At 38.9% G+C, this 144,179-nt stretch overlaps 7 protein-coding genes and 1 long non-coding RNA gene across 28 annotated transcripts in view; 5 read left to right on the top strand and 3 right to left on the bottom strand.

The window, feature by feature from the left end:
* Positions 1-2,139: 2,139 nt before the first annotated feature.
* LOC120900479 (L-dopachrome tautomerase yellow-f2) lies at positions 2,140-5,019 on the bottom strand. The gene is made up of 4 exons (XM_040307532.1): positions 4,447-5,019; positions 3,336-3,442; positions 3,027-3,274; positions 2,140-2,944 (listed from the first exon to the last, which is right to left on the bottom strand). Exons 1-4 carry the CDS (start codon positions 4,683-4,685, stop codon positions 2,267-2,269), a joined length of 1,272 nt encoding a protein of 423 aa, XP_040163466.1. The 5' UTR covers positions 4,686-5,019; the 3' UTR covers positions 2,140-2,266.
* A 2,554-nt stretch (positions 5,020-7,573) lies between these two features.
* LOC120900478 (gamma-aminobutyric acid type B receptor subunit 1) lies at positions 7,574-39,033 on the bottom strand. Of its 5 annotated transcripts, XM_040307526.1 has the most exons (17): positions 38,953-38,989; positions 38,777-38,878; positions 37,971-38,097; positions 37,656-37,895; positions 37,454-37,588; positions 32,442-32,612; positions 32,159-32,375; positions 31,916-32,081; positions 31,597-31,846; positions 31,371-31,520; positions 31,148-31,290; positions 30,233-30,356; positions 30,040-30,156; positions 29,764-29,971; positions 25,360-25,616; positions 25,150-25,287; positions 7,574-7,939 (listed from the first exon to the last, which is right to left on the bottom strand). In XM_040307526.1, exons 3-17 carry the CDS (start codon positions 38,025-38,027, stop codon positions 7,790-7,792), a joined length of 2,523 nt encoding a protein of 840 aa, XP_040163460.1. In that variant the 5' UTR covers positions 38,028-38,097; positions 38,777-38,878; positions 38,953-38,989; the 3' UTR covers positions 7,574-7,789. The 5 variants fall into 5 exon arrangements, with proteins under 5 accessions (XP_040163460.1, XP_040163461.1, XP_040163462.1 ...); XM_040307527.1 differs by lacking the exon at positions 38,777-38,878 and having other exon boundaries at positions 38,953-39,033; XM_040307528.1 differs by lacking the exons at positions 38,777-38,878; positions 38,953-38,989 and adding an exon at positions 38,513-38,610.
* A 22,608-nt stretch (positions 39,034-61,641) lies between these two features.
* Positions 61,642-66,726, top strand: LOC120903201 (DNA mismatch repair protein spellchecker 1). The gene is made up of 6 exons (XM_040312479.1): positions 61,642-61,821; positions 61,889-61,938; positions 62,002-62,532; positions 64,386-64,657; positions 64,736-66,377; positions 66,445-66,726. Exons 1-6 carry the CDS (start codon positions 61,785-61,787, stop codon positions 66,625-66,627), a joined length of 2,715 nt encoding a protein of 904 aa, XP_040168413.1. The 5' UTR covers positions 61,642-61,784; the 3' UTR covers positions 66,628-66,726.
* A 4,192-nt stretch (positions 66,727-70,918) lies between these two features.
* On the top strand, positions 70,919-81,070 carry LOC120901598 (protein Wnt-2). Of its 5 annotated transcripts, XM_040309666.1 has the most exons (9): positions 70,919-71,056; positions 72,149-72,263; positions 72,609-72,698; positions 77,494-77,648; positions 77,728-77,790; positions 77,926-78,065; positions 79,205-79,339; positions 80,436-80,626; positions 80,701-81,070. In XM_040309666.1, the coding sequence occupies exons 3-9, from the start codon at positions 72,646-72,648 to the stop codon at positions 81,017-81,019; spliced, it is 1,056 nt and encodes a 351-aa protein (XP_040165600.1). In that variant the 5' UTR covers positions 70,919-71,056; positions 72,149-72,263; positions 72,609-72,645; the 3' UTR covers positions 81,020-81,070. The 5 variants fall into 5 exon arrangements, with proteins under 5 accessions (XP_040165600.1, XP_040165598.1, XP_040165601.1 ...); XM_040309664.1 differs by lacking the exon at positions 72,149-72,263; XM_040309667.1 differs by lacking the exon at positions 72,149-72,263 and having other exon boundaries at positions 72,613-72,698.
* Positions 81,071-85,070: 4,000 nt separating this feature from the next.
* On the top strand, positions 85,071-120,617 carry LOC120900325 (golgin subfamily A member 6-like protein 22). 10 transcript variants are annotated; one of them, XM_040307169.1, is made up of 24 exons: positions 85,071-85,907; positions 87,924-87,990; positions 88,669-88,917; positions 90,332-90,541; positions 90,609-90,761; positions 90,844-91,082; positions 91,157-91,306; positions 100,878-100,974; positions 101,228-101,283; positions 104,664-105,458; positions 108,502-108,591; positions 108,669-108,746; positions 108,866-109,033; positions 109,111-109,602; positions 111,169-111,285; positions 112,425-112,445; positions 113,341-113,523; positions 115,061-115,228; positions 115,314-117,377; positions 117,486-117,701; positions 117,769-118,131; positions 118,215-118,285; positions 118,444-118,578; positions 118,646-120,617. In XM_040307169.1, the coding sequence occupies exons 3-24, from the start codon at positions 88,767-88,769 to the stop codon at positions 118,734-118,736; spliced, it is 6,108 nt and encodes a 2,035-aa protein (XP_040163103.1). In that variant the 5' UTR covers positions 85,071-85,907; positions 87,924-87,990; positions 88,669-88,766; the 3' UTR covers positions 118,737-120,617. The 10 variants fall into 10 exon arrangements, with proteins under 10 accessions (XP_040163103.1, XP_040163094.1, XP_040163096.1 ...); XM_040307160.1 differs by lacking the exon at positions 104,664-105,458 and having other exon boundaries at positions 85,080-85,907; XM_040307162.1 differs by lacking the exon at positions 104,664-105,458 and having other exon boundaries at positions 85,080-85,907; positions 90,419-90,541; positions 118,646-118,762.
* An 11,505-nt stretch (positions 120,618-132,122) lies between these two features.
* On the top strand, positions 132,123-132,641 carry LOC120902432. Its single transcript, XR_005739413.1, has 2 exons — positions 132,123-132,279; positions 132,354-132,641. It is a non-coding gene; the product is annotated as an uncharacterized LOC120902432 (long non-coding RNA).
* An 8,972-nt stretch (positions 132,642-141,613) lies between these two features.
* Positions 141,614-142,326, bottom strand: LOC120902761. Its single transcript, XM_040311758.1, has 3 exons — positions 142,246-142,326; positions 141,844-142,134; positions 141,614-141,754 (listed from the first exon to the last, which is right to left on the bottom strand). The coding sequence occupies exons 2-3, from the start codon at positions 142,108-142,110 to the stop codon at positions 141,635-141,637; spliced, it is 387 nt and encodes a 128-aa protein (XP_040167692.1). The 5' UTR covers positions 142,111-142,134; positions 142,246-142,326; the 3' UTR covers positions 141,614-141,634.
* Positions 142,327-142,615: 289 nt separating this feature from the next.
* LOC120902759 (proline-rich receptor-like protein kinase PERK8) overlaps positions 142,616-144,179 on the top strand; it is a 2,627-nt gene continuing 1,063 nt past the window's right edge. The window contains exons 1-3 of one of the 4 annotated variants that reach the window (XM_040311754.1): positions 142,616-143,413; positions 143,520-143,735; positions 143,812-144,179. The exon at positions 143,812-144,179 is cut by the window's right edge and continues 12 nt beyond it. In XM_040311754.1, coding sequence (XP_040167688.1) covers positions 143,816-144,179 — 364 coding nt within the window. In that variant the 5' untranslated portion in view covers positions 142,616-143,413; positions 143,520-143,735; positions 143,812-143,815. Of the gene's footprint in view, positions 143,414-143,465; positions 143,736-143,811 lie in introns of those variants that run through there. The other 3 variants (XM_040311756.1, XM_040311753.1, XM_040311757.1) reach the window with 3 other exon arrangements.

The raw sequence follows: 144,179 nt of genomic DNA on the forward strand, positions 1-144,179 counted from the left end.
TATATTCACATGAAAACGAGATTTAAACGTTCTCATTATTATTATTATTATTATTATTTATTTATTTAATCTTCAAAGGGCCATATGGCCTAATTAAGATGTAACAGTTCAATAAAAAAAATACATAGCAAAAACAAGATTTGCATCACAATTCACTGCGGCCACGGCAAAAGCCGGAGACGTTCCTTGAAGCACTGAGTCGAGATGTCGAAGTCGAAGCAATCCGAGACAGTATTGAAGACATCCGACATGCGGAACATAGGGTCAGACCGACCAGCGCTGGAACGGGGTTGAGCGAGCCGCAGAGTTTCTCTAGACCTAAGTGTTCGGGATGGTGCATAGATGCAACAAAGGCGATGAGTCGATAGAGCCATTTAGCAATCCAGCGATGAAAGAGCACTGTGCATTGCGTCTTCTGACCGAAAGAAGTTCAAGGCCTAGAAGACGGCACCGCGCAGCATACGGAGAAAGATTATTGCGATCCTGCCAGGGAAGTAGGCGTAGGGCATATCTCGTGAGCTTACGTTGAATCGCCTCAAGTCGAGCAATTGAAGAAGCGGTAGTTGGGCTCCAGACTACGCACGAATATTCCAGAATCGAACGAACGATACAGTTGTACACAGCTTTGATGCACATGGGGTTGCGGAATTCATTAGTTATCCGGATAACCACGCCAAGTAATTGATTTCCTCTAGCTACAACGTCATCAATATGCTGTTTAAAGTTCAAACTAGAGTCAAGCAGAACGCCCAGGTCTTTGGCATGATTTTGTCGATTAATTGCAGTGCCGTCTATGAAGTAGGTACCAGTAACTGGGCTCCTGCATCGACTAAAAGACACACAGTAGCATTTCTCGATGCAGATAGTCAGTCCATTACGCTTGCACCACGAACAGAAAATTTCGATGCAGTCTTGCAGGAATGTACAATCACCTGTGTTGTGAATAGGCGCAACAATTTTTGCGTCGTCGGCAAACAGACTGATACTGTCGGGAGGTAAAGCGAGGGTAACATCGTTGATAAACATTCTCATTACCAAAAGTAACGTCAAAATGGCCCTCAACAACGTTATTTGCGAAGCAATGCGGCCAGCGAATTGAAAAGTTAGGAGACTCCTGGGCTATGTGATACTAAGACTGCGTGATGTGTGAGTCTGTTTAGTCCTATAAGTCTTTATTTCAAAAATAACTTATTTGATACACGAATATTAACGGAACGCTTTTAAAAAGAATGAATCTTATAGCCAAAAACCAAATTAAATTTTTATTTTTATTTAAGCTGAACAATTCTGAGCGAGAAAATGTTGCCGTGACATTGTTATAGCGGTATATATTGAAATTTTCCCAGAAGCATCGGAAAGTAACGAAATAAAAATTAATCTTTCCTTTCTGCTCAAAGAACTTAAAACTTAGTCATCTTACTGCATACATCCTACGCAAAAAGCAATCTTACAGCCACAGGAAAGTAACTCAGCGTCAAACTTCACTAGAGTTTAAGTAAAGAGATTATGAAAAAATAATAGGTACTGGAGCAAAATGGCTTTGCTGTTCTCTTTTTTTTTATTATAATCCTAATCACTAGAAATGGTAGTCAAAGTATAAATTTCAATTAAAATCGAAACATTTCAAGCAAATAACCGCCAACGAAAATTTAAATTTACATTTCAATCGTTATACGCCAAATCTTATGCAATCCGCATACACGATATCGGGGTTTGCGTATGTGCTACGCAATGCCCTCACCTGGCTATCGTACAACATTCCCGGGGCCTTCTCTACTCTTTAGCCTAAGTTCTTTTTGCCCCGTTGCAGGCTGGACGCAAGTCTTAAAATTGCATGCAAAAGTACTGAAAATCTCGCCCCGATTGGGAAATAGAGCACGATAAAATGAAATTGGTTTTAAATTTTATTGATTTAACATTATAAAATACATTTAACGTAATCCGTACTCCAATCCTGACTATAGTTTTAGTCATTTTGCATGTAATTTTAAGTCTCGCGTCCAACCTGGGTTATACTACTTTTGACCAAATTTGGAATCGTTAAAACTTTAAACTGATTTTTTATCGTTCTTTACGGCTCAACCGAGGCGAGATATTCAGAAGTATACACTACACAAGAGAAACAACAACAAAATCACATCTATTGGGCTACGCAAAGATCTTTGTTCACAAATATTTATTTTGAAATCAACGAATGCATTAGTTAAAGGATAGTTTGAATGGTTAATGGTTCTTTTCCTGGTGAAAATACCCAGAGGAAATAGTCTTACTTATCGCATGGTGTACCCTTAATAATTTCTCGTGTTTCTCCTACTAAAATACGATAATTGTACTGTTCTGCGTCTAAACTGGTAAAAATAAACATAGGCAAGCGATCAGAGAGTACCCACAATGTCCCTTCGTTGTCTACTTTTAAATCGTTCGGAAATACTAACGCGTCACTGTCGGAATCCACTAACCCTTGAGTGTCTGCATTAAGTGGCATTATCGTATTCCAGCATCCCACACCATCTTTGTTGACCTGCGTGTAAAAAATTACACCCGTTTCCGAATCATAAAACTCTGCGGATGACTGCGAGTTTGGTCCACGATCACCCAACAGTTTATAGTCGTAGTATGCTTGTGGGCTCTGTGCATATGATTCATTTTGCAGCACCATGTTTGATACCATAAATTCCTTGGTGCTTGAAAATGCATGGAAATAGATGGGCCTCGTTCCGTCCTGCAAGCGTTTTCCGACAGCCATACCGAAAACACCATCAGTCCATTGAAAATTAACACCACCGATGTTGTAATCGCCAGCGAGAGGATCAAAATGGAAGAAGTTATGCTTTACACGCCACGATCGATCTTCTGCCAAAGAGTACACGATTACTGCGTAGCTTCCCAAGTCTGGAATATAGGCATGCGCATTATCGCAATCTCCACGCTCGGTATCGACAATCTACAGTTAAAATGGTACAATTGTAAAACAGGGATAATTCTTCTGATTACAAATCTCTGACTCGATAATATATGCTACTTACAACATTGGCAAAAAATGAATCCTCTTTAAGCAGTGTGCTGTTGAAGAAGTGTCGTCGAATGAGTTTATCTGTGTACAAGTCAAAAAGCACAAGTGAAGGAGGAGCATATTGAACAGCATCACCAAGAATGTCTGCAAGTCCGGTATCCATGACCCAAAGACGGTCACACTCATCGGCGCGGACGCGGAATGTTGATATAATTGTGGCATTATTTTTCAAAAAATTGGAGCCTGAACCATCATTACGCTCTGGAAGGAAATGAAGAGTAGAACCGTGCAAAGGAATGAAACGTATGTTTATATTATTTACCTGTTGGGAGTTCATTTTCAGTCCACCCTGGATAAGGGCGCAAATCAGGACTTATCCCGTCGGAAACGTTAACATATGTCAGCGAAGCGGCTACACCCGTCTTCCACCTGCAAAGAGATATAATTGAGTTTTAACTAGTTTATTTTGGTTTAGTAAATGAGTGTTTGTAGGCTTTAATCTTTAACTATAGATTAAACGGATTTTCGATCCTGTACGTGTAAAGACCACGGTGCCACTTTAGAACATAATAAAATGAAACGTATACTTGAACAAGGACAATCTGTTCGGGTTTCATGAGCAAAAATTAAAATTGACATTTATACCTTCTTGCAAAACAAGCCTATGTACGGCCTTTTCAAGGGCAACCCCTTTTTCTTTCGCCAGTGTATATTGAGGTTGGGTTAAGCCTAAATGGCTGCCGTATATAATCTAGCAAATAAGGAAGTATTACAAGATACTACATTATTATTAAAATACTATGGGTGTGAATACTATTAAAATACTATTAAAAAAACACTTAATTTTTTTAAAGTTTTCTCTATCAGACTTTCCTATTAAGACCGAATGCGCTCTCCAACAGTGATCATTACAACAGTGGTCTCCAACCTGTGGTCCGTGGCGTAACAGACGTGGTCCGCAAATGATTTGATTTTTAAAAGAAAAGCTTATTACAACACACGTCTTTCATTTTTTCCCACAATCAAGATTGAACTTTCAACAGGCATGTCTAGAATAATATTAAACAAAGTTTTGATGAAAAAGCGTTGAACTTAGTCTTCTAAACATATGCACTTAATATATGTGGAACTGTATTGCAAATGTATTTTCAAACACAAGTGGCCCGTGATCCTAAACAGGTTGGAGAGCACTGCATTACATCACATATTTATGAATCATTGTTACATACAACACTAGTAAAGCAGGAAAATACAAGAGAGAACGCCGTGTACATTATTAATCAGTACTGTACAACAAATTGCATTTATTTTACACTGACGATCAACGTTAACAAAGCGAGCATGTATCCGGTCTCGTTTTATGATCAAAAGTGGGAAATGTATTCACATTTAGCACAGGTATCGATAATATGAAATCTATTTCGATTGATTACCTTGGGACAGTAATAAACAGTTTGTCACGCCATCGTTCTAAACCCAGAGGCAGATTGTTGTGAACGATGTATTTGCCGGAATTCAAGGCAGCCACCTTAGCATCTTCTGAGGGCCAAGCGAACGAAACTTCACGCCACTTAAATTTTTCCTTCAGCTTCACACCAAAGACATCGGGCAGAAGCAACAACGCTCCAATAGTGATCACAGAGAGCACGATATTTGAAGTAGCCAGTATCATTGCACTGGTTGTTTCGGTCAACCCTTGAAAGTACACTTCACAATAGTTGTAACTCACTCGTACTCGATTGTTCTACTAATGAGAGAACGATTTGATGTTGCGTCCGTATAGCTACGCGGACAATCGTCAATTGATGGTACCACCGTGTTTGCATACGAGAAAGCCTACCTACAAAACCACCAACCATTTCTCAAAAGCGAAAAGGTTTGCTCTCGTAAAACCGGCTACAAATTGCTATATCAATGCGGATCAGAGCCCTCAACCCGCGTACCGGTTTTTGTTTCATCGTACTGTTGTTCCCTGTGCTTCTCTTTCCACTTTTGTTTCTCTCAGCACTGCGATCGTCATCTGCCCGTCAAGCACACAGCTCGCTCGAAATCTGAAAACGATTTCATCGATCCACCTAGTGCATTTGTGGAGTTGTAGTCTATGGAATAGTCTTTAAAAAGATCGTCGGTGGCATGTGATGCATCAACTAGTTAAAAAAACAACCGCTTTCAAGAAAGCCAAAATATTCATGTATGTTTAAAATCCTTCGACTGGGACTCGCCGAACACCTACGGTAAATTACCAGGGCATAGCACCGGACATAGTAACAAAAGCATAGCGCCAAAACGCCTCTTCAATTGCATAAGATCACTTGTTTCGACGTGACGAACAATCACGATCGCGATCTTCTAAATTATAAACTTGGTTAGCAACGCAACGAGTTTTTCTTTTCTTTTTAAACGTGATTATTGCCATTGCGTTCAACTAACAAAGCTACCTGCTACCGCACCTCAAACGTAAAGGTATATAGGCTTGAAGCCAGTAAAAAATAGCTGAATATTCAAAACATCTTCTTCCGACATGTTTTGCTTCGATCGCCTGTACCAAATCCGGTTCAAAACCACGATTTTACGCTATTCAAGTAGCTCTAACAAGGCATAACAAGATGTTTAAGTTCGAGATGATTATTGGGGTTTTGTAAACTATTCAGAGGGAATAAAGGTAGCAACTATCAAACAGTTACAGACAATTGATGAGTCGTTGAACTTCTCTCCTTATGATTACGTTCACTTCTGTTCGTTTGTAAATGCACTGTAAACATATTGTGTTTGATTTGCGAAAGCACCAAATATTGTATACATATCTCGTAGAGAGTAGCAAAACGGTGGTGTAAACAAATATTTAACTTTACATCTCTGTTTGTTGCTGTTGAATTAATATTACAATTTGATCTGCACAACTTTTGTTCTGTATATATACATTAAAATCGTTCAACAATTGACCTAGAACCAGTTTATTCTTTACGATTCGATGAGCATGAATAAATAGAAATTCGTTACAAAAAAGGCTATCGAAAGAGCAGTGATGCAATGTAATGGCATCAAATAGCAGTGGCACATAATGCCAAAACAATGAACACAATACGCAGAGGTGCTATACATGTGTACTAGTGATGGGCGGGTCGACCCGAACCTATCCGATCGGAGTCATCCGTACGCGACCCGGAGTCGTTCGGATCGACCCGAATGGTAAAAGTAGGTTCAGTAGGTGCAACGACTCCGGTAGGTTAGTTAGTTTGTTTGTCTGAACAGTTTAGAGAGGCTTTGGCTCCTGTGGAGTTTATTCGCCTCTTTACTCCGGTAGGTGCCAGATAACAGAAGTGACTCCGACCCGTTGGTGCAACGAGTTCGGCTCGGGTCGGGCCAAGGAGGGGTTTATTTCAACCCGTTGTTGCAGCGATCCGAACGATGAGTAAGTGCGAGAAAGCATAAGCGACTCCGATCTGTTGGTGAAGCGAGTTCGAGTTGGGTCGAGTCAAGGTAGGTTCAATACCCGACCCGAACTCGCTGCAACATCGGGTCGGAGTCGCAAATGCTTTTTCGCACTTACTCATCATTCTGGTCAACCCGAACTCGTTGCACCCGCGAGTCGGATTTGATTCCGACTCCGACCTAGCGCGCCCGTTCCACCCACGGGTCGGAAACGATTGGCTCGGACCCGACTCCGGGTCAGGTCGTGAAATGAATCGTATGTCCCATCACTATTGTGTACGTATTACGATGTTGCTTGAATGTGCTTTTTGTTTGTTCAACTAGTGTCGTTATATAAATGAAAATATTCATTAATTGTGGAATTAACAACATCTGTGTTGTCAGTCTTAGCAAACTTTTATTAAAAAGTGTACAAAACAAAAATCAAACGAATTAAATATCTGTAATGAAAATATGTCATTACCTTGTGTGTGGTACTATTCCCTTGGAATGCTGATTACTTTTCACACAATATAACGCATGCTGTGCATTGAAAGTGTCAAGGAGAGTGCAACAAATAATTGATTTCACACCTATTCAAAACGTTACCTTACGTGATGTGCAGAATGACGTTAATTCATGTAGGAGACGTCTTTGTTGGAGCCCATGGTGATCATTTATCATCAGAATGAAATCGGAGCTGTTAATAAACGAAGACAAAATAAAAACAAAATAATGATATGTTCTATACTTTAACGTGACTCAAAGATAACATACCTCAAAGCCTGCTATCAAAGATTTTTGGTGTGTTGTGAGAAGATCGACTACAATACATTTTTTCTAAAATCGAAATCGTATGAGTTGAATCTTTTGAATTTTAACGTTACATTCCTATTGGCCACATTTTTCGCAAAATCACCGATTCCATTTTATTCACAACCGTGTAACCCTACCATTGCGATTAAATTGTAAGTTTACATGTTAAATCTTTCATCGTTCTGTATCTTGCATTTATATTACAATAAAAGTCCATGCGTATGGAATAATAATAACAGGAGACGTTATTGAGTTTTGTTAAAATATACACTTTTTAAAATATTACTTTATTACGCTTCATGTATCCTACATAGCAGAAAATTTATTTCAGTGTTTTGAGCGTTGCTTTCTCCTATTTTATTGAGGAATTGTCGTATGGATTAAATTTCACTAGAATTACAATTTATTCACTACTATGCATGCTTTTACTTTCAATTTCAATTGTATTCTGCAATTCAGATAAACCATCATCATTTCATTTCATAATAAGAGTACATCATAACATATTTTTCAAGGATTCCTTCTGCACCTTCGTTGAAACATTTACAGTTACTTTTGAGCTAGCGCGGTTGAAGATGATCGATTGAATTGCATTCCTCCAGCAGTGGTGCCATTTGCGGATTCATTAAAGGGTTGTGCAGTATTTTTATTTTCCCGTTCTGTTAGTCGCTGCTTGAGCAGTCGTATTTTGTCTTCTTTCTGAAAATTTATCAAGCAAACAAATATTTTATCATTGTTTATATGAACTGAAACCATGCTAGAAAAGTACGAATCAACGATACAGTCTGAACTCACTGGTTGAACTTCGATTGTCTGCCAACTTTTAAATATGTGATTTTTTAGTTGGCACGTTTTTCCATACAAAAATATTCTATTTTTTCTCATACAAGCGAATGCATTTTAAATGAACTTTCAGCCAACTATCGAGCGGTCAACTAAAATGCATGCCAACTAAAAAGCATTCAACTATTGAATTCAGACGGTACACAGGTAATCCCCCGAAATAAAGGGGGGGGAGGGGGAAATTATGTGGTGAATAAAATTGTACTTTTTTATACTAAAATATATCACTTATATATTTTAAGTATTTATTACTTGACCTAGAATCCTTATTCTTATTCTTTGACCTAGAATCGTATCTACATTTTTTCGTAGCCTCTTATAAAACTATTCATGGAAAATCCTCCATCATACCCCACCATCTTTAATTGTGTATAAATAAGAAATATGAAAATACAAATATAATACGTAAAGCAGTTCACATTTACTCATACTTTACTTTAGCATCGGTCGCCATAACCTGGAAATTTTATCATTCTTATACAATGTCCCAGATATATGCTAACTTTGAGACTGCCTGGACAGTCCGAGTGGTATGCATCGTTTCCGAATTTTCCAAAAAGTCTCAAAATCAGAAAATGGGTGAAAATATGAGTCTGACTTTGAGGAGCCACCAGCAAACAAGAACTAAAACACATGCTACATGCCATCTTCGAGGATACCTTCCCAAAAACAGCCACTATGAGTAATTTACTGCTCACATCGTTAATCGAATTATTAAGACTGAATGTTAAAATCTTCTTCCTCAGTGGATAACAATTAGTATATCCATTATTCCTGTCTCGTAATCTACAATCTACTTTAGTTTCATTCAAATAACTGCCAAAGTTCTTCGCGGGCCGGATGCAAAGGGTTCGCAGACCGCTTGTGGCCCGCGGGCTGTATGTTTGACATACAGGCAGTCCATAAAGTATTCGTCTAGCTGAATATTTTGCAGAAAAAGGCAAGTTGTGGCCGCTATTGGCATGGGGCGGTAAAAGTAATGATGAGGTTTGTTAAAAAAAACTATCAATACACACGTACTGCTAAAAAATAACCATTTAAATAGTGCAATAACAACTAAATTAATTACAAAACTAAAAAAAGTAGTCTGATTGGCGCGCAAAAAGTATTCGTCTATTAGACTTTTGGCGTAATATGCGTTAGACAACAAAGGCTATGGAATCAAAAAATGTTTTGATCTTGTTTCTTATTGCATTTGTGACTATTATTGACAACTTGACCACCGCCATAACTCATTTGAACCTCAAAAAGGGCGTATTTTGACCCCCGCATCCTACGAGACTTGTTCCAATTAATCTTTGGTAGAAATATTATATTTCCGGATCACGTGGCCTATTTCCATTGAAAAATTAGCAATTGATATCATATTGAGAGTCTTCCGAATCGTTTTCATCAGTATAGTTTCAGCAGGTTTGGTGTTTTGGACAAATGACAATGCTCTGTATGTTCTCCCGCTCGACTGACCTTGAAACATGTGGTACTTTTTAAGTAAATTTTCTCAGAACTGGGACTCAAAGTACTTAAAATCTGCAAGTATATGTTTCCAAATCTTTTTTTCTATCAATTTGAATCATTTTTCTAGCTCATCTTTCCTCACTGAGCCCTAGTATCATGAGACCATGGTGCTACCGTTACACGAGATTTGCTGCTGCATCTTAGTAGACTGTTTTCGCTACAGTAGACGGTAACCGTATGACCTTGACGAGTTAAACTTGTAGTCATATGTTAGTAGATCCTAGTTTGAAATTAATTTTTGATTTATTTGATGCTCCTTACCAGATTTGGCCACATTTTTGTAACAACCCAGTCATTCAAGAAATACCATGACCAGCTACGATGAAATGCAGCATGACCCATCAACCAAATGTGACCGATATATTTTCCTGATCTTATTGGCCAACATAAAATTCACTAATTGCTGAGTAATATTTGATATGTTGGACATTAAACCGCTTCTTTCGTTAGATTAACCACAAGGCAGTTTGTCACACAATTAGTGTGAAAAAATGGCCAAACGTTGATCAAATGAACGAATGAGGCCTCCCACATGCCTTGTAGCCTTCGAAATCGGGTAGGATAGGTTATTCATAGGATTAAGATACGATTTTCGTCATCATGCTCGATTCATTTAACTTTCCCCCCTTAAGTGCCTCTCTGACCGCTTGAAGTGCCATTGAAACAACAGAAATGCATTGATTTAGAAGGAAGTCACCAGTAGATTGATAATGATAAATCTAATTCACGTCTTCGTAGTGTTTGTCCAGCGTAAATATTTAAAAAGCTAGATGGACGAATACTTTTTGCGCGCCTTTTTTTATGGATTTTGGTTGCTATTGCACTATTTTAATGCTTATTTTTTAGCAATACGTGTGTATTCATAGTCCTTTTATCAAATCTAATGATTACTTTTACCGTCCCATGCCTATTTCGGCCATAATTCGCCTATTTCTTTAAAAAAATGAGCTAGACCAGCTCTGACAAACTCATTTCATCAGAGGACCGCAAGTACAAATTTTCAGTGATTCGCGGGCCGCAAAGTTGAGAATGGAAAAAATACCCCAATATTTATGTAAAATACTACTTAGATTATTATTGTTAATCTAATTGATTTTTTGTACTACTCGCCTCTTATCTGTAATCGTTTGTTATGTACAAATTCACGATGTTATTTTTATATGTACTCTTTTTTATATTAGAAAAAAAAATATTATTGTACTTTCAATGTTATTATTAAAATAGGATATTTTCATTACTCGCGTTCTCTTACGGCAGTTGTGCTAGAAAATATCTGTCAAACACACTTTTTCACTGAAGTAGGGGAAGTCTAGCAGCCTGTGGTGAATCTTTTTCAAGCAATCCGAACTATCCATCGCTGGATGAATAACAAAAATATTTGAATGCGTAAAGAGCTTTATTTTTCACAATTGTTGCTTTTATCGTACACGAGGGCTTTCTTTCGTTTTTTGTGTGTCGTAGGAAGTGCCGTTCTGTTCGCTGTCATTCCTATTTTTTGCAGTCCTTGTAGATTAGTTTATTTCACCCGAGATAAGTATAAGTAGCCTAATTTTAAACTGTTTACACTTGTAATTTTTTGACAGATCAAGGAAAAATGTAATAACTCGTGTTTAAACATTATTTTTTGCTAATTTCCAAGTTCCAAGGGTTCTGGTGGCATATTCATTTCTTATAACAATATATATTCGTATTTTACGAATAACTTTTTTTAAATAACGATAATTTTATCTGACGAAGATTCGTGGAGTGTGATCACCGACAAACCGACGTGACACTGGCGTAACAAAAGTGTCCCACACGAAAGTACTGCCATTTGCATGTGAGGCGATCACTTCTGTCAAAGTAAGCTCTGTTCACTGCTGCTTCGATGTAAACAACTTTTCTAAGTACAAACGGCGGAGGAAGTGTTAGGCAAGATTTTGTGAGAATTTTTGGACAAAACACCCAGGAAAATCATTTTATAAGTTTCCAAATCAATGCAAAAGATGTGAGAAGTGAATACAAAAAGTGGTTTTAGCAGTTCCTCCTTTGTGGCAGTGTAGTAAGCGAATCATTATAGAGATGGCGCTAGTGTTTAACGTATTTTCATTTGAAATAAGGAGACAACTTTTGAAGCTAATTTTGTTCAAAGTGTCACGTCGGTTTGTCGGTGATGTGATCCCATACAGATCGGCAAATCTGTTTTTGACACTTGAAGGGAGATGATTCACGAATTGAGGAATTGAGGACTGTGTGAGCTTAGCTATTAATTAGCTTTGTATTGCAGGGCTTCGGCATTTCGATTGTTTTTATCCTTGATCTAAATCCTTTAGGCTTAAGCGTAATCATATAATTTTTGTTTTAATTTTTGGGGAGGTTGGAAAGTACATTAATTCGTCTTGCAGAATGGGGGGTACAAATAATTGCAACTTGGCTACAATCACTTCTATTAACATTTATGGTGGCATGATTATGACCAAAAACAGTGGCTCCAATCGAACATCAATGATGTAACATTCTAAGGTTGGAAAAAATTCGGAACCGAATGAATCCTTTACTCGGCAGTCGGGGGCATGGAGATTGTCAAATTCGGTGGGACAACCGATGACTCCAACGGTTCCGAATGGCTCCTAACGGCTCTATAGGCTTCGGACGGCACCGAACGGAACTGTTGGTTTGATTTGGCCAGATTCGACGTCGGAATAGCTAAGATCGGAAATGGTTTTGAGCCGTGGATGCGATTCTGAAATCAATCACTAGTTCTTGCGAAGTTTCCTAGTGTGTGTATCAAGTTATTTTCATTCTTTTTTCGTTTGTAGACAGTTGACGCAAATCTATTTTTCCATACAGAATATTCAATCGAGTGTGCACAAAATTTTGCTAATAGTCAGAATTTAATCGAAACATAATACGACTGAGCTTGCATTCGATTGAATGATTCTTAAGGGTCTCGATTGATATGTACGATTGTGTAGAATAAGTTTATGAGATGTTATGGGTACATTTATGTTAATTTCGAAAAATATACCAACAAAAGGATTGTTCTTTTCTGGAAAATTTAATACACTTTGACAGATAGTAATAACAGATTTATGGTTTGCAGTGCTTTTAGCAATTCTCAAAATATTCTCGCGGGCCGCGTTCAGAATCGACCGCATGCGGCCCGCGGGCCGCCAGTTTGACATACCTGAGCTAAACGAATACTTTTTAAACTGACTGCATCTGCTCTAGAAGGTTAACGACAAAAAGAACTTATAATCCAGGTTGAACGCATGTCTTAAAATTGCATGCAAAAGTACTGAAAATCTCGATTGGAAAATAGAGCACGATAAAATGAAATCTCTTCTCTATAATCAAATTCTAGTAAATGCTAATCAGCGTTTCTTTCCAGCGGTAGCTTGGATGCTTTTTGATTAGTTTACATCCATACAATGGCAACCGCTTTGGTAGTGGAAAATGCAACGCCGACTTGATTTAGTGTTTTTCGAGAAGAAAGGAAAGAATGATAATAGATAATTCGATAGTTGAACGCCTTTGCGTGGACTTTCGAGATTTTTCCATATTTTTGCCTAATTTTTAGAAAAAAACATAGCTATAGAATGCCATCCGGATGTATGAAAAAGTCGCCACAACATTTCTATAAAAAAGTAGCTGAAAAAATAACCTTCTTTTACTGGTAACGGGTTATGCCGGCCTATACAGGCTTGCGATACTTATTAAGTACCGCGTAGTCGGATAGTCAATCCTTGCTTAGGGCGACCGTAGATATGCGGCTTGAACCCAGGATGGGCATGTTGTTAACTTGGCCGAGTTGACGATAATACCGTTACGCCCACGATGTAAAAACAAAAAAAACTATAGGAAAACAATTGAACTGGACTGGATAGTTTTATAACTGAGACATATTTAGATACTATTATGGTTCTAAATTACAAAAAAGGAACAGTATGGGTTTGGAATTAGTTCCAGTAACCATAGGTATATGTTACACGATCTGCATGGGGTTAGGATCAGTTCCAGGACCGTTATGGTTTCAGTGTAAGTTCTGGTATGCTTCAGTGTCGTTAACAGAAGTGGTTCGCAAAATAATGGATTTTTTTTATTTATTAAATTCAGTTCTACAGACCTAACTACCGACCTTAAGCTAATTTTAAATTAAAGTAATTTTTAACTTAAACTAGTTTAAAATAAAAAAAAACTTATTACACTATATATCCTTGCAATTTAGTTACCCAAAATCATGCTAATATTTTCATATGGCATGTCTAGAATAAGACATCGCACATGACTGAGTGCGGATTATCGAACAACTTTTTGACGTGTTTTCTTTTTTTTTGTCGCGGTTCATGAGTTAATTGTTACATTGCCTACATTTTTATGTTCTTCAAAGAAAGTTTGTAATTTAAAAAATAGGAAGATATTTATCTTTTTAATAATAGTTCACTACTTTTAGCCGAACACTTTCGCCTCATGAATTTGATTGTCAAAAGTCGGATTATCGAGAGTGCAGATTAAAAAGGTGCGGATTACCGAGCCTATACTGTAATCCTAATGATGTTGGTGAACACTGCGGTATTGGATCGAGATCAATTCCACGACCGGTAAGGAACTAGGATCAATTCCAGGTACTGGTGCATGACTAAATCAAACACCTTAATGGGATTGGAATCAGTTCCAGCACCAGAATGAGTTCGGTATTTCAGGATCGACATAGGTTTGGGATTAGTCCCAGGATCGGTATGCATGAATTCTGAAGCAGTTTCTCTTAAAGCATCCCTTGGAATTAAACATCGCCAGGAACATGGATTTATTCATCGTATCCCATAGATTTTTGGTTCACTCCCATAATTTATTGGGATCGTCTGATTGGATATCAATACAATTGAAGCAAAAAATTCTGGGAACCGACCAATATATCGTGGGAACACACCAAAAACATATGGGAAGCAACCTGTTGCGTATTGAATTCACTTTATTGAATAAAAATGTAATAATGAGGAGAATAAAAGAGTGTAAGTTCACGAGCCAACGATGCTGATTGATCTAGAGCTCTTTTAGTTGATGCCAGGTCGGGGTGCATCCGGACGGCATCCAGGTTGTGTCACGTCAGGAGCGATGACAATCATCACCGCTCATACATAGGGTGTTCCATATACAACATTTCCTCCCTCTTGTATGAAGATCCTGGTTCACTCTAGGATGGCGAGTAGCGTAGAGGAGGGCGACGTTGTCTTTGGGACCTGCGGGCTACTGGTGGTGAGTCTTCGCTTGACGATGAGGTTAATTGTTGCGGGCTGCTCATAGGTGTTCCAAACACAATATCTGATGAAATGGACTCATCTGAAGACGTTGCTGTTTCGTTGGCTTCATTATTGATTGGTGGTTGCTGCGTCTCAGTGTTCGCATAGAAATCCAGTCGACGAGGTACGTCTTCATCGGTCTCTTCGAAGCTGACGTTGCCTTGGAAGCTTCGAATCTGGTCGACATGTCGCTTAAGCATCTTTCCGTTGAATCTGATTTGATAATGAAGATCACCCAAGCAGGCTTCGATGACTCCTACAATCCATTTGTCCGTTCGTGGGTTTCCAGAAAGACAGTACACTTTCTGTCCAACTGAGAATGTACGGAAAGACGGTTCGAATGTGGATTGTTGCTTCTGATGCATCCGTGTGTTGATATCTTGTGGTCGCACAAGATCAATGCGCGTGCGAATGTTTCGACCTAAGAACAACTTTGCTGGCGGGCTTCCTGTTTCGGTGTGAGGAGCCTTTCGGTATTGTAGCAGAAACGTGTTAAGATTCTTTTGCAAAGTGTCTTTTGTTGTACCCATAGCTGTCAACGCCTTTTTTACGGTTTGAACATACCGTTCTGCTTGGCCGTTTGTAGCCGGATGGTAGGGGGCTGTCAGCTTATGGTACTTAACGCCTGTGTTTTTGAGGTAAGACGTGAAATCGGCTGATGCAAATTGTGGACCGTTGTCGGAAACTACCGTTACTGGTGCTCCATAAGCTGCGAATAGTTCATCCAGTAAACTGATCGTTGCGTTTGTTGTAGTTGATGTGGTTACCTTTACCTCGAACCATTTGCTGTATGCATCCACAACTACTAATAACATAGCGCCTGCCACGGGACCTGCATAGTCGATATGTATGCGTTCCCAAGGTGCGTTAGGGTATTCCCAATGGTGTTTGTTGAATTTTGGTGGACTTGTGGCTTGTCGTGCACATTCTGTGCAAGATTTAGCTGTTTGCTCGATTTCGGAATCAATGCCTGGCCAATAGACACATGATCGTGCCAACCCTTTCATTTTGACGATTCCAATGTGAGCTGCATGTAAATCGTTCATTATGGCTTTGCGCAGGGAAGCCGGGATTACGACGCGATGCTCGAACATCAGGCAGTTCGCTGTTAGGGTATATTTTGCCTCGGGTGCTTTATAACCCATTCTCGCGAGGTCTCTACCGTGTTCAAGATCTTGGATTATTTTGCCTAGTTGGATGTCTTTGCGCGTTTCACGTGCAATGTGTTCTGCTCTAATTGGGAGTTGCTGAATCTGTTTGAGAATAAAATGATCGAATTCATCATCCATATTTCCTCCCTCGTGTGAAAATTGTCTATTGCTCTGATTTTCTGTTGGCGCATTTGGGATTCTGGAGCAGTAATCGGCGTTTGTATTCTGGTTTGTGGGCCTGTAGACAATATCGAAATTGAAATGTGCCAGATAGTCGGCGTAGTTGGCCATTCGACTAATGCACAAAGTAGGCAAAGACTTTTCTGGGTGCAGTATTTGAGTAAGGGGCTTATGATCAGTGATTAGAGTGAATTTTCGCGCATAGAGGTAATGGAAAAACTTTTTCACTGCCCACACTATCGCAAGAGCCTCCTTATCAATCATAGGGTATCGTTGTTCAGTTTGCGACATTGTACAACTAGCATACGCGATCGGTCGTTCTGATCCATTGCTCAATCGATGTGAGAGAACAGCGCCGAGACCGGTTTTGCTAGCGTCTGTTGCGAGAATCAGTGGTAACGATGGATCATACTGCATCAGCACTTGAGGTGAAATTAGCGCAAGTTTTATGTCTTGGTAGGCCTTCTCTGCTGCTTGTGTCCACTCAAAAGGATCGGTAAGCAGTACATCTCGAAGAGGACGTGCCCTACAAGAGAGATTGGGTATGAATGAGGAATAATAAGTTGCCTTACCAAGAAATAATTGTAGTTCCTCTGGTGTAGTTGGTGTTGGAGCGTCGCGTATGGCTTTTATGTGTTTGTCTGATTTGTGCAGGCCGTGACTATCGATGCGATGACCCAAGCATTCGAGGGATGATGTCGCAAAGATGCATTTGGAACGATTTAGTCGAAGACCGTTTCGTCGCATTTGTTCCAATGTCTCGTTCAGCGCTGCTAGCATCTCTTCGAAGTCTTTCGCAAATACAATGACGTCATCGAAAAAACTGACAACATTGGTCAAACCTTGAAGGATCGTCTCCATACGTCGCTGCCAAATAGCTGGAATGTTTGCAGCACCATACACCGCTCTCTTGGGACGGATCAGTCCATGTGTCGATGTGTTTAGCGTCAAAATATGCCGGAAGTCTTCGTCGATTGGAAGGTGCGTGTAAGCATCCGTTACGTCGAGGTGGCAAAACAGGGCAGCTCCTTTCATTTTGTTGAAGATGTCTTCGATTTTTGGTATTGGGTGTTCGTCGATAATCATTTTGGGATTTACAGTCGGTTTGTAGTTCCCGGTTATCCGAATACCTCCGTTCTTTAATGACGATATGGGTCGGTGAAGCCCATTCTGAAACTTCAACTTTTTCGTAGAATCCGGAAGCAAGTTTCTTGTCGATCTCTGATGCGTAGCGTTCTCGAAGAGCGAGTGGTACATCTCGTGCTCGAGCGAAAACTGGAGTGGTATCGGGTTTTAAGTGTACCTTCGCTGGTGGCCCTACAAGCATACCTGGAACGTCGCTAAAGATATTGTTAAAGTCTTCGAGCAGTTTCGACAGTTGAGCTGCTTGTTCCCGAGTTGGTTCGATGCTTGAGAGTACGTTTACTGGTACAGTTGAAGTAAACAGTTCACGAAAATTGATCTCATTTGTGAACTGTGCTATCCAATCGCGTCCGAAAAGCGAGTCATACTTCCCCTCTACAACATATAAGAAAAGATTGTTAGATGTGGTTCCAAGTGAAACTTGGACGAACAGGCGACCAATGCAGTTGATACGATGTCCTGTGTAACTTGAAAATTGGCGGTCTGACGGTTGCAGCGAATATTTCGGCAGTATTTTACGTAATGTGGTTTCGCTGATTATGCCGCATGTTGCTCCGGTGTCCAATTCCATCGTCAGGGGAAAACCGTTGATCTTCACGTTAAGCATTTTCTTGTTCACGGACGGCATATTGTTGATACAATGTAGCGATTGTACCACGTCGATATCGGAGTTCTGCTGCGACTGAACCTGTGCAGTTGGTAAAAGTTTCCGTTCAGATCTACATACCTTTGCAATATGGCCCTTTCGATTGCATTTGTTGCATTTAGCGGTGCGAAAACGGCATTGGCTTCGCAAGTGTTGTCCTCCACACCCATTACAGGAATTTGTACGTTGTGTGCCGCTCTCGTAGAATGTGTTCGGTGGTCGATCGGATGATTCACTGCTCGTCTGCCGGTTACGGTTAGCAGGTGCTATACGGCGTTGTTGTTGTTTTGTGCGCGGTTTTTCAAACCCAAGCCGGTGTGTTGTTTCTGATACGGGTGAAACAGTGCCTACTTGTCGAGCCGTGTTGTGTGTGGCTTCCATAGCGATGGCGATGTCGAAAGCTTCTTTGAAAGTCGTAGGGTTCTTTGCAACAATTGTATCACAAATTGCGCGTTCATCGAAACCATGAAGCATTTGTTCGATTAACATTCGGTCAAGAAAAGTTCCATATTCGCAGGAGGCAGCACCTTGTTTAAGCCGCAATACAAACTGGGCAATTGTCTCTCCTTTCTGTTGTCGAATGTTCCGGAACTTGATACTTTCCACGAACTTGTTTTTCGCTTGGTCGAAGTGCCGCTGTAGAATTAGCCGAAGTTCTTCGTATGGAATTTCTTCTGGATTCTTGGGCGTTATCAAGAACTTAAAGGTGTTGTTAAGCTCTGACCCCATGTGTACGCGAGCGTAGTCGGCGTATTTTTCCTTGGGAATGTTGTTGAGTTGGAGCGCCCATTCAAGCCGGTCGAAATAATCAGCGACAGACATCCCCTCAGTTCGTTGGTATGGCTCGTGAGAAAATGGCGGTAGTTTTTGCTGGGACGAAGCTGCGACGTCTTCTCTGGCCTGGCCAACAGCAGTGCCAATTGCGGATTGCAAGGCTCGCGCAATCATGCTTGAAAGTGTTGCCATTGTTTCATTGTCGATGGTAGCCATTTTGTCTCTCTCATTCACGCAATACGCAGTTTTGCAATTCTGTGGATCAGATTCCTAATCGCACTTTTACTGGATCGCCTTTTGTTAGGATCCCACTTCTGACACCAAAAATGTTGCGTATTGAATTCACTTTATTGAATAAAAAATGTAATAATGAGGAGAATAAAAGAGTGGAAGTTCACGAGCCAACGATGCTGATTGATCTAGATCTCTTTTAGTTGATGCCAGGTCGGGGTGCATCCGGACGGCATCCAGGTTGTGTCACGTCAGGAGCGATGACAATCATCACCGCTCATACATAGGGTGTTCCATATACAACACAACCAAAAAATTATAAAAGAAGAATAAATCGTGGAAAACCCTGTAAAGGAATTACCCCCATAACTATCTTACATAACTCTGTGGCCGGGCCAAATTAACTAGTTTATTATAATTTTAATGATTTGACATTACAAAATACGTTTAACGTAATCCGTGCTCCAATCCTGAGGATTTTTGGCAAAAAGAACTTATAACCCAGTAAAGTTGTGCAAGTCGTAACATTTCATGTAAAAGCACTGAAAATCTCGCCTCAATACGGTAATAGAACACGATAAAATGAAATTAGTTTTAAATCTTAATGATTTCGTATTATAAAATACGTTTTACGTAATTCGTGCTCCACTCCTGACGATTTTTACTTATTTTGCACACAATTTTTGCATTTTGCACACACAAGTCTTACATGCAACCTGCAACCTTTTCATCGGATTTTTTTTACTCAATTTGCAGGCAATTCTTAAGACTTGCGTGCAGTCTGGGTTATAAGTTCTTTTTACCGCTCGGAACATGGAATAGCGCTCGATGGGGAATGGGCCCACGGCATCGAAATAGTAGCACTTCTGGAGGTGTGCTGGAAAGGCGTGATAGTGCGCCATTATCGTAGCAACCGCACTAACTACCAAAGCGGTGGAGAAACCCGCGAGTTCGATATTGCGTTCATAGTGCTGGGTACGACGCAACAGAGAGTGATCGGGTGGTGGCCGGTCAATGAACAGATGTGTAGGTTGAGGTGCATGGTGCAGGTGCAGGTCGTAGCAGATTCTTCAACCTGAGCATTATAAATGTGCACAGTCCGCACCTTGAGAGCACCGATGACGAGAAGGAGGCCTTCTATACGCAGCTGCAGAGGGAGTACAACCGTTGCCCAAAACATGACATTAAGGTCGTCATCTGAGACCCTAATGCTCAGGTCGGACAGGAGGAGGTATATAAACCAACGATTGGAAGCTTCTATGACCCTTCTATTCCACCAGCTGACAAACGACAACGGCCTTAGGCTCATAAAATTTACCTACCTCAAGCACATGAGTATCCGCAGCACCTTCTTCCAGCATGCACGCCGTCTTAGCTACACCTGGAGACACCCTAAGGGTGATTCGAAGTCCTATATCGACTACGTTCAGATTTACGGAAGGCACTTCTCAGATATTATCGACGTTAAACGGTATAGAGGCGCAAACGTCGACTTGACCATGTCCTGGTTATGGTAAAGCTACGCCAGAAACTCTCCGTGGCTAACAACCATCGGAGCCACCCCAAGGCTCAAACTGGACCGGTTGAAGTGTACTGAGATGACAGAGAGGTACGCGGCAGCGCTCGGGGAAGCGCTTCTAGCCGACAACAACATCGCCGCGATTCCCCTCGCAGACCACTGGCGTATAGTGGAACAAGCCATCAGCAGTGCAGCCCAACACAAGATCGGCCGCTTACCACGCAGGGAGAAAAAGGAATGGTTCGACGAAGAGTGCAGACAAGTACTATCCGAGAAGAATGCAGCGAGCGCCCGCATGCTATGGCATGAAACCCTTCAGAACGTGGAAAACAACAGACGACTGAGGATACAGTAAACTCTGCTCTTCCAGGCCAAGCATTGCCGTTTTGGAGAGTCAGATGAACAGGTGCTGGAGCAGCTAGCCAAGTAGAACTATCGGAGGAGTGGAAGCTGGGTGTCATCCATCCAGTCTACAAAAAGGATGACAGGCTGGACTGCTCGAACTTTCGAACCATCACAGTCCTTAATGCGGCCTACAAGATCCTATCCCAGATCATGTTCTGCAGACTTGCACCCCTTGCTACAAATTTTGTCGCCAGTTACCAAGCTGGGTTTGTTGAAAGCAAACCCACCACCGACCAAAACTTTACTCTAAGGTAGATCCTGCAGTAGTCCTGAGCGCCAATCCCTCGCCAAATCTCCAATTTCTTGTCTTCGCAGATGACATCGTCATCATCGGCAGGACAACGGCGAAGGTGTGTGAGACGTACAACTGACTCAAACACGAAGCAGCAAGAATTTAATACAGGTGGGCTTATCCCGAACAATTTGACAGCCGTGCTGTAGAAAAATGAAAACGAAATGACAGGAGGGGATTCGACCATTTGTTGATGTATGCGTGTAAATTCCAATGGCTGTTTTGTTTGATGTGTCGTAGTGTGGGTGAAAATATACGTATCACCGTATTAATACACGATGCGCAATCTCAGATTGTGCATATATTCGTTTTGTCAATAAAAATATCATATCGCGTAGCCAACCCTGAGCTATAAACGTCATTTCCATACAATTTCAGATTGCGCCAAGATTGCGCATAAATTTTCAAGATTATATGGTCGAGATATATACATATTTTTTGACAGATAAATATATCAAACTGATCCGTTTGACAGATAAATATATGCGCAATCTGAGATTGCGCATCGTTTATTGATACGGTCACAATCGAATCAATCGAAACCCAACCCCTTGGGAGTATGGGCTATATGGCTAATTTGAGCGGGGGGAGGGGATGGTCAGCGTCTGGTCTCCATGTTAGGGGCGGCTGGCTGGCCCTTCTGTCCTGGCATCCTAAGGGACATTAATCAAGGATGCGTAAGCTCTTCGACGATACAGGAGAATGGAAGAATACAGACAACTGAGGAGGCAGCAGACCCGGCTGTTCCAGGACAAGAAGCGCAGCTTCGAAGAGTCGGATGAGCAACTCATGCAGTAGCTATCCCAATCGGGGGAAACTCGCAAGTTCTACAGGATGCTAAATGCGGCACGAAGTGGGTTTTCTCCCTTGACCGCCATTTGCCGCAACGAAGAGGGAGATATCCTGTCGGACGACCGAGAGGTGATCGACAGATGGAAGTGCCACTTCGACGGACACCTGAATGGAGCAGATACCGGAGCAAAAGCAGGAAGCAGAGGAGAGCAGCCCTACGACAGCCAGCATGGCGATGACGAAGTGTCCCCGCCATCTTTGGACGAAGTCATTGGTGCCATCAAATATCTGAAATGTAACAAGTCAGCTGGCAGCGATGGTCTATTGGTCGAACTGTTCAAGGATGGGGGATCAGGAAGAACTACCGGACGAGTGGAAATTGTTAAGATCTAGCAACAGGGTGCTGTATCGAAGATTGCGAAAATGTCGTAACGTGTGAGTGTTGCCTAGAGGGTAAAATGGCACGGCTACCGTTTCCAAGGAAATCAGAAATTAGATCCAAGCAGCTGTTAGACATTATCCATACGGACGTGTTTGGACCAATGCGAACACCATCGCCCGGAGGTTGTCGTTATTTCCTTACGATGATAGACGATTTTTCCCGCTACACAGTAGTCTATTTTCTAAAGGAAAAATCGGAGGTTTCGTTTCTAGGCATGGCTTCCTCCTCCTGAAGCCATGCCTAGAAACGACGAGTTCCAGAGCCTGGTGGGTGCTCTTCTGTACGTCGCGGTGAATACCAGACCGGATATCGCCATTAGCGCTTCGATCCTAGGACGCAAGGTGAGTCTCCCAACGGAAGCAGACTGGACCGAAGCAAAAAGAACGCTACGTTATCTTCAGTCAACTGCGGAGTGGAGTTTGCGAATAGGTTCACCAGGATCACTAGAAGTGTACGTTGATGCTGATTGGGCTGGTGATAAGACGGACCGAAAGTCGAATACCGGTTTCGTGTTTCATCTCGGAGGACCAATCAGTTGGGCAGCTCGAAAACAACCATGCGTTACACTTTCGTCAACCGAAGCGGAATACGTGGCACTCTCCGAAGCCAGCCGCGAGTTGATGTGGTTAATGAAACTATTAAAGGACATTGATGAACCAGTTCCGACTCCGATAATAGTGCATGAAGACAATCAGAGTTGCATAGCAATGCTGAAATCTGTCAGTGATAGTAACAGGACGAAGCACATCGACACCAGATACAATTATGTTAAGGAGTTAGTGAAAAATGGTGTGATAGATATTCGCTATTGTCCCAGCGAACAAATGGTAGCGGATGTTTTAACAAAACCGTTAGCTCGCGTTAAGATGGAGCAGATGCGCCTACGACTTGGTTTAAAGCCAGCCGAGATTGAGGAGGAGTGTTGAGATCATAGCAACCTCGCTAGCATGAACGTAGTTTAGTAGGCTTTGGTGAATTTATAGAATAAAATCAGTCGGTTATTTCCACTCGTTGAAACAAGAAGTTCCAATAGAAATTGGGTGTCATACACCCAGTGTACAAAAAGGGTGCCAACTTCCGAGCCATCACAGTCCTGAATGCTGCCTACAAGATCCTGTCCCGAATACACTTCTGCAGACTTTCGCCCCTTGCTGCTGATTTCGTCGGCAGCTACCAAGCTGGATTTGTTGGAGGCAAATCGACCACCGACCAAATCTTTACTCTACGGCAGATCCTCCAGAAATGCCGAGAGCACCAGATCCCTAGGCACCACCTGTTCATCGACTTCAAGGCAGCCTACGATACCATAGATCGGAATGAGCTATGGAACACCATGCAGCAGTACGGATTCTCTGGAAAGCTGATACTGCTGTTTAGGGCTACTATGGACGGGGTGCAGTGCAAGGTGAGAGTGACGAACATGCTTTCGGATTCGTTCGAATCTCACCGGGCTCTGAGGCAAGGGGACGGACTCTCCTGTTTGCTGTTCAACATCGCTCTGGAAAGTGTCATGCGATGCGCGGGCTTCGATATCCAGGGCACGATTTTCACCCGATCTCTCCAATTCCTTGGCTTCGCGGATGACATCGACATCATCAGACGTACAACTGATACAACTGAACTGAACACCCGACTGAAACGCGAGGCCGAGAGGATTGGATTGAGGATCAATGCGACGAAGACAAAGTACTTGCTTGCCGGGGGCTCTGTACGTGATAGAGCTCGACTCGGAAGAAGAGTATCAGTTGACGGCGACGATCTCGAGGTGGTAGAGGAGTTCTGCTACCTTGGTACGATCGTAACTTCGGACAACAACGTAAGCAGCGAAATCCGAAGGCGCATTGTTCAGGGAAGTCGTGCCTACTACGGGCTCCACAAACTCCGGCGATCCAGAAGACTCCAGCAACACACGAAATGCGCCATATATCGCACACTGATTCGTCCGGTAGTCCTCTACGGGTACGAGTCTTGGACTATGCTAACGGAGGACGCCAATGCACTTGCCATTTTCGAACGGCGGGTGCTAAGGAGATCTTTGGCGGTGTGTGCGAGCAGGGCGTGTGGAGAAGGAGGATGAACCACAAGCTAGCTGAGCTTTTTGGCGGTGCTGATAGCCTGACGGTCATGAAAGCCGGAAGGATACGATGGGATACGTGATGAAGATGCCGGACTCATGCCCCACCAGGAGGGTGCTCGTCAGCGAGCCGTTCAGCACGAGGCGTAGAGGAGCACAGCAGGCTCGTTGGTTGGATCCTGGTGGAGTCGAACCTGTCGGAGATCGAATGCAGCCATGGTTGGAGGACTGCAGCCCATGACCAAGTTTCCTGGAAACGGATTGACGACCTGGCCATGTCTACTCTCACATGAGCAGGTCAAGAAGAAGAAGAAGACGAGATAACAACCACAACAGCCATTGGAATTCACACGCATACATCAACAAAAGATGGAATTCCCTCCTGTCACTTTGTGTTCATTTTTCTACAGAACGGCTGTCAAATCGTTCGGGATAAGCGCACCTGTGTATTATACCCACTTTGCACTAAACGGACCGACCTGTAGTAATTTATGGATCGTGATGCAAACGCAAGCTTTCTAAATAAATTGTCACTCAAATATCAATTAAACTGAAAAGCATGCTAACTAATAAAAGTTCAACTATTGAATTTTGACTGTACTCTATTTCTTAACACTACTTACTTGAGCTATCAATTTCTGTAAATCATCATTTTCGGAAATTAATTTTTGGTATCGTTCCTCATCTTCCTTTGAAATTCCAGTATCATTGCTGAATTTGGATTCGACCTTATCCTTTGGATGTCGCAATACTTCTATCACCTGCATTGAATGAACAAATAAAATTCATGTGAATAACATGTTGGCGCGTATTGCTTTTTATACACTGTATACCTTCGGAACGAATATGAGTAACATGCTGAGAAAACAGCAAAATATGACAGCTAATGCAACAAACGCAAAGGAAGCATCTTGTTGCGAAGCTATCACCATGGCAACAGGGGCAGTTATTAGACATAGCACTACAACGTTGTAAATGCTCATTCCTACGTAGCGAGAATCGTTTATCTGCTTCACTTTAATGGAACGTGTTTCATATGCCAAGAATAGTCCAAACACCAGTATTAATCCTTTGAATCCATATATAACCCCTGAAAAAAAAATCCTTTTTTTAATATTCTCAATCAAACATTAATATTATAAACTGCAAATGTACAATTAGCCAGATAAGAGGTTTCTCTTGTGTAACTGTAATTGTATTTTTTTCTTTATTTCTCTTTCAATTGATAACGGTGATCCCTGTGAATGTTCTTAAGTCTAATCTAAGTTTAAATTAAATAAATCTATCTAAAAAATCGTAAGTAACTCATTTCGAAGGCTATTTTTAAAGGATTGTAATGTGACCCCAAAAACGAAAATATGACATGCTTCATTAAATACCCGAATCATGAAGTTGACGGAGCAATGAATCTAAAATCTGTAAACATTTATTTACACTGTTTCCGGGTTAGTTTCTAATGTGAACGGCATTATTCAACAATCGAGGTTCTTTTAACAACCCAGTTGCTACAAATAATTACGGCTGTTGAAAAACAAATGGGAAATTATGAATAATGATGTTTAGATTGAAAACAGAGCCACAAAACAGTGTATTACACCTGTTCTCACTTTCCTCTGAATCTTTATCCGGTTGCTATGGATCGCAATCCATGAGAATGGATCGCAATCAACTACGTCTGAATCGTTTGCAACTACGTCTGAATCGTTTTCAGCTACGTTTGGATCGCTCTCAGCTACCTTTGGATTTTGCGATAGCTCGCGCAAATTTCATTGCAGCGCAACCGTTTATTCAGTGACCGCGGGACACATTTGCAGCCCAAGGAAAGAACTAAACAATTAATGCATTCAATTGTAAAATCATATCGTATTTTTTATATGAAGCTTACATCTCCATTCATACGTTTTTGGTTATTAGACCAAGTTTTCCAAACAAACCAGCAGAATCTTCTTCTTTTTAGCGTAACGACCTACGTGGTCATTTAGTCTTGTTCAGGGTTTCGAGGTGTAGCCGGATATTCCATCTTTAGAATGGAGGAAATCTGTTCTGATGCGTAGAAGCAGACAAATCTGTCAAATGTTGTTCAAAGCTCAAAAATGGGTTTATAACACATATTCTCAATTGCGTTCAAACATAGAACAATACGAAATTGTTGCTTTTCAAACTGTCTGCCATGAGGAGAATCGTGAGGCACGCCGAATGGTCACTAAATAAACTTTGCGCCGCAACGAGATATACGCGAGCTACCGTAAAATCCAAAGGTAGCTAAGAGCGATCCAAAAGTTGCTGAAAACGATCCAAACGTAGCTGCAAACGATTCAGACGTAGTTGATTGCGATCCAATCTCATGGATTGCGATCCATAGCAACCGGATAAAGATTCAGAGGAAAGTGAGAACAGGTGTATCTAATCTTAAAGCCTCAATCTTCTTTCGGTCTTACTCCTCATATAGCAGTCGAAAATGGTCATGTTTGAATTGCTTGATTGCTTAAGTCTCGCTTAATTGCTTCGTATGTGGTTCTAATTACAGAATGTATTTTTTCTAAGTTAATATTTTGAGTGCAGTAATTGGCACGAACCTTAGGCCACTGCCAAACACACCGAAAAACCACCTTCTTTTTTCGATCGACCGATTTCGATCCACCCGTCGGCGCATTCAAATTCAAATGAAATTGCTGTTAGTTTGTTTCTGTTGTGCAAACTAACAATTTGACACAAATATCACTAAAGTTTTGCAATTATTCTCATCAAAATTGAGCAAAGAAAAACTCGGTTGTATTTTGCTTACAATAACAAGCGTTATTTTTCGGTTGTATTTTTTTTCGTTACGGTGGTTGTTTTGGTGTGTTTGGCAGCGGCCTTAAACTTCTATTTCAATATTTAGCTCTTTTCACCAACGTGGAAAACTCTTGGATCGTTGGTTAAATCTCAAATAAAATACTGTGAAATCTCTCTAACATGTAGTCTCTTCAAGATGAATTGTTTTTTTAAGATGAACATTTTGACGGTCCTTTCATATTCCATACATTATATGTCTCTGCAAGATGAATATTTCCCATATTCCCAGAAGAGACATATAATGCCATAATGCCTTTAATGCATTTGCGATTTGGCAGCCAAAATTCGTTAAGATGAATTTTTGGATGATTGTATTGATGATTGTTTATAAAAATATTGGTCAAAGGAGACCATGTTTTTCAGTAGTTTATTGGATACATAGCAACACAGCAACACCTTCATCAGTTTTTTTTTTCAAAACGTGAATATCTCTCTAAGCTGACGGTCCCTTGAAGATTCACCTTAGAGAGATTTCACTGTGTAGCATATCTGCTATACATAAAATATTATAATACACACTATCAGCTATAGACATATTGTAACACAAACTTTGGAAGCCAAACCACACTATTGTAACACATTCATTACACATTCAGTAAATCAGATCATACCATAGCCACGCAATCAGAAGAGCTCAGGTCACACCAGGTTCATATAAAAACAATTGTGACACACTTAACAGAACCAACCGAAACGTATAACATAAGCAGGAACTTCTTCTTCTTTGGCACAACAACCGCTATCGGTCAAGGCCTGCCAGTACCCACTAGTGAAGTGAGCTTGGCTTTCAGTGACTTATTGTTACCACAGCAGGATAGTCAATCCTATGTATGGGGTCACGGTCTATTCGGGGCCTGAACCCATGATGGGCATGTTGTTAAGTCGTTCGAGTTGACGACTGTACCATCAGACCGGCCCTAACCATAAGCAGGAACAGTTTATGCATTATAACCCAAAGCAGGAACAGTATAAGCATTAAACCCAAAACAGGAACTTAGTGACAAGAACCATCGTTCTTGTCAACAAAAGACAAACGTAACTAGCTGAGTGAAAACAATAACTTTTCGACATACAACCCGGAACCAAATATGAGAAACCCTTTACTTCTTTTGAACATAAATAAAACCAACTCCAATCATGACAGGTCAGATTCGTTCGGACTGTCAGGATAGGACTATGCCCATCCTATATCTATCGACTTCTCATTTAAAGAGTTTAGTTATGTCCCCCTACCCAAGGTAAGGCAAACGATGACCTTCCTTACACGATGTTTGAAGGCCACCCTGGCCAACGCGAGTTCAAAGTTACTACATTGCGATGGACCCAAAATCGAACATACCATGACTATCTCAAAACATACCACATGGCGACCGTAACAGTCATCAAACATACCACAACTGTATTTAATATCGTTGTATCCATGGAACGATATCTGCTTGAAAACTCCTGTCCGCTGCACGACAAACCGAAAAAATACGAAACGTAACGAAAAAATTGTCAGCTGAAGTATAATCCATTGTAACGCTCCTTTTTCGGTCGACTGATTTCGGTCCACCCTTTCGGCGAGCGAAAGCGTTACCGCGTGGCTACATGAAGTGAAATATACAGAAATAAAAATAATATCTTCTTAAGCCTAAATGGAAGAAATTATGAATTGTTGACTCAAAATTACCGAAGTACTCGATATTGAAGTTATTTAATTGATTTAATTACGATATTGTGCACGTTATTGGTTTAAATTGCACATCAGCTGGTTGCTGTGATGCTATATCCGTCAGATATTTCGCCTGTCAAATAGTTCATTTCGCTGTATATTTCACCTCATGTGGCCTCGCGGTTAGGAAATTGTTGTTAGTGTGCGTCTGCATTGTAATCCAACAATTTGACACAAATTAAACTAAAATTTTCCAATTATTCTCATCTAAATTGAGGGAAATAAAACATAACTTTTTATCAATCCTTGCATGCAATCTTTTGACGGGTGCAAAGAAAAACTGTGTATTTTGGTACTTAAATTTAATTTTAGAATCCCAGCACATAAAAGAACATGTATCAAATTGATTTCAATGATTTCAAAACAGTGAAAATATATCAGGGATACAATTCGCCATGAAACAATCGTTCCATGGAAAGTTACAAAAACTATGGCTGATTAATTTTTAAAGCGCAAAAAACAAAGACATTTCATCTCGGCTATAAATTGGAAATACAAGGATGTATTGACAGAAAGAAAAATGTTATCAAAATTATCTTGGGCTTTTGGGTTAGAAGCAGTGTATGATTAATGCTGTTCTAAGGTGTAAGTCCCCTCGACCTTATAGAAACTTCACTTATTTAATTAAATACATAATATGAGGATTTCCATGTTTATGTTTCTATTAAGATGAATTGTATGTTCTTACCTAACCAGACTGAATTATTATGACTCTCGCAGTGTTCCAGCTCCGGTCGTATTTTAACGTCATCATTAGATGAAATCGGATCTTCCAGTGGAAATGTTTCCAGTCGTCTTTGAAGAGGATCCTGCATTTGCCAGGTGAGTAGTATCACCAAGTCCACTGCCAAAAGTCCCGATACCATAGTATAAAGTTTCCACGGCTCTACTTTTTTCTACAAGATTGAGTAAGAAATCACATTATTCCTCTTTAGTTTCATTCTCAATCACTCAATCACCGAACCTTAGGGTCTGTTTTAGTTTTCGTTGTAAAGCGATGCACACGCCAAACTTTGCTAAACATTGCTCCATACGCTAAGGTGAAACCGGTAGAGAGAATCCATGCTCGTGCTTGGCATACCTGTTTGCAAAAAAAGAAAAAAAAGAAATAATTTCAATTGCTCTCTTTTTAAAGCATCCTGAAAGTACGACTCTACCTTAGGGTAGTTTTCAGCGGTTATAAATTGTCCATCAATACCAAGCAAAATGACAGAAACGAGGCATATAATAACACCAAACAGCATGATAGTATTGCAAACTGGATGTGACGACTGAATAACCCTGCAAGTTGAATTGGTGTAGTTTAGCAAATATTTTGTGTAATAAATGAAGTTTGGTCATGCCAAATATAGCTATCATCAAAAATAAAGTATATTATTTAAAATCTTCGATTGCCTGCCAACTATAGAATGTCAGGAGGGACGAGTTTTGCGTATTGGTAGAATGTGTGTGTTTATAGTTGGCCAATTTTCCATACAAAAATGTAACATTATTTCCTTATAGGTCTGGACATGGACGATCATATCAGTTGCCATGGGTAACGGTGATTTTGACTGAAGTTTTCAAGCAGCAATCGTTCCGTGGAAACAAGGCTTATGCTTTATAATTGAACTAGCACCTGCCAACTATAAACATCATGTAAAACATTCCAACCAAAAAGCGTTCATCTATTGAATTCTGACGGTATTGTAGTATTATAAAATACGTTGATCGTAACTACCTCAACAATAGATTCAGATGTAAAAATTGGATCAGGCTTAAATTAATGGCAATTAACTACGAAAAACTGCAAACAACGCCGATGGTAAGCTGACAGATATATAAGATAGCCTTTACTATTAGCACGATAATAGTTTAAAACCAATAAGTCAATTAATTAAGTTAAAGCACGAGTAATTTCTCGAATTTGAAGTTGTTTAAAATGTAAATGTAAATAATAATAATAATAATAATAATAATAATAAATCAAGCAATACGGCCTTTTGTACCGTTCCTCCTCAATCAAAAAAATGCGAATCAAAACGGAACAATGTTCTGTGTTAATAAAAGAATGTTAAGGCTATAACAGTTACCTTCGATGTCTGTGCCAAATGTTGAACACAATCAGAGTTACCGCCACTAATATGCCAAAACTCGATATTGTACTCATACAGATAAACAGTGGCAATGAAACTGTTCTTAAAACCCTTCGTACAATCGTTCGATCCTGTGGAACCTACAAGTTGCAAGAATGGTACGAATTATTTTTCATTCGCGCATTCAAAATACTAAAAACGACAAATATTAACAGCTAACCTTTTCTCCATCCCACTTTTCCTTGTCAAACCAGGTGAGATTATCAGCCTGTGTATCGTAGTAACCCAACTTGTAATATTGGCCATCAATCATTTGTTCAATCTGAGTTAATGCAATTCGATCGCCTTGAGAGCTGAAGGCAACCACACCCTGTTGAGGAAAATAAGATATTGGATAAAAGTAAATCTAATCGGTAGTTATATGCTGTGTGTAATGTTCTACTCACTGAAACGCCTAGAAATTGTGTGGAATTCATGGCGGCATAAATAGCGTTCGCTATTTCCTTATCGGTATATGTAAAATCTTTAAGATTTTTTCCCGAGTTTTGCTCGGTAAGCCGTTGCATCGTCTTGTTGAATGCAAGGGCCACACTCCATACTGCATCGTAGGCGAGTGGAGCTTCTTGATATCCCTCTGGGTACCGGTTATGGTTGATGTCATATCCCTCTTCAATCAATGCAGCATTCAAACGTTTCCTAAATTATATCAAAGTTAGTGTGTGCATCTTACTATTGATAAATGTTTTGGGTATATTGTCAACATACCGAAAATCTTCCGATGACATTCCTGAGATTGTTTTTTGATTGTTCTGGTTCCACATTAGTGCTTCAGTGGTCAAATGGCCTTCGGCAGCTATTTTCATTTGTTCTTTAGTGCATGAAATGTTTTCATTTTTCAGGTTCACCTCGTACCAGTTATCCTCGTACCACCCTTAAAGGATCGTTAGGATAGTCATATAAAAAGAAGGTGACATACAAAGCTACTTATTAAAAAGATAAATTACTAACCAATAAAAAACCATACGTATGCTCTCCCGTATAGCTGTTGTTTATACATCTCACATAGTACACGACGTGCAGCAACCACATAAAACAATCCCACTATAATACGAGCATCCTGTCGCCGTAAGTTCCGTACTGCATCCGTAGGATCAGAAAGGAATGATTGTCTTGTTACTATTTCGATGCCAGCATCTTTACATCTTGTTTCTAAATCTTCCACTGTCTTTAAGTAGAATTGGTTAAGGAAATCAGATGATCGCATATCGATGACTTAAATGCTGTATCCTACCGATATAAACACTTCCTCTGCTTGTTGTAAGATGGCAACTCTAGACCAACCAAACTTCTGCATCAGCTTAATTCTAGTGGGATTATGTACAGTAGCAGATGGATGTGTTCTGAAGAGTGTTGGAAATCGACTTCGATCGGATAGAGCTGGACTGGAAGCACCGTAGCATAGCTAAATCATGTGGAAGTAAAAAGGGAACAGAATTGTATGTATATATCTGTATACGTGTATACATGTATAATATAAAATAATATATATATAGTCAACTGCCGATGAGACTGTCAAAAAAGAAGGGTTTTCCAATTAGAGAGGTTGAAAGTGAATGAAAATTGTATTCAGTTCAACACGATTACAGATTAAAGCATACATCATTCAATAACCATGGCAACACTATACTCAGATAAGAGGGATTTCAGAGGTTTTCCAAATTAAAGGGGCAAAAATGTACTGAAGATGAGGGGACTGTCAAAAATGTTCAACTAAGAGTGGTTTTCCAATTTGTGGAGGTCTCAGATTAGAGAGAGACTACATCAAAGTTAACATCCTCCTCCCTTTTCATCGTTTCCAAAACGTATTCGACGTTGCATTTTCTATAGTCAAAAGATATTGCCATAGTATGGATCTTTGGAAGAGAACAGGTCGATGCAAAGCCCGTTGCTAGGATGTCATTTTCAGTTCGCTTTTGATAGTTTCATGAAAAAGTGTTTGCAAATAACGGGTAATAGACGAACGAATTTTATATAAAGAATATTCTAATGCTTCAATTTGCTGTGGCCAAACACTCATGGAGACATATGAAGAAGTAATTTGAATCCATTTTGTATTGAACATTGAACATTGATGGACTTTTTCATTGTTTGCCATTCTGTAATCACGAATCACCACCATTTGCAACGGTCTTTCCGGAGGAACCAAAAGCTTATTAGTCTTAAAACGGCACAGTACATGTCCCCACTTGATATGAGAAGTCCTATTAACGTTCAATTTACCACTGGGAGTAAAATGAAGCATCCAATCGGCACACACAGGAACTATACACATACCTTCCTTTGCTTATAACCCGGCGACGAATGATAAATGAGATCCTTGGATTGTATCAGCCATGTAATATTCTAATTACTCAAATGAGGAAAAGAAAATGAGTGCAAAATGCTGAACAAAACGCTCGTTCACTTCATAGCAACGTCCATCGCTAAACATGAACAATCTTCACTTTAAATGTCAAATTTTTCCCATGGCTTTTAGTCAATTTACTCTAAATGCATCGACCTGGTCTCTTTCAAAGATCTTGGTATGGATGTTAACTGAGCAAAAGTTCTGACATCCATAGAACTGCAAGAAAGAATAAATGCTGATCAACATTTACTAGATTTTTATTATAGAGAATACAGTGAAATCTCATTAAGGTGTAGTCTCATAAAAAAAATATATTTCCATAAGATGAACATTTTAACGGTCCCGTATCATTCCATACATTTTATTTCTCTTCAAGATGAATGTTTCCCTAAGGCGAATATCCTTCAAGCTTCATATGCTTTTTGGCAGCCGAAATTCTCTATCCGGAGTCCCACATAACGGGACTTAAATCCTTCATCGAAGGCCTGTCCTTTAACGGACTACTGCAGTTATCGGGGATTAAAAACCATCGTAAACACCAACTTGACATTATATTAGCAAATGCTAATGCAGCTGCGGTCTATTCGACTCGTGTCTTCGTATCTACACCTCTTCCTCCCCTCCATAATCCTTTTCCCCTTTGTTATGGTTGCGCCTTTACCCTTACCCCGCCCTTAGTTTTTTAAGTTAAATTATGATTGTTAATCCCACGAGCAGGACAAAAGTAAGAGAAAATAAATAAATCAATCAATCAACAAAAGTAGTGGTATTTGATCAAAAAGATAATTACCGTTCTATTTTGTTTTAATATAAGCTTTCTTTGTAAAACACGAAAATTTATCATACATTATAAATAACTCATGGAACGAGACAAAAATAAAAAATAAAATAAAAAACAAACCAAAACGACATTTGATAATCCACCGAAGTGCGAATGAAGTGCGAATTACCGAGCGTGAACTGTAATACCTTCATTCATTCATTTCCTCAACTCTCTCTAAGCTGACGATCCCTTCATTCACCTTAGACGATTCACCTTAGAGAGATTTCACTGTACTTAATTGGGACCTTTATGGGTACATACCCCCATATATTTGTGGAATCAGGATGCGCGCAAAGGTTTTTTAAGGACAACGCAATTCGCAGGTAGCCTCTTAAATCCAAAATACACATTAATACTAAGTAGTTCCATGAACTTTTACATAATACGTACTGGAACTGAATCGGCATCCAGGACTTAGAAATGGTTTTAAATCTACACAGGGCTTGGAACTGATTGTGACATCAGACCGGTCATGCAACTGATCCTGGTTTCATTTCGGTTTTGGAACTGATCCTGACACCATACCTATACTGAAACATCTATACCGGTCCTGGACCCATATACAGTGAACCCTCTCTTATTTGACACCTTAATTTGAAAAACCTCTCTTATTTGAACATTTTCCACAGTCCCTTGATTTCCAGTACATTTTTGTCCCTCTAATTTGGAGAACCTCTGAAATATGTATCCCTCTTATTTGTGTATGGTTATTGAACGATGTATGTTCAAATTGGCAATCGTGTTCGCAGATTCCTATAGCAACAGTTAAGACTGCATACTAAATGTTCTGTCTCTTTCTTGTTTGCATGGACTTTTCATTCACTTTCACCCTCTGTAATTTGAAACCCCCTCTTATTCAACAGTCCCATTGCCTCTCAAATAAGAGAGAGTTTACTGTAAGTACTTAAACTGAACTCATACCAGTCATGGAAACATACAAGGCAAACAATGGAAATAAATTGAATGTTGATTGGAACAGATCATTTGCCTTTACTAATTCTGGCATTGATTCCGTTTGCATAAGACTGACTATCCTGCTGCTTGCTATTGAATAAAGCCTAGCCTTCATATATTTTATAGAACTTTCACACATTTTTGCTGGTGGGTTAACAATTTGACTCTTCACGTGAAACTTTACGAAAATTATTGTAGAATTTGGCTCTTTCGGTCGTAAAGTTTGCCGACCGCTTTTCTAGTAGGACGGATGTTTAATTTGACATAAAAAATTTAAAAGTATCCATCTCAGTTAAGGATCCATTAGGCCTTGTTTTTCCTGTTTTTTATTTATAGCAGGAACATGTAGGTCACTTCTAAAACACAAGATTTTTTAAGGACTTGTGGAGTACTGCTCGATTGTTCAGTACTGAATCAACCAGCATACACACATAAACATCCACACACATACACCATAAACATACGCACAACATGATTCGAACATTATTTATATATCTTTCTTACGCTAACGCTATCGACTGAGTAAGTTATTATTTCCGTGCGGTCCGAAAATAGTAGTAAAATGCTCCGAAGGCTAATATGTTGCAGTAGAATACAAAAAGGAAAGAAAAAAGAAAGAAGACGGTAGTCCAATACACAACTTAAACAAAAGTATCCAGGAAGTTTCAAAGTTACCACGCATCTAATGTAATGCATAAGAAACATTAGGTATCTGATGTAAGATGACAAACTCTTTCTCAGTAAAAAAAAATATCTAAACTATCCGACTAAAATTGTATCATTCTTCTCCTAACCTTTCAGAACACTCATAACTAAGCCGGCGTTGCATTTTCCATAACCAAAGCGGTTGTATTATATGGATGTAAACTAAAAACATCCAAGCTCCCATGGAACGCTGATTTGTCTGTACTAAAAGTTTATTACAAAGATTCTTCACAATTTAGTGTAAATGACGGGGGACACCGTCCGTACTCGCTAGTGTAACTTCAATTCTCACTAGCGCATCTGGCGGCGCCAGACCGAAGTATTTTTTCAAACAATTTGGAGCCGCTTCAGAAAATATGTTATTTTTCCATGTTTTTTACTTAAATCGGACAAGAAAAGTTTTGTTAAAGGTAGATACACATGTTTTCTACGCATTGCATCCATTTTCGGAATGAAAAGCAATGAAAATAATGCTTTATTTTGAGATTCTGCACGACCATTCCCTCCATGACCAAGAAAAGCGTCCCCCAGCCTTAAGGAAATAATATATTTCTACTTATTCGAGTCTGTATTCCTTCATTAAAACTAATTATATTGAATTATTTGTATCCAACTGGCTATGGAATAAGGCCTTCATTTCAACACATGAATTTCCATCGGTCCAGTGGTACAATTTTACAACATGATGGTCATAGATTCATGCCCCGTATGGATCGGCCATCTCAAACTTAGAACTGACCATCCTGCTATGGGCACTTTGATTTGGTACCAAATGGCCAAGACTATTAGCGGCTAAGGCAGACATAAACCATCAAAATTGGTGGCGCTATTGCCCCAAAGAAGAAGAACAAGAATAATCTCGGACATAAATGGTCATTGACTGAATGTCCGATAAAGGTGGATAAGGAGAGGGTTATCTATTAAGGAACAATCTTAAATCATAAAATAATTTTAAAATAATCAATGCACGTTTCGTTAATTAGACTCATCCTATTAGAAGGCAAAACTCATCTTAGGAACGAATAGAAACAGGAGAGAGCGCCATCTGTAGCGTGAGGTGCATTTGAGAGAGTTAGTGAGAATAATGCTCGCAAAAAACGGCGATGTGAAACTTATGAAATAAACTGAGAAAATACGTACGTTGGCAATACTCGATAGCCATAGGCAATAGGATCCATTTAGTGCGATAAGCAAATAAATCCTTCAAAAAGTGTTCAAAAGATTGTGTTAATTTTGCAAACAATTTTGCTTTCCCTCAAACTTAGCACAATATGACATAGCCGTGAACTTTACTGACATTGCGCAAGTCCCCGAAAATCTGTAGCATATCCCTATAACCGGTTAATATAATTAGTATATATAAATAATAGATAATAATAACAATAACAGATAGACGGACATAGATTATATTTACCACTACCAAATTCCACATTTTGGCTGCCTCCGCCACAGTAGTGCAGACAGTGCTACACCCTGCCAATAGCATGAGTTTTTGAGGGGAGTTGTACAGTAAATTATACATGACGCTTGCTCCCAAGCCTGGTTCACACTGTAAAATAGCAGATTTGTTTTCGATTATCAATAGTAATACTACTGGGGTTTTGCCTATCACTCGCCTCACTGTCGTTGCTGTGTAGTGTTAAGTTAAATCCTGGCAAGAGATCCGGATTTTCATTCACGTCCTGTAAAGCAAGCTTGGCGGCTGGCATGCAGGCTTGTCCTCCTTGCCAACCACCCTTTCCTGCTATAGGAAAGATGCCACCTATATGCAACTGATTAGCTCCATTCACGCTACTGATAAATAGTATCAAAATTATTAGATAAAACACTGATGAATTTTTCCAGAAATATTCAACCTAAAAATAAGAATAAAACAAACTTGTAGAATAGAGCGTATAAGTAATATAATTGTCGCATGATGATATACTCACACTATTATCTGTTGTGTTAAAACATCCCTTGTAAGGGCTTGATGTTTTATATTTCATCGTGATGGTGATATAGATTATTTCACAATTTTGCTAAACGCAGAGTATTTAATTTAACGTCGTTTTATATCTGTAAAAGCATAACATTTACATTATATTCTATTCTTTATAGAATTCTAAATTATATCACATATCTTAAACACACCATCAATCATATTCTGTAGGGTTTAAATAATGATTTTAAAGAACAAACTGCATGGTATTATTATAAACACAGGGAAAACATTATGAATACTTATATTTTCATACCATTTATGTGAGACTGTCAAAATATTTTATCTGTATCGAATACTTTAACTGTACCCTGTGTATTGAATTAAGCTATAGTGTGTGACCATATACATCATATCATACTAAGCAGTGATGTAATTATACAATCTGCATTATCAATCGATTCGCATTACCCGATTACTGTAGAGAGCTTACATACTCCCATTATTCCATGTACAAGATAATGAAAAAAAGTAAATAAATTATAAATTCACCTGTAATAGACGGGGTGTATACCAAAGTGGCTAAACAGTACTGAACAAACTGTTGAATCGCTGCAAAACAGAAGACTTTCTGTTGAAATCTTAAAGAACCTACATCCTGGACCTACATCCTAGTCAAATATTTTCATATTATCTTCTAGAAAAGTTGATTTTACTGGGACACTTACACTGTTTAGTTAAGTTACACTTCTCAAAAAAAATTATGTATATACACTTTAAAAAGCAGGATATCTAGTAAGCGTCGAAAGTAATTACCATATCATTCATTTTATTACACCAGCGTGTTGAGTAACACATTATCGAGATGATGTATACACACAACATTTCCCAAATAAAACTGTGGATAAACGATAAATGCTATCGATATTCACCGTTAACGTGTTCGGTCACAGTTACAAGATGTATATAAATTATTTAGAACTAAAACGTACCTTCTGTGAAAGCTTTACAAATATCATTAATCCATTTAACAAGCAGTACATTCTATTCCAATGTTTCTGCCTTGTTTCATTTTTTGTAATGTAATTGTTGCGCATGCGCTATCATCACAATTTGTCTGTGTGAGTGTAGAGCCTGCATGGTAAAATATCTAACGCATGCTGCCGATAATGTAAATGTGTTAGTAAAGTATATGTTTGGGCTTTTATCTTTTTATGACGTTTACACTTCAATATGACGTTAAAACTTCAAATTATTTGAAACAAACATTTCAACAAAATTTTTTGTTCTTTTTTTCGTTTGAAACAACCATTTGAAATTAAGACATAAGAGAATTAAACATATGATATTACCTGAAATTGAAATCAACTGAAATCAAACTTAGCGAGTTAATTAGAAAAATCGTTACATCTAAGTGATATAAGTGTTGCAAAGTGATAAATAAACGGCTGTAGCACAGTGGCGCTGATGTTACCAATACTAAATTTAAAGGCCGGGGGACATTGTCCGTACTCGCTAGTGTAATTTATATTTTCACTAGCGCATCTGGCGGCGGCTGATGAAGCTTTTTTGGTCATCAAGGGAATGGTCGTGCTAAATCTCAAAATAAAGTATTATTTTCATCGTTTTCCATTGCGAACATGGATGCAATGTGTAGAAAACATATGTATCTACCTTGAACAAAACTTTATTGTCCGATTTAAATAAAAAAAAACATGGAAAAATAACATATTTTCTGAAGCGGCTTCAAATTGTTTGGAAAAATGCTTCGGTTAGCCGCCGCCAGGTGTGCTAGTGAAAATTGAAGTTACACTAGCGAGTACGAACAATGTCCCCCGGCCTTAATGTAGATGATGACGCATAGCTCGGTTTTATTACACTTTTCTCTAAAGTGACAACTAATATTTTTTTGTATAAAACCAAAGAATTATTTTCAACCAAAGGTGTTTTTAACCGGCAAAATATAACATAATTAAAAATTACATATTACCGTGACATTTCAGTTACAAGTACAGTAGAACGTCGATTATCCGATTATCGATTATAAAAAGTTGTCAAACCTGTAGTAATTGATTAAAAGCAGAAAATTCTACTAATGATTAACCGATTGTTTCAAACTGAATTGTTAGTAAAATCAGTAAATGTTATAATTTTTCTATGAATTTGACGTTTCTTGAACAATTATCCGCGGATTTGATTAACCGGCAACCGTCCGGTCTCGAGTTGCCCGGATAATCGACGTTCAACTGTAATGGTTTAAAAAGTACACAATCAGGACACGAGCAATCTAGCTATCTTCATTTTAAGGTAATGAAGATATAATAATACTACTACTAGTAATAGTACTAATAATTATAATTATAATTATAATTATAATTTATAATATAATAAAAATTATAATTATAGCAATACGGCCGAAGACTTTCCTTATAATTATAATATCCAAAAAGCCATAATTGCTTAAGCAGCCAATTTTGGCAAGCCAAAGATAGCTGCTTGAATTCGCCTTTTGCAGTAGATAAACAGCATCAAAGTTCCAGGTGGTCCTTCTAAATAGCGTCTAAGAAGCTTCCTTAAGCCACGGTGCCTGGGATTATTTTTCTTTGTGTTTTATTTTCAAGCAAGCGTCATCGATGAAATAAACAACAGGATTTGTTTTGTTTGTGTACATCTGTCTGTTTTTAAATCCTTGACATTCATGAATTATATAAAATTTCACACAATTTACTGTACAATCTCAATCACTTCACTCAATATTCCTCCTTGAAATAACTTAACTAGCTTGGGCAGTAGCAACGAGACGATTGACGGCACCAGTCTTTGACACTTTGACAAGACCCACCTCGTACCGATGTCATGCATTAAAAAGCTGTAAAGTTCCACCAAGTTCGGTACGCTTTCTTAACAAGCCTTAAAGTTCCAATATGAACCATACACATCAAGCTTATCAGCTACAAGGTTCCTGAGAGTACCATGTGCCTGTTAAAAAGCTCTATAGTTCCGCAAAGTACCGGCAAAGGACCGCTGTTTGGGTATAATTATAATTATTATTATAGTTCTAGTTATAATAATAATAATAATAATAGAAATAATAATAGTAATAATAATAATAAGAATGAAAATAATAATAATAATAATAGTAATAATAATAATAATAATAAAAATAAAAATAAAAATTATAATAATAATAACAATAGGTGGGAGCACAGCCTACAAAACTCCTGGGCGTCCATGAAAAACCACCATGGGGGAGTGGGAGTTTATGGTACAATTTATTTATTTATTTATTTATTTATTTATTGAAGATTATTTATTTATTTATTGAAGATTATTTATTGAAGATTATTTATTGAAGATGATAAAAAAAATACTTAAAATAACCTTTATTGCTATATATTTGACAACAGACATAAATATTGAAACGTGGCAACGGTAATATTGAAGCCAAAAAAGCAGTAGAGCTTATTGAAAGCTTTACACATTGAAATAATTGGATCATGAGCTCCTCTGTAAGTACGGGCCCGGTCTATTTTGATCAGAAAATTCCGAGGACGTAGTGCGTGGTCAGGGGCGTACAAATTGATCTTAAGAAGAAGCTCAGGAGCATAAATTTCGCCTTATTAATTTTGCTACAAAAACTGCTTGTGCTACCTCCCTACGTCTCTCCAAGGACTGCAATCCTAGAAGAAGCCGTCTAGTTTGATATGTTAGAGGCTGGTCTATGTTCCACCGTAAGGTTCTTATAGCTATTTTTGTGATTTTTTTCTGAATGCGCTCAATTCGTGTCGACCAGTTGTTAATGTGCGGAGACCATGTTACAACATTGAATTCAAGTACGGACATTGAATTCAAGTAAGGCGACGAACAGTTGTTTTAAACAGAAACTGTCATTAAAATCAGATGTCAGACGATGAATGAAACCAAGGTGCTGATATGCTTTGTCGATGACGTACGAATATTGTTGACGGAAGGAGAGTGATGAGTCAAGAATAGTACCGAGGTCCTTAGTTTCTATGTTACATGGTATTATACACGAGTCATGATTATAGTCTCGCTTGATAGGGTCTTTTTTATGAGTAAAACTAATCACGCAACACTTATTGACACACAAGGATAGCGAGTTCGCAGAGCACCAATTGCTAAATTCGTCTAGGCTGTGCTGGAGTGTCGAGCTGTCCGAATTATTTCTAATGGTCGCATAAATCTTGATATCGTCCGCATACATAAGCAAACATTGATTTGGAAGCGCAAATACAACATCTCCCTATACAAAACGCAGTAAGAGGTGACGCTCACGTTACGCTCACGTTACGCTCATAGGTGACACGATTGCTCACTATAGGATCTTCCTGTATGAAAAAGTTACTCACTATAGAACGGTTTTGCTAACCAACTATGGGTGCTTGGATGATTTTTATTTCTTTGCGGTGTTTTCATTCTCCGAGGCATCAAGCAATGGTAGAGTGATTGAATCATTAATACATTCATATCAAAAGACATCATTGTTTTCTTCTACACACGTGTTGAAAGTGTATCAAAAATTATCAAATTATTCCCAGTGATTCTAAATAATTCTGTGGTGGAGATTCTACCTCGCTCCATCCATTTTATCATGCGTAGTAGTTTTTTATTGTGTAGTTCAAAACGTTTAAATAAAAAGACTTGCTTCGAACTATCATGTACTTGCTTCCTGTACCATAATCCAAATGCAGTCAAATGCTTGCTTGAAAGGATTGCCAAATCGAACTCTATGAACGTTAAACAATTACAATTTTTCATATTACATTAACCCAAAAATGCGTGGGTCTATGTAAAAAAGTGAAACCATCGGAGCTGCATAACTAGGACTAAGTGAACAACTTTAAAACATGCATATAATGGGTTTATATTTCTCATAGATCGGGCCTCCATGCGCGTAATGGGACAATAATATACACGGAATAAGGACATTCCTGGGCCATGGTTTTTTTTTATATGAGCACGTGATGAAGCAAAAAAGTTAAATGAAGTTAGTTCAATTGATTTTATTTGCATTTAGCACTCCTGGATATCCATGGCTGCTTGGTACACAGATAGTCTTGCAGAAGATAGTGCACGGGTCAATAATAAGCCGTGACAGTAAGCCCTGTGGATGGAAGACCCATATGTCATATGAACATGTCATGACATTTAATAGAAGCTATTCCATAAGTTCAGAATGACTAAATAAAATTTTCGTATGTCCTATATGGTTGTAAAAATGGTCAATGATAGCGGAATAGTCAAACATCTTCTTCTTTGCCACAACAACCGTTGTCGGCAAATGCCTGCCTGCGCCACATCGGGGCTTGGTTTTACTGACTTTTTGATAACCTATAGCAGGATAATAGTCAGTGTTGCGTTCTGGAACATGGTTTGTTGGTTCCTTTCCCCCTTGACGCCTCTACGCCCTACGTTGTGTTTTATTGTGTCGTCTTCGATCGCCAAAGGAGACAAAGTAAAGAACACGTCCGGCTCGTATCGAGTTTCATGCGCTAGTGCCGCTTTATTCGCACACATACTTAATCACAAATTGTCGATCGGCAGTGCTGCCAGAAAATACATTTAACTTTTAATTCCCAACTGACAAAACAACCGCAAACAATTCAAAATGACCGTTTCATAACCCTTACATTCCAACATAGCGGCCACCTAAATTTACCAAATTTACCTCTTTCCATTACTTCACAAAATGCCTGACTTTATGCTATCTAATTCATTCTCTCAAACGGAAGAAGACTAATCCTATTCGCTAGCCTCTTATACAAGCCGTTCCTAGTCCTGATACTAACGACTCTCACTACGCCATCTGTGCCAGGAAATACCTCAGCAATCCGTCCCATTGGCCAATGGTGAGGAGTCTTCCCATCCTCTTTCAACAGGACCATTTGTCCTACCTTTAGCTCTACTACTGCCTTGCCACGTTGATGTTCGTTATGTAGTTCGCTAAAATATTCCCTACGCCAACGCGCCCAATGATTCTGTACCACTCTACGCAATTCCTCATACCGCTTCAATCTATTGATTGGTACATCACCCACGTCAGGCTCCGGTAGAGCGTTCATCGGAGCCCCGATTAGAAAATGCCCCGGCGTCAATACATCAAGTTCTTCCGGATCCTCCGACAACGGTGTAAGCGGTCTGCTGTTGAGTTGAGCTTCCACTTGTGCCAGTACCGTCGACATCTCCCCAAACGCCAGCTGCCGATCACCAACAACCTTCAGTAGGACGCGTTTTGCCGCTTTTACCGCTGCCTCCCAAAGGCCGCCAAAGTTCGGTGCATGGGGTGGGATGAAGTGCCACTTAATGCCAGCGCCAACAGCATACCTCGATATATCCTCCACCGCCGAATCGCTGTTCATCAACGTGTAGAAGTCATCGATCACCTTACTCGCTCCTTGGAAGTTGAGACCGTTGTCGGAATAGACCTCGCTGGGCAAACCCCGTCTTGCCACAAACCGACGAAACGCCGCTAGAAATGCATGAGTTGATAGAGACTCCACAAGCTCGATGTGAACAGCCTTTACTGAAAAACACACAAAGATTGAAATATATGCTTTTTCAGCTGCTGCTCGGCGATGCACCGGCTTCAAGTAAATGGGTCCACAGAAATCAACCCCTACGATCGAAAATGGTCGAGCTGGCATAGCACGCGACACGGGTAGCTGTCCTGGTGGTTGTTGAACTAACACGGGATTCATCCTGAAGCATACCAGACAGCCTCTGCAAACACTATTGACCAAAGATCGTCCTTGAATTGGCCAAAATTCTCTCCTGAGTGCGCTCAATGTTGCAGTTGGCCCACCATGAAGTGCCAATCGATGATAATATTCTGCTATTAGCCTAGTAAATCGTGACTTCTTCGGTAGCGCCAACGGAAATCTGCTACAAACTTGCATGGCTTTAGCGCGATGCAAGCGGCCACCAACTCGGAGCAAACCATCACCGTCCAAAAAAGCTCCTAATGTCTTCAGTGATGATTTGGGACGTACCGTTTGTCCACCAGACAACTCCTTGATCTCAGCCGCAAAGTATATCCGTTGTTCTCTTTTCACCAGTCGAATTTTCGCCTCTGCTAGCTCGCTCACCAACAAAACACCTTTGTGTTTAGGATCCAGCTTTCGTTGGCAACAACGAATAAATCTCATACAATACGCAGTGATCCGCAGTAATTTGTCATAGTTGGAAAACCTATCACACCAATCATCGCTCTCGCTACTTACTGCGGCCATCAATGAGCTCTTCCTTCGTTCCAATAACTCCTCTTCGGGAATTGCCAACACACCGCTGGCATTCTTCTTCCATTCTTCCTCTGATAGTTGTAACCACCCGGGACCATGGAACCACAGCTTCGATGCTAATAGCTCGTTCGGCATAACTCCATGCGATACAATATCGGCAGGATTGTCAACGCCCTTCACATGCATCCATTTGTAGCCATGCGTCAATTCCTGAATTTCGGATACCCTATTCGCTACGTACGTAGCCCAAGAATGGGATGGTGCTCGAATCCAATGCAACACGATTGTCGCATCAGTCCACATAAAGGTTTCCACGTCTGGAATTCTCAACGCTTGGCGTACCACTTTCTGCAACCTTGCTGCCAGTAATGCTCCACAAAGTTCTAACCGGGCCAAACTGACTCTTTTCAGCGGCGCAGGACGAGACTTTGCAGCAAGCAACTCAACTACCACTTCCCCGCTGCTACCAATCGTTCTAACATACACGCAAGCCCCATAAGCCGCTTCAGATGCATCGGAAAAGCAATGTAGTTGAACAGCAACCGGATTATGCACAACAGCATGGCGCGAAAACTTAACCTCCTTCAGCAACCCGAGTTGTGATTGAAAAGCATACCATCGTTCTTGCATGACAGCCGGTATTTCTTCATCCCAGTCGTCAGTTGCTAAGCACAACGATTGCATATTTATCTTGGCCCAAGATGTCACAGGAGCCACCAGCCCCAAAGGGTCGTATATACGTGCTACCAAAGAGTAAACCTTTCTACGGGACCAGCTCTCGTTGTTCATCTGAATGTTCGAGTCTATGTACAGTTGGTCCGATTCTGGTAGCCACGCGATACCTAGAGTTTTTATTGGCTCCTCTGGAACTTCAAACATTTTAACGTTGGATGTTGCTCTGTCTTCCGCTGAAACGCTAGATAAAACATCTGGTTTGTTAGAATTCCATTTAGTTAGATGAAATCCGCCCTTTCTCAACAATAGCGTCAGCTCAGCTTGCAACCTAACTGCTTCTTCTTCGCTAGAGGCACCACCAATGTAGTCATCGACATAGAAGTCCTCTAACAACGCCTGTCTCGCCAAGGGAAAGTTTTCCCCTTCATCAATTGCCAATTGCTGCAGTACTCGAATGGCCAGAAAGGAGGACGGGGCAAGTCCAAATGTGACCCGCTGCAACTCGTAGACTTCGATGGACTCAACAGATGAGCCTCGCCATAATACACGTTGAAAACGAGTGTCGTCGGGATGCACCTTGACTTGCAGATACATCTGTTTTATGTCTGCCACTAATGCCACGCTCCTCATCCGAAATTTCAGCAACAACGCCAACAAGTTCTCCTGAATCACAGGACCAGTCATTAACAAATCATTAAGAGACTTACCACCGTCGGTAGAGGCCGATCCATCAAACACAGGTCGTACCTTTGTACTGGTACTGGACGCCTTGATTACCGGATGATGCGGTAAGAAATAATGACCATGAGCTTCCTCAGAATCAGGGTTCGCAGCCACCTTGACTAAAATCCCTTTGTCGATGTAGTCGTTGATAACCGCCGTATACTTTTGTTTCAACCATGGGTCTCGATTGAAACGTTGTTCTAACTGCAAGAACCGTTTTCTCGTTATTGCACCGGACTATCCCAATTGGTTCTGTAAATCACACATAAGTGATAGCTTCACCACATATTTCCTTCACTATACTGCTGATGAGTTTGCACAAAATGTGCTTCGAAATCCTTTTCTTCCTGACTATACTGAAGCGGCTCACGTATTTCCTCGTTAACCCAAAAACGCTCAATTAAATCGTCCAACCCAGTACATTTGTCACCAGTAACAGCTACCTTTAATGGCCACTGGAATTTTTCCAGTTGCAACCCATCCAAAAATAGTGCTAATAAATGTTGAGAGCGCTGATAACTCGAGCCTAATTTTACCACGGTTGTCCGGTTTCAAAAAAGTCGCGTAAAAGTCGGAACCCAACAATAAATCCACTTCAGCATCACTATCGAAATTAGTATCCGCAAGCACAAAATTCATCGGGAGATTCTGCCTGCTAATTTGATTTCCAGTTACCGGCCTGTAGCTAGAAATTCTCGGCAACACTAGAAACTGCATACGTTCTTGATAGTTACAACTTTTGGAACGTATGACAGTCGTTACCGACGTCGTTATGTCCACTTTCGAATGTCCAACTCCCGATAATGTCGTGTTGCTTTCGTGCTGTAGTAGCTTAAGCAGTGCAGCTAAGCCCTTTGTCATCAGGTTCACATGACACCTACTATCAATCAATGCTCTTGTCGCCAGTCATTTGTTACCACACGCACGCACACCCACGATCGCCGTTGACAATAACACAGAAGTGCACTTTCTGTTCGATGACGCGTTCACCATCACATTTTGCATGCCACTGGAGGATGGAATTTCTTGACGAACCGACGGACCGATCCTTTCACTTCCACTCTCACCGTGCAGAAGGGAATGATGCTTACGATTGTAAATATAGCATCGCACACGACCTACACTTTGCTTAAAAATTCCCTTGAAAATTGCCTCAAACAATTAAGACAAAGCTTCTTAGCTTCAACCATTTCACGGCGACGCGGCAACGTTAAACTACGGAAGTCACAATTGACCACCATATGTGATCCATCACATTTCGCGCACTTTGCTTCTGCAGCCACATTCTACGCAATACGCTGTTCACTTGCAGATTCGCCAACCGTCATTGGCCTATCCACTTTAAACGCGTCCATTATTCGTGTCTGTGTGCGTAACAAGTTCCGTCACTGTTTATTGCTCACTTTTTTCAACTTCACTTTTGTTGAGTGCTTTCGTCCAGCGTTGAAATGATTATCTGAATAATCAAACATCCCAACTGTTCGGTCGCTTTACCTAGCGGCTTTAGAATTTTTAAGTTCCTTTCGAAACAATCGATAAGTCCATGAATACCCGCCGTGTTCATGACTTTCATCCGTGGCCATTGTAGCATCGCGTTAACATGACGCTTTTTCAAAATATATTCGTTAGAATATCGCTTTTTCAAAGCATCTCAAGCTACGTCATAATTCGAACTGCAGGCTTGCAAAGTATCCACCACCTTCAGCGCTTCACCTTTCAGAGAACCCTTCAAATAAAGCATCTTTTCAACCTGCGACAATTTCTCGTTCTCATGAACAGTAACAACAAACATGTCGTGATACGGGAGCCATTCGTCATATTTTCCGGAAAATTGAGGAAGCGTCAACTGAGGCAAACGAACAATATTATTATCATCGCACACGCGTTTCTGTTTCACACTCGGTATCTCCGCTCCAGCCCGCAGCTTTCCCAATAATTTTCCTTTCAACAGCATGACTTTGTCTTCGATCTCACCATAAAGCACATCGTTATCTTCACTGTAATCTTTTGCGCCAATATTTCGAGCCAAAGCCTTAAACTCCCTCCAACGCTCGTTCAATAGATCGAGACGAGGCGTCAATTCTGGGAAATCACTCTCTTTGTACTGCGCCAAAAACGTGTCGATTCTTGTCAACGATTGCACGACTCGGTCGCGCTCGCGCTTTAGGATAATCATATCCAGATCTTCTGCTTGTGTGTATTGCATTGTATTGTTCGAACCCGACGCGTCAGAGAAACCGGCAAAATCTTCACTAACCGACATTTCTAATACGCGACACAAAATGCATACACACGCAAAGAACACCCACTAGCACAATGATTTCTCACGCTTTCGCGATTTTTTCTTATTCAGAAATCCACCAACGCTCGATACGGAACTTTCAGATTTCACACGCGTTACGCGATTTTTTCCAAAAGAAATCACACAAAGTTCTTCACTTTAACCAGTCAAACCAAACCGCAAGTATTAGACTATCCTGGTCACGGCACCAATGTTGCGTTCTGGAACATGGTTTGTTGGTTCCTTTCCCCCTTGACGCCTCTACGCCCTACGTTGTGTTTTATTGTGTCGTCTTCGATCGCCAAAGGAGACAAAGTAAAGAACACGTCCGGCTCGTATCGAGTTTCATGCGCTAGTGCCGCTTTATTCGCACACATACTTAATCACAAATTGTCGATCGGCAGTGCTGCCAGAAAATACATTTAACTTTTAATTCCCAACTGACAAAACAACCGCAAACAATTCAAAATGACCGTTTCATAACCCTTACATTCCAACAGTCAGTCATATTGGAACTTGAACCCACGATGGGCATAAGTCCAGCCGATAATCAAACATATTGAAAAAAAGTGGGCCACGATTGCTAATGCAATGGAAATACTAACATTTGTTAATAAAACATTTAGATAAGTAAATAAGACAAAACTATGAAAGGGCTATAAACCGGGATAAGCATTGGATGGAAACCTGTACTAAGATAGCAACACGGTCATAAAAAGTATCAGTAAAAAGACATCAAAAGAGAGCAGGAATGCTTATCTACATGTTTGCATGAAAACATTTAAATGTGCCCTGCAGTCAGTATACACGTCTTAAGTTCTGTTGCGAAACCCTGCAACCGGGCCAAATTAACTAGTCATTAATAAATAGGATAAACAATACTGGGCCAATGTTACTTCCCTGTGGTATACCGGACGAACTAGCGAACACGTTGGACAAGCACTTATTGATTTTAACACAGTATAATCTTTGGTTTAAATATGATTTTAACCATATGACTAGATTATTATGAAAGCCAAGCCGGCTCAGTTTCGCAAGGAGTATGTCATGGTTAATCCGATCAAATGCTGACATGAAATCAATATAAATTGTATCGATCTGTGACTTGCCGACCATTGCCGTAAGGCATTCAGACACGAATTGAACGAGATTGGTCAACACCGATCGTTTGGGAACAAACCCGTGCTGGCTTGGACTGATATAATTCAAGCCGCCCCTGACTAACGCTTCCTGGACAAGAATTTCGAGTATTTTTGCTGATGCACATAGGGAAGTTACGCCACGATAATTAGATATAACATGTCCTGGAACTTTTTTATGAACGGGTGTCATCCACGAAGACTTCCACACAGTAGGATATGTAGAACTGTGCAGAGAAATCTTAAACAGATTTACCAGTGGCTCTGAAAGATAAGTTGAGCACTTCTGTAAAACTATTGCTGGAATCCCGTCCGGACCCAGGATAAATGTGGATTTAATTTGTCTGATTGCATTTTCTACCGATTCATTTGTGATGACAATATAATTTATAGACATATCTAGAACATCCGCGGGTGTGTGTTGCAGGGCAGTTGCAATATTAATTGGTGACGAAGATTGAAGGTCGAAAACTAAACTAAACTTTTTATTTCCTAGGCGATGAAGTGAAACCGGCGAGTTTTGGCGCTTAAACCAAGCTATTTAGCGTTTTTTTTTTGAAATGTAAGGGCAAAAACTCGTATGCCTCCGGGAAAGAAGGCTATCGCCAATAATGGAGACACGATCTATGAAAAATAGGGCCATGCGATTGCCCGAGGAGGGAGCCCCTACTGGAGCTGGGCCTGGGACGGGGGTCAGAGTAAGCGTCCAGCTGCTGGAAGACAAAATGGTGCAAGAAGGACCTTCCAGTCAACGGGCTCAGCCCGTACGACGAACGCAAAACAGAAACAGCAGCACTATAAATCACCAAGGCAATGCTGCACCTGCTAATGTTGCTGTGGCTTATAGACAACAGTCATTCACTTTGGCAGGAGGCCAAAGTCAGCGGATTGTGTGGAGAAGAGAGATAAACCATTACGTGATCCATTGCTACTATGTTTGCACGAGGATGGAGATGGACACGTTCGGTAGAACGGAGAGCTCGCGCGAGTCGAGTAGGATTTCTGTTGGGCTTAATACAATTGACCAAAAATACATCAAGGGCGAGTGAGGATCGTGATTTGGATGAACCCACCGCTCCAGGATTTTCAGTGGTTACCCTACACCGACAGTTATGAGACGAACTAACCCTCCAGATGGCGACAGCTGTTACGCAGTTCCGTGTGACAGACCCCTTGTATCGTCACCGGCTACCAAAACTGCATAATTCTTACCGCCTGAAAACTGCAGTAAGCATCATAAACCAAGATGTCCTACCGCAGTATTATAGTGTGGGGAACATTGAGGATCTGCAGTTAATTGTGTATTCGGCTACGGTGGCTGTTGTACAAACGCTCGGATTGCGGACCTATCCGCAAGGAGACAGCAAAGGTCGACCATGCTCCAAGGCTGAAAAGCCCGCCTGGATGCGACGTCTGGAAAACCGGATCAACGAAACACGGACAAAGATTGGACGATTGAAGGATTATCAACGGGGAAATCGAACTGTGAGGGTGGTCCGTCAGATTGCTGAAATTGTTAAACCTAAAGAAATAAGAGACTTCACTGATGCCTACATAACGGAGATATTCGCAAAAAGATTACGACGTTATGCTGAATGCTAGAAGCGGAAAGAAGAAAATCGAATGTTTAACATTATTTATTTATTTATTTGCTTTATTATTACGGCAAGGCCGTATTGCCGACTTATGTCGAAGTATATTTCCAAAGGAGTTTCCTCCAGTGGTACAGCCTTAACCGCCTGAAGGCCGCCTATTTTTGCCTTGATAGCGACAGATTCTAGAATGCCCTGTTGGGGGATTGTTATTCGGGAAAAGGTGTGACTCCTTTTAATTCCGATTAACACTCCTCCACCCCTTGACTGTCGGTCTTGACGTATTATATTATATCCCAGGATAGTTATGCTTATATCCGAAAATAGACAAGTTTAAAAGAGGGTGAAAACATCGTAATTGTTTTCACCGACTAGTATATTTAAAAGGTCTAGTTTACCAACAAAACTTCTACAATTCCATTGGAGAATGCTGGTCATTTTATTTATTATTCCATTCTAACCATCATACTCAAGCTTGGCCATTGAGACAACCATTGTTTAATCAATCCTTTCAGAAAAGGAATTGCACATGTCACTAATCCTTTTAAGGGCATTGGAAGATTCATAGCCTCAATTAATGACTCCATCATTTCTGCCAGTGTGGGTATTGTGGTAGCAGAGTGTTGAGATACCGTGCTCGATGATTTCGGGAACGCAAGGTTCGTTCTGGCCCTTTTATTTACGATTTTTTTTATATGCCCTTTTTTAACGCATATGTTGGTCCTCGGGTTACCTGAGCTTGCACTACCCGTGATACGTCAACTTCATCCGTTTCATACAGGATTTCAAAGCGATTATTTTCCGCATGTTTTAGAGCTTCGGCAAAGCTACCGCGAGATCTTTCTTGTATGGTTTTTTCTATTCCCTACTGTTTTTCTTGTACACCGGACGTATTATAGTTTCGTGCCAAGTGTCTTTGCAATGAGGACATCTTTGCTCAGGTGCATTGCAATCTTTTACTTATTACTGTAGTATTGTGGAGATTTGACCCCTAATTAGACCATAGTGCCGGATCGGAACATGACCATCACCGCGACAACTGTGCGAAAATCTGAATGTCAAAAATAAAGATCATTCGTTTACGGATCGTTGTACTGACAACACCTTCAGCCTTCGGTTTATTCTTCTGCCTTGCGTATTTGTCCTTTTGTGATACGTTCAACGTTAAATTCAAACTAGTAAAATTCGAGGTTTACATCTCAGAAGTGGGATTGTTCCATGCCGTCTAAAGAAGATATGTTGTGTGCGTTGGAGAACGCGAAAGTGCCGGTGCTTCCAACCGCTACGATTGCTCAAATCCGCATGTTGTACGAGGAGCTATTTCCTAGAAGTCACGTGGTAGCCGAACAAAAGCTTGCGCCCGAAGTAACGCATGAAAGTGTTGATACTGGGGATTTGGCGATAAAGCAAATGAATGACGAGCAAGAAATTGTCAAGACAGCTAATTCTGGCGGGTTAGAGACGGAATTAGAAACACTGCAGAAAGAGTTGCAAGTACTCGAACTTCGTCAGAAAATCGCTATGCTGAAGTCATCTAACATCGCTTCGACTTCGCTACCATCATCATCATCACCACCACCGCTGCCTTTACCTACAGCGCAACCAGTGCCGCCATCTTTAACATCGTCACCACCGCTCCCTTTGCCGCTACCTACAGTGCTGCCAGTGTATGTACCCAACTTTGAAGACTTCATAGGAAAATTTAGTGGTGAAAGAGGAGGAGTAGGGGTGGTGCACTGGTTTCGAGAATTTGAACAAGTATGTAGCTTGTACACACTAAACGACCAGCCGAAATTTTTCTGTATGCGCCGCCTGCTTACCGACACCGCCGCCATTTTTGCTAAAACCTCAGGCGCATGCACCTATGAGACACTGAAAGCTGACCTTATTAGTACTTTCACATCAAAAACTTCTCTAGAAGAAGTGTTTAAGAAACTAAGGGCACGACATCTCTCGCAACATGAAAGCATCACAAGGTATGTGTTGGAAATGCAGCAAATAGCGGGCACCGTAATTCCAGAGGAAGACTTGGTCAATATTATAATTGATGGAATTGATGATCCTATTAATACGTCATCCATACGTTTCGCTGCAAAATCGCTCGAGCACCTTAAAACCCTGCTGAAAAAATACGAAACTTTTCGTCAAACTCGTGGCGTGACTCCTACACCAGCACCGTTACGCACTAAACCCACAGCTCCACCCCGCAGCACTGGCCCCTCGCGTCAATGGGCGCAGAACAACAATAATGAACCGGCTAGATGCTTTAACTGTTCTCAATTCGGCCATTATCAAAGCGCTTGCCCAATGCCACGCCGCCCCAAGGGATCCTGTTTTAAATGCCACCAAATGGGACATACACATCGAGAGTGCCGAAACTTCCAGCCCGTTACGACTGCTGCGGTGCACCATCTGGGTTCCCATGGATTCGATGAGGAAACTGCGGACCAGATACTGCTTAGCGAAATTGAAACGGTATGTGTTAGTTTCAATATCCAACATACATGGAGCGAACAAACGTTTTTACGATCACTTTTTGATACAGGCAGCCCTGTAAGTCTAATAGCAGACAATGTAGTACCAGGTAACTTTCCGCATCAACCTACCCCTTCTGGGTACCGAGGATTAGGAAATACTATGCTCACGACGTTAGGTCGAGTGGAGTGCAGGATCATAATTCGTAATATTAGTGTGAAACACTCGCTTATCATTTTACCTGCTAGAAGTATGCCTTGGCCATTCATAATAGGTCGTGACCTTTTAGGAAAATTTAGAATATTTCTTACACACTATCCAAGTATGATTCCCGTACATTATGCTCGCGAACCGAAGGGTAATTCAGATTTCGAAAAGATACCAAAACCTGTTAAGTCCCTTGATGTAGGTGATCCGTTTAGCCACATTTGTGTGTCGGAGATATTTGACAGCCCCCTTGAATTAGATATCGGGAAGCAACTTTCGCCTAAAGAGTCTGCAGCCATTTTGTCCGCATTTGATCATTGCTACACTAACTATCCTATTGAGAATATAGAATATCCTCAGTATTCCATGAAAATTAATCTCGTTCATGATACCCCCATTTATGCAAAGCCACGTAGACTTTCATATGGGGAGAGGAATCAAGTGCGACAGATAGTAAATCAATTGTTAAATGATAAAGTCATTCAACCAAGCAATTCCCCATACGCTTCTCCCCTTGTGCTAGTTAGAAAAAAAAGTGGTGAAGTGCGTATGTGCGTCGATTACAGGCCCCTGAATAAAATAACAGTAAGGGATAATTTTCCATTACCGTTAATTGAGATATGCCTCGAACACCTGAGTGGTAAAAGTGTATTTAGTTTGCTTGATTTAAAAAGCGGTTTCCATCAGGTAAAGATGGATGAAAGCTCAATTAAGTACACCTCCTTCGTAACACCTGATGGGCAATATGAATATTTAAAGATGCCTTTTGGGCTTAAAAATGCCCCCGCGGAATTTCAGAGATTCATAAATTCAATATTACGCGAATTTATAGATTCTGAGAAATTAGTTGTATACTTGGACGACATCATAATAGCTTGTAATGACTTTCACTCTCATCTTGAGACGTTGAGTTCTGTTCTCGAGAAACTTAAACAAAATGGACTTGAACTGCGCATTGATAAATGCAAATTTGCCCACACTAATTTGGAATATCTTGGATACGAAGCCTGTGCCTCTGGTATACGACCTAAAGGAAAACACCTTACATCAATATATAACTTTCCTATGCCCACTAATGTCAAACAATTAAGAAGATGTTTAGGGCTCTTTTCTTACTTCCGTAGGTTCGTTCCATCATTTTCTCATATCGCTAAACCTCTTACAAATCTTCTTCAGAAAGATGTGCCATTTGATTTTGATAATTCTTGCATCCAAGCATTTCAAACCCTTCGTCAAAAACTTGTCCAGTCTCCTGTCTTGGCTATATTTAATCCCAAATATGAGACTGAGCTGCATTGCGACGCGAGCTCATTCGGTTTTGGTGCAGTCTTATTCCAAAAACAGAATGATGGGAAACTTCACCCAATAGCATATTTTTCTAAAACCACCTCAAAAGAAGAATCAAAACTTCATAGCTACGAATTGGAAACTCTATCCGTAATATATGCGTTGAAAAGGTTCCACTCGTACGTCCATGGATTACCTTTAAAGATAATCACGGATTGCAATTCTCTTGTACAAACGCTGAAAAATCGTAACGCTTCTGCGAAGATTGCCCGGTGGTCCTTATTCCTCGAGAATTATGACTATACTATTCAGCATCGCTCAGGTTCCTCTATGGCCCACGTGGATGCTCTGAGCCGGACTGAAGTAATTGGTGCTATAAGTGAACTTGATATTGACTTCCAACTACAGCTAGCCCAATCTCGTGATCCTACTATTGAAAGCATTAAGTCCCAACTAGAACTGGAAAATTTACCTGGATATGTTTTGCAAGATGGTTTCGTATATCATGAGTCCCCCTCAAAAGAGCTGCAGTTTTATGTCCCCCGCGAGATGGTAGATAATATCATCCGCCACACACATGTGAAAATAGGTCACTTATCGGTTGACAAAACAATTTCAAAAATTAGCTGTCATTATTGGTTTCCTTCTATGCGGAATAGAGTTGAGTCTTTCATCAAGAATTGTTTGAAATGTATCATACATTCAGCTCCCACTAGAACTAATAATCAGAACATCCACAGTATACTGAAAGCTCCCCAACCTTTTGACACACTTCACATTGATCACCTGGGACCACTACCTCTTACGAAATCCAAAAAGAAGTATATATTAGTTGTGATAGACGCATTTACAAAATTTACTAAGCTATACGCGACTCGTTCCACTGGAAGTCAGGAAGTATGCAATGCTCTCAAACAATACATTTCCTATTACAGCCGACCCAAACGGATAATTAGTGATCGTGGTACCTGCTTCACGTCCAACCAGTTCGAAAATTTCCTTAGATCGAATGAGGTACAGCATATACTCAACGCTACTGGTTCACCACAAGCAAACGGACAAATCGAAAGGGTTAACCGGGTACTTCGACCCATCCTCAGCAAACTTTCGGACTCTTATGATCACGATGATTGGAATTTGCATTTACTGGATGCTGAATATGCGTTGAATAATTCAAAGCACGCCAGTACGAAGTTTTCACCCTCAGTTCTCCTGTTTGGTATTGAACAACGGGGTCATTTAATTGATGAACTAACGGATTTTTTAGCCGAGCGTCGTGGAAGTACACTAAATGATTTAAGCGACATTCGGGCTGAAGCATCGGCAAATATAATTAAATCTCAGCTTACAAATGAGGCATATTTTCGTAAAAATCATAAACCAGCAGCGAAATATGAAGTTGGAGATTATGTAGTAATGCGGAACATTGATAGCAGCACTCAGCAGAATAAGAAGTTGATTCCTAAATATAAAGGTCCGTACATAGCCCATAAGGTATTGCCTAACGATCGCTATGTCATTAGGGACATTGAGGGCTGTCCAATAACTCAGATGCCACATGATGGCATATTAGAATCAAACAAGTTGAAGAAATGGAGTAAGCCGTATGAAACCGTTAACGAAATTTGAATTACTAATATATTTACACATAAATTGAGGTCAATTTGTTGGTTAGGATGGCCGAGCTGTAGTATTGTGGAGATTTGACCCCTAATTAGACCATAGTGCCGGATCGGAACATGACCATCACCGCGACAACTGTGCGAAAATCTGAATGTCAAAAATAAAGATCATTCGTTTACGGATCGTTGTACTGACAACACTTTCAGCCTTCGGTTTATTCTTCTGCCTTGCGTATTTGTCCTTTTGTGATACGTTCAACGTTAAATTCAAACTAGTAAAATCCGAGGTTTACAATCTTTTTTCCTCTTTTACAATCTTACATCTCTCACCAGTTGGAACCCGTGGGATGAACGGTCTCGTAATTAGTACTCCAATCCACTCAATCATTAAATATTTGGGTAGGATGTTAACCTCAAAAGTCACTCTTACTGCAGCCGTTTCGCGACACAATTTTGTCCCACAACTTTTTTGCGTCTACCGCGTCTAGTAGAAAGCACCCCTACCTTTTTTAATTTAATCCAGCGGATAGTCGAGGTCCTCGATTATCCATGAAATTTCCACTGCACTACCGGGGATATACACACGATATTGCCTTGTATATTCCGTGTCCGAAGCGATTGCGTTAGCTTGCGTACGGTCTTTCGCAGTCATTCTTATTTTGTATAATCGCACCCGGACGATGTTTTGACTCCTCTGAGTTTTTCGAACATGAACCCATACCTTCTTTATCAAATTGTTCTGAAACCCTGCCTGGATTTTCTTTTTTTTTGCCGTAGCAAATCTTCTGGACCACTACCTTAGACTCTTCTCCTTAGGCTGGAAATAGACGAACCGAGATCATCGCGGTACCGCGAAAATCGTGTATGACTTGAGCTGTCAATTATGTTATAAAATCTGACAGATAGGCGAGATAATCGCGGTTCGTGTATGGAACCATCCGAGGTCTGGTGACGATTGAATGTGCCAAGAAGAAATATTTTTCTATCAATTTGCGAATAAAATTATTTATTTCACATAGTGTATGCAAAATAAAATACATAACTCGTTTCTCGACACGAGTTTTCACACAAATCTGCCAGAAAAAGTAAAAATAATCGGTTCGCGCTACCGCGAAAATCTCAGCAATACCGAAGTTGGGTATCTCTGCGAAACAGCAGGCGCGATTGGAGGCGCGGAAGATTTGACAGCTCTACTGTTATACAACTGTTATAAACAAGGCGCGAATTTCGCGGTACCGCGACGATCTCGGTTCGTCTATTTCCAGCCTTACATTTCCACATACCTATTCGCCAGAGACCTAGTTTAACCGTTCAAATAGACATACAGCGTCAACGTCGCGCGCCACAAAAAGTAGCTCAATTTTGCAAACAAAGCTACTCGTCTCGTGTGACATTTTTTCTTCATCCGACATAATCGAATTACAGTGGAGCGCCGTTTATCCGGGTACCTTTTATCCGGCTTTCCGTTTATCCGTGCTGTTGAGAAATGACAGCTCAATACAAAGGTGACATTGCGTTATGAGGAGGATATTCGAAAAAGCGGTTATAAGAGCACATTGTCATAACAAAAAACACTATAATTCATGGCTAATTTCAAATATTCTTGTTGGAAAAACATGAAGTTAATGAAACCTAGGTTATTTTTATCAGAAAATAAGAAAATTTTCCAAAGCCTAATCAGGAATTGGTAATAAAATAATCATTTGACTCATTACCCGTGTTATTCGCTTATCCGGGCGAGTTCAAGTCCCGATAAGCCCGGATAAACGGCGCTCCACTGTATCTAGTTTGTTTATAAGCAATATTAATGCCGAACTCAAAAAAATTAATTTGAATATATTTTATCCTATTTTTTTGTGTTTTCAAAAGGGTAACTGTACCAGTTTTCGGCAGGGTAGTGCAGCAGTTTCACAAAAATTGCTCACACATAAATATTTTTCATTATTTTTCTTGAAAGTGTTGTTATTCTGGTTGATAAACTATCATAGTATGTTACAATATTTTTTATTCAAATCCCTTTTTCATAAATATTTGTGAAAATGCAAACATTGATTTTGCTCCTATTTTTGGCAGTTTGTTCCTATTTTCGGCAGGCTGTGTTCCTATTTTCGGAAGCGAATACGGGTCAGAAAATGTTTGTATCAATGTGAACATGTACAAAAAAATGTTTAAAGCAATTTAACACTCTTACTTTCTTAAGATTGGTGTTAAAAAGCACTTTAATTATTAATTTTATGTTGCTTATTTTGGCCCGTTTTGACAGCCATTTTGATGCGACGTTTAAACAGAGCAGCCATTGACAGTTTGATGGTTATAGCGTACGTTGCGAACTGGCTTACAAATATTTATTTTTCTCTTAAGTTAGTGCATTTTTTGTCGTAAAATTGGTGATATTTGGTGCAAGAAAGGTCATATTATGTGTCGACATACGCATTGTAGTGTTCTGATCAATTTTAAAAGGAATATTCAGCCAAATTCAAAGTGTGTTATTGTTCCGTTTCGGCAGGAGCCCACAACATTGAGCTGTCAAAAATGCACATTTACTGTGTACCTATTTTCGGCAGCATTTAAAGTGAAAAATAACTTGTTTATCGTGATTTTAAAATTCCGAACAAGTTAGAATAAATTAAATAAGCATAAAATCTTTAATATACACCACTTTTTCATTGTTTTACTGTTCTGATTCTCTTAATCACAAAACCTGCCGAACGATTGGCTGACAGCAAAGCTGCCGAAAAAAAGCACAATTTATTTGATATTTTGGAAAATAAATAATGAAATGGTGTGAAACTTCGTATGTGAATATCAAATAAGTACAGTTTCACTGCAAAATTGTATTTTGTGAAATTTTTCACCGCATTTGTGCAGAATTTAACGTTTTTAGCTACCCTGCCGAAAATAGGTACACTGTCGAAAACTGGTACAGTTACCCTATAACCGTATTAATACACGATGCGCAATCTCAGATTGCGCATATATTCGTTTTATCAAAACATATGTCATTTCGCGTAACCAGTCCTGAGCTATAAACGTCATTTCCATAAACTTTCAGATTGCGCCAAGATTGCGCATAAATTTTCAAGATTATCGGGGCGAGTACCGGCTTCGAACGACGAAATCCGTTCGACGCTCATGAGAGAATGAGAATCATGAGATACAACTGTAAAGCATTAAAAGATTGAATCTACGATTCAAGGATGGTAAAGTTTTGAATTTTGATCTTTTTTGCCATTCGTTACATCATTATTGGATGATTTGTTCCCAAGCTCCACAGATTAAGCTTAAACGTCTGGAAAATTGAATATCCATAGAAAAAAATGAAAGCTTGACTTTTAAATGATTTAAATTTATTGGTAAAAATGCAACTTATAGTGCGTTGGACAATTCTTGAAGCAAATTGTACTGATTTGATGTTTGATCTGTCAAAATTAGAAAACCGCGTATCTCCAAATCCGCGTAATTCGAGAACCGCGTAACTCGGGAATAGACTGTAGAGCGAAAACGTCCCGCGCGACGACGTCTCGCGTGACAAAAAGTAGCTCAATTTTGCAAACATTGCTACTCGTCTCGCACGACATTTCTGATTCATCTGAAACAATCGAATTATCCAGTTTGTTTATGAGCCAGACATATTAAAAACTGAAATAAATAAAGTTGAACACATTTTAACTCATTTTTTTATATTTTTAATTTTTATAATGTGTTTTTAGGTTGATTGGGCCAAATAAGCTACTTTGATCTACATAGAGTGAAATTTTGAGCTACTTTTTATCTTGCGCGACGTTGTCGCTCTATATCTTTTTGAACGGTTACCGTTGAAATAGACATACAGGCGTTCCCCGAATTAAGACCCCCTCGAGCTACGACGATTCGCAGATACGACGATTATGATATCGATAATCAAAAGTGGTCATTGAGACGAAATTGATGTTTTTTTTGAATTTCTGTGCTGATAATCGTTACAAACACATTTACACAGAATCCACATCATTACATTATTATGAAAAAAAAATACACGGTTTCATAGATTCTGTCAGGAACGAAGAAACCGCGTAACTCGGGAACAGACTGTACTGTCGTATCTCGGAGGCGAAATAGCGACAACGTTGCGCGTGCGACATAAAGTAGCTCAAAATTGCCAACAGAGCTACTTATCTCGCGCGACATTTCTGCTTCATCGGAAACAAACGAATTATCCATTTTGTTACGACCCAGACTGATTCAAAACTCCTAAAAATAAAATTTAACTCATCTTAACTTAATTTGTATGTTTTTCAACTAACATGTAGGTTGACTGGGTCTTTTTTGAGCTACATTTTGTTGCACAAGGTGTTGTCGCTTTATGTCTATTTGAACGGTCATTTAACCTCGTTCCTACACAGTCCTTGGCTTTTTAAGCACCTTGTTATTCGCGTTCCTATTATTGGCTGTCATATAAAATCGAAGTGAAACAAATTTCGCGCGTATTCCATATGTTTGTCTTTCTGAATACGCTCTGCGCCGGATTTGTTGTGAATTATATCTTCAATACAGCCGTTCTGTTTGTATCGAACAGCATTTCGAAATGTCGACCTTGAAACCACTACAATGTCTAAACCTAGGTACGTAAATTAATAAAAACCCATGTGTTTGTACTTCCACAGTTTATTCGTATTTTATTCGTTGCAGACAAAGCACAGCAGCGAACATTCATCGAGTTTTATAAGTCATTAGGCGAGGTATGAAAAGCAGTTCAAAAGTTAGCTTTTTTATTTTAACTTCCTTGTGTCTATCATCCATAGAAACCGGCTACTACTGTGCGAATTTTCGATCGAACGGATTATTACAGCTGCCATGGCGTTGATGCCGCATTTGTTGCCAAAACACTTTTTAAGTCTTCGAACGCGATCAAAATAATGGAAGTAGATAATCAGCAGTTGCCGTATGTTTCCTTAAGTAAAAACAATTTCGAGGGACTCATTCGAGATCTACTGCTCGTGCGTAACTATCGAATAGAAGTGTATTCGAAGGAATCGAAAAGGAAACATGAAACTGATTGGTCGATCCAGTATAAAGGATCACCAGGGAATTTGGCACACTTCGAAGATGTTTTGTTTAACAACAATAACGAAATGGTTATCGGTTCGGCTCTGATTGCTCTGCACATTCGTCATGAATCCAAGCAACGAATGATTGGTTTAGGATTTATCGAAGTAAATGAGAGACGTATGGCCGTGATAGAATTTGTCGACGATGATTTCTACACTGAGCTGGAGGCTTTAATTGTAGTTACGGGACCTAAAGAGTGTCTACTTCCCAGTGTCGCAGCAGAGGTAAGTTGCACATATTGTGTATATTAAAAGAATACTTAAATCGGTTTTATTATTTGGCACTGTACCAACAATGCCAAATATCAGTATCAGCAATAATAACAAATTCGATATTTGGTGCTAGGACATCTATTTCGTATAATCGATCTTTTCGAATATAATATATATGTGTGTTTTTTTTGCTGAATGTAACTTCTATTCAATTTCTCGTTCAATTCCCTTCACGTAGCATAAATTCGCAATAAGTGTTGGTATATACAACATATCGTTCATGGCAACTGCTGGTTTTGAATTTCCAATTCAACTTCGCAATTTTCTTCGTATGGTTAAACACATCACTTGTCAGTAAGCTTTCTAGCCTTGACTTCAGATACTTTTTGTTGTGTACCATATGCTAGGATCTTTGAGCATCAGAACATGTTTATATAGGCAACATTTGGTTCAATTCACATCACCAACTAAGAACTAGTGATGGGTAAAGTTGTCAAAAATCCGAAGTTGATTCAGATTCGACTCCGATAAGTTCGGAATCGACTCCGGAAGGTAGGTCCGTGCTGCAACATCCGGAGTCGTTGGGAATCGTGCGAAATGGCCCGGAATAGCCCGGAGTTGCCCGGTGTTGGAGTCATCCGGAATCATTCGGAGTCGTTCGGAATCGTCCGGAGTCGTCCGGAGCCGGAGTCGTCTGCAGTCGCCCGGAATCATTCGGAGTCGTTCGGAATCGTCCGGAGTCGTCTGGAGTCATTCAGAATCGGCTGCAGACGGAGTCATCCGGAGTCATCTGGAGTCGGCCGAGGTCGGCTTGCATAGGAAGTTCACGCGCAAAGAGAAAGACAAAAAACACAACGAAAGGAAATGTCAGATCACAAGTACATTAAACCACACGGCCCTTGTTGACTCCGACCAAATCCGACTCCGGGCGATTCCGGGCGACTCCGGGCGACTCCGGGCGACTCCGGGCGACTCCGGGCGACTCCGGGCGACTCCGGGCGACTCCGAACAACTCCGGGAGACTCCGGGAGACTCCGAGAGACTCCGGGCGACTCCGGACGACTCTGAACGACTACGGACGACTCCGGACGACTTCGAACGATTCCAGACGACCTCGGAACGACTCCAGACGACTTCGAACGACTCCAGACGACTTCGAACGACTCCAGACGACTTCGAACGACTCCAGACGACTCCGACTGCGAACGACTCCGGCGACTCCAGACCACTCTGGACGACTCCGGACGACTCCGACTCCGGGTAGATCTAGTGGTTCCATATTGCCGGAGTCGGAATCGGACTAACAATAGTCGGAGTCGGATCGGAGTCGTAACGGAGTCGTGGATGTGCTCCATACAGCGCATCACTACTAAGAACGCCGTATTGTTTTGATTTTCCGTAATGTGTGCCATTTTCGTCTTTTTCTGTCTTTTTGGCCTGCACGTAAGCTTCCCTTGAGATTTTTATTATCAATACGCCATGAAACGTTACGTTTCCTTGTCCATAAAACAGATTAATATGTTACTTCGTTCTTTGTTCATGTTGTTTTTTTTTAGCTTTTTTTAATATAAAGTAGTAGTAGTAGGTATAGCTTAAAGAGATAAGAGATTTCGAGCTACGTGACTATAATTATTCCTGGTTCTTCAATAGAATCGATTCACATGAGAAAGGCCACAAATAAAAATATTATCTTCAGTAATCCGCAATATCCGCTATACAATTTAAGACAGGTGCCATAACTTTATTACTATTGAAAGTGTTACGCTTGTAGTTTGCCTCTTTTGTACTCTTTGCATATCCCAACATGTTTGATGTATATCGCTCATACGTCTATTTTGTTTTCAACATTCTCGTTAATTCTTTAGTACGAACGTGTCGAGCAAATTATGAAGCGTAATAATGTGATCGTTACAACACGCAAGGTGAAAGAATTTATGAAGGATAAAGTCGATGTCATCGACAGTTTGAACAAACTGCTGCGGTTCCGCGAGGGACAGCATCCAAACGCAAACACCATTCCAGAAGTATCTAAATCGCTGGCTCTAAGTGCACTGGGTGTAATCTTAAACTATCTCGAGCTTACTCAAGAACCAGGCAACCATGGTCAGTTTCGTCTGGAATCGCTCGATGCAAACCGGTAAAATATCAAACGTGTAATGATGTATTGTTTTCCTGTTAATTTTAAAGTGTTTATTTATTTATTTTTCTATTCAAGCTTTGTTCATCTTGATGCAGCTGCAGTATCGGCTTTGAATCTTTTTCCAAACCCAGGCACGTCAGTTAAATCGAACGCCTATCGATGGCAAAGTGTTCTGGGCGTACTTGATAGGTGTCGCACACCACAAGGCCACCGATTGATGGCACAATGGATGAAACAGCCGCTACAAGATTATGAGATTATCAAAGATCGGCACGATATTGTGGAGTATTTTGTCAACAATACCATAGTACGCTCAGAGCTTTATGATAATCATCTTAAAAAGCTGCCAGATATAATGTTCGTGCTCAAACGCCTTTTACGCAGAAAAGCTTCGCTGCAGGACATTTTTCGTTTGTACCAAGTTATTTTACGTGTGCCAAGAATGTTAACACTTCTGGAAACGAACGATCTAGAAAGTATTTCTGTGCTGAACAATATATACAATCCTATCAAGGATAGCTTGAATGATTTGAAGCTATTTAAATCCATGGTTGAACAAATCATTGACTTGCAAGCGGTAGAACATGGCGAATATCTTGTAAAAGCTGATTTCGACAGCCAGCTAAAGAAGCGAAAAGAAGAAATGGACGAAGTTTATTCTAAAATGAAGCATCATCTATCCACAGTAGCCAAAGACATCGGATTGGATGCGGGATCGTCTATTAAGCTTGAATTTGTTAGCCAACATGGTTACCATTTTAGAATCACGCTTAAAGATGAAACTTTAATACGGAAGAACAATTCCTATCGCATCTTAGATGCCGTAAAGGGTGGCGTTCGGTTTATCACAACTAAACTACAAGATTACAGCGAGTCTTTTGCTACGTTAAAAATTGCGTATGAGGAACAACAGCAAACTATTGTCGCAGAAGTGATACGTGTAGCTGTAGGATATGTAGAACCATGGACAATGCTCAATAGTCAGATAGCGTACTTAGACTGTCTGGTAAGCTTTGCAGTGAGTGCTTCAACTGCACCGATCCCATACGTACGGCCCAAAATGTATCGCGAAGGTCCAAGTGTGTTAAAACTGATTCAAGTGCGTCATCCCTGTTTGGAATTGCAAGAAGATGTCAACTATATCGCCAACGATGCAATGTTTGACGCCAAGGAAACTTCCACTTACATTATCACCGGCCCAAACATGGGTGGCAAAAGTACCTACATAAGATCTGTGGGAGTCACTGTCTTAATGGCTCATATCGGCTCATTCGTACCATGCGAGAGTGCAGAAATGTCAATTTTCGATTGCATCTTGGGGCGAGTTGGCGCCGATGATAATTTTACCAAAGGACTCAGTACATTCATGGTGGAGATGATCGAAACTGCAGGAATAATTCGCAGAGCAACAGATAGATCGCTTGTAATAATCGACGAGCTTGGACGCGGCACATCAACATATGAGGGATGCGGCATTGCGTGGTCCATCGCTGAATGGCTAGCAAAAGAGAGCAAATGTTTTACCTTATTTGCCACCCATTTTCAGGAAATAACCGACCTTGCCAGCTACGTAGAAAACGTGAAAAACTGTCACATGCAAGCCATAGTTGATGGCGAATGTTTGACTTTATTGTATCAGGTAAAACCGGGAGTAATGGAGAAAAGTTTTGGCATACAAGTCGCTAAGCTGGCTAATTTTCCGCCAGGTGTCGTAAAGGTAAGAACGTGTAAGAATGATGTAAATCGAAACAAAATCTGCAATTACTCCATTTGTTTACTTTCAGCTAGCTCAAAAGTTCTACAATGAATGTGAAGATCATCGAGGAGTCATTAAAGAAAAGCATGATACTGATTGTTTGGCGGTGCTGCAAAAGTGTTTCTCTGAGATCGATAATTTTGATTGTGACAGTGATAATTTTGCTTTGACTCCTGATGCATTGGAAAGATTGTTATTTTTGGTTAATTAAGAAAGGGTTTCTGTATGTATCATTCCATCGTATTCTCCAACAAGACAATAGTTGTTTGTGCTGTAATAAATTTGAATTGAATTTGTTGGATATTTGAAATGTATGATGTTTGTTTCTTATTGCGATTGCGATGCCTCTCCCAAATAGAAATGATTTTGATAAGTGTTTATGTATGAAAGCTTTTAAATTAGTAGTGTCAAACTCATGCACGGGCCGCTATTTTTTATACCAGGGATCTCCAAACTAAGGCCCGCGGGCCGCATGCGGCCCTCAAGAGCTAGTAACACGGCCCACGATGACTTTGTCAGAGTTAAAGAAAATGTTACGTTACTTTGACTTTTTCAAATAAAATTGTATTTTTACTTTTCTTACACAAAAATCAAACTTTAGTAACACGAAGCTGTAGAAGTATCTTTAGTATTTTGTTATAAAAACGAGATTTAAACGTTCATTCATCAGTTAAAGGTAGTGTCAAATGGCCCTCAACATAGTTATTTTTGAAACAATGCGGCCCGCGAACTGCAAAGTTTGGAGGCCCCTGTTTTATACGATAGTATGTTGCCGTTCTCGTAGTACAGTCGTCAACTCGTACGACTTAACAACATGCCCGTCATGGGTTCAATCCCCAAATAGACCGCGCCGCCATACGTAGGACTGACTATCCTGCTATGGGGGGGAGGGGGGGGAATCAATTAGTCACTGAAAGCCAAAGCCCACAAGTGGGTACAGGCAGGCCTTGACCGACATCGGTTGTTGAGCCAAAGAAGAAAGAAGAATGTGATACAAAAATCAGATCTTGATCACTTCTTTTCATGTCATTTTGGGATAACAGTTACGTTGTAATAGTTAAAATTTTGTTGCAAAATAAAGAAAAGTACTGAATTAATTTATAATCAGTTGGGTACGGCACATAGCAAAAAAAAAAATTGCATAATTTTGTGCCAACTAACAACCCAAGCGCCACAGATTAAGCATAAAGGACAAAAAAGAAAGCTCCATTCACCTGTTTGCTTAATAGACGGCGTATAAGACCAATATAATGATGAGTTATTATAATTAACTCATCATTATATAGCTGTCCTTTTTTTGCACTTGCAATGTGTTTCGACAAGCTTCATCTAATCGTGACCTATATAGCCTTCTAACTTTCCTAGCAAAAATCAATATGAATGGTCGTGTGGTCAGATATATGGGTCCCAACTGCCACAAACCACTAAACGACCACTAAACGGGTTCTAAACGACTCAAGCTCCTTACCTAAACGGAATGTAGAAATACTTCGTTTAGCAGATGGCAAATGACTTATTGATCACCCCATAGCAGGATAGTCAGTCCTACGTATGGCGGCACGGTCCATTTGGGATTTGAACCCATGACGGGCATGTTGTTAAGTGGTACGAGTTGAAGACTGTACTACGAGACCGGCTTATAAGAAGGCCGATAGGGATAGGGGGGATAAGATATAAGGAGATAAGGAGATAGTACTTAATCTATAATAACATTTAGTCGGACAAGCTATTCACTAATTAACTGAAAACATTAAGATTCTTAAGGGTGATATTATAGTTTTGGAAGAAATCGTTTGACAAAGGACTGCCTTCAGTGGTTCCAGGCTGGTTCTTAGAATCAGATGTAACGAGGGCACTTTTTTAATATGAGGAGAAATGTAGCTGCAGATAAGGACCAGTCGATAAGATAATGTAACACATGAGAATGTTGATACAGTAAATAGAAATTATGAATTAATTATTATTTTTCACGATGATACCAAAAACATGTACAGGTGACCCGCGAGATACGACTGAATTTGGGACTGAAAAAATGTCCCAAAGCAAGGCGTAAATAGATATAGTCATATGTCGAATATCTGTGAATATAAAGTTTATAACCTACGTTGAAGATCCGATATCTCTGATATCGAGAATTTTATTTAATAAAATGTTGGATAATGTATAAATTTAACTCCAAAACCCGTTTACACGATATAGATACTCAAGATCGGGTAGTTGGGGAATCTTTGAAAATGTGTGTGTAACGGTTATCAGCAAATTAAAAAAAAACATCATGTTCTTTTCAATGACATCTTTAAACTGCCAAAATCTAAATCGTCGTATCTGCAAATCGTCGTAAATCGAGGGGGTCGTAACTCGGGGGACACCTGTATTTAATTCCCTCAAACTGATTAATCATCACGTGGTTCTTTAAAAAAATCTAAGTTTTATTTCTACAGCGTTACAACCGAGCGCTCCATACCTGGATGCAAAACTTTATAGCTGTTTTTAAAATATGTTCTGAGCGTTTAAACTATTCCCCTATATCAGAGATGTCAAAGTAGTGGTCCGGGGGCCAAATGTGGCCCACGAGATCTTTCGGTGTGGCCCGCGACCGCTTGCGAGCGCCTACATGTATGGTCCAAAACAGCCAAAATCATACAAAATCATGGAAAAGTCTGTGGCTTTGCGTTCTGGCGCCCACCCGACCTTTACCGAGCCATCCCGAATAGTTGTGTTCGTTAAACATGTGTGCGCATCAAAAGGACATGTGTAGCCGTGAGAAAACTTTTCTCTTTTCTCTTTTGCCTTGTCCTTGCCTTTAGATCCTGATGAGTGAAGCATGCATACCTTTCGGGAACGTTCAGGGTATAAGCCCTGTCCCTCTCATGTTAATCGTGAAGATAGAATCGTATACTTACCTTGTCGATGTTTTATTGTACCTTCTAAGCATGTATGCACAACAAATAATAAATTCAAAAATCTATTTATTTTGACAAAAATAAGCCCTCAATTCCAGACAATTTTATAGTAATGGATGAAAAATATAAAGCAAATTCTGTTATAACCTTTCGGATGAATAAATGTGTTAAAGATACAACTCGCATTTTAGCTTCAATCTCATACACATGTATAAAACCCTGAATTTTGTGGCATATTGTTTTCGTCGCTCATGAGTGGACATGGTTGTACCACTAGGTTGAGCAGTACAAACATATCTGATATATCTGAGACGGTTTTCTGATTTTTTATCTAGAGGGTGATGAGAAATGAGAATGAAATGAGTGAAATTTGAACGTCGCGGCGAACGTTCCCGGGAACGAACGAGTTCCCCGATACGGTTGCATGGCTAATTGAAAGTAATTATCAGATTACTATTTTTTACTTTATTTTATATCAAAGTTTTAACTAATGCAATGTAATTGTTATCCCAAAATGAAATAAAAAGAACTGCAAAAGATCTGATTTTTGTATACTATAATGTCATAAAACACTAGGCTGCGGCCCGTGCTATTAATTTCAGTAGAATTTTAGTCCGCGGGGTCAAATGAGTTTGGCATCGTTGCCCTATATGCTTAAAAACCTCCATAGCAACGTTGCCAACATCTCCTAACCATTTAAAACATTCTACCGCGTGGATTAAGTAGTCCATTATTATGATTCGAAACCCTGTAAGCGTAAATTACAGTACGTCCCTCGTCAATAAAAAGTAATTGTAAAGGAATCAGTGGGCCGGTCTGGTGATACAGTCGTCAACTCGTGCGATGTAACAACATGCCCGTCATGGGTTCAAGTCTCGAATAGACTGTGCCCCCATACGTAGGCCTGACTATCCTGCTATGGTAACAATAAGTCATTGCAAGCCAAACTCACTTCACTACAGGTACAGACAGGCCTTGACCGACAGCGGTTGTTGTGCCAAAGAAGAAGAAGAGAAGAAAGGAATCAGTTATTTCAGAATGTAAGATGTTTTCAGCATAATATTTAAATCGATATTGTTAAAACAAGAATAAAGATACAAACTGCGAATTTCATGAACGAAGTTTTTGATTATCAGTTCCAAGGATAAAATTTAGTTCATTATTCAGAAATAAAAACAAGTGTTCATAGATTAATACGATCTAATACTTAAGGTATTTGTGGATATTATAAATGAAAAAAAAAACAAAAACAAAACATAAATGCATGAAAATGCATCAAGCAGTAATTTATAATGGCTGTTAGGTGGATTTGAATATCTTACCACATATCAGGCTAACATCACACGATGTAGCGCAATGACGGCATCATGAGATCCTATTCTACGTTTTCTCGATGGTTTGCTATGTCCGATTCGAAGCCTTCCTTGCTAATGTTGAATATGTGTAGCGGTTTGAAGCAGACGCAAAACGAGTTTTTTCTCCACCTTCTCCGCCATCCTACCAGTGAGCAACATTCAGCTTCAAGTTTAAGCAGGCACGCGATGGTTGACTTTCGTCGCTATCGTTATTGCAGTGATCATCAACGAAGTCTTCAACGCTTTCAGTCGTTCGTCGTCCGCGAAGCTGTTCAGAGCAACTTGTCCGAAAGGTGTAGTGTAAGATAACCAACGAGTGACGAACACGGGAGTAAAAGAAAAGAAAACATAATAACTCGTACTACAGCAAGGGATTGGAAAGGTAACCAACGCAGAAAATGTAAAGAAATGAGTAAAGAATAAATCTTTCCTTTTAACATTTCTTTACAATTGTATCAAGCTAACAGTTAATCAATGGTTTTCGGTATACATGTGTGTCGCTACATTTGCTTCGGAGGGGTTGTTAGATGCTGCAAGGGACGCAGTGTGTTGTATAAAAATCTGTTCCAGCCTGCTTTACAATAGTGTTGTTCAGTAGTGATGAACCATGTGTTAGTGCAGCGTAGTTGGCCAATCGTGTATGCTGCCCTTTATATTAGCTTCTCAGACGTGCTACGATTCCGTGATCTAGTTCGTTCTTTGCTTCGATCAAATCTTAGCGGCGTTTCGTATTATGTTGAACAGATTAATTCAGTGAATATGAAATAAGTATCGTTATTCTATGTTTAAGGCAAAGGAAATTTAAATGCGTTGTAAATTAGCGAATGCGTTGTAAAATCAACAATTTTAAAGGGGTGTGATCATTTGATAATGCTAAATAGATGTGCTCGGCTTACGGAGGTAGAATATCAAACACTTTCAATGTCATGTGGAGGCCATCGAGTGTTGCAAATGAATCGTCTTCTTCGTAATAGCTTGCTTCCTGATCCCGAAAAAGGGTTCGTCGCTTTGACGGCTGTCACTGCTACTGATGATGCAGTCTTTCATTGTGTGTGTGATTAAATCAAGTTATTTTCTGCGTTCGCTATTTGGCAATTATCAACAAAGTGTTTGGTAACACAGTTGCTCTAACACGCGCTATCTGTTTGTTATAAATATGTGCTATGAATACACAATCATTACCGTCCATTAGTTTCTTAAGCAGAATATTAATATCTATGTTGTGTATTGAATTTTATAAAAACATCTATGTAAAATAAGTACAAAATCATACAAGACTGCTACAAGTTGTTTATATTTATTATAGTTTATTGCAGCTAGAACTCACTAGCTAAACTTCGATTACAAGCCAACTGTTGAATTTGAGTTTGTGTGAATTATTTCATTTGGCACGTTTTTCTATAAAAATAATCTTAATATGCCTTGACATTTTTGTGAAATGATCAAAAACCGGTTTTCTACATTTTTTTATTAGCGGTCCCGTAGTACAGTCGTCAACTCGTACGATTTAACAACATGCCCGTCGTGGATTAAAACCCAGGATGGACCGTCTCCCCTGAAGCTAGCAGGACTGACTATTTGGCTGCGTGGTACTGAATAAAGCTTCGAAAGTCTGTATAGACCGGGATGTTCGCGTAGGACATTTACGCCTAATAAAAGTAGAAGAAGATGCATGCTTTTCAATTGAACTTTCAACCAAATATAGTGCGTTCAATTAAACGGCGTGCCAAGTAAAAAGTGTTCAATTATTGTATTCCGACTACAGTTTTTATTCTTTTTATATTTGGCGTAACGTCCTAGGCGGACATGCCGGCCTATACAGGCTTTCAAGACTGTAGCTAGCACCATCGAATTAATTTGTTTTTTTTTGTTAATGAGGGATCGAATTAGTTTCTGCACAAACAAAAGTAATAATAAGTTTACCAATCTTTCAGGAAGGCCATACAATGTTTTTGCAAACAACGGGATAAAATGAGAAACGTTGCAGCAACGCTGTTTGTTATTCTCACTGTCTTCAAAATAAGGTATGCTGTAAGTATGTGTGCAACGGGTGTATTTTTTAATACAGTAAATTGCACCTATACGTAAATATGGTAACATAACATGGTTAACCAGATTAGAAAAAATCATAATATAGTGTTTTTTATAAACCTAGTTTTAGAGAAGCTTCAACCAGTATCGTCAAGAATGGTTAGGTTTCTATAAATATATAGTGCATCCTAGGCACGGTACATTTATTTCACTATTACAAAGAAAATACTGATTGATAATGATAATGAACCATGAGTTTAAACATACCGTAACAATTTCAAGCGGTGAAGCGTGAAGCTAGAATCAGCATGGTTCAATCTTATCACGCTGACAATTATTTGCACGTTTGTGTCGAATTCAAAGTGAGCTGATATATCAGATAGGCTTATTCAGTGCAATTTGACGTTTAAAAACGATAAGAGGAAAAAATCCGGTTTGACAGTTTGATTTTTCCGAATACAGTGAACCCTCTCTTATTTGAGAGGCGATGGGACTGTCGAATAAGAGGGGTTTTCAGAGGTGGAAATTACAGAGGTGGAAAGTTAATGAAAGGTCCATCCAAACAATAAAGAGATAGAATATTTAGTATGCAGCCTTAACTGTTGCTATAGGAAACTGCGAACAGGATTGCCAATTTGAGCATACATCATTCAATATCCATGGCAACACCATACACAAATAAGAGGGACACAAATTTCAGAGGTTTTCCAAATTAGAGGAACAAAAATGTACTGGAAATCAAGGGACTGTGCAAAATGTTCAAATAAGAGAGGTTTTTCAAATTGGAGAGGTGTCAAATAAGAGAGGGCTCACTGTACTCACTCCTAAGATTGTCCAATTTTTTCACTATTTTCTACAGTTTTGAGAATAATTCGTGATAAAATGAACGAAACTTGATAGTGTGTAAACTGGAACACTGATCGGTTATTGGTTAGAACTCACCATAAGCGTTCTGCGGTTTTTTGTTCGATTGGTACACTATTCCTTGCTTCCTGGTTATATACATTCACAGTATATATACATATACAGTTATTCATACATTCAAAATCACCTCTTTTGTTTAAAAATTTATTGCGAAGTAACGGTTTTGTTAGGATCAGGTGAGCTTCATATCTTGATGTCAATCTAAAAACTGACCGTCTCGTGGCTTTTTGGCTGCTTTCTTTTAACTACTCCAGAGCAAGGTCTTTGAAAGAGAACAGGTCGATGCGTTTAAAGTAAATTAACAGAAAGCCATGAGAAAATTTTAACAGTTAAAGTGAAGATTGTTTATGTTTAGCGATGGACGTTGCTATGGAGTGAATGAGAGTTTTGTTCATCATTTTGCACTCATTTCCTTTTAGAATATTATAAGGCCGAAAATACACGGACCGGAATTTCGTGACCGCGAAATTCTGCCTGCTGTCAAACCCATATACAAAGTGTCAACGGCAACATTCACGAACTATCAAATCCATACATTTTTCAGCAAGCAGTTCGTGTATTTTCGACCTATGATTTAGAATTCAATCATGGCTGATACAATCCAAGTGTCTCATTTATCATTCGTCGCCGGGTTATCAGCAAAAGACGGTATGCATATTGTACCAGTGTCTGCCGATTGGATGTTTCATTTTACTCTCAGTGTTTAATCGAAGGTTAATAAGACTTCTTTTACCCAGTTGGAAAATGTACTGTGCTGTTTTATGCCTGTTAAACTTTTCGTTCTTTCAGCAGGACCGTTGCAAACGGTAGTGATTCGTGGTCGCGGAATGGTAAACAATGAAAAAGGTTATCAATGTTTCTGTTTGCAATTACTGTTCAATGTTTGCAATTACTTCTCCTTTATTCTTCAGAAGTGGTTGGCCGCAAGAAATTTATCCAATATAATCTTCCTAGTAGTAAATTCGTCCACTTTTCCGCGATAACTATTAGCCGTTTGTTTGTAAACCCTTTTCCATGAAACTGTCAAAAGCGAGCTGAAAATGGCAACCTGGCAATGGGCTTTGCATCGGCCTGTGCTCCTTAATAGAACCTGACTCCAGAGTAACACTAGCTACCATGTTTGCCATTTGAGACACCTTTTTATCTTCAAGGCACACTAAATTTTGTTAGGGAACCAAGGTGTTATATATGACAAGGTGAAGTTGTTCAGAGCAAAATGACATTTCTCGATTTGACATATCTCTTCCAGGGGCTTCGGTATAAAAATCGGGGAGGGCTGGTGCGGGGTAATGAAATTTGTAAGCAGAGAGTGACCGATGTCCCCCACAATGTCGCCCAGCAAAAGCGATAAAAATCAACCTCTTAAATACATTATCCTTGTAGGGAACGAATTTTCAAATCGTGTGTCTATGTATAAGTGAGAAAGAACATGGTAAGCCCACCTGATAAATACACTCACTTTGGTCGAATTGTCAGCCTCAACTGTGTAATGACATTCGATTAAATGTCAAAATTTTCACAATGTCTAACACATTGTATGAAAATATAAGACACGAAACAGATTATTTTTGCATAGGTTTCTTATCGAATATCATTGCATTTTGGCACTATTTGGCGGTATATCTAAACTCACGGTTATAATAACTTTAATAAACCTATTCCCTATGCGCTTTGAGTCCATGGTCCAAGCCTCATTTGAACCGTCTTACCGTAGTAGCAAGGACTGACTATCCGGCTGCGTTGTAGGGTAAATGTACCTATAGTGGTGATAGTACCAATAGTGGTGGTATTGCACTAAAATCCATACGGCAAATTAAAAGTAATTAAGTTATTTACGTTAGTGTGAAATGTTCTTTAGCCTTTTACAAAGGGTTTAAAAGATAAATGGGACCATTCCATTACTTTGTGACCGAAAAATCCATTATTTTGTGAAATGTGTCAACATTTTTCCAAATTCCTTAGGATTTCATAACGAAACTCAAATTTCTGTTAACGTTCTAAATGGCCACTTACTTGTGCAATTACTATTTTTTTAAAATAACTGTTATGAAATGTTATTGTTTTACTAAAATTATTTGTCTTTTGACCATATTTATGCATTTTTAAGTGTTTTTTACCATAGTGCTATTATAGGTACACAAAACAGGCATGTTCCTATAGTGGTTATAGTTATAAAATCAATAAAAACAGGTCGTTTTAGATTTTTTGAGGATATTTTTGACATGTCGTACTGTTTTCACTAAAAGAAACAAAAGAAATGAGTTTTATGTAGGTAATTTACCAAAAAAAGGCGAAAATTTGCTTATTTCGCTGAATGAAAAATCGACCTCAAAACAAGCTTTCTGTTCCGGGTGTGGGTTGACGACAGGTTATATAGTACTTTAGTCAATAGTTTCATCAATCTAATTTATATTTTTTTACGATCAAATTACGCAAGAAACGAATATTATAGCATTAATCCTTGATATCCATACGAAAGCAGCTTCGAAAGTTTCATTATTATTATACATTTTTTTGAGGTATCTTTGTTTACCACCAATAAAGGAACACAATACGACGACTATAGAAACCATACCACCATTTACAAAAATATGTATTTTTTCGTAAATTTGATGTGTTTCGTGGTAAAAGTGGTTGTGACTGCGAAGATAAAACATATTCCAATTGCAATGTGTTAAAATATTCAAAAATTGTTCTTCCTGACACTTTAAATTCATTAAAACACATCTGTACCACTACAAATTGCACCACTATTGGTACACTTACCCTACTGAATAAAGTCTCGAAAGCTTGTGTGTAGGCCGCCAAGTCCACGTATGACGTTACGCTAAGTAGTAAAAACCTATTCAACTGTGAATTAACGCACATTAGATGTCTGACAAATAGCCAAATCGTTTTGACCTTTGGTTGTTTATGACATACAAATGTTCATTACTTATGCAAATGCCAAGTTCATGAAAAATTTACGCAAATTCTAGCATATAGTTTATTAGCGTTGCAATTCCATGCACAACATAATAAAGCCAATTATGTGACTCGAGTATCAGTGAAACAGTGTCAAAAATGCTGATTTTCTGCTATGATCCGTGTTAAACAACTAGATTTCTCTCTGGTTTGACATATCTAACTGAACGAAGGAAATTTGCATTATCTGACTCAATGGGAAACTGTTTTTTGTCCAACAGCTTTTCGTCAGGCTAAAGCTACGGAAAGCGTTGTGATTTACAATGTTTCTATTTGTTGAATAATTTTAAACCTTACGAATTGCATGTTATTGCATTCATAAATAGAGTTTAAGTAATGATTGTTCGAAAAAATTAAAAAGTGTGTGAATAATAAAATGCAGAGAAAGTAGAGAAACATTACACAAGCGCTTCCTTACATAACATCGCTAAAAACATTTAAAAAATAACAACGCCATACGTAGGAGTAATCATAAAACTGTACGATAAATCCTGCGTTTCACGTAGTAGTTTTAATTTTTTTTTATTATTATTATTATTTACAAAAAAAAAGGCTGATCAATTTGGCAGCAATGTCACAAATCAATGAAATAAATCTCTAACAAGCTTGCATAATACCGGTTTCGTTTCGTTTTGATTTCGTGCACAGTGGTTTTGTTTGACATTGTTCCGTTTGAATCAGATAATCGACACTAACACCATTACTCTGAAACTTTTCCCTACAATTCTTTCCACATACTATTTCTATTTCAAATTATACATTTTAGTGATAACAATAAGTTTTGAATAGTAAATGGTACTCAAATAGCTTTTATTCATGCTCCATTTAAATGTTTTTTTGCTTTCCAAACATGTATTCCAAAACGTATTATACCGTGAAAATTTTGGCTTGTTCATACAGGGCTGCTAAATGTTTTGTATCGACGGTGCTTTGCTCGCGTATGCCAGGTCTGACTCAAACCCAGCGTCAGATATGCACTGAATCATCAGATGCGGTTGTATCTCTAGCATCCGGTCAGTGGATAGGAGCAAATGAATGCCAAAAACAGTTCCATGGTAAGATGGTTGGAAATTATAGACCAGTATATTGTATGCTCTGTACTCACATTATATATTCATTAATATTTTATGAAAGGTCATCGTTGGAATTGTACTCACGTATGGAATACTGATATGTTCGGGCAGATAGTAGTGATAGGTACTTAGAAAATTATGTATTTGAAAATATTTAACATACAGGACCATTATTATTGATTGCTAAAGCCGAAGAAAAGTATGGCAGTAGCAACAACATGCGTAATTTCGAGTTTTGAATAAAAATTGTATTTTTTAGGTTCTAGAGAGGCTGCATATACTTATGCTATAACTAGCGCCGGTGCTGTCTATTCAATTACGACTGCCTGCGCTAAAGGAAACATTACAACATGTGGTTGTGATATGAACCAGAAAATTTTCTCTTCTAGTGAGTCTGAAGTGAGTTCGAATTGTAAAATACCTAGATACAGTAAGTGTTCGCTAACTAGATGCTTTTTAGCAGAAATGTTGTTAAACTGGACGTTCGTTAAATGGGATGGATCACGGTCAAAGTGTGTTCATAAACTAGATGATTTTTAAGTGAAATGCTTTCAAACTGGATGTTTACTAACTGGGATGGATCCCAGTCAATGTGAGTTTATAGATCAGGTGGGCTTATCCGCGTCTACACTCATACTACACTATTTTAGCTTTTAACTTATTTTAAGTTCTGAACACCTTGAACCCGAATTCTGCGTGAAGGAGTCACTAGACTGTCAAAACGACTTTTGAAACGACGGTGTTAAAAACAACGGGGTTTGGGTGCTGCTTTTCTCTTGTACTCGTAGGTGCATAAAACCGAAGAAATTATATACGCATTGACGGTGTTTTTCGTACGGCCATCGAGGCCTTTGTCACATATATCTTCACATATCGTTATTTTCTTGTTGTTATCACTGTCTAAAAAAGTCTTGCTTCGAATGCTGTACAGGATTAAACATGTGTTTTAATGAAATTTAGAGCACAATTTGATAAAACATTGTTCTGTTCACGTTCATAACTACTTCCACAATGGATGCCTATATGTTTCAATGCACGTGGACGCGATTTATAGGAATTATCGAAGAAACAACACTGGCGTCGGTTTGAAGCAAAACTGATGAGAATGCCTTCTGCGGTGAACTAACCGACAGAAAATATTTATCGGGACTATTAGGAGACTACTATTTTTAATTGATTCTAGTACATCATGGCAATTATAAAAAAAAAAAACAAAAAGCAGTACGACCAGTGCCTAGATATGAAGATATTCAATAAAAACATACCAAGTGTCCGTAATTTGAAGCATAACGGTAATTTCATTTCAGTTAACGAATATCGTCCGCAAGCTGGAAAGTAAAAACATCCCAGTTAGCGAACATTTACTTACTTACATTCTTATTCCATTTTCCTATTCCAATTGTACATTTGCTCTTAATTTGTTTATCCCATGTTCGATTTTGCACACAACTTTACATGAAATTAAATGTTTTGTTTGGTTTCTTTTTTATTGGTGATGACGATTATCCCCCTTTCCCTTTCGCATATTCTTTTAGTAGAACTGGAAATGGGGAGGCTGTTCTGTGGACATTGGCTACGGCATGCGGTTTGCTAAAAAGTTTCTCGATGCCCGTGAAATCGAAAACGATAACCGGAGTCTAATGAACATGCACAATAACCGCGTAGGAAGAAAGGTAATTTAGAGCGATAATTTAAAATGAAAACAAAAACTACATAAATAATAATAAAAATAACCAGTACATATTTATCATACATTGTAAACACTACACGTGTTATTTAAGGTAATTAATATATATATATATATATATATATATATATATATATATATATATATATCTATATATATATATATATATATATATATATATATATATATATATATATACTATATATACTATATATATATATGTTATACTATATATAAATATATATATATATATAAGCATAAGTTAAATTAAAATGCAACATATACTATGAGTTGTACCGTTCTACTTTATGTTCGACTATTGTTCATTTTATGTTCATTTTATTGTAGCTGATCATGTCATGGCTTGCATGAGTGAGTTGTTACAAAACTGTTTTGTTTGAATAATCCCACACTCAGAAAGTGGCAAAATCTGGTAAACAGCATTAAGTAATTCAAAAATCATTTCAAATTAAGCTGTACTAAATATTAAAACAAGTATAACTCGTCAAAGTCATACAGCCGCCGTCTAGTATAGCGAAAACAGTCTACTAACATGTAGCATCATAATCTCGTGTAACGGTAGCACCATGGAGTCCTAATACTAGGGCTCAATGAGGAAAGGTGAGCTAAAAAAATGATTCAAATTGATAGGAGACGAGATGGGGAAATATATTCTTGCAGTTTTTAAGTACTTTGGGTTCCAGTTCTGAGAAAATGTACTTAAAAAGTACCACAAGTTTCAAGGTCAGTCGAGCGGGAGAACATACTGAGCATTGTCATTTGCCCAAAACACCAAACCTGCTGAAACTATACTGATGAAACGATTTTTTTAGTGTGCATATATATTTATATATATATATATATATATATATATATATATATATATATATATATATATATAAGTTAAATTAAAATGCAACATATACTATGAGTTGTACCGTTCTACTTTATGTTCGACTAATTTTACTACATTTTTTAATTTAAATTTAGTATTGATGTTATATGTTTAACAATATAGAGCAATTTTGGTATGTCGATTATACTTGACTAAAGATTTGTATCATTTTTTAATCTACTTATAGCTAGTAAAGTTACTGCTACGAACAGAATGTAAGTGCCACGGCGTAAGTGGTTCCTGCGCGATGAAAACTTGCTGGAAAAGTTTGCCTTCGTTTCATGTTATTGGCGATGCCATGATGAAGAAATATCGCAAAGCCAAACTTGTTCACGGTATTAACATTAGAAATAATCAACCGCAACTCGTGTTGAAACGGTATGTTTGTGATATGATTATAACATTTTCGTTAGTGTTAAGTTATGATACTAATCCATATATTTCATTGATAGAAAAATGAACAAACCGTTGCTCAAAAATGGGAAGACACTGGGTGACAGTCAAATTCCAAAGAGAACTGAATTGGTTTATCTGGAGCCTTCGCCTAACTATTGCGAGCGTAATATCAGTATTGGAGTACTCGGTACAGCCGATCGAAATTGCAACCGCACTTCGCAATCCATAGATCATTGTGATCTACTGTGCTGTGGACGAGGCTACAACACCCATCAGATCGAACGAACCTGGCAGTGTAATTGTAAGTTTAAATGGTGCTGCACGGTTACATGCGATGTATGTTCAGAGCGAAAGGAAGCATACACTTGTAAATAAAATATGATCATAATGTTCACTAAATAAATTCACTGTCTATAGATAGACGAATCCTTTGTTTGTTATTGTGTATAAAACCTAGATTAGGGGTACTGGGGGTAGTTTCGACACCGGTTTACCCATGATTGCAATACTTTTTCCAATGTAAACTTACTAGTAGACACCGAAAAAGGTTTTTTGATTCAGTATGTATCATCTTACGAGAAACTACGGATCCTGGATTTTTTGATAACATTTTGATAAAAATAAAAAAAGTGTGTGTTGCATCAAGACTGAACTGCGGGGGAGATCGGCACTATGGCATGCATGGGGTAAAATCGACAGCTTGTGGGGTGATATCGACACATTGATTATAACTTTTAAAATAACAAATTCTGATACAGTCTGAACTTCGATTCCCTGCCAACTATTGAATATGTACTTTTTAGTTGGCTCGTTTTTCCATACAAAAAATTCTGAAGTTTTTCTCAGCAAGCCATGAGATTTTTGTGAATTTTTCAAAAATCGGGTTTTCTATACAAACCAAAGGGAGTGTATATATCAGGTAGGCTTATGGTGTTCTTCCTCACTAATACATCGAGACACAATTCGACAGTTTGTTCCATAAAAAAATCTACTATGTCTTGAAGTTTAAACGGTATCTCGCAGTAATGGTATGTGGTTTTACTCAGGCGTAGCACGAAGAAAGAAGCCAAAAAAACTTACGTGGCAGCCAGCTCTTGGATTAAAACGAAGATTTGAAGGCTATAGATTCCAAAAAGAACATTTCCATCGCCAAATCTGATACATAGGCAACAATTATTGAATCCTTTCTACCAGCAAGCAAGAAACAGTGCACCAACCGAACCAAATATAATTTTATATTGAAAATGAGGAATTTATCAGAGTGCCTGAGCATATATTCTTTGGTCCTGTTCAATAGACCACCGATACATCTCAAATATTGAGTAAAATTGTGAAAATTTTGGATAGAGTTAGGAGTGAGCCCATAGAAAAATTATCAAAGCATCCAGTTTGTTATGGATCTAACTGTCAAACCAGGTTTTCTTCCTATTTTCGTTTTTAGACGTCAAATTGCACCGGATAAGCCCTCCTGGTATATCAAGTCACTTTGATACAAACGCATGCTTTTTAATTGAACTGTCAGCCAACTATCGAGCGGTCAACTAAAAAGCAAGCCAACTTCGTTCAATTATTGAATTCTGACTGTAGACGGTTGTCTTTCATTGAAGTTCAACAAAGTATTTCGTTTCAATTTTAATAAAAAATAACTCAAAACATTTTTAACATATGCGAAAGAAATGAAATTATAAGCAAGAACAAATATTTCGTTACAAACAGCTTGGGACCAGACTCCATATAGTAGAAACTGGAAGATAGTATCTGGAATGGTTAACATTCTTCAGTATCTTCATGCAATCGTCTTCTTTTTTCATAAATTCGAAGGGTGCTCAATTTTATTTTTCTCTGCTAACTCAAAAATCAAAAGTCGAACATCGGTCAATGTAAAGTAAGCCTAAAATACGATCAAAGCCATAACAATATTAATTTTAATAAGCCTAAACCATATATAAAATACATGTTTTGAGTCCGAGTTTGGCAATCGTTCTATGAGATAATGATACAGTCAGTCGAAAAAGTATTAGTCTAGCTGAATATTTTGTAGAAAAAAGCGAATTATGGCCGCAATAGGCATGGGTTACTAAAAGTAATGATGAGGTTTGATAAAGGGACCATCAATGCACACGTATTGCTAAAAAAATCGTTTCATCAGTATAGTTTCAGCAGGTTTGGTGTTTTGGGCAAATGACAATGCTCAGTATGTTCTCCCGCTCGACTGACCTTGAAACTTGTGGTACTTTTTAAGTACATTTTCTCAGAACTGGAATCCAAAGTACTTAAAAACTGCAAGAATATATTTCCCCATCTCGTCTCCTATCAATTTGAATCATTTTTTAGCTCACCTTTCCTCATTGAGCCCTAGTATTAGGACTCCATGGTGCTACCGTTACACGAGATTATGATGCTACATGTTAGTAGACTGTTTTCGCTATACTAGACGGCGGCTGTATGACTTTGACGAGTTATACTTGTTTTAATATTTAGTACACCTTAATTTGAAATGATTTTTGAATTACTTGATGCTGTTTACCAGATTTTGCCACTTTCTGAGTGTGGGATTATTCAAACAAAACAGTTTTGTAACAACTCACTCATGCAAGCCATGACATGATCAGCTACAATAAAATGAAACATGACCCATCAATAAAATGTGATCCATATCTTTGCCTGATCTTATTGGCCATCATAAAATGCACTGATTTTTGGGTTATATTTGATGTTTTGGACATTCAACCGCTTCTTTCGTTAGATAAACGGTAAATGATGACTGCTTACATGATGGTTTGAGACACAATTAGTGTCAAAAAATGGCCAAACGCTGATCAAATCAAGGAATGAGGCCTTTTTATGTATTTTTGTTGCGTTTGCACTATTTTAATGTTTATTTTTTACCAATACGTGTGTATTGATGGTCCCTTTATCAAACATCATTACTTTTGCCGCCCCATGTCTATCGCGGCCATAATTCACATTTTTCTACAAAATATTAAGCTAGACGAATATTTTTTGGACTGACTGTAGCCTTAATTCATCATTATATGCTCCTTGGTTTGTTGACATCGCGAGTTTTAAAGCTTTTAAGATATTTTTTATTGAGTGTATGCTTAGCTTGATCATTACGTGTGCCGTACATAGTTACGGGTCATCTGTAGAAAAATTACGATAAAAAATAAAATTTGCATACTATAAATAATCATTACACAGTGATTTACATTAATACCAAGTGTCGATTTTACCCCCAATGGCCGCACAAATTTTGGTAACACTTTATACTACATAGTTTAATATAAAAATTACACACTAATTACAACTAATCAAAAGTCTTTATAAAAGAATAATATTAACACGAACATTATAATTTTGTTGAAATAACGCCACAAGTCACAGAAGTAAAAATTTACATCGGCTGTCAATCAGAACCACCATGTGTTTATTTTATTTTTTGACAGTTGACAGGATTCTGATCAGTAAAAAATTATCCAATATTCGAAACAGTTAATATAAATAAGGTGTACCAAGTTTTTTTCTTCAAAAAGTTTTATAAATACTAAAACGGCAAGGTATCGATCTTAACCACAGTGTAGAACCAACCCTGACTTCCCCTACTTTTTTTTTGCGTTTCAGCCGATATTGGCCGCGATTAGCATAGAGGCGTAAAAGATGCAGAATATGAAAGAATTATTTTTTTATCCATTGCTGGGCGATTAGTTGTGTATGATGTGGAAACAAAAATAAAATTCAAATCAAAATATTTAGCCTATGAGATAAATAATAAATATAATAAATAATAATAAATAAAAGATAAATAATCAAATCATTATAATCTCCTTTCTATTCAAATGTTAGCTGTCGTCATCTCTGCCTAAAACAATGTGTTATGTATCAAATAGATTGCAAAACTTCCATTGATGTTCCGATCATCAGATTAGTCGATTATGCGTACGGTTCTGTGTATCCCAGTCGATTCCCTGCCAACTATTGAATATGTGCTTTTTAGTTGCCACGTTTTCCATACAAAAAAAATCCAAAATTATTCTCGGCAGAGATTTTTGCGAATTTTTTAAAAACCAGTTTTCTATACAAACGCATGCCTCTCAATTAAACTGTCAGCCAACTATCGAGCGTTCAACTAAAAAGCATGCAAACTTAAAAGCTCTTATACTATACTCTTATTTATAATGACCATAGGAAACATAAATAACATTTTTGAAATAATTGAAATGAGCGAATAAAAGCAAAAAAACCGTTTAAAAATGACGGGTTAAAGCAATGGGGTCATAAAGCTGAACCTTTCGGCAAGAAACCTTGTGAAGCTTTAGACAGAATGTTTTATGTCATGAGCTTGTCGAGCGTTTGAAAGATTGCAGACTTATGTCACACGACCATCACACCAATATATGTGCAAAGTACTATTATAGCAGAAGGGCATGCGCAGACTAGATTGCAATGAGCAGCACTTTTTCATTGATTCTTTTCCTACCAGTTTTGTAGCGCGAAGTCAAAGATTTAGAGTGGTCGAAATATAGGACCTGGAAAACGGCATATCAAAGTGGTGTTCCTTGAGTGTAGGCACATTTGCAGACGTTTAGGTTTTACGGCTCTGTAATGTACCTTAACAGGTTGTAAATGTTGCGTATAAAAATATGAAAAATTAAATGTTGCGTTATGCGTGAGGCACAACTCCATATTTGTCGTACGTGTGTCCGTGTCCAATGGCATGCCCATTAGGTTAACTGTAAGCGAGAAAAGTTACAGCTTAAAGAAAGCATTGCGTGCAATCTTTGTGCTAATAATGTTCATGGTAATGTGAAAAGCAGTGTGTTTAGTATCGAGTACAAAATCAGTGGTGGTCTCTGCTTACCGAATGCACCACTCGGTAATGGTGCTGACGAGCATGATAACAGGTCAAAAATGTTAGCAAGATAAGCATGCCGCTTGCTGCTCCAGTTATTTTTTCCTCACCGCGAACCGTAGTGCACCACCCTGGCTCTTGCCGCCATTTCGTTTTTCAATCCAATTGACAAACAATCTTTGGAGCATGTGTATGCAAGAGAGCTGAAGGAATATAAATCGGGTCGTACAGAAAGTGAATAGCATTCGTATTCGTGTGCCGTTACTCAATGGGATAAAGTGTCACAATACATACTAAGTTAATTTTCCAACAGCATATTGTTGGATCTATTCAGTTATATTCGCATACTACATTCTGCTGTGCTACAGTTTATCTAATCCTGAACCAAGTTGTTTGTTCCTACGTAAATTTGAGGTGCGTTAAATCCATTTTCACCCCTCATCGTTTGAAATTTCCTACCTTATTACTCTTCCTCATCAATATCATCAATATAATCATCGTCGCCATCATCTTTGTAGTCCTCATAATTCAGAACAAGGTTACCAATTTGAAAATAAGATTATTGTTTGAAATAACATTTCTATCACACGCGTTAGGAATTAGCGCAACACATAAAAATTGTTTTGAAGCTTGAAACTGTGAAGTTTGTCCCTTCTCTTTCGTTGTCAGCATGGCATTGCTATTTTTTCTTTCATTTTATGTAAATAGCATTTTTATCAAATGGTGTGTATGTTATTTTTAGAATACGAGCTCAATAATATTATTTCTGTCCACTTAGATTAAAAAAAAAACTAATTTCTCCACAAACTCCGTTCTCTATCTGGACCATCAATTGCTCTCTATATGTTACTCATAGTTCTCTCTTTTCTCAGTTCAATTTTCCACTCTAACTCCGTCTTTCTCTTCTCTAAGCGCTTATGACTTCTCACACTTTTCTAAATCTTGCATTTTTTACTCTGCTCAGGATTCTCTTAAATTCTCCTATATTTTATTATGCTCCCTCTTTTCATGACTATCTCTCATTGTGTCCTTTCATGAGCACAGTAGAACATGCCATACATATCTAAGGAATTTTATACCAGAAGATCAATACTGCATGATTGTTAGAAGGAACGTGACGGACTTCTGGAGCCAAAAACATCCGTATAATATACGACATAAACGAACAGTTTGGTGTAGATATGTATGCAGTTCCTTACGAGTCTAGCCTCATTCATTGCTGGACTTTTACCTACTACACTACTGACAAGGATAGAGTACAACATAATCTTATGTTCTCCATTCAGGCTCGCTGCTGTGAGCAATATTGTGTAGGCGCCTGCGTGCTTATGTATGACACTGTGTTTCATAGAATTTCCTAGACAGAGCGTGGTTTTCATCAAAAATGCTTCACCATTTTTGTTGTCCTTGAATTAGTGTCCGAGCTTTCGGCATTGAATGTCAACTGACTGTTGCAGTCAATAAAATTGACAATACTCGAACAATTAATTTTTGCTACCCGATATAATTGTCGAATTATTCAACATAGTGATTGTTTTAAGATCACATATCTTATAAGATCCCTTTTATATCTTTAAGATCCCTTTTTTGTATAAGTCTTTTGTTCTGCCCAAATATATGATTTTCATATTATTTCTTCGTTAATTCCATATTAAGTAGATCGGTGACTTGCTTTGAGCTTCATCTAGGCAATATATTTTATAGGAATTTATTCTTTCTGAGCCCATGCTTGCAATTTTCTTCTGAATGCTAATGAACAATCGTTTAGATTCTCATTTAAATTGACACAAATGTAATTGAACAATCAGACAACTCAATTAGAAACATGAGTACTAATCAATTTGCTTGGGGAACACCATTGAATCGATCAACTAGTCACATAAGAACATGATGGTTTGTTTTCAATTGGTTTGTTTGTTTCTGTTTTCTTTTTTTTTTTGCTCAGAATGATGGAAAAAAACAATATTTTTTCTGTTTTTATTAATATGATTTTTTCAAACTTGCAATCAAAACTCTATCTCAATCTCTTCTCTGTTATTACATACATAAAAGCTAGCATAATATTTTTGCCTTCATCGTGTTTTTTATTATCACTGTGTGTAACTAACATTCCAGATTGATAATAAAAAATATAAAATTTTAGCATATAATGCCATTTTTCAAAGTCATACATTTCATTTATCCATACATGTTTTCCATTTTTCACGATAAAAATACATGTCAAGCAGAGGTAATACTGCAACGACATTTTCCCGTTTATTTTTGTTATAAAACTAATGAAACTAATTATGAGCCATGTGATTCATCATATCACTTCATAAACAGCTGAGCATATTCCGTCACACATAGCTTTTAATTGTTTTTACACATAACACTGCAATGAAGCAATTATATACTAATTTGTTTTTTGTTTTATCGCTCGGTATGCAGCATCGGCAAAAGTGTTTGTAAAGGTAATTCACCGTGATTCGCTTCAACCTGAATCAACACCCATACGGTGAGTGTACATTGATGATGTCCATTTTGCAAATGGAAGTTTTTTAAGCAAAACCTCCTCCTTCGGCATACCTAGAATATGACAATCCCTCTCATAACACTATCCTTTTTATACCTGCTTTTATCGTTATTTGAATACTTGTCGCTCCTTATAATATATATTTAGAAAACAGCCATAATGTATTTTCCACAAAAAATGTAAATTTGACACAATCATTTGTACCAACATCGTATTGTAATTCTGTTCAAATTAATCCATTATAAATATGAATTCTTGATTTTTTTTATGAAACTATGATTGGATTGTGGACTACATATAAACCATTAAATTTTAATAATAAGTCTTAATAATAGTAATAATAATCTAGTGGCAGTTTAGTTGTTAGTTAAAAAGTTTTTAATTCCTATATACATGCTATATTTTGATATTGGATACAACAAATCATTTAACGAAAGTCATCAAAATCCAGTTTTAATAGTAAATATCTATCTATATTCACTGTTTAGAATTATACCGCATATTACACATTATTTAATAGCCGTGCACTCACAGTACTACACCCATATCTGCGCCATATTGTTGTTACTCATCTATCTATGTTGCTTTTCTTTATATGCACCGAAAACACATGATGTGATATTGCGCCACCACCAACACCACTACAAAAACACTGTAAAGAAAACAAATCAAAATATCCACAAACCAAACCTAAAAAACAGTAGCCAATTCTAGAGCCGCGGAATATAATAAAGACCGCGATTTATTCGCGGCATATTATGTCTCGCGAAGTCTACAGCACAGGTCAAACAAACTCAAACACTACCGGTACTAGAAGCCCTGGTCGATCAACGAGACGATTAACTGAACTGCCGACCGTTGACAAGTCGCCTTCACGAGACTACGGCGGAATCCGAGGAAGACCTTTAGGTGAAATAACTATCGTTTTTACACTGATCGTGATTTTGTATTGTATGCCTCTTTTTCTCCTCATCTTTAAATCTATATGTCTGGAACGTACAAATCAATTTTGATAGAATTTAAATTGAAATACTGTTTGCTTCATATTTCATAATTCTGTATCAGCTGCTCGTTTGCTAATATCTGAAAAAATATTGGTAATAATCGTTGATGAATATATCATTGGAAAAATTAAAATGAAAAGGACACACACTTTACGCTAAATTTTATTTTTTGAAAAGGTTTTCGTTTAACTAGAACACAAATATGCCAATAAAGTTTTAAAGTATGAAATGTAAAAAATGTATTATATTACATTATCGTGCTTCTCACAATATCTTAGTTAAAAATTCGAATGATTGAATATTTTCACTCGAGTCTTCCATTTACAGATTTGTTCCCTTTGTTGTTATATTACTATTTTCTCGACATGATTTAGAGCCATTCACATTTCAATAACTACACACAGGAATCAATAAACGTGCCCTTAAAAGTTTAAAATTGATTCTTGCATTTTAAAAGCAACGAGCAGTTTGTTAGGGGCTTTAGTTCGATAATTATATTTTACTTGTCTCTTACTGCTCGGTTTGTAATGGTGCTGTGCTGACACGGTAATAATAGTGTTACCCTATTTAGGATTGTGATCACAACAACCTTGTGCATAGTATATTTTTTAACAGGTTAAATGGACATTTTTTGCGAATCTTATAAATGCAGTACAACAACAGACATTCAAAGTATTTATGTTTTTTGTGTTTATAATTGTTTGTTTGTTTATGTTTTATATGTAGTAGTATTTATTAATTTTATGTTAATGTGCAATGTGTTTCATGTTTTTAAAGTTGTTTTAGCTATATATTAAATACTTACACAACTTTAAACTAATATAACATACATTAACAATACCGAACGCTGACTCGATAAACTCGATGAACTTTACAATGAAATTTAGTAATTCTTTTAAAAAATCGTTTAAATACACGAATTTTTTTTTCGGTCCCAGATACAGTCATATCTTGAGGGTCTTCTGTATCCTGATACGATAACAAGTAAAAACATGAATTCAGTCAATACTGTGAAAACTATTTAATTCTACAGTTACTGATTTTTGGTCTAAGGTATTTTTAATTTAGTTTTATGTTTTTTGTTATAGTAAGAATGTTATATTTTAAACATGTTCCTAGCATATAGATTTATGATAAAGTAAGAAAAACTACTAAAAAGGAACGTGGACGAGAGATAGAGTTGTACTGTATTTTAATTGGTTTTGCTCGTAGCATGTAAATCATGGTTATGTTTTCCTACTTTACTTTTTATGTTTCGCTTTCAATTCACGGTAGAATCATCTTTAGCTCATAAACGTCACCTTTCCCCATTCTTATAGGGCCCAATATACACCAATCACGCTCAGGAACTAATTCTCCGCTAAACTACAGCTGGAAGTCTTATCCACACCATAATTCATTTACAGCCATGGGTAGTCCATATTATCGGGATATGGACGAGCCCATCAGCCCTGCTGGTGGCCACCATCGCAGCAGAAGTGCAACTCGAGCTCCCACGCACTCGTTGGAGTATCCTCGCGAGCAATTGAGTATGGCTTGAATTGAGTGAAATGATCCATCTCTGTCTAATTTATCTGTAACATATCTTTATTCTAGGAACTCGTTATCAGTCATTGGATAGGGGTCTCGTTGATCCACACGATCGTGAATTCATACCGATACGAGAACCACGGGATCGTTCTCGTGATCGGTCATTGGAAAGGGGACTGTATCTAGAAGAGGAACTCTATGGCCGACCACCCAGGCAAGGTTGGAAACGCTCCAATATGTGCACATAAGGCACCAAAATCAATACAAACTAATTTAACTCTCAATGTTCTGTTTTTTTCAGCAATGCCGGAACGAGGGTATCTAGGCGATTTACAGGTTCAAAATGGAGAGTTGCAACGCGAACTGGGAAATCTAAAAAAAGAGCTCGAACTCACGAATCAAAAGCTCGGAAGCTCAATGCACAGCATCAAAACATTCTGGTCGCCCGAACTAAAGAAAGAGCGTGCTCTTCGAAAAGAGGAAAGTGCTAAATACAGCCTGATCAATGATCAGTTAAAATTGCTTAACAGTGAAAATCAGGTATGAACTAGACTATTCATAATTTGCTGTCGAAAGAATGTGACATTAACTAGTTTATTTTCTTTTATATGTAGAAACAAGCAATGCTGGTAAGGCAACTAGAAGAAGAGCTTAGATTACGAATGAGGGCACCGAATATAGAAATGCAACAACAAATGGAGGCTTTATATGCAGAAAATGAACACCTCCAACGAGAAATATCAATATTGCGCGATACTATTAAGGTAACAAAATATCAGAAAAAATGATTATTTTACCCTTTTTTAACAACATTAACAAACTATATGGTTTTATAATCATATTATTAATCGTATTGACTAAAAAACCAGTTGGAAATTACACGGTATGTTTTCTCAATACGCTGTATGCAATTGTAGATCAAACGATCTCTTGAGACAGATTACTTTAATTTGAAAAATGTTATTTTTGTGTCTGGTTGTGAAATTGAAATATTTTTTGTGCATTACAATTGAAAAAATTACAAGATTAGACAGTTCAGCCGTATACGCAGGTTTGAATATCCCATGCGAAGGTCTTTGAAAGAGAACAGGTCTATGCAAAGCCCGTTGATAGGTTGCTATTTTCAGCTCGCTTTTGACAGTTTCATTAAAAATTGTGTACAAACAAACGGGTAATAACTAACTTGAAAAAGTGGACTAATTCACTATTAGGAAGATTCTATTTGTTAAATTTCTTCCGCCAATCACTCATGGCGAAAATAGGTACGAAATTGCAGTCTATTCCGTATTCAGAAACATTGATAACCTTTTTGATTGATTGCCATTTCCTGACCACAAATCACTATCGTTTGCATCACTCCATTTGAAGCTCAACGGTCATAAAACAGCTCAGTATATGTTCCAATTGAGTAAATGAAGTATTATTAACCTTCAATACAGGGTTTACCAAGTCACTTTGCGATGTGAGCTGCACAATTCATGCCACTTGTCATATTTATATATTTTTATTCTGACGTTCTACTTCATTTGTTCCGAAATAATTTTCTATTCCACCGCTTTCATTTTCATCCATTGGGAACTAATGGAACTTAGTTTTAAAGCTTTTTCGTATAAATAGCAAAGATTTCTGCCAAAATATTGATTTCTTGCGTAATTTGATTGTAAAAAATGTATAAATTTGATTGATGAAAATATTGACTGAAGTACTGCATAACACCCGTGCAGTGCTGCAAAATGTCATGAGTATCACGAGATTTTCACCAACGAAAACAATGAACATATCCGTGGTAGCTTGATGCTCATTGCTGATAGTCAATAAAAGTGCGCCATGACATGCTGAACACGACATGTGAATTCTTGAGTCCAACGCGATACTCTGACTGACAAGTTTAGCTTAATGCCGGCGCAAGCATTATCATGATTTTTTTTCTGGCTGTGAACAGTGCTGCCAAATGCCACTGTTTCAATCATCAACACTCATGACTGAAACGAAGCTCAAATCAGATCACGTTCACAACTGTGATAATCAGTGACTTTACTGAAACAGTTGGAGAATCAATCACATGCTTGGTGACATTAAGTTTAGCAGGCAACTTTTGGTTCAACCAGAATTTGTCATGACTATGTCAGTGACATTTTGCAAAATTATTCACAGCAAAAAAGTCGTGATATAGTGACTGACCAAGTATATTCCAAGAATGTCGCGATTATCGCCGACAAAAATGTTGCGACCAAGTGATTGAACACGAGTTGGTTGCACACAATGTCACCAAGCATGCGATGATCGCACCAACAGTTTGAGGCTCGCCTCTGATCTTCGCAGTAGAGCTCGTGACGCTGAGATGATTTTGTTTCAACCAGAATTTGTCATGACTATGTCAGTGACATTTTGCAAAATTAATCACAGCAAACAAGTCGTGATATAGTGACTGACCAAGCGATGGTCGCAAACATGTCATGAGCATGTATTAGTCACACCAATCGTTCTGAGTATCACCTCTGATTATCACAATTGAGTACGTGACGCTGATATGGATTTTGTTTCAGTCAGATTTTTTTATGACATTGATAGTGACATATTGCAGCACTGCACTCGTGGCCAACCCACACCCGGAAGAGTGTGCTGGATTCGAAGTCGATTTTTCACTCAGCTTCTTCTTCTTCTTTTGGCACAACAACCGCTGCCGGTCAAGGCCTGCCTATACCCACTAGTGAAGTGAGCTTGGCTTTCAGTGACTTATTGTTATCATAGCAGTTCTACGTATGGGGGCACGGCCTATTCGGGGCTTGAACCCATGACGGGCATGTTGTTAAGTCGTTCTAGTTGACGACTGTACCACCAGACCGGCCCATTTCACTTAGCTAGATATGCCAAATTTGGCCTTTGTTTGGTAAATTACTTACAGAAAACACATTTCTGCTGCTTATTTTAGTGAAAACAGTACGAAATGTCAAAACCAGCATAACCTGAAAAAAATCTGCACTCTTCTGGTTTTATTGATTATATGACTATTACCACAGTACCACAGGTATGGTCCTGTTTTGTGTAAAATGGCACTATGGTAAAAACACTGAAAAATGCAAACATATGGTCAAAAGGCAATGAATTTTAGTAATTCAATAACATTTCATAACAGTTATGTTAAAAAACTAATAATTTCATTGTTATGTGGTCATACAGAGCGTTGAGTAATTTGAAATTCGTTATGAAATCCTAGGGGTTTTGAAAAAATTTTGACACATTTTACAAAATAATGGATTTTTCGGTCACAAAGTAACTGAATGGCCAAACTCTTTGTAAATGATCAGAGTACATTTCACATTAACATAAATAACTTCTTCTTCTTCTTCTTTTGGCACAACAACCGCTGCCGGTCAAGGCCTGCCAGTACCCACTAGTAAAGTGGGCTTGGCTATCAGTGACTTATTGTTACCATAGCAGGATAGTCAGTCCTACGTATGGGGACACGGTCTATTCGGGGCTTGAACCCTGACGGGCGTGTTGTTAAGTCGTTCGAGTTGACGACTGTACTACGAGACCGGCTTATTATTATCATCAGCTTGTTAAAAATACATGTTGTTTAACTTAGTATGTATTATTTTAAAATGTTATCCTAAGTTAATCACCAAACATATTATATTTTTTGAAAAATATAAAACCGATTTGCATTATACGGGCTTGAATAAAAAAAAGGTATTTCAACCATTTTTACTTGTAATTAAACTTAAAAATAGTCAGTTTTCTAACAAATCAGTTTAACTACACTATCCATACTACAGTCCGCACCAAGGTGGATTTAAAAATATCAGGTGGTGGACTCTAGTGCATTTTGACAATTCGTCACTTGACGTCAGGTCCCCAGGATTCAAACTTTGTTTACATTTATTAAATTTGTTCATATAATTTATCTACCCCATGTTTTCGATTAAATTTTATTTAAAAATATATTTTGGACTTTCCGAGTTCTTATTTAACATTGGAACATAGATTAAAGTGTGTTATTTTGTGTTATTCCGTGAGTTTATTCTATAATTCATTGTGTTTTCGACATTTTTGATGATAAAAACTAAGAAATCATTATTTTTTCAATTTTCGCATGAATTCCTCGTTATCTACGAGTCATCAAATCTTTTGTTAATATATCTCACTTTTTCGATAAAATCAATAGACACACAAACATGCACGTAGTAATAAAGAAATCTTTTCTATTGGCCATGCTTTGTGTGCGGAAACCATTGGTTAACGGTTTTAAAATGATGTAAAGTCCCTCAACTATGGCGACCCCCCAAAGGCCCTTATCCACCACCTGATATAATTAATCCACCTTGGTCCGCACTCATTGGTTGAACTTCGATGAGTTCGCCTGCAAACGTCAACGAGTGCAGTCGTGTTTTGATCTATTTTTGCAAGCCCCCGCGATGGCGAATAAGCGACCGCAATATGCGGACGGAACGTTCCGCATCGATTTCTCGCTGATGCCAAAGCGACCGTCTCCTTCGGAGACCGTCGATTTCATGTGCGAGCGGCTGGGAATCGGCGGAAAAAAGTGCAAGTCGACCAGCTGAATATTGCGAAGAGCTGTGTGTTTGTGACGATGGAAAGAGTGGAGGATGCGGAGGCCATCGTCAAAGAACACAGAGGAAAGCACTCCATCACGCACGAGGGAAAGCACTTTTCCATCAATGGGGCCCTTTCCGTTGTAAGTTATTAGGCTGAAATTCCAGCCTGTTAGCTGTTTGCATTGTATAGCAGTTTTCGAGCAGCTTTCTAAGTAGGTATAATATACAGGTGGGCTTATCCCAAGGTGTATGAATTTAGAAGACTTATTTTTATCGCTTCTTTTTCTGAATGAAGATTTTAAGAGTGTTTTGTGTATTCTTCAAGCCTCCAGAAAGCTTGTTTGAGCAAAGGTTTTCACCCATTCTGCCAAAAAGAGATATTCAAATTTGGTTATAAAACACATGCTATGAGACCACCTGGACTACATACACTTTGATTCTAGATTCGACCACGTGATCTCTTTAATGCACCTTGGGGTAAATGTAAACAACACCGTGTTTTCGAGTAGGTACTCGAATCTAATTCTTGCTTTGAGGCTAGAATAATCTAGACTGAAAATTGCAGGCTAGTTTTTTGTGTGGTTTTGTAAGGAGTGTTTACATGATTTCAGTCTCCAACTGTCAAACTCCATACAAAAAACTGACTAGAATTGTGAAGGCCCCCAATAATAGGTTCCAGGGCAGGTATGGGTTCATGATCGATTCCAGATGTGGGTTCATGATCAGTGCAAGACCAGTATGGGTTCATGATCAGTTCCATGATCGGTATAGGTGCATAATGAGTTGTTGGACCGATATGAGCAGTATCGGTCAGGTTCATTAACTAGGTTCAGGACCAGCATTTGATCATATGCAGTTCTAAAACCAGGATAGGTGATTGTTGGTGATTGGTGAAAATTCTAAGGTTCCAGCATCTGTCAGACTAGGCGATGTTTTGATCTGGTTCAAAACATATAAAAAGGGAGAAAAGTCGTGGAATCGCCCTTAACGACAAAAAAGTGAAAAAATGTACAAGCGAATAAGAGAGATTAAAAACACAATTTTTGTTGGCTCTGTGCAGAAGTACCCTAAAAATTTTCAATTTTCCTACTTTTTCCACGGGAAGCAAACGTTTTCTAACTGTGGGACCCTTTCCGTTTTAAGTTCGTAGATTGAAATTTCAGCCTGTTAACAGTTTGCATTGTATATCAGTTTTCGAGCAGCTTTCTAAGTGGGTACAATACACAGCTGGGCTTATCACAAGGTGTATGAATTTAGAAGGCTTATTTTTATTGCTTCTGTTTCTGAATGAAGATTTTAAGAACGTTTTGTATCTTCGGCAAGTCTCCAGAAAGCTTGTTTGAACAAAAGTTTATATCCATCCTGTCAAAAAGTGATATTCAAATTTGGTTATAAAAAACATGTTATAAGACCACCTGGAGTACATTTTTCTATGGGGCATGGTCTGTTGACTGGAACTGTAATTGTATCGTTGTAGGTTCAAGAATCGTTCCGAATCCAATTCCAGAACAGTTCCAGGTACTGTTTAGAGAAATAAATGAAATCGAGAGCTGTTTTTGGATCGGCATTGATTCATTATCGGTTCCAGGACCGGTATGGGTTCATGATTAGATACAGGATCGGTATGGGTTCATGATAGGTTCCAGGGCAGGTATGAGTTTATCGACCAGAGCATAGACTCCGTTCACCGCGACACCCAATCTGCACTCATTTGCACTTACACCGGTTCTCACTTTCCTTCGAATCTTTATCCGGTTGCTATGGATCGCAATCCATGAAAATGGATCGCAATCAACTACGTCTGAATCGTTTTCAGCTACGTTTGGATCGTTTTCAGCTACGTTTGGATCGCTCTCAGCTACCTTTGGATTTTGCGGTAGCTCGCGCAAATTTCATTGCAGCGCAACCGTTTATTCAGTGACCGCGGGACACATTTGCACCCCAAGGAAAGAACTAAACAATTAATGCATTCAATTGTAAAATCATATCGTATTTCATATGAAGCTTACATCATCATTCATACTTCATTGATTATTTGACCAAGTTTTCCAAACAAACCTTCATAATCTTCTTCTTTTTGACGTAACGACCTACGTGGTCAATCAGTCCTTTTTAGGCTTTCGAGATTTAGCCGGATATTCCTTCTTTGCAATGGAGGGACGGTCTGGTTGGGAATCTATTCTGATGCGTAGAAGCCGACAAATCTGTCAAATATAACATTGTTTAAAAACGGGGTTTCAACACAAGTTCTCAATTGGGTTCAAACATAGAAAAATATGAAATTGTTGCTTTTCATATCGTCTGTCATGAGGAAAATCGTGAGGTACGCCGAATGGTCACTAAATAAACTTTGCGCCGCAACGAAATTTGCGCGAGCTACCGCAAAATCCAAAGGTAGCTGAGAGCGATCCAAACGTAGCTGAAAACGATCCAAACGTAGCTGAAAACGATTCAGACGTAGTTGATTGCGATCCATTCTCATGGATTGCGATCCATAGCAACCGGATAAAGATTCAGAGGAAAGTGAGAACAGATGTATGTGGGAGTGTGACAGCGCTCACTTTTCATCTGATGAATTTCATTCGCAGATTCATTCAATCTGTTTTTTTACGTTTGTATGGGAAGAAATCCGCGAGGTTTTGCGTTGGGGATTCTTGTGTTGAACGCTCAATTTGAAGTGAGTGACGAACGGATTTCGTCGAACGGAGTCCATGCTCTGGCCGTTGGTTGGTTACAGGACAGGTATGGGCTCATGGGGACCGGCATTAGGTTATGTGTAGTAGTTGAACCAGCATATGTAATGTATTGGTGTCAGGGCCAGTACGGGTTTTCATTTCATTTCATTTCATTTCAAGTTTATTCAAATTGTCAGCCTGATGATTTCACAATTCCTAAATCTAACTAATTCCTAACTTAACCTATCTAAATTCCTAAAACTAAAGCGAACTTTTGAGCACATGATAAACATATATTAGATTAAAATACAAACGTAAGAAAAGAAGAGTAAATAATATTAGATATGATAGTCGGAAAAAAGAGGATGAGAAAATGAAGAGGATAGGGAAGAGTATAAGGGAAAAGGATTATAAAGGATTATAAACGGGGGTGGGGATGATCTGTGCTAGTATTAAAAGTGCGAACACACAGGAGAAGAGGCTCGTTGGAACCAAATGTGGTGTGACGAGAAACCATGTTTAGTGTGCTACGTGCCCTTAAATTTCTGGAGGGTGCGTACAAGCCAATCTTCTCAAGGAGAGTGGGAGCATCAATAAGCCCATTGAGCATGCGTCCGATGAAAAGGACGCGCGCTTGGGAGCGTCTTACTTGCAGGGATTCCAGACCTAGCAAATTGCAGCGAGATTCGTAGCTGGGCATAGCGGCATTGGGGCCAGCCATTCGTCGAAAAGCGAACCTAGTGAAACGCTTTTGGACCTTTTCAAATCTTAAGATCCATCCAGAACGGACTGGACCAACGACCACAGAAGCGTATTCCAATGTTGATCTAACTAAAGAACAATAAAGTGACTTGAGGCAAAGTGGATCACGAAAATCTCTGGTAAGTCTACATATAAGACCCAGCGTTCTAGAAGCACTTGCGACAACCGACTCTAAATGTTCGTTCAGTGATAATTTATCATCCCAAAGGACGCCAAGATCACGTATAAGGGAGGTTCGAGACAGCACAGAATTGGAGAGCGAATATTCGTAATGGATAGGGTTGCGGTTATGACAGAAGGATATTACAGAGCATTTTTCAGGGCAAAGACTTAGCTGGTTGTAGGAGCACCATAAAGAGAATGAGTTCAGAAACTCCTGGAGCCGAAGGCAGTCGCTGTGCGTACTGATAGTTAAATATATTTTTAAATCATCAGCATACAGTAAATGACCTTCGGACGGGAGAATTTCATGAACATCACTGACAAAAAGTACGAATAAGAGTGGGCTCAAGACGCAGCCTTGTGGCACTCCAGGGGAGGGACAAAAGGACGAAGAAAAAGTAGTGTCGGTTTTTACACGAATGGACCTGCTATTTAAAAAAGAATAAAGCCAGTCAATTAACATATTAGAGAAACCAAGTTTTTTAGTTTTAACAGCAGAAGGTGGTGGGGAACGGTATCAAAGGCGGCCTTGAAATCCGTGTAGATCGTGTCTACTTGCAAACCAGAATCAAGCGAGGGTATGACGTGAGACGCGAATTGCATTAAATTCGTGACCGTCGAGCGGCTTGGCATGCACCCATGTTGGTTCACGCTGATCCAGCTTTTTACTTGAAAAGAAATTACGGAGTGAACTGCAATTTCGAAAACTTTGCTACAAGCCGGTAGCAGAACAATGCCACGGTAGTTTGACACGTCAGCGGAATTACCTTTCTTGAAGATGAGACAAAGCCAGCCCGATTTCCATGAAGAAGGGAAGCAGCAGAGGCGCAGGGATAGATTGCAAATGAATGACAAAAGAGGGGCTATCACCTCAGCCGTTTTTTTTTCAAAAGTGAGGGAGGAATTCCGTCAGGGCCTGCAGAGAAAGAAGATTTTAGTTTTGAAAGAGCTTCTGAGACAGAATGTTCATCGAAGCCAAAGCAGGACACATCAATTACATCTTGGGGGGTAAACGAAAGACATTGAGATGCGGTATTGGGTATTTGCGAGGGAGGGCTAAAAATATTCGAGAAATGGTTGCGAAAAAGCGAGCAAATATCCTCCGGCGATGAGGCGTATACGGACTCTAAATGCATAGTGCTCGGGAGAGAGCTGCCTTTGCGTCGAGCATTCATAAATTTCATAGACGGGTTTTGTTGTAACCGTTGTAGGGTTCCGCCGAACTGTCAGCCAAGCGCATCGCGGATAGGACAAAACTTAGTTTAGATAGGGCACGAACGGCAGTTTCTGCCCCTTTCAGTAAAACGAATTCACCGAGAGAACAAGCCACAAAACGCCTAAAATAAAAACAAATTTTTAGGCACCCCGCCTAAGCCTAAAACAATCGGTTACTTTGTTAGTTTCTAACAGGTTTGGTTTTGCTTTTAGGTCTCTTAAGGGGTCATCATAATTATCTCATTATAATTGGGTTTCGAGGCCATTGTTTTCGGCGTACTCTTAAGAGGAAAGGGGATCTTTGAAATTTATTTGCGCTACCCCGTTACGCGTTAGCTGGCCAAATTAACTATTTTCTGTAAAATATTCCTACAATTTGTTGTTTGTATTTTTGGACGATTTTCAAATGCATTCGTTAGTATAAAAACCTATTATTCGAAGAGTCCATATAGTTATTGTGTGACCCTAAGTTCGTTTGTATTTTGGAATAAGTTATAGTCTTAAATTAAATAAAATATTTACAAAGATGTGAAATAGGATTTGGCACAATTCATAGATTCACTGTTTTTATTTATCTTCTCCGGATTTTCCGCAAACCGCGAAAAACGACTGTCCATATAGTTATGGTAGGCGCTGTTTAATCAATTCTGGCCGGTCTCGTGATAGAATCGGTAACTCGTACGACTTAACAACATGCTCATCATGGGTTCAAGTTCTGACAGGACCGTGTCCCTTTACGTAGGACTGTCTATCCTGCTATAGGTGATCAATAAGTCTCTGATAGCCAAGACCACTAGTGGTACATGCAGGCCTAGCCCGACTACGATTGTTGTGCCAAATAATAATGAGAAGAACTAGAACAAAAAGAAAACAATACAAAATTCTACTACACACGACTTAAAACTACATAATTTCGATTTTTTTTAATTAAAATTATATCTATTCTTTTTCTTAATCCACAGGAACTGGAACTGCGAATAGAAACCCAAAAACAAACGCTTCAAGCAAGGGATGAAAGCATAAAAAAGTTATTGGAAATGCTTCAAAGTAAAGGAATGGGTGGGTATGATAGCTAATGAAATCATTAGCTCGTGCGCAAAGAAAGCTGTACATAGATGTCGAAATAGACGGCGCGCTAGCACCAATCGGACATGAAAAATGTATGGAAATTGACATGTTCAATTTGACAACCAACATATCAAACATGTCCAATCACATAAATTTGTCATGTTCGATGTCGTGTTCGAATGGTGCCAAGCGCCGGGTTATACGTCAGATAGAGCTTACTGATGAGGATTTATATCACTTTCAGGTAAAGAAGAAGAGCGACAAATGTTTCAACAAATGCAAGCTCTTGCTCAGAAACAGGTGAGTGTTTGCTTTATTTCATTTATTTCATTCTAAACAATCGGGGCGAGTACCGGCTTCGAACGACGAAATCCGTTCGACACTCATGAGAGAATCATGAGATACAACTGTCAAGCATTTAAAGACGTTTATATCTAAGATTCAAGGAGGGTAATGTTTTGAATTTTGATCTTTTTTGCCGTTGGTGTTGGATTTCATTCGTAACATCATTATTGGATGATTTGTTATCAATTATAAGGCAGCTTTACTCACTTTCTTGAAATTTGAATTTAACTTAGTTAAAATTTAGGAGGGACGACAGGATTGGATTTACTTTTTAAAAATGTATAAAAATACTGATTGCTTTTATTTCAAAGAATTATAAACGTTATTTACATGGTGAAAATGTTTTGCGATATTTTTCTATAAAGTTTTCAGCAGTGTAACAAATTTATGTGAAAAACATTAAATTTGACCTTTACATAAATATTCAAATATTTTATATATATATATATTTATATATATTTTTTTATTTTATATATATATATATATATATTATATATATATATATATATATATATATATATATATATATATATATATATATATATATATATATATATATATATGTATATATATATGTATATGTATATATGTATAATTTATTTATATAACTATATTATTATAGATATTTGTATGTATATTTATATTCCGATATATTTTATGTTTTTTATATACATTTTCAAAACTGATGAAAATGTTTTTTTATTGGAAATAGATCACAAAACATTTTCAAAATGTTACATACCTCTAAGTTCAATCTACTCCAATCATTTAAAACAAAATTTTAAGCAAAACGTTACATTGAAAACAACATTCGTTCCAAATCCGCAGCGCAAAACCTCGCGGATTTCTCCCCATACAAAAGGGAACGTTTGACCCCGGCAGGTAGAACTCATTCTTTCACGCGCTTCTTACGGTCTCTCAATGGTACGTTATTTTAAAACTGAGCGCCAACTGAGCGCCTTCTGACAACCGCGGCGAACGGATCTCGTCGTTCGAAGCCCATAGTCGCCCCGAATATCAAAACTCTTGTGCGACACATCAGAGTATTTGCTACAAAGTGTGCTCGCTGCAAATGTGGTTTAATGCATACATCATTAATCATGCATGAAACAATACGCAATTTCTTCTCTACATATTTTATTTACTGTCACATTTTTGTCACTATACTTTTTAAGAGTACATTGTCTCCATATTTGAATCAAAAACAGTTTAAGTTTTTTTACTACCATTCACATATTATTTATTATTTCTTTCCTACATTTCGCTTTTCATGCTTACGTACTTGTTGTTTGGCGAAAGAATTATAAAAAAAAACTTATTTGTTAAAACAACCGTGCGCATTAGCAACTACGCTAGCGATCATACACCCACACACGTGGGATAAGCTATTTGTTTCGATCTCTCTCTCTCTCTCTCTCTCTCTCTCTCTCTCTCTCTCTCTCTCTCTCTCTCTTCAACTAATTATACCTCATTTTTAACTTTAAATATTTTGTGTCTGTATTATTTTTTATTTCTGTTTATTATTCTTTCGCTCGTTTCCGATCAATCGCATTGTCTCTTTCTATCTATCTCCCTCTCGTTCTCAATTTTTCTCTTTCTCTTCTATCAATTTACCTTCTAATCTTACATCTTGATTTAATACTTTTTTAAATTAATAAATAAAAGTAAAAAAATAATATGTTTTCTTTTAATTAATTCTAAATTTATTTGCCTTTATTCTGATGTGGATCTTTTTGCGCTATCGAAGTTGTTTTTTCGAAATACGATTTTTTTTAAAGAAGCTATATGTTTTAAGTGTGAGTAAAATTTATGTTTTTTTAATATTTTCTGTTAATTCAATCGATTTACAAAAAAACTCAAGTAGAAAATGGAGAGGAAAATATATATTTGGTTTGTTTGCTTTTGAAGGGTGATAAATGCGACAGGAATTTCAACTATCATCAAAACTATACTCACATCATTTGGAAATATTCTATGAAATTTTCACTCATTTCTTCATTGAACCATAATTACGTTGTCTTTGTTTTTCTGTTGTTTTTAACACACTTAAAATAAAATAAAACATCAGAGAAAGAGTACTTATCTCAAACAGTAGTACTCAATCGTTCATGTGTATGCCAGCCAATTTATGTGTGGGTGTATGTATGCGTAAGTGTGAGGGTTGTTTTCTACTATGATCGTATGCTGTCGTTCGCTGGCTCTGCTGTTTCGAGAAGGCATCTTGTTCAAAGACAATAGCGAACATTATAAAAAAGCAAGCATACAAGAGTGCACGATACAAAAAGAAGAAAAAAACAGCACTACTAGCAATAAATATACAATACAAAACAATACCGAATCATGTTACAAAACTAGCAATTGCATAAATATTTGGTAGTAGCTAAAACTGTAAAACATATGCAAAAACTAAACTAATACGTATTAATAATTGAACATTGAGAAGCCATCTAATGTAAGGATATAACAATACAATGAAATGTAAGCAAATTTGTTAGCGGATGATGACGATGATCATAAGAAATAATTCTTTCGTCAAAACCACTGCATTTGTTGACGAAGCGTAAAGGCAAACATACGTCCTTAATGTTATATGTTAATATAAAAACAGTAAACTGTACATACGCGATAATTATAAGTAGAGCTTACTCAAAGTACGATAGCATAGAGCATGGCATCATTGATAAATTTTATATGCAACAAATAAAATATTTGCATTTACTGTAAGTAAAGCGGGAATTGAAAAATATAATCAAATCTCCACTAGCTTGATAAAAAGAACTGATTGGTTCATATATATTAGAGCAAGATGGAAATCATGCAAGCATTAAAACTACATTGAATGTGTATCAATGTGAAATATAAAATTATAATTCACCGAGCAGCTCTTTCTTTTATTCAACCTTTGTAGTACGCTCTTAATTCGTTCTAGTGAACCATACATCAATAGCAAACGATAAGGAAAAAGATTACAACTCTCTCTACAGCAAGATGACAATACAAACGATTATTAGATGTTTATCATTTCTGTTGCATTACATAAATGAATTTTTTACTGTCCATTTCATGACACCAAATAGATCCAAATTCCTTCGCAGTATCTGTATACTGTAAAACTTGTGGTTCTGAGTTTTGCATCATTTTACCAAAACAGGAAACGTAGTTATAGTCCGGTTCTAGATATGTTAACGCGATGTTAAGTTAATGCGGACTAAACAAATCCTCTAACTAATTAACAAATCAATGTTAACAAAATACCAACACCCGTTAAACGAAAACAAACCAACATCCAGTGTTGTCTTCTCTCTCCTTTCTTTTTCATATGACCATATTTTCAGATGTTTGATATCACCAACTGCACCACTACTACAGCTGATTTAATGCGTACCAGTTTTTATCCAGCCCAGCCAACGTCGGTATACAATTCAAACTACCACAACATCGCTCCAGCATCTAAACTGTTGGACGTGCGCTCCGGACGATTGCCGGCTCGCCGCTACAGCATTAGTGGCAGTGTGCCGTTGTCCTCCATGGTTGATTACTGCAATTTGTCCGAGAATGCGGCTAATCTTTATACACAATCAGCCAATCTGACCAACTTGCTAAATGAAACCACAAAATCGTTATCCCGCTCTTCTAACATATTGAATATGCGTTCGCTAGGCGCAACGGCCTCAGGCGATAGCGGTAGTAATTTGCCAATGTGTCATGCAACAACACACTTCACACAATCATTATTAGCTTCAGCACCAACATCTTCCTCTACCACCATTTGCGGTGTACTTGATCCATCTCCATCGCTCCCTTTCGAGCGAATGGGTGCTTCAGCTGGGACTACCACAGGTTTACACTGTTCATATCCAAACACCTCCAGTATTTCACACTTGCCTAACGCGGTAGCCAGTAATTCTAATCTGTCGTATTATAACCATCACCTGCAACATCATCTGCCTCATGTTAATCAGCAAAACAGTATACCAGTACCGCAGCAACTACAATTTTCACAGCATAGCTCCTTTTGTAACACCGGTTGCAGGCCGTCAACAGACTACCTTCTCTCAAAACCAATCTATAGCAATAATACGATAAATGCCGCCTCGAATGCCACCTCCTTTTTATCACATCCCCACAGTGTGTTATCTCACACAAAAAATTTATTATCGCAGCATCAGTTTCTTTCCAATCCCGCCATCACTCGCTCGTTAACTAATTTGCCTTCTTCCACCACTTCATCTTATCCCTACGAACGTCCTATATCCTCGGTAACAGCGTTACGTTATCCATCGTCATTCGATAATACGAACTTATTGCATACAATGCACGACAATATCGACTGCAATGCTATGTTGAGATACCCTACCTCATACCACGCTCCGTATTCCAAAGTAGATTTAGACTATAGCAGAGCCAGTGATATGAAGCGTCAAGTAAGTTTTAAATTCGATGTTGATACTTTATCTATAGATTCTTAGATCTGTGGCATGGATCGTCGACAAAGCACGGAACAACTAATATGATTCAAGACTGCCATGCTTTTAGCTAAACTTGCCATAGTGCAGAATACGAATAAATTATTGTTACATCCAATAGCTTTATTTTCTTTTTCCCACGGTTCCTTTTCGTATTTTCCTTTTTCATGTAAAATGTATAAAAAACGCCATGTTATTTTAACGATTGTTATAAAAGGTCTTATTACATAAAGTCGAAGTAGACTAAGTCTTAAAAAAGATATTCAAAAATAAAAACAAAAGATAGAGTGGTAAAGACAAAGAAAAGATAATGTATAGTACAAGTTCTTCAACATCTAAAGCCAATTAATGAACGTCAACATATAGAAATTCAATAGACACGCAAGGACGTTTGAAAAAGAGCCCCCTCCCCTCCTCCCTCCCTCTCTCTCTCTCTCTCTCTCTCTCTCTCTCGTAGGTTGCCAATTTTTGGCATCGTAAATTCACAAGCAATAATGTCATATTAACAATTTAAGAAAAATGTAAATTAAGTAGGGTAGTGAAGAATTACGGAATGCTCACTTTCATAGCTATTTACAGTTATGTATAAGGTTACAACATAACACAATAGATAATTGCATGAAGAACAGATCGAAAATAATAAAATAACTGAAAGCAGGTGATTTCGTTATTAAGAATCACAAGTATTGGGAATATTATTGGGTTATATTTTGTTATTATTGGGTTATATTTTTATTCAGCCCCTCGAGAATTCACGATTCAATATGAAATGGATTCGCATAACATGCACTGTCTAGTTTTTCTCTTGAGATTTTGAAATTTGTTTGTGTAACAATTTTTTTAAGTTCATCTGTACCAAAAACTGCAAAATAATCATATTTTTTTTAAATGTCTTTGAATCCTTGTTATATATCCGTTTGCTTTAATGCCCTCTTGAACAGAATTGGGGCAAACGATAACAATTTTACCATCCGACACATTCTTAGCTCTATTATGATTTTGTTTGCTTGTTGCATTTTTAAAGAAAAAGTTGCATTGCGCAAACGTCTCATCTCAGTACCGAATTTCCCAAGTTTCTTGTTGTTGGTTTACAGGGTTTTATTATACTTCAGTATTATAATACTATAATACTTTCGGTTTTGTTTTTGTTCTGTACACACTTTTCGAGGGCTTTCCAACATTTATGAATCATATATTTCAATATGAAGAAACGATGGCAAAAAATCGTGGGAATGATTCAAGCGAATTTAGGAAACGCTCAATAAATCGTTGCATTAGTCCAAAAAACAATAGGAACTAACCAAAAACACATGAGCCTTTATTCCAACAGAAGCGATCAACTGATTCTCAGTTTTAGCAACAGGCGAAAAGATACAACGGGCCATGGTCTATTAGATAGACGTGTTAGCTTATGTAAAACCGGATGGGATACATTCCCATTCAGGATCCGATCACACAGTACACTTAAGACCGGGAAGCCTGTATAGGCCACGACTGTGTAGGTCGTTACGCCAAAGATGAAGACTACATTATCACTTTATAATAGGTTGTGCTGTGGGAAAATGTGGGGAGATTATTTTACTTCTTATTTTATATCCTTGTCCAGTCAGTTATAACCTTGTGAAGAGTGTGAAATGTATTACAACTAATTATAGAGTTTTGAAATGTCAAACATTAACAGTCAATTAAAACTAGTGCTCTCAAAACTAGTATTAGTAAAAAAATAAATCATTTCATCCTCGATAGATATAAGACTAATTTTAAACTAGATAACCATGTTTTAAATTATACCTTATATAGCCACTATACAACGAATTACAACAAAAGCGACGAAGAGAACAAACATAAAATATGTCTAACCTGCATAGACGTTAAATCATTATGACGTGTTAGCATACTAGCTTATTGAAACAATTAAACAAGAATGTCTTTCAATGCTCTACACATGAAAATATCTTCTTGAATGATGTAACACTAACATAAACCTAAATTTGATGTTTGAGACATCGGTGCAGTAACAAATTAAGTTTTTTGTTAAAATATTTGGTTATCTTATACTTATTGTAGTTCATTCGGAAAAAATATAACCAGAATAAAAACCCTGGTGCAGTGATTAAAATGAACAAAGAGATCAAATATATTATACGATTGGAAATTTTCAGTCTTATGATATGTATGTAAAATGACAAAGTATAAAGGAAGAATTACTAAAGATATCTTTTTGTTTAATATTTCTTCAAATATCTTTAAATGAAAGGTAGAAGATAATTACTACGAAATTTGCATCAAATAGAGTTATGTTTCTATTTATCGTTGAAATACTAGTAACATAGTTTGACTTATGCTGAGGGTAACTTCATAAGCATCGTTTATTATTGCTAAGTATTATCATATGATAAATAAACTAGAATTAAAGTCTATTGTTTAAAAAATCGTTCAAAATTATTGCGCTCCACTGTAATTGTCAATATTCAGCAATGCTATCTCGAATTGCTTTGCCTTCGAAAAAGTATACATATCGCAATCCTTACACTTCACAAACGCCACCATGAAACTTAATTTTGCTGTGCTAAAAAAATGACCGATTACAACTGCATCTAACATTCAGTTAGCATAATTATCAATAAAAGATGCATCCGTAATCAGGTTTGATTAGGATTTTAGAACAATGTGTATTAACAATTCTATCTTGTGTCTATATTTAAAGCTGGATGATTTTCGTTTGGAAATCACACGTCGTGATCAAGAGATTATGGCAATGGCTGCCAAAATGAAGACTCTCGAAGAACAACATCAGGTACACACATGTATATTTGTTTTTCCCTTTTCAAGCCAATATATCGAAAGTATACTAATACGTTTGTATCCTTCTAGGATTACCAACGTCATATTGCCGTTCTGAAAGAATCACTATGCGCCAAAGAAGAACATTACAATATGTTGCAATCAGATGTAAGTGTTGTATAATCTATTACCACGTACACCAAAGTTAAAATCGAGATCAATTTAAAAATTTACTGCGTTTTTTATTATATTCTTACTATATTCACATTTTTACTATATTCTTACAGGTCGAGGAACTCCGTAATAGGTTAGAGGAAAAAAATCGCATGATTGAAAAAAAAACTCAAGGCACAATGCATACTGTCCAGGAAAAGAATCGTTTACAGACCGAACTTACCGAGCTGAAAGAACACATGGATATTAAAGACAGGAAGATAAACGTTCTTCAACGAAAAGTATTTATTAACGATGATATTCCCATATCATTCTGGTAAAAGTCTGTAAAAGTATATTTTTCGTTTAATTTATACAGATTGATAATTTAGAAGATTTGCTTAAAGAGAAAGATAACCAAGTCGACATGGCACGAGCAAGGCTTAGTGCAATGCAAGCCCATCATTGCAGTTCCGAAGGAGCTCTGACGAGTTTGGAGGAGGCTATCGGCGATAAGGAAAAACAGATGCAACAACTGCGCGATCAGCGTGATCGAGCTGAAGCGGAAAAAAAAGAAGAACGAGAGTTGCATGAACGAGAGCTGGCCGAATTTAAGATGAAGCTTCATTCTCTTGATAGCGAGGTAGAAAAGTTAACAACTCGCCTCCATAGAGCTCTTGCAGAGAAAGATCGTTTGGAAGCTAAATTAGAGAGCTCGCAAAGTGAACTCGGCAAGTCGAAGGCAGAGCTAGAACATAAAACGGCAAGCGATGTTGGTCGCAGTGGAGCAGATTGGGATCACGCAAAACAACGGTTATCTCGTTTAGAATTGGAGAATGAACGTTTACGTGCCGAATTAGAACGATCACAGGTAATATTAATTCCATTACCATCTCACTGACGCTCTATATATTGAAAAAATATTAGGGTTATTAGCATGTCCATCGATATGTACGATTTTATTGAAAAAATGGAGTTTGACATTTGGAGGATTAAATTATATCAACACTTTATATAAAACCATGCCTTCAACTAGCCTTAGGATTTTAGGCTAGATTGTTTTAGCCTGAAAAATGTATACAAACGACGATTTGTTGTATCCTAGTTAAGGTTTATTTATGCATGAATGAATTTTTTGCAGCTACATTTATGGGTTTATTATTATTATTATCATTATTAATGTTGTTATTATCATTCTCTGGACAATATAAGTTATTTAGGTAAATTAGACCGATTAGACAAATTGGTACGTTATTTAGTTACATGACAACAGTTACATGTGATATTTTTTGACAAAATGATATGTAAACAAAATATTTGTGGCAGATTCTAACGAGGTTAAAGCGATCTTTTGATTAAAGTATAAGTAATCTTAATTGTGACGACCAGAGAGTAACCGTAAAAGACTAAAAAAAGACAGTAGAAATATAGTTGTTGTTATCAAGATCTAAATGCATTTCGATATAAACTTGTTTCATTTTTTGGAGTTTGTTCATACAGTGCTTCAGTATAGGCAATAGTAGGTTTGAAGGAGAGAGTTAAACAATATCTATAACTTTTTAAACAATATCGCTGATAGCAAAATCCTCCGGCGCGCTGCTAAATTTCGTGGTTCCTGATCGTGTCGATTAAGGTCCCTTAAAGATAGCAGGTCGAGTAATGTAGAGTAGAGAGATTTCACATTCAAGAAGAAATAGAAGGAAGGGGGCGTTGGCATCCTAAGGGGGCGACTGACAGCTGGGAAGCGACCCCAAACAATGTACATGTACCCTTCAAATTATAACGAATTTTTGTTGCGACAATATTTTTTTATTCTTTCGCTTTTGTGCATTTTTTCTGGGTTAAAACACATTGTTACTTTACAAAATATAATTCCTACGCATATTAGCCAAAATCGGATTGGCCATCTTGGATGCCATTTGACAGAAAAAAGCCCTTAAAAATTCATCATTGCCTCAAACATTTACTGTTGCTACAGGCATACATACTCTGCCTGTAAACCACTGTATGAACCAATTAACATTTTTCTGGAAATGGCCTGACCGATTTATCATTTTAATTATAAATAAAATTTGAATCGAAAAGGACTTTTAGATGTCAAACTGCCTGTAACGAACGTTTGTCTACTTGTCAAATCGTTCTACATTACTTGACCTCGTTCCTACACAGTCCTTGGGCACACAAGAAGAAGATATTTGCTGTCATGTCCTCATTACCCGACCTTCTATCATAAAGGTGCCTTCGTGTCGATACAGAATTCAAAATATAATGTTCGCACTGCTTTTTCTCTACCAATACATTTACACATATTACAAAACTGTCAGTTCTCATGATCCAGTTGAACGCAAACTCAAAACGCTAATGAAACATTTCACAGACACGGACTGTGGGCTGTTTAATCACAAATACGTTAACAATCTCTTTGTTTTATTTTTAGACTACTTTTGGCAGATCTACGCTGACCACATCACAAGAACTTGATCGAGCCCAGGAACGGGCGGACAAAACCACAAACGAACTGCGGCGCACGCAAGCTGAGCTACGAGTGACACAAGTAAGCAAAATAAGTCATGTCGTGATGTTTTTATTTAGCTTTTTGCATAAGTATTGCCTAATAAATTGATATTGGTTGTAAAATTTATGTTGTAGTATAGATGATAGAATTGACAATACCTCTTTATCATCTAAATGTTCGGACCCAAGTCGGTCAATAATATTCTATGTTTACAAAATTCACGTTCACTTTCGACACTGTAATCCAAATAGAAAATACAAATAAAAACTAAAATATGACATTAACAAGTGTCAAATCAATACACTTAGCTCCAATCAATATATATAACTGAAGAGAAAACTGCATAATTTGATCATTTCACGAAGCTAAACATAAATCTAAATATTCTCTCAGTTTAGTAATCATACATTACACAGAAGATTTAAATTCTTTCAATAATTTTTGTTTCTTATTCACAATATCTATATTTTCCCTCAAAGATCTTCCTTCATGAAAATTTAAAGAATTAATAAGTATAAAATTATGTGTTGCTTGGTTTTTTTTATTAATTTGAGCCATAATAAATACTCTTAATGCTCGTATCTAATTATACAATAGCTACATGATTAAATTGCGTTAACACGCTTTGATTTTAATGTTATTTATGCATGCTCAGAATATCATGCGCTTTCGATGTGAAGATAATGCTATATTTGGTTTTATTTGATTTTTTTTCTGAAAACATTCCGTAAGTTTCATTATATGTCTGTATTTTCATGTTGTTTTTTGTGGAAAAATACAATACACAAATCATTTAATTGATGGACAGGTTCCTTTTACAATATGTTGTTACTGTTATTTTGCACAGCTGTTACAAATAATACAAGTGTTTTAGTTGTATTTGGCTAAATGTGTATGAATAAAATTATCTACTACTTCACCACATGTTTATTGTTCTACGATTTCAAAACATAAAACGTTTACTAATTGTCATTGATAGCCTTATAAAGTATGGGTATTACATAATTTCGATGACGATTCTGAGTTATACAAAACATTATTTCAATACGGATATTTATTGCATTATTAGAATCTTTCTGAGCGCATTTTTATTGCATTTAATTAGATGTTTCTTTTATTTGATTCATGACACAACAAATAACACAATCACTGATAAACCGTTCACCAACGTTTTATAGGAACATACGGTACACGATTTTGTGAGTAGCAATTTTTTACACAATCTTGATCTTTTCTCAGTAATTCATTGATTTGATCTAAGATTGAAACCAAATGCCAACAACATTTAATTTGGACTTATTGTTACTTTTTATGCCATTGTTCGTTATTTATGCTCAATTTATCGTTACTAGATTTCTCCAATTATTCCTAATAATAATCATTTTATTTAATGCCACAGCATTTGATACATTGGAAATAGTTTAATCAAATTGAATCAATTTATCACACAACACTAAGTTTACTCAAATATCACGCTGACGCCAACGTAAATTACTCAGTGATGTTAATGTTTGCTACTCATGCACTCAAAATGCTGTTGACGGATCAAACTACACAGTCTTAAAGCCAGGATTGGAATAAATTCACACAAACAGCATATTGCTTTTTTAATTTCTTCTCCTCTTTGTATAGTACACACATTCACACTTGATGATAGATTGTTAGCAGTATTTGTTGCTTTTGTTACTTAAATCTACTCTTTAATCTTAGTATGTATTTCATTTAATGGGCTTAGCACTTCTATGGTCACGTGTATATTTTTAATAACTATTGCTATAGGTTGATTGTCAATTTAAAGTTTTTTAATAAAAGCTCTATCCTTTTATTATACAATATTTACAAGTGTATGATAATGTAAGAATCTCTTTTATGCTATCAAAACACATAGCAATAGCAATTCTATAGAATTTGTTTGCGTTTAGAATTTGACCGAATTTGATTTTGATTTGATTTCCTTTCTTTCTTTTCTTTTTTCTCTTCACATTTCTTTCTTCTCGTTTCTGTCCCATTTCTTAACCTGTGTCAATTGCGAAATTGATGCGGTTCAACTCCGCATCACACGTTACCCAATCGAACGGCAATTTTCTCGTCTAGACTGACGCTGAACGATCAAGAGCGGAAGCTGCCGCCTTACAAGAGAAATTAGAGAAGAGTCAAGGCGAAGTCTATAGACTCAAGGCTAAGCTTGAAAACGCACAAGGTGAACAGGAAAGCTTGAAACAGGAAATGGAAAGAGGCCAGGCTGGTATACAACGAATTGTTAGTGAAAGAGATAAGGTAATTTCCTGTTCCGTTGTTTTAAATTTCCACATATACCCTCATGACATGACTGGCATAATTACATACGACTGACATAAACTTTTTTTTTCTATTGGCATTTAATTCAACGATGCCTTTAGTATAAGTATTTAATCATTAAACATTCATGCAAATTTTTGTTTTTGGAGACTGGGGTGCTGAATAAGATTAAGTGATTTTAAAAATATGTTCCTATTCAAATTACACATTTCGTGTTCACTATCGCTTATTAGTAAGTGATATTGGCTTATTATTAACATCGATTTGCACGCTAAGTAGACACTAATACAACAATACATTTATTTTTTGTTAGTTTTACATACACGTTCATATTCTGATAAAAGCACATGAAATACATGTCGCAAAAACTCTGTGCCATAGTTATGCCTCAAGGGATGTTACAAACGCAACCATGTACAACTCTGAGTTGATACGATCTCCATAGATACCATATGTGGTTAAGGAAGCTGCATTGTAGATCACAGCAATCTTACTAACCTCACATCATTATCAACACTATCAATTAGTTTTTTGCTCACTTTGTATTATCATCATGCCCTACAATATAAATCGTATGAGTGTCGTATAGCAAACCATAGCAAAAATTATTCAACATGTTGTCAACGCGTAATGTTTGTGATTATGGATAAGATAAGTATTTATCTGTGTTGTATACATGTCGAAATAGATCTGCCTTAACATCAAAATATTTCAATTATTTTTTGTATGGTCAAAGTTTAATAATTTAATTCAATACATGTCACTTGAAACCAGCGTGCGCAAAATCCAGTGTACTCGAATAATCGCTAAAAAACATAATTTATAATATGACAACGATATCTCCAATTAGATTCAACATAAAAGAAAACATGAACAATAACCATACATTGCAACTTAAAGGCAAACAATTAAGGCTAATATACTAGCCATTGTGCATGCAGCTAACTACTTATCATTCCATGCTGTAAGTGTTAACCACCTGCATATACCTGCATAAATATAAAATGTAACTAATGTTTAATTATAAGTATCTATCTAGAAAATTAAAAATTACATGGCTGTATGTAAATATTGAATGATTGGTAGTTCAAATCTATCGCTCCTGCAGTACGTTACCACTCTACGCTTTGTAGTGTACTCTCTATGACCTGTATTATTTCACTCATACAATTGAAAGCATCGATACATACATATGAATGTTCAAAATTGCCGGTAAGGGCAATTATATTTAAAACAGATACAAATTCAAATGCAATTATGTTATTATAGCTATATGACCTGAGTGTCTTTACATTATAATAAATAAAAGATTGTATGCATTTATGACATAGTGAAAGTAAAAAAAAAAACATTTTTGAGCTAATATTTTCCATCTTGATACACTAACGTACACTTATGGGATATTTTTCTTCTTTTAAGTATACATTATTCATGAAAAGTCTCTTATTCTGCAACCTTTAAAAACAACTTAAATATATACTACATTTGTGTCACTGTAAACTGTTTCATAAACTAGGCGTACGCAGAGCTCGAAAAAATACGCGAAGAACTAGAACGTACACAGGCTACTCTCGGCAAATCGCAGCTTACCCAAGAGAAACTACAGAATTCTCTCGACAAAGCACAAAATGAAATTGATCATTTGCAGGAGAAATTAGATAAGAGCGGCGGAGAAACCCGCAGGGTGAGAATAACATAAATAAGACACAATGAGAACTTATATTATATTTATTTGGAATTTATTTATTTTTTCTTCTTTTTCAATATAGTTGCAACTCGAAAAAGAGAAAATCAATTATGAATTTGAAAATATTCAGTCGCAGTTAGACAAATCTTTGGGCCAAGCTTCACGTATTCAAAAAGAGAAAGAAGCCGCACAAATGGACCTCGATCGCTATCGAGACAAGGCGGATAAATTACAGTCATCCCTTGCTCGTTTGCAAAAGGAACGCGATGTGCTTAGTGATGAATTAGAAAAATTGAAGGAAAAATCCGAATCTACTCAGAGTACAGCACTCAAATACCAACGAGAACGCGATGCTATACAGACAGAACTTGAGGTAGTAAAAGAACGCTGGGAAAAAGCACATCAGGTACATCAAAAGCTTCAGATGGAACGAGATGATGCAACTACCGAGATCGATATATTAAAAGAGAAGCTTGATAAAGCACTGTATGCTAGTCAAAAGTTGATTGATGAGAAAGACACTTCCACTAAAGAGTTTGAGAAGATGCTTGAGAAGTATGATCGTGCCCAAAATGAAATCTATCGACTACAGTCACGAGTCGACACGGCCGAAGCTGACCGCAATCGTTTAGAGGTAGAAGCTGAACGTTCTGCACTGGCAGCAGCTAAAGCACGGGAAGACTTACGTAAAATCCAAGAGGAAACTACGCGGCTCCAGGAAGCATGCGACCGTGCAGCAATGCAGCTGGGTCGCTCGAAAGAACTCGAAGATAAGGCAAAGGAGGATGTAGATATGATTCGCGAGAGGCTTGATAAATGTCAAACTGATTTGCGTCGAGCACAATCGGAAAAGGACAATCAACAGGCAGAAATCGAGCGGCTAACCTATGAACTAGATCGTTCGCACAATCTGTACACCAAACAAACGGCTTCGCTTGACTCGGCTCAGGAAGAAATAGCACGCTATGGACTGGAGATCGAAAAGATGCGTGAGCGCTATGAAAAAACGGCAGCAGAACTGCGACGCTTACAAGAGAATGAATCCTTCTCACGTGAAGCCCGACGTATGAAGGATGAAAATGACCGATTGCGGGAAAAGTACGACAAGGTTATCGTGGAGCTAGAAAACTTCCGAGGCAAATCGCAATATGAACAGGAGACGTTCGATAAAATGAAAGAGAAGTTTGAGACACGAGAAAATGAATTCCAAACCATGGAGCTAAAGTTACACGAAACCAGCCTACAACTCGATCTGGCTAGAGCAGAAGTAACTAAGCTTATCTCAAATCAAGATAAACAGCGAGCCGATGCAGAACGTGCTCACATTGAATATGAAAAAATACGAGACAAGCATGAGAAACTCATCAAGGAAGTCGAGCGATTGCGGCAGAATCCGCAATCTGCTATCAGCCCCGGAGCGTTGGCCGCTACCAGTACAGTAAGCTTAGCAGACAAAAACGAACTAGACCGTTTGCGCGATCGGCTTGAAAAGGCGCTGCAAAGCCGAGACGCCACCGAGATGGAGGCAGGACGTTTGGCAAAGGAACTAGAAAAGGCACAGCTACATCTGACGAAACAACAAGAAGTCTATGAAGCGACACGTATTGAGTTTGAGCGTATGTCTGCTGAACTGACACGTGTGCTCGAGCGGCTGGAAAAATCTGAAGCCGAAAAGGAAACCCTTCGCCAATCTACTAAGATCTATGAAAAACATCACCAGCAACATGCCAGTAACCACCATATAGAGCAAAGTCTCATGAAACTCGAGGCTGATAACAAACAGCTGATGGCCGAACGCGATCAACTAGTGATGCAGCTGGAAAAGAGCCAGGATATGTTAATGAGTTTCCAGCAGGAGCTTAACGCAGCTGAAGTGGAACTGCAGCGTCAATGTGAAGAAAATCGCCGGCTTAAGAGCTCTCCTCAACAGCCAGGAAGCGCTCCTGCTGCACCTCAACAAGGCCAAGCTGCGGCCCAGGAAATACAGAACTACAAGAAGGAAATTACAAAGCTGAAACAAATGCTTCAGGAAACGGGGGCTCGTGGAGATAATGAACTCGAACAGTGGCGTAAAGTTGTGGAGCAGGAGAAAAATCGAGCAGATCAAGCAGAAAAGGCGGCTATTGAATTGCAGAAGCGAATGCAGGTATGAATGACAATTTCATGTTTATTATCTTGAAGATTGTAGCTGTTCATACATACATGTTACAACATATTTTCGATGCAAAATAATGTATTTCTATTTTTGTTCTAGGTAATGGAGCAACAGTTGAAGCAACAACTCTTACAAATGACCAATATGCAGAAACAATTGCAACAACAATCAACACAACAACAACCACCACAGCAATCGCCGTCAAATAAAAAGGAGCTAGAAAAATTACAAGAAGATCTTAAAACAGCTGCTACACAACGCGATCAATTCCAAAATCAGTTGGAGTTACTGGTGCAGGAATTAGAAAAGAGCCAAGTAATATTAAATTAAAGCCTCCGTGCATTGATTTTGGGTTAGTAATTGCTTGTTTTCTTCCTTATAGACAGAGGCTTTGGAAGCGACCAAAAAGACTCAACAGCAACAACAGCAGGTTGGTCAGCTACAGCAACAAATACAGCAGATGCAACAACAACTGCAACAAGCAACGCAGGCAGCTAATCAGAAGGTAGCTCAAAATGCAGGCGTAAGTGAGGCGGAGCGTAAGCAACTAGAAGCACAAATGAAACAAATCGAAGACGCAACTCGACTGTTGGAGAGCGAAAGAAAAACGTTTGAAGATCAGCGCAAAGCTATCGAAAACAAGCGCAAAGAGTTGGAAGACAAAGAAAAAAATCTTATTGAGTTTGACAAACAACTTAAGAAACGCAAAGAACAAATGGACCAACTAGAAAAATCATTACAAAAGGTAAGATCCATGATGCTTTATTCTACATTTACATTTGCCAACATACACTTGCTATTTTGTTTACCTATGTTGTGTTGTTTTAGGCCGGCGGAACTGCTGCTGCTGCTGGAGAATTGAATAAACAGTTAACAGAAACCCAGCAGATGCTAGATAAGTATGTACACAAACAATTGCTTTGTATATTAGTATATGCGAAAGTCATATTCTATCTTGATTTTATTGTACCTTGGGAATTGTACCTTGGCATATCTGTATCAAATCATTGATATATAAAACCCTAATACAATCACTACCATATGGTATTTGTTGTAGAGCATCAAAGGAACTAGAGGATGCAAAAGAAGAAGCCAAGCGATCTGCTGCTGAAACGGAACGACTCCTCCAGTTGGTGCAAATGACACAAGAAGAACAGAATCAGAAAGAAAAAACAATAATGGATTTGCAGCAGTGAGTATATTTGTTACCAAACAGATTTAATATCGAACCGGTCACTGAAATGTCAATTTGTTCACAGGGCCTTAAAAAATGCTCAAGCAAAATTGAAAACAGCACAAGCACAGCCACAAGATGCGGGACCAGCAGGTTTCCTCAAGAGCTTCTTCTAAAATGGGTTTGCTTTTTTGGATTAGTGATTGGTGTACTTTAATTTTTATTACACCAATAACTGGGTCTTACTTAAATGCGACTAGAAACAAAAAAACAACTACAATATCGTAATGAGAGTACAACTATTAGTAGTAATTTCTTTAAGAGAACCTAAATGGGTTGCTGCTAGCTTCAATTGAGAATGGTAAGTAGTTTTACAACCTTATGGTTGGTAATTTATTTGTTATGTTGGATTCACTAAATGTGATTTCGTAAACAAACTGTACAGTAAGAATGGTCAGAGAACAACCAACATAGAAACATATGTAACGCTGGTTCTGTTATCGTTACGCGTTTTGGTAAAATTTAAAGCCATGTAACAAATAATTTGGAATACAAATCCCATCCATACGTTAGACATCAATGACAACAACCAAAATAGACATTTTTGTTAAATCTTAGTAGTTCTGTTAAATCTTGGCTAGTATCTAAGCCACTTCTCCCACTTTATCATAAGCAATAATTCTGTAAAGTATCCAGACAGCCAAATTAAGGGTTGATTGAACTAGGAGATTAAACAATAAAACGCAAGTAGCGATCACTAAAATATATTTAGCAAACCAGATGAACACTTGCTGCCATTTATTATTATATAAAATAAAACAAGAACCCTTTGCAAGAGTGATTTTTGACAACCAAAAAATATCATGTGCAATATTATTACTCTTCATCAATAGACCATGGATGAGAAATGAAGAGCAATTTCAAATTACGATACGACACAGCGCTGTTGAGTTGCGAACCAGCTAAAAAGGAGTTTACACTTCCTAACTATCGTTACAGAGAATACATTTGAATGAAGCAGTACTTAGTTTAATGATCCTAGCATAGAGAGAAACTACACTCTTGTAAGCAAAATCATGAGCGACCAGTTCTGAGCCACCGTAAATGTTTAATATGTATTATCAAATTACATGGCAGTAAAATACAAATCAATTAGTTATGTAATATTCTACGCACCTATGTATTGTACGATACATTAAATAAGAAACAAAGCATGTAAACAAAAACTACACACAAAATCACACACAATAGACAATAATAGAATTCAAAGGCAAGTGTGTAATCGCTATTTGTACCACATCGCATTCGCTCGACATTGTCGGTCCAACAAAATCGTGCACTATACCTATTGTTTAACTGTGTCCAATTAATAATACCCTTCAGCTTCAGACGAAGTAAAACTATCTAACGCTTTCTAGAAAATCAGGACCAAATCGTTAGTAGGTCTTGTACACTGCTAAAAAACAAACATATGCACGATATTAAATCTATAACTGATATTATACGCTACCACTATCTGTAACAAAATCGATGGTTAGTATACAATAGTCTACTGTTTTTTTTTTATATTGTATTTTAATTATCAATATTGTGCGTAGAACTAGTTTCAAGTTTTTCTTTCTGGGCATTTCACTAATCGAAACGGTTCTAAAATGCAGAGTTTGTGTTCGATCGTTATGGTAAAACTTATCGTAAAAGTTAAAGTTAGTAGTGAATAAAATTATTTAAACACTTTATTTATTATTTAGTATGCAGTTTTATTATATGTTAAAAGTTTACAAAAAAAGAACCGAAATAGTAGAGGATTTTTTAACCAACACACATATTCAAATAGATAAAAATATAAACATGTTGGATAAAAATTGCGATGTTCTTTGAACGAAAGCAACAAAACAATATTTTTTTATTTTACATGCCAAATAATCGGAAGATCATTTTGCATATTCTATAATCACGTCATCAAACATCTTTTACACGCAAATCTTTTTGTACGCAATTTTCTATCTGTATAATTTTATCCGATAGTCCCTTGTAAATATTGTATTGAACGAACTGTCTTCATAGCCGAGTTACATTTTTTTTATTCAGGAGGAACGGTCCGAAAAGTCAGTATTGCAGACATATTTACATATATTATTACAAAAATCTTCAAATACTAATTCAATGCTCTAAAAAAAAGTACATGACTTTTCACACATGTAAATTAAACGAGTAGGGACTTGCTCCAAATTGTCATCTTAGACTGTAAAACGTCTGCATAATTGAACCAATTTATGCGCATGGAAGTATTAAAACACAAACAAAATCCCAAATGTGAAGTTACCTAAAACATGTTTGCAGTATGAATCAAGGCTATTATAGAAGACCAGCTGGTTGAATACAAGGCATTTTGAAAAACTCCCTCTTGACGTGCGAGTTCTTGAACTAGCGAGAGTGTCTACTTCAAACCTCAAACATTTTCAAAATCCGCCGAAAACAATATTAAGTTTTTGACAAATGAAACGAAACGACTGATTTAGTCGTTAGATCTGTTAGATCAATATTATTCAAATGTTATTAAGAAGTGTAAGTTTAATGACTGCTTATTCAAACCTGAGAAAACCCTCACGCGTGTTTGGCAATTGCCAGCAGTCAGAACGGGTATTCCACCACCTGTTCTCTTATAATAGCCTAGGTACTGGCCGAAGACTGAACCCATTTTTTTCTCATTGTATATTTCCGCAATTGATAATTGTGTTGGATGTAAACAAAAACTAATCATTATTTTTATCAACAATGGTAAATCCAATTCATATTATTATATTCAGACAGACATTGGGGGCGTTTACGATATCATCCAGCAGTTTTATATGGAGTTTGGCACTTGGTGGCTGAAATTATGTCAACACACCATACAAAACCACACGCAAAACTAGCCTCAGTATTTCGGTCTGAATTATGTCAGACTGAAAAATATGTAACAAACGCCGCTTCAACCTCATAAACTATTGATTTTTTTTGCTGGAGGATAAATCGTGGATCAAGAAAGTTTAAAACTTGTTTGGATTGATTAGTTTAAGTGAAATAAAAGTACTATAACTCATTTCAAACAGAAAAATATAAAAAAATAAATTTTAAATGCATCTTTGTTTGTACACAATTGTTGAAATTCAAAATGGCAGAAAGCAATTGCCACAAGGATATGAATGATGAATACTATCCACTGACAAGCTGAAATTTCAGCTCCTTGGCTGAAAAATAGAAAAAGCCTGATTGTTGTTTTTTTAACATTTGGTATTGTTGAACACAATTCCTTAACAAGCTTTTTTGTGCAATAGCATAAGTTCATATTCTTCTATGCTCAGTTCGATTGATTCCCATATTCAATTCAAGTTTTCTTCAAGTGCCTTATTCACGTTGACTTTGTTGAGTTATTGTTTCATTTTGTATTAAATTCATCACTGCTTGGTTTTGAATTAAAGTGAGTCTTAAATTTCAAATTTAAAATTTCTTTTTATTCTTAATAAATCTTTTTCTCTAAAATCTGCTAAATATTAAGAAAACAACAAATTTGTACAAAAATAAACATGCCAATTGCCCTAGCAAGCCATTAATTAGATATTTTCGATTCGATATTCTTTTCAATATAAACACAGGTAAAAACGGAGAAGTGCATGTCTCGTAAAAAATCCTCAATCATTCATTGCATTATAAACATAATACGTAGATATTCGTTTTTAAATACATACTGTTCGTATTATCTGTATCCAATAGTACGTGCAACGACAATCATATCAGTTGCTAATTCATTTTGCAATAATTTTCTTCTTGTTATTATTCGAATTATTATCATTATTATTATTCGAAGTCATACTGTGATGTTGCTGCCACAGAAATAAAACCTTTTTATTCTGTATCAACTTATTATCATACTCCTTAACCATGATAGAAGTCAATATATATATATATATATATATATATATATATATATATATATATATATATATATATATATATATATATATATATATATATATATATATATATATATATATATATATATATATATATATATATATAAATATATATATCAAGATACACAACTTTACAATTCAATATTAATATAACCTAAGTTTCGTTCATCAAGCAATCTTTAACAGTTTACTAGATTACTACTGCTAGGAGCTGGCCTCCTAATGTTCTAAGACTACAACTCACAAGTATAAACATATGTTGTTTTTGAAATGCATTCATCAATTTTGCTTTGATCGATCAAGCAGTGATTCGAAATATCACGGAATCAAACTCGATAACTGGTAATCTAGAAACATAGGAAAATTTATATTTTATATCCCAATTCCTAAACCACAATGAATCGCAATATAAGAATTTGACTTAATATTGTTAGAATATATCTCTGTTGATATTTAATCCATTACGCCACATCTTGTTGCAAATCTAGTGGAAAGGACCATTTTGAGAAAAGGTGAGCGTCAAATCTTTTTGTCACAAATCTATGGCTCGAGCACTTAAATCCGAGTAGTGCACTCGAAAGTTATTCATCTCTCGTGTATTTCTATCACTACGAAAGCACTCGCTAATACTTCTACTATTCCTAACTGTTAAAAATACTGCTTTTAATGTAATTTAATAATAATGTCACTGATACTATTAATATTGTGCACACACTAACACCCCATGACTAACTGCGACGTAGCAACTGCCGCTCGTAGAACTGAGGTATTGTACTGCAATGAAAACAAAGGTAGCCACATGTACAACTACTATTGTTGTATTAGATTTAATCCTAGCTCACAACAACGTGTATCAGTGGATAAACTGAACGATTTGCCAACAATGAGTTAAATTAACATTATGAGGATGATCTTACGTCGAAAATTATGTTTCTGAAAATCCGGATGAACTTTTCCATTTTGCAATTTACGCGAGCAATGCTCTACACCTATTGTTGGTAATATTGCTATATACAATGAAATGCAATTACTATAAGTCTCCAAGGAGACATACAAAAGTAACCAGATGACAAACTGTGAAATATGTACTAGATGTAGATGTAGTACATCTTAATAAAGATAAAGATGTAGTAAAAGATGACTGACTGACTCTGGAAATAAAACATTTTCGGTTAACGAGTAGAGAACCTTCTAAAGGGATTTATCTAACGATGCAGAATTTAGAATCCCCCTGCCCAGCGCATACCGCTGCATTGAATGTGTAGTAGTGATGTGCTCTTTGGAGCGCAACCATGACTCCGATCCACCTCCGGCAAAATCCAAACTACTCGGAGTCGAAGTCGTCCCCATTTAGGCTGTCAACCCCCTGTTGCTATTGTTGCTGCTGTGTAAACCCATCAGTATTGCTGTTTTTTCCTCAAAACCCGTACTCTGAGCCATAGGCTGTACTAAGTGTCGTCGTTTTTCGTAGCAGGCCCCATAAATGGGGAATCGTGAGTGGAAAAGCAACTGTTTTTGCGTATTGCGTGAATGCGTGATTGCGGCTGCAGTTGTTGCTCTTTCATCTGACTTGCCATTCCTCCGTTGTTCGTCACCTAAGCGATCTTCGTCGTGGGAGCATTTTTTTTTGTTTTTCCTCAGTTCAATTGATGTAAAGATTGTAGTGGCGGATATGAAAACTTCTCCTTCTTTGGCACAACAACCGTTGTCGGTCAAGGCCTGCATATACCACTAATGGGCTTTGGCTTTTAGTGACTCATTGATTACCATAGCAAGATAATCAAGTCCTACGTATGGGGACATGGTCCATTCGGGGCTTGAACTTATGATGGGCGTGTTGTTAAGTTGTACGAATTGATGACGGTACTACGAGACTGGCCCCACAAACACAAATCTCAATTTTAGCGAAATGATCGATTATCAGGAGCGATACTACAGATGTATAGCATTCTCGACCTGTACTGCGCAATCGCATACGAATAAGATTAACACTTTGAGTGATTGGCACTAACCATGACTATTGTATTGTACTGGCTATCAGTAATGTTTTCTAGGGTGCCATCTTATCATATATGACAGTCAGGAATAACTGACTTCAAATCTTAAGATATTTTAATAGATCAGGTGTATGATCATGGGATTTTGCAAAAAGATCAACAAAATGATAAATAACTTTGTAATGTATACGGTTTTTGTATTTTTGTTTGTTATTTTCATTTATATAGAATAATTCATCGATACCCAAAATAACAATTTCTTTCATCAATATAGTATACTCACTTATATTTTAATTCTAATATCAGTTTTCAAATAGTTCAGTTTAATAAGTAGTAGTATATGATATAATTAATTATATTATTATTATATTGATAATATTTAAAAAAATATCTAAATGTCAACATACGTTGTTTACATGGTCGCTATTCAATGAAGTATCTTGTTGAGAACGAATCTATACATAACATTAAACTGTTGTTTTGTCGATTCAATGATCAAAATAAAGCAAAACAATGAAAACACAATAATAAATCAACCGAAATTGTATTAGAAATCATTATTTTCATCATTTTTTAGTTTGTTTATATTCAATTACACAATCACATATGATAGCCATCAAACATGTAAAAAAAAAGTGCTTGGCTCCCACGGAAACATAAACAAAAATGGTTTGCACTATAAGTGTTAACGGGCGTCCAGAAGGCCGTCGGCCATGAAGAGCTGGGTTAGGAAAATAACACATCCTGAAAATGAATGAAAAGCTGGGATATCAAGAAAGATACGGGATTATAAATAATACCTAGAATAATAAACGTTTGAGCTATATTGAATACTAAATATTCCTTTTCTGTGGCATCACTAATGAAGTTTTCGTAGTTGGTGATACTCATATGTAACCCAAAAGTAACTCATTGCAGGCAGATAGTTCGGTTTATTGTAAATAGGAGTTATATTGTTATATTCTGCAAAAACCCAGACCTGGTCGTCCATTTTTATTTAGCTATGTATTCACTATATTTTATTTACTTTCTCACAATTCTACTCTTTGACTAGGTCATGGTGCATAATGTTGCACTACCACCGGTTTTTTGTTACTTATAATTAAATACATCCTCCTGTAACGTAAATATAGTTTACCCAAAATAAATGGCATTACAATTCATAATACTACCCAATATTATGCATATGACTGTAGACGATCGTATCCGGCTGGCAATGTATAGCAGTTCAGATAGTATTGCACTTTGTTGCATCCGACTATTACAAAACGTAACAGCTACCACAGCACAGATGCATAAAAATAAACCAAGGTAAACGAAACGTTTACGCGAGCGCTTTTCTCATTTACATATCTTTGAAATTATTGAGCACAGTTAAATCTTAACAAAACAAGAACCCATTATCAACTTAAACTCAGTGCCGCACGGCAAAAACGAACAAAAATGGTCCTTTTTTTCAAATTATACGCAAAACAAGTGAAATACAAAAATGGATACAATAGCTCTTATATCGGTAATGATGCGAAAATATAGAGCGAAAAATAGTATAATATCGCGATAGATTAGTCAGGCAAAAGTTATGTAATAATCATGATTATCGTTATGATTACGCTGATTAATAAAACTAGTCATAACTTATCTAACAAGATGTGTAGGATAATGACAAATATTGCCGCCGTTATAAGTATCTACCTAATAAACATACATAATCACGTTAATATGTAAACCATCTAAATAATGTATAGCTTAGTACAAAATAACAAATTCGAAACAAGTAACAAAACGGTTCATAATCTCGATCTGTTGAGATGGTGCATTTTTCCAAAACGAAATAACATTATACAAAAGCTTATAGTTCAAAGAAAGATGACTGTCCATACCCTTTGAAAACAAACTAGGAACCTGCTGTAATAATTTATTAGCACTTTACTACATAAACGGTCGGAACGAAACTATAAACAAAGTAATTTAAACACACAGAAAACTCGTAACGATTGCGTACAAATCGGTTCAATATCCACACTTTGTTAAATGTTATTGTATTAAATTATCAGAACAAGATAAACAACATCCATCTCGAACCTAAACATTATGTGTGCAAACATAGTTAAAAAGAAATAAAAACTGTTGAAACCGTAATGTCAACAAAACAAACTCGCTGACTCGTTACTACGTTTGGGATGAAAAAATGGAACACTATGTTTATGTTTTGAATATATAAACATTTATCAAAATAAACAACATAATAAATAATAATTACAAACAAATAAATTATTTAATCAAATAGGAATTCTTTAAAAATAATAAATCGACTAGGACCACGCACACGAGTCATACCGCTGCCCGTATTTTGCTGGTAGCGTCGAAACAATTGTAATATCTAGTGATACAATTGTGCTATCATCTGCGACGGTTGTCATATGCATGAACATTTTTTCTTTTCATCTGAAGCGGTTGTGCTATCATCTGATGCGTTTGTCATAATAGTTGATACTTTTGTTCTATCAAATGAAAAACCATGCATTGAGAAACAATAATACAGTGGAGCGCCGTTTATCTGGGCTCATCGACTCGACTTCGCCCGGATATGCGAATAACACGGATACAGGGTTTTCGAGAATTCTGTAATGAGTCAAATAATATATTTTATCGATTGATTTTTTTTTTTAAATTTATATTATGTTTTGATACAAAGCACAAAGTTTTTATTAATTTTTGTAATGAAAATATTTGAAATTTTCCATGATTTTTTTTGTTATAACTATTATGACTTTTTTAAAAATATTATCCTCAGAACGCAATGTCTCCTTTGTATTGATCTGTCACTTCTCAACAGCACGGATAAATGGACAATCGGATAAAAGGTACCCGGATAAACGGCATTCCACTGTACCTCATAATAATCGGTCAAGGTCTGCCTGTACCCACTAGTTAAGTGAGCTTGGCTTTCAGTGACTTATTGTTAGCATAGCAGGATAGTCAGTCCTACGTATGGGGGCACGGTTTATTCCGGGCTTGAACCCATACCGGGCATGTTGTTAAGTCGTACGAGTTGACGACTGTACCACCAGACCGGCCCTAACAAAATCATTAATTTAAATTTAATTTAATTAAATTTAATTAAATTTAAATAAATTTATAGAATTTCAAATAATAGAAAATTAAAAAATCATAGTTGTATATTCTGCAATGTATTAGTGATCGGTAAATTCAACAAAAATCCGGAATCGCTTCCGAATGACTCCGCCAAAATTGGAAGCGGTTCCGGAAGGTAGGTGCAAAACTCCGACCTCGGAGCCGTCTGGAGCCGTTCGGAGCCGTTCGGAGCCGTCCGGAGCCGTCCGGAGCTGTCCGAAGCCGTTCGGAGCCGTCCGGAGCCGCTAGTCGGCAGCCGGAGCCGTCCGGAGCCGTCGAAGCCGTCGGAGCCGTCCGGAGCCGTTCGGAGCCGTTCGGAGCCGCTAGTCGGCAGCCGGAGCCGTCCGGAGTCGTCGGAGCCGTCGGAGCCGTCAGGAGCCGTCCGGAGCCGCTATTCGGCAGCCGGAGCCGTCCGCAGCCGTCGGAGCCGTCGGAGCCGTCCGGAGCCGTCGGAGCCGTTGGAGCTGTTGGAGCCGTTGGAGCCGTTGAAGCCGTTGGAGCCGTCGGAGCCGTCGGAGCCATCGTAGCCGTCGTAGCAGTTGGAGCCGACGGAGCCGGTTGGAGCCGGTTGAAGCCGGTTGGAGCCGACGGAGCCGGTTGGAGCCGTTGGGGCCAGTTGGAGCCAGTTGGAGCCAGTTGGAGCCGTCGGAGTAGTTGTAATAGTCGGAAGCATTCTGAAGCGCTTTAATTTCCCGATATTAGTGATAATTTTATTTTAAAAAACAGCTTACGAGTAAAAAAAGAGTCTTTTTCATTAATTGATATGAAGTTTTTTTGTGTTTTTTTTTTTCAAAAATAAAGCCAAAAATAATTGTTTGCTCGGTATATATATAGGAGAAAAAAATCAAATTAGGAGGTCAAGGAGCAATAGAACTATGACGGGAGGTGGGTTTGATAAAATACGAAACAACGAGGCAGACGAGTGTAATTATGGCAGTTTACACACGGTTCTTTACATCGACTAACGTGTATGGTTTAGGCCGCACTTGTTTTTTACCGAATAACATGATGGCACATGGACAAGACAAAGAATGTAACTATCAATCATCCGTCCATCTTGTATATATATATATACGGAGCAAACAATTGTTTTTGACTTTATTGTTTAAAAAAATACAAAAAAACTTCAGAGCAATAAATGAAGAAGACTCCTTTTTACTCGTAAGCTGTTTTTTATAATGAAATCATTGCTGATATCGGGAAATTAAAGCGCTTCAGAATACTTCCAACTATTACAACGACACCGACGGCTTGAACTGGCTCCGTCAGCTTCGACGGCACCGACGGCCCCAACGTCTCCAACCGGTTCCGTTGGCTCCAACAACTACGACGGCTCCGTCCAGTGGCGTATTTAACGGTAAGCAAAGTAAGCAATTGCGGGGGGCCCCGGAATCTTTAGTACATAATCCATAACAGTTGATAGAATATGGCACTGTATTAGCAAGGAGGGCCCCGAGGGTTATGGACGTTGGGGCCCCGCGCTAGACGAACCATAAGCACCCCCCCCCCCCCCCCCGGCAGCATCAAAATTTAAGTTAAAATGTTACATAATCAAAGACGGATGCCGAGTACCCCCGGTAATCATGTACAAAGGGGCCTCAACAACTCTTACTGCTTAGGGCCCCCGAGACTATAAACCCGCTACTGGCTCCGTCGGCTCCAACGACTACGACGGCTCCGACCGGCTCCAGCTGCCGACTAGCGGCTTCGACGGCTCCAACGGCTCCGACGGCTCCGGACGGCTCCGACGGCTCCGGACGGCTCCGACGGTCAAAGCTGCCGACTAGCGGCTCCGGACGGCTCCGACGGCTCCGACGGCTCCGATGGCTCCGGACGGCTCCGACGACTCCGGACGGCTCCGGACGGCTCCGACGGCTCCGAACGGCTCCGGACGGCTCCGGGCGAAATCGACGGTTTGAATTTTTCGGAATCGGAGCCGGAGTAGCAATGCTCGGAAGCGATTCCGAGCAGTGGGTGCGATTCCGGTTACCCATCACTACTGTAAGGCTGCTCTTTTGCCTATTCTGACTCAACTTTTCAACAAATCCTTACAGTCGAAATGCTTCCCGCAAATATGCAATCTTCTTACATGTTTCCTGCCTTTAAAAAAGGAGACAAATCTGATATATGTAATTATCGCGGAATCTCTATGTTATGTGCTTGTAGTAAGCTGTTTGAAAAAGTTATGTTCCGCCACATCTCCGACGCTTTCCTGCCTATTATATCTGTTATGCAACACGGCTTCATGCCTAAATGTTCGATTGAAACTAACCTGCTTCATTAGCTTCAATTTTGCTACTCCAATATTGACAAGAGCCTCCAGGTTGATGTCATTTATACCGACTTCTGCGCTGCATTTGACAAGGTCAACCACTACTTATTGCTTGCTAAATTATTAAAATATGGTGTACACTCAAATTTTTTAGCATGGTTAGAAAGCTACCTAATGAACCGTTGCATTAATGTAAAAATTAGAAAAACTTTTTCTGACCCTTTCTGTAACTTTTCTGGTGTTCCACAAGGAAGCATATTAGGGCCATTATTATTTATTATATTTATTAACGATATTGTGTTTGCTGTTCCCAACGTCAATGTTTTACTATATGCAGACGATCTTAAGATGTTCCTTGCTGTTGAAAATTCAAATCACTGCGAAATACTTCAAGATTTCACAAACCGTTTTTTGACGTGGTGCCATGATAACGAAATGTTTGTGAATGTACAAAAATGTACAAATTTCTCTAAGAAAAGGATTCCAATAACTTTTAATTACAAAATATGTCAAGACAGTGTGCCACGGTCATCTGTAGCTCGTGATTTAGGAATAATGTTAGACAGTAAACTTATATTATCGTGCCATTTCCACACAATCGTCTCAAAAGCATTAAATATGTTAGGTTTTATTCTACGTGCTTCTTCCGACTTTAAAGATCCTTTCTGTCTTAAATCGTTATACTGTGCCCTAGTCCGTCCTATACTAGAATTTGCTTGCGTTGTTTGGTGTTCCAAACCAAGTGACCTATATAGACATGATAGAAAAAGTTCAGAAAAAGGCGACACGCGCTATGTTTTATCGTCTTCCTTGGTCAAACAAAATGCAACGCCCCCCGTACCATGTCAGGTGTCAGTTATTTGGTCTCGAAACTTTAGAACACAGGAGAAAGAATGCTCAATGTATTTTCATGCATAAATTATTAAATGGGATTATTGATGCTCCTGAAATTTTTAATCTGATCAGTTTTTCTGCACCTACTAGGGATCTTAGAAGCAGGTCTTTAATCAGGATCCCATTTCGATCTTCTTCATTTGGCGCTAACGACCCTTTAATTAAAATGTGTGTCAGCTACAATAGACTTGAATCATCTGCAGATTTTCATATCCCTGTTTCTCACCTTCGTCAGTTGTAAAGGGCTAGTTTTATTTATGTTTAAGTTGTTTACTAATTAAGAATTTGTATCTGTTATTTAGGCCCATTGCCCGATAACGTAAATAAATAAATAATGATAATAATAATAATAATAATAATAATAATAATAATAATAATAATAATAATAATAATAATAGTAATAATACTAATAATAATAATAATAATAATAATAATAATAATAATAATAATAATAATAATAATAATAATAATAATAATAATAATAATAATAATAATAGTAATAATACTAATAATAATAATAATAAAAATAATAATAATAACGAAAAATCATACGCTGGAGCCGTACGGCAGACTCCCACACCAACAGAAGTTACAACTTCACCATCAGTGGCAGGCACTAACACTAAAGGACGCGGACGAAGAGGAAAGGTAAGTGTTAATAATTATTAACGTTAGATTCGATCTGTCGGAGTTATCTACCGTGATTCCCAACAGAGCGCGGTACAAACGCGTAGTGTGGGAAGCATCCAATACCCAACAGTCAAAAGCCGACCCAACAGTCAAAAGCCGAAGATTTTATATTGACCTTTCACTTTTTCTATCTGTCTCTCGCTCTAATTTGAGCGATTTTCCCTGATGAGTGTCCCCGAGCCTCCTCGTGTGGTTGTTGTTGTTGGAAGTTGAAACCGAACCCCCTTCGTGCGCTGCCAAAATCAGCGAAGAACGAAATCGAGTGGCTCAAGCGAAAAAACGAAAAAAATGATGAGCGAGTGTGCTGTGACAATAACACACACGCACGCACAAGGCGACACCCGAAATTTGGTGCGATACCGGCTTTCAGTGGAGCAAGTACACACACACATGCACACATGTGGCCACACCAGCGCTCTGTTCTAGTGCAGGCAGTTTTCTGCAGTCCACGGTGATACTACACACAGCCACGCACTTGGCGATACACGCTGTGTGGTGGACGTTCAGAATTCAGTGGTGAAAATACACACATGCATACACTTGGCGACACACGCTCTGCTGTGCGGTGAGATTTGTGTTCTGTGTCCAGTGGTGCAAATACACACACACGCACTTGGCTACACACGCAGTACGGCGCTGTTGGCTTGGCAGAAGCGCATACACACATTCACGCAGTAGGCTTTACTTTCAGTCCAGTGAGGTTGGTGCTTGTGTGGTGTTGCAGCTCTTGGTGGTCAGCGGATAAACCCCGTAAAAATGGAGATCATTCTAATTTAAGGTAAGTAAAAGTGATTAAAATTATCAACCAACATCCCCCTTCTAATTAATATCATTTTTCTTCCATTTCATGAGTGTTTCACGGCGAACGGAGACAACAAAGCCTGTGGCTGTGTCGTAGTGTTCGAAATGGTGGCCCGTACAGTGTAGCGAAAGGAACTAGGCGCAACAGCGAGGAAGAGCTGAAAGTGTTGTAACGATTTTGTGATTTTATTCACTGTGCGAGTGTGGAAAGTGTGTGTTGAATTAATGTGCGTTAATGTGAAATTAAGTTCAGTGTTCGTAGTGCATGTGTTTTTGATTTTTGTGAAACTTGTTAGATTAATGGTATTAAATTCAATAAATAGAATTGTTGTGATATAATTCTGTGCACTGTATCATTTTGGAAAGAAATCCTGGCAAAAAGGGGGGGCTATTAAAACGAAGGTTGTGCAGATCCCCGTTCTGGGTTTCTTTTCGCTTGTTGCGCGAAGCGATCCGAGCTGGTGCCCGGTGGGTACCCACCGGGCACCAGCACTCAGAGATCGCTTGAATACGCGCTTGAAAAGAACTTGAGTTGGCGAAATTATTCAAGTGATCCGTCGGGTCCCGAAGCCGAAGCAAACCCGAAGCCAAAGCAAAACCCGAACGGGGGTCTGCACGAACCTTCGTTTAATTAGTCCCTCCCCCTTTTTGCCAGGATTTCTTTCCGAAATGATACAGTGCACACCATTATACTATCGTAATTCGATTTATTGAATATCGAACCAACATAGAATACAAAAAAAACACAACACTTGCACAACAATCACTGCACTTAATTCTAAATCAACGCACATAATTAAAAAAAAACACTTTTTACACTCGCACAGTGAAAAAAACAAATTCAGCACAGCACTTTCTGCTCCTCATCGCTGTTGCTCCTGGTTTTTCTGGCTGCACTGTACGGGCCACTGCTCCAACACTACGACACAGCCACAGGTTTTTGTTGTCTCCGTTCGCCGTGAAACACAAATGAAATGGAAGAAAAATGATATTAATTAGAAGGGGGATGTTGGTTGATAATTTTAATCACTTTTACTTACCTCAAATTAAACAAAACTCCATTTTTTACGGGGTTTATTCGCTGACCATCAAGCGCTGAAACACCACACGAGCACCAACCTCACTGGACTGAAAGTAAAGCCTACTGCGTGAATGTGTGCATGCGCTTCTGCCAAGCCAACCGCGCCGTACTGCGTGTGTAGCCAAGTACGTGTGTGTGTATATTTGCACCACTGGACACAGAACACAAACCTCACCGCACAGCAGAGCGTGTGTCGCCAAGTGTGTGCATGTGTGTATTTGCACCACTGAATTCTGAACGTCCACCGCACCGCACCACACAGCGTGTATCGCCAAGTGCGTGGCTGTGTGTAGTATCACCGTGGACTGCAGAAAACTACCTGCACTAGAACAGAGCGCTGGTATGGTCAAATGTGTGCATGTGTGTACTTGCTCCACTGAAAGCCGGTATCGCACCAGATTTCGGGTGTCGCCTTGTGCGTGCGTGTGTGTTATTCTCACAGCACACTCGTTCATCATTTTTTCGTTCTTTCGCTTGAGCCACTCGATTTCGTTCTTCGCTGATTTTGGCAGCGCACGAGGGGGTTTCGGCTTCAACTTCCAACAACAACAACCACACGAGGAGGCTCGGGGACACTCATCAGGGGAAAATCGCTCAAATTAGAGCGAGAGACAGATAGAAAAAGTGAAAGGTCAATATAAAATCTTCGGCTTTTGACCGTTGGGTACCGATCGAGCCGAATATTCCCGATCGCTCAAAGGCTCCCGAATAGCGTGGCTAAGGCAATGACCGAAGGCCACTCTTTCGCGGTAGCCCGATTCAAGCGATTGATTTTTAGCGTCGCAATAATAAAATAATATAAGACTGCTTAAGAAAACGCTTGTTATTTAATACTTAATACTACTACGGGCGAAAGAAAGCGTGCTGTTGCAATAGTTTGCAACAGTAAGAATCACTACGCTTACTAATACAACACCGCCCTCGTCAAGTGCTGCTCAAAACACAGCACCGCAACGTCCAGCAGGCGCATCAAAAATAGCTAACCGACTGGTCTTCCCGATCGTGCCGGTTTCTACCCACCGGGCACCAGCACTCAGAGATCGCTTGAATACGCGCTTGAAAAAGAACTTGAGTTGGCGAAATTATTCAAGTGATCCGTCGGGTCCCGAAGCCGAAGCAAACCCGAAGCCGAAGCAAACCCCGAACGGGGGTCTGCACGAACCTTCGTTTAATTAGTCCCCTCCCCCTTTTTTGCCAGGATTTCTTTCCGAAATGATACAGTGCACACCATTATACTATCGTAATTCGATTTATTGAATATCGAACCAACATAGAATACAAAAAAAACACAACACTTGCACAACAATCACTGCACTTAATTCTAAATCAACGCACATAATTAAAAAAAAAACACTTTTTACACTCGCACAGTGAAAAAAAACAAATTCAGCACAGCACTTTCTGCTCCTCATCGCTGTTGCTCCTGGTTTTTCTCGCTGCACTGTACGGGCCACTGCTCCAACACTACGACACAGCCACAGGTTTTTGATGTCTTCGTTCGCCGTGAAACACACATGAAATGGAAGAAAAATGATATTAATTAGAAGGGTTGGTTGATAATTTTAATCACTTTTTCTTACCTCAAATTAAACAAAACTCCGTTTTTTACGGGGTTTATCCGCCAAGCGCTGAAACACCACACGAGCATCAACCTCACTGGACTGAAAGTAAAGCCTACTGCGTGAATGTGTGTATGCGCTTCTGCCAAGCCAACCGCGCCGTACTGCGTGTGTAGCCAAGTACGTGTGTGTGTATATTTGCACCACTGGACACAGAACACAAACCTCACCGCACAGCAGAGCGTGTGTCGCCAAGTGTGTGCATGTGTGTATTTGCACCACTGAATTCTGAACGTCCACCGCACCGCACCACACAGCGTGTATCGCCAAGTGCGTGGCTGTGTGTAGTATCACCGTGGACTGCAGAAAACTACCTGCACTAGAACAGAGCGCTGGTATGGTCAAATGTGTGCATGTGTGTACTTGCTCCACTGAAAGCCGATATCGCACCAGATTTCGGGTGTCGCCTTGTGCGTGCGTGTGTGTTATTCTCACAGCACACTCGTTCATCATTTTTTCGTTCTTTCGCTTGAGCCACTCGATTTCGTTCTTCGCTGATTTTGGCAGCGCACGAGGGGGTTTCGGCTTCAACTTCCAACAACAACAACCACACGAGGAGGCTCGGGGACACTCATCAGGGGAAAATCGCTCAAATTAGAGCGAGAGACAGATAGAAAAAGTGAAAGGTCAATATAAAATCTTCGGCTTTTGACCGTTGGGTAACGTTCGGCCGTCAAGCCCGAAACCGAACAAAAAAGCCAGGGAAGAGCAACCCCAAGGAAAAGCGAATTTTAATGATTCTGCTTCAAACACTACGGTGGTTGGTATGCATGCTGCAGTTACGTCTGCCACGGCCTCTGCCGCTGCTCCTGCCGCCAACGCTCCTGCCGACGCTCCTGCCGCCGCTCCTGCCGCTGTTCCTGCCGCTACTCTAGCCGCCGCTCCTGCCGCTGCTGCTGCTGTTGCTCCTGCCGCTGCTCCTGCCGCTGCACCTGCTGCTTCTGCTGCCGCTGCCGCTACTGATGCCACCGTTCTAGCCGCCACGGCAAACGAACACATGAGAGTGGACTGGACGGCGGTAATGTTCAAAGCACCGCTCATAATTCCTTCCTCCTCCTTTCCCATCTGCTCCTTAGATGAACAGTTTGCGGTAAAACGCAAACAATTTCCGGAGACGGATAACGAGAGTGACGCCTCAAGTTCATCAACACTTAGCTTTACGAGCGTGACCAAGCGCAAGCCTGGTCGGCCTCCCAAGCGGCTAACTACTACACAACCATGATTATAATTTTGTCGCAATGGATACAAACAAAACAAATCGTGGTGTTAATGGTAGCTATAATCTAGCAACTATTAACATTAATGCAATATCTAATGCGACAAAATTAGAAGCCCTCAGGACATTTATTCGGACGATGTACCTGGACATCATATTTCTTCAGGAAATGTGTTGTGCAGATCTCTCGATTCCTGGATACAATGTTATTAGCAATGTTAACGTGGTAGAGAGATATACGGCGATTGCTTTACGTGACCACCTAAAATTCTCTCATGTTGAACGCAGCTTGGATTCACGTCTAATTTATCTTCGGCTTGAGAGTAATGCCACCCTATGCAATGTTTACGCTCCATCAGGGAGTCAGCGGAGAGCGGAGAGGGAGGAATTTTTCGAACAAACGTTACCATTCTATCTGCGGAATGCATGTGATCATGTTATTCTCGCGGGCGATTTCAACTGTGTGTTGGAATTGAAGGATGTGACGGGCGCAAGAAATTTCAGCCTTTCTTTGCGAAACGCGGTAAATAACATGGGTTTGTGTGACAGCTGGGAGGCTCTCCGAGGATACGCGGTAGAGTTTTTTTATGTCACCAGTGGTTCTGGATCACGTATCGATCGGTGTTATGTTTCTTCCTCACTGAAAACACAGTTAAGAGCGACCGGTATGCATGTCCTTTCCTTTTCGGACCACAAGGCTCTCACCGTTCGTCTCTGCCTACCAATCGCGCCGAGTCGTATGCGCAGCAACGGCTATTGGCAACTGAGACCACACGTGCTATCCGAACAAAATCTGGGGGAGTTCAAATGCAAGTGGAACTATTGGACCCGACAGCGAAGAAATTACGGCTCGTGGATGCAGTGGTGGGTTGAGCTCGCGAAGCCTAAAATAAAATCGTTTTTCCGGTGGAAAACAAACGAACGCTACCAAAGTTTCCGCTTGCATCATGAACTCCTTGACAAAAGGTTGAAGTCCGCATACGAGCGATATCTTTCTGACCCATGTATCCTTAACCGGGCAATAATCCCAATAAAAGGTCTGCAGTAACGGAATCGCAACCCCGTATGCAAGCGGAGTAAGTAAACGCTACACTGTTCCTAGGGAAGAACGGAACTGACTTTATTCATTCAATTCGGCGTAGCCGTTCTACGCCGCTATCTTACTCTAGCAATGCCTAATCCTAATTTTCCTAATCCTAGTTTCCTTATGCCCTATGTCCTTATGATGAATACCCCCACCCTTATTTTAATGTGACTTCTATGCCCACGCACTTTACGCGCGCATCCTAATTACTAACAATACTTAAACTACTAATCGCACTAGCTGTCCTAATCTATAAAGTGGACGTGGCCTTCCTATCTAATCCTATGCTATAGTTCATCCTACTTCCGAATTCATCCTAGTTCTAGTCTTAATCCTAATTAGTTCATTTCTATTTTTAGAATTCACCTAGTTCATTTCTGTCGGCGACACCATGTGAGTTAGTAAATATCAATCGTATGAAAGGGAAAATGCTATTGCTCCAGAGGCGTTTTTCTGAGGACTTCGCCTGCATAAACGAAACACGTCTATGTGGCGAAAGTATTTCAACTTTCCAGTTAAAGGAGCAGAGGAAAAGGCGAACGGTGATCGACAAGCTTACATTAGATGACGGTTTGCACTTAACTGAGCCTCATGAAATAAATGTTCATATTGAGGGCTTCTTTAGAAATCTTTACACGACGCACGATACACCCAACACAATTGCAGACAACACATTCACAAGCACACGCGTTATTCCCGAGGACTGTGAAACCAACAATCATTGCATGGACGAGATCACTTCTTGTGAGCTTCTCGATGCAATTAAAAGATCAGCTTCGCGGAAGTCCCCTGGTCCGGATGGAATACCAAGAGAGTTTTATCTCCGCGCCTTCAGCACCATTCAGCGCGAGCTTCTGCTCGTGCTCAATGAGGCTCTCTTAGGAGAGATTTCTCCAAGTTTCGGGCACCCTAATTCGAACACCTTAATTCAAGCACCCTAATTCGAGCAACCTAATTCGAGCAACCTAATTCGAGCACCCTAATTCGAGCAATAGTTACCAACTTAGCCAGACTAAACTATTTCCCGTTGAAAGATTATAAAAAGCCGTCGTTCCCACCACGCGCTCTCTTCTCTTTTCGTTCTCATCCGCTAGTGGACGTGCTCCCGTAACTGCGTAACGCTTGATCTAAAAATTGTATTTTGTGACATCTTTGGAATCCAAATAAAAAAGTGGTCTACCCACGAGGTAGCCAAAACTGGTGACCCCGACGTGATTCCCGAGATTCCCCGATCGACAGATTCATCATCGGCCCGCTTTCGCCTTTCCCCGCTGCGCGGTTCCCGTTCGCCCCGGTCCGTCAACGCCGCGAGTAAAATCGGTACGTGTAGTGTGTGTATCAAGCGTCGCCGAGTGTCGTGCCTTTTTTTTTCGAAAGGACAAAAACCGTGTTCGATCGAGTTTCCGCGCGTGCATAAAAGTGTCGCGAGTGCCCTTCACGCCTGCGTGTACATAAGTGTCGCGAGTGCCCTACACACCCGCGTGTGCATAATCGTCGCGAGTGCCCTACACGCCCGTGTGTGCGTAATCGTCGCGTGTGTCCTTCACGCCCGTGTGTGCGTAATCGTCGCGTGTGTTCTTCACACCCGTGTGTGCGTAAGTGTCGCGAGTGTCCCGCACCGAGTGCATTGTTCTCCAAACGCACCGACGTATTTCCCTTGCATCGTGAACCAGCATCGCTACAGAGGATCGAGCCGCGGGTTACATCGCCGTCCCCAAAGAGAAGGAAGAGCAACGACGCCATCGTTCCAGCCCGGACAAAAGAAAGCGCTCCTTGTAAAGCCGTTGACTGCCGCCATTTTGCACGTTCGACGCCATTGACAGCCCCCATTTTTGTCTCGCTGAAGTAAGCCCAACTCCCGACAACCACGTCACTTCTTTTGTTCTCGCTTCTCGTGAAACCACGTGCTCGCAAGCGAATAAAAGATGATGCAACATAGTCCAGAACGTCAACCCGCTCCCCAATCGACAACGCACGATGCACCCCCAGTGAACATGGAGAGAACTGGCACGCCCCAAGCAACAAATGCCATGACAGGAGCAGAAACGGCAAGTGATTCTCGAGTGGAAGCAGCACAAGCCGTTCGACTGAGTGTACCCGAAATGGACCTGCACAATTTGCCTGCGTACTTTTGTGCACTGGAGCATTGTTTCGCCGCGACCGGAATCACCGCCAAAATGGACCATAAGCGCTACCACGTATTGATGGCCCAAATTCCTCTTCGAGTGTATAACGAGATCCAGCCGATAATCGATAATGTACCTGCGACGGAACGGTACGATTACATCAAGCGGAACATCCTTCAGCATTTCGGGGAATCCCAGCGTAGCCGCCTCCATCGTCTCCTATACGGCATGGACTTAGGGGACCTCAAGCCATCCCAGCTGCTAGCCAAAATGCACCGAGCCTCCAGCGACACGTTGGCCGGTACGCTCCTCACCGACCTTTGGATGAACAAGCTTCCGCCACATGTGCAATCGGCCGTCGTTACTGCACCCGGAAGTGTAACTGAGAAAGCTGCCGTCGCCGATACTATGGCCTGTCCACATCCAACAACACCAGTGTGCACCATGTTGTAGCCGGAGTGCGCACCACACCCAACGATTTCGAGCAACGCATTTCGCGCCAGGTGGACGAACTCACACAGCAACTTAACGACTTCATCACAGAGTGTCGTAACCGTGACCAACGCCAAAGTCGACCGCGCCCACGTCCCCCAGTGTCATCTCGTGTCGGTACAGAACCATCTGAAGGAGTGTGCTACTACCATCGACGTTACGGGACAGCCGCCCGGACCTGCCGCCAGCCCTGTTCGTTTCCAGCCCCTGTCAGCCAGCGCGTCGACCAGCCGGCGTCTTCGGCCTGAGGACACGCTGGAGATATCGGATCGCAGGTGGCTACCATCTCACCTGTGAGCAGTCGGTTGATGGTGATCGACCGACGAACCAACCAGCGTTACCTGATCGATACTGGTGCCGATGTCTCCGTGTTACCGAAGCCAGTCAACTACACCCCCCCCCGACGCCGTCCACCATGCGACTGTTTGCAGCCAACGGTACTCCGATCATGGTATTTGGTGAGTCCCTCCGAACACTTGATTTTAGTTTACGCCGCCCCTTTGTGTAGAATTTTATTATCGCGGACGTAAGCTCTGCTATCATTGGAGCGGAGTTTCTTCGCCATTACCATCTTCTAGTAGACCTTCGACAGCGCTGTTTGGTGGATGCCCATACCACTCGACAAACCGCCGTCAAGGTGTGCGACGCAAATTCACCGATGGCCGACCTGCTGAACGAGTTTCCTACACTCATCACAAACTCACCGGGTGTGCAAATGCAATCCGAGGTGGTACATCGTAACGAAACAACGGGTCCTCCAACTTTCGCCCGTTCGCGTCGTCTTCCACCCGACAAGTACCAAGCAGCCAAAGCAGAATTCGACTCCCTCATGCAGCTAGGAATTTGCAGACCGTGCACTAGCAGTTGGGCCAGCCCGCTGCATATGGTTAAAAAGGCTGATGGTTCCTGGCGTCCGTGCGGTGATTATCGGTCCCTCAACGCGCGTACCACCCCTGACCGGTATCCATTGCCTTATCTACAAGACTTCACGATGCAACTGGGAGGAAAACCCGTTTTCTCAAAGGTGGATCTACAGAAAGCCTACCACCAAATCTCCATCCATCCAGAGGACATCCCGAAGACAGCGATCATCACTCCTTTCGGCGTATTTGAGTACGTGACGATGCCCTTTGGATTACGCAATGCGACGCAGACGTTCCAACGGCTAATCCACGATGTGCTACACGGCTTGAACTTTGTGTTTCCCTATATCGACGACATTATAGTTGCCTCGAAGACACCAGAAGAACATCGCGAACACCTGCGACTGCTATTTGCTCGCCACACGCAGCACGGTTTGACCATCAACCTTGCGAAACGCGAGTTTGCCCAGCCTGAGATATCCTTCCTGGGACACCGTGTTACGTCTGCAGGCATCCTACCGCTGGAAGAGAAAGTCGACACCATACGTCAGTACCCGAAGCCAAACACTGTCATGGAGCTTAAGCGATTTTTGGCGATGATCAACTTCTACAGGCGCTTCATCCCCCACGCGCTGCGAGCACAAGGACCGCTCCTGGAGATGATTCCCGGCAACAAATGGCGAGATAAGTCATCGCTGACGTGGACCCCAGCTACCGACACGGCCTTTGAGGACTGCAAACTTTTTTTTTCCCGTTTGACAGTTGTCAACATAGCGTGTCTACTGCTATCGCTCCGCATTTATCCGCCATTTTATTGGTGTAATCTGGTTTTGCTATAATCAACACAAGTTTTAGTGTGTCCATAAGTGTAGTCTCGTGACCCTGCCATCGTGTTCCTGACGAAAACCACCGTGTTCGCGATATATTTGGCTTTTATTTGTGGCCCCTTCGACGTTCATCTGCAGCGGCATCTAAAATGGAGGATGTGTGTTATGCATGTTCTGAAGCACTGGGCCCGGTTGAAGGGTCAATTACGTGCCTATATTGTGAGGGTACATACCATCTGGCGTGCACTAAGGTGCCTATATCGGTCATCGACGAAGTGAAACGAATGGCTTCCCTGCACTGGAGTTGCATTGGGTGTACTAACGCCATCGGGAATCCGCGTAGCAAGGCGATCAAGGGCATGGGTATGCAGGTTGGGTTTCAGGCAGCCCTCACAGCTGCTGTTGATGCCATGAAGGCTAGCTTGGTCCCACCGGTAATACAGGAGATTCGGGATGGCTTTGCCGGAATCGCCACGGCCCATTCGGCATCCTTGCAACATAGCAATCAATTGCTCCCAGATGCACTACCAAACGGAAAAAGACGAAAATTATTTCGTGAAGCAGTTGCATCCTCAGATGCCGTGTTTGTTGACAGTGCAGCAATCTCAAACGTCACAAATACAAACAACACTCACCGGATCGATCGTCCTTCACTACCACCAATAATCACAGGTACTAATACAACCTCCGCTTCAATACCAACTGTTTCACAGACACCAAGAACCGATTATTTATGGCTGCATCTTTCAAGGTTGGCTGCGTCCGTCACCATAGAGCAAGTTGTCTCGTTGGTGTGTTTGCAGTTGGACACTGCAGACGCAATTGCTTTTAGTCTGCTAAAAGCAGGAACGGTTCCTAGCCCATTGAGTGCTGTATCGTTCAAGGTCAGAATCCCTGCTGCCCTTCGTAGTAAGGCACTTAACGCAGCCTCCTGACCGGTCGGGCTCGGTGTGCGTGAGTTTATCTCGCTCCCGCCGCGATCGCTACATTCACGAACACAACACACGAACACTTACACACCGATACCGCAACAACCCCGTACTCAGCAGACACCGGCACCAATACAGCCTCGCACTCAACACTCACCGGCACCACAGCAGCCTTGTACCCAGCACAATAATCCCCACAATAATCCATACTCACCTGCACATATCCATGAACCCGCACGAACACAATCCGAACAATCACCAACAGATATGAACTGCACTCTCCCTTCACCCACTCTTCCGTCCACGTCACGTTCAAAAACACTTCAAACTACACTGGTTCAATTTTTTCCGAAGTAACCGCACTACAGCAGCGCACCCATATTTTGCGCATACGGCTCGAGCAAATCCTTCGACAACAAACACAATACACTCACCTTCTACGATAAACTCGCTCAATTGCAACACCACAGCGCCTACTAACAAGCACCTACTGATCGAGCGGCTTGTATTAGGCCGCGGGGCCATGGGGCTTTCTCAAGCTGAGAAATCATTCTCAAACACTCATTTAATTTTCTCAAGCACTCAAATCTTGTTCTCAGACGCGAGCCCGTGGCCGTCGTCAGTTTTTCTCACTTTGAGAAACTGATATTGCCACACATGCTTTATTTGGAGCTAGAAAATATATTTTTGATTTTTTTTTAATTTTTTTTTCAATTATAAACATTCCCGAGCCGCAATGATGGGTGATTTTTGACAGCTCTACGGTGACATCCCCCGAAATGCTATTTCGCGGGGGAACTCAGTGGTACTCAAGTTGAAGCCATCTTGGGCACTCAATTTCCATCATGGCTGCCGCTAGTTCAAAAAAACGACAGTTAGTATAAAATGCTCTAGTGCAAAAAACATAGTCCTACCTACCCCCATCTTTTTGCACTTTTGCTTTTATACGTTGCATATGTGCTTTATCTCTTTCACACAAGTAGGCACACATAGGCCCCACCGTGACGTCATATTCACCCCATCAAGCATGACCTGTCTATATGTGCCGACTGTTAATTCTGCATTGTTCTGTTCTACCGCATTTGAATTCTGTGAATAGAGGAAATTTTGTTAAGGTATTTTTTTATCAAGAGGCATACTTACGAAAACTCCACTCCGTACCGGCTCTGTGACTGTCCAGAAGCTTATACGCTCAGGTAAGTTGATGAGATGCTTTCAATCATGTTAGAATCTAATATTAATCAAACGCCAACGTAACAATTATCTTTTTAGGAAAATGCAAAACATTTATCATGATCATCGATATGCAACATTCGCATCACAGCCGATTCTGGAAACCGAAATGATGGAAATTAGCACCTCCAATCCATCGGTGATCCATGCTCCACCGTCTGTTCCATCGGTCGTCCCCGCTGTTATTCTTGATTCGACATTCTTGGCTGTCTCATCGTCACCACCACCTATATTCGTTTCGTCAGATATGTTGACCATCCCATCGTCACCGCCACCCATCACTGATGTTTCCGGTACAGTTCTTTTCGGTGGATCTATGCCCAGTTCGTCAGGTGGATCCATGCCGGGACAGCGATCCTCCTCCGGACCGTCATTGTTGACCATCTCATCGTCACCGCCACCCATCT

Source organism: Anopheles arabiensis, chromosome 3 (assembly GCF_016920715.1).
Source record: "Anopheles arabiensis isolate DONGOLA chromosome 3, AaraD3, whole genome shotgun sequence".
NCBI classification, from domain to species: Eukaryota; Metazoa; Arthropoda; class Insecta; order Diptera; family Culicidae; genus Anopheles; species Anopheles arabiensis.

Coding starts and splice junctions, on each gene's coding strand:
- LOC120903201 (XM_040312479.1), top strand. CDS start 61,785: ATGTCGACCTTGAAACCACTACAATGTCTAAACCTAG. Junction 62,533..64,385: donor TTCCCAGTGTCGCAGCAGAG/GTAAGTTGCACA, acceptor TTAATTCTTTAG/TACGAACGTGTCGAGCAAAT. Junction 66,378..66,444: donor TTCCGCCAGGTGTCGTAAAG/GTAAGAACGTGT, acceptor GTTTACTTTCAG/CTAGCTCAAAAGTTCTACAA.
- LOC120900478 (XM_040307527.1), bottom strand. CDS start 38,027: ATGAAATATAAAACATCAAGCCCTTACAAGGGATGTTTTAACACAACA. Junction 37,896..37,970: donor TTAACACAACAGATAATAGT/GTGAGTATATCA, acceptor TCTTATTTTTAG/GTTGAATATTTCTGGAAAAA. Junction 31,291..31,370: donor AAAAGTGGGATGGAGAAAAG/GTTAGCTGTTAA, acceptor TGCAACTTGTAG/GTTCCACAGGATCGAACGAT.
- LOC120902761 (XM_040311758.1), bottom strand. CDS start 142,110: ATGTTGCAAGGATGCCGAATGGGCCGTGGCGATTCCGGCAAAGCCATC. Junction 141,755..141,843: donor ACCTTAGTGCACGCCAGATG/GTATGTACCCTC, acceptor CCTCCATTTTAG/ATGCCGCTGCAGATGAACGT.
- LOC120901598 (XM_040309666.1), top strand. CDS start 72,646: ATGAGAAACGTTGCAGCAACGCTGTTTGTTATTCTCACTGTCTTCAAA. Junction 77,649..77,727: donor ATGCCAAAAACAGTTCCATG/GTAAGATGGTTG, acceptor ATTTTATGAAAG/GTCATCGTTGGAATTGTACT. Junction 77,791..77,925: donor CGGGCAGATAGTAGTGATAG/GTACTTAGAAAA, acceptor TGTATTTTTTAG/GTTCTAGAGAGGCTGCATAT.
- LOC120900479 (XM_040307532.1), bottom strand. CDS start 4,685: ATGATACTGGCTACTTCAAATATCGTGCTCTCTGTGATCACTATTGGA. Junction 3,443..4,446: donor CTGTTTATTACTGTCCCAAG/GTAATCAATCGA, acceptor ATCTCTTTGCAG/GTGGAAGACGGGTGTAGCCG. Junction 3,275..3,335: donor TGAAAATGAACTCCCAACAG/GTAAATAATATA, acceptor ATTTCCTTCCAG/AGCGTAATGATGGTTCAGGC.
- LOC120900325 (XM_040307169.1), top strand. CDS start 88,767: ATGTCTCGCGAAGTCTACAGCACAGGTCAAACAAACTCAAACACTACC. Junction 90,762..90,843: donor TGGCCGACCACCCAGGCAAG/GTTGGAAACGCT, acceptor TGTTTTTTTCAG/CAATGCCGGAACGAGGGTAT. Junction 108,592..108,668: donor CTCTCGAAGAACAACATCAG/GTACACACATGT, acceptor GTATCCTTCTAG/GATTACCAACGTCATATTGC.